This window comes from Entelurus aequoreus, linkage group LG20 (assembly GCF_033978785.1).
Source record: "Entelurus aequoreus isolate RoL-2023_Sb linkage group LG20, RoL_Eaeq_v1.1, whole genome shotgun sequence".
Taxonomy (NCBI): Eukaryota; Metazoa; Chordata; class Actinopteri; order Syngnathiformes; family Syngnathidae; genus Entelurus; species Entelurus aequoreus.
In genome coordinates this window covers 5,083,392-5,220,891 of record NC_084750.1, presented here as the reverse complement: position 1 = coordinate 5,220,891, position 137,500 = coordinate 5,083,392, and the positions used below count along the sequence as shown (strand labels likewise).

Sequence of the window (137,500 nt, the reverse complement as noted above, 5' to 3'; positions counted from 1 at the left end):
TAGTGTGTACTATTAGTGTGCGCAATTTATTAAATAGTGTGTACTATTAGTGTGCGCAATCTATTAAATAGTGTGTACTATTAGTGTGCGCAATCTATTAAATAGTGTGTACTATTAGTGTGCGCAATCTATTAAATAGTGTGTACTATTAGTGTGCGCAATTTATTAAATAGTGTATACTATTAGTGTGCGCAATCTATTAAATAGTGTGTACTATTAGTGTGCACATTTTATTAAATAGTGTGTACTATTAGTGTGCGCAATTTATTAAATAGTGTATACTATTAGTGTGCACAATTTTTTTTATAGTGTGTACTATCAGTGTGTGCAATCTATAAAATAGTCTAATAACTAATATTTGTTTTACCATTATTACACACAATGAGTACACTAATAACTTTATACTAATAATATTGTTCATTTGTTTTACTATAATTACACGCTGATTAAACTAATAAATTTATACTAATAATATTGTTCATTATTTGTTTTACTAACACACTATGAATACACTAATAACTTTATACTAATAATATTGTTCATTATTTGTTTTACTATTATTACACACTATTAATACTCTAATAACGTTATACTATTAATATTGTTCATTATTTGTTTTACTATTATTACACTCATAACTTTATACTAATAATATTGTTCATCTGTTGTTGTCGCATGACAACCAGATTCCTTTGTGGTGATAGTAGTACACTACGCATACTCATCTAATAACACTGCTGTATCCTGTGTGTGTGTGTGTGTGTGTGTGTGTGTGTGTGTGTGTGTGTGTGTGTGTGTGTGTGTGTGTGTGTGTGTGTGTGTGTGTGTGTGTGTGTGTGTGTGTGTGTGTGTGTGCGGGGTCCATTTATCTTGCACTCCTCCCACCGTTGCCATGGAAACGACAAGCATATTAACGGCGTGTCAGATTGGACCGCTCTCAGCAATTCTATTTTGATCAAAGTTTAGGTCAGGTTTCTGGTCAGTGGCTCCACGAGCATCCAACATGTAGAATGGATCACATCCATCTTGTACAAGGCAGCATCCAACATGTAGAATGGATCGCATCCATCTTGTGCATGGCAGCATCCAACATGTAGAATGGATCACATCCATCTTGTACATGGCAGCATCCAACATGGAGAATGGATCGCATCCATCTTGTGCATGGCAGCATCCAACATGTAGAATGGATCACATCCATCTTGCACATGGCAGCATCCAACATGTAGAATGGATCGCATCCATCTTGTACATGGCAGCATCCAACATGGAGAATGGATCGCATCCATCTTGTGCATGGCAGCATCCAACATAGAGTATGGATCACATCCATCTTGTACATGGCAGCATCCACCATTTTGAATGGATCGCATCCATCTTGTACATGGCAGCATCCAACATGGAGAATGGATCGCATCCATCTTGTACATGGCAGCATCCAACATGGAGAATGGATCGCATCCATCTTGTGCATGGCAGCATCCAACATAGAGTATGGATCACATCCATCTTGTACATGGCAGCATCCACCATTTTGAATGGATCGCATCCATCTTGTACATGGCAGCATCCAACATGGAGAATGGATCGCATCCATCTTGTACATGGCAGCATCCAACATAGAGTATGGATCACATCCATCTTGTACATGGCAGCATCCACCATTTTGAATGGATCGCATCCATCTTGTACATGGCAGCATCCAACATGGAGAATGGATCGCATCCATCTTGTACATGGCAGCATCCAACATAGAGTATGGATCACATCCATCTTGTACATGGCAGCATCCACCATTTTGAATGGATCGCATCCATCTTGTACATGGCAGCATCCAACATGTAGAATGGATCGCATCCATCTTGTGCATGGCAGCATCCAACATGGAGAATGGATCGCATCCATTTTGTACATGGCAGCATCCAACATGTAGAATGGATCGCATCCATCTTGTACATGGCAGCATCCAACATGGAGAATGGATCGCATCCATCTTGTGCATGGCAGCATCCAACATAGAGTATGGATCACATCCATCTTGTACATGGCAGCATCCAACATTTTGAATGGATCGCATCCATCTTGTACATGGCAGCATCCAACATGTAGAATGGATCGCATCCATCTTGTGCATGGCAGCATCCAACATGTAGAATGGATCGCATCCATCTTGTACATGGCAGCATCCAACATGGAGAATGGATCGCATCCATCTTGTGCATGGCAGCATCCAACATAGAGTATGGATCACATCCATCTTGTACATGGCAGCATCCAACATTTTGAATGGATCGCATCCATCTTGTACATGGCAGCATCCAACATGTAGAATGGATCGCATCCATCTTGTACATGACAGCATCCAACATGGAGAATGGATCGCATCCACACAAAATTGCTACATTAATTAATACACAACAATACCATAATAATGCAATACAATTTCAAAACCAAACCCGACCCAGCAACATTCAGAATAGCAATAAACAGAGCAATTGAGAGCAATTGAGGACACACAAACATGACACGGAACAATCTCAAAGTAGTGAGACAAAAATGAATATTATCAACAACAGTATCAATATTAGTAACAATTTCAACATAGCAGTGATTAAAAATCCCTCATTGATATTATCATTACAAACATTAAGAAAAAAATAATAATAATAAATGAACAATAGTGTCACAGTGGCTTACACTTGCATCGCATCTCATAAGCTTAACAATTTTCACAAAGATAAAATAAGTCATATTTTTAGTTCATTTAATAGTTAAAACAAATTTACATTATTGCAATCAGTTGATAAAACATTACAATTATAAAAGCTTTTTACAAAAATCTACTACTCTGCTTGCATGGGGTAGATCCTGCTGAAATCCTATGTATTGAATGAATAGAGACTCCTTTTGAATCGGGAAAAAAATCGTTTTTGAATCGAGAATCGTGTTGAATTGAAAAAAAAACAAACGATTTTGAATCGAATTGTGGGACACCCAAAGATTCACAGCCCTAATATATAAATATATATATAAATATATATATAAATATATATATATATATATATATATATATATATATATATATATATATATATATATATATATATATATATATATATATATATATATATATATATATATAAAAGAAATACTTGAATTTCAGTGAATCGTAGCTATAAATATCCCGAATTCGGAGGTCTCAAGGTTGGCAAGTATGCTCAATGCCCTCCACGGACCTAAGTCATTAGCATAACTAGCTTGTCACGTTAAAGGACAGTGAGAGGTGATAGAAATTAGATTTTAAAAAGCCAGCATGTTTATGTTAGCATGCTAAAATGCTAACTGTACAAAAATATATGACTTTATGAGGTGTGTACCAGAAAAATGTGTTTAAAATGCTAACACGCTAACATTAGCATGCATCAAGTACTGAAATATGGCGGAGGTGTATACCTTCAAAATTAGCTCGGTATTATTTGTCAAGTAACAAAAAAAAAAAGACAAAGTGGGTAGTGCGTTGGCAGGTAAGTAAATATCATTTTAGGTCATTTCTGTCGATATTTGTATCAATACACCCAACCCTGTTTACATTCAACAACTCTAGCTTAGCGGTTAGCATATCCCCCTCTGGTGTGTATTGTAGCATGTTTAGCTAGTCCATCTCTAGTGATAATGGTGCTTGTGTTGGGCAGGAGTTTGGTGGAATTGGTAGGTGGGTAATGGTTAGTTGGTTGTGTCAGTAGTTGGAAAGCAAGTAGATTGGGTGGTAGGTGGTTGTTGGCTTAGGTAGGTAGGTAGGTAGTGGTTAGTTGGTTGGGTCAGTAGGTGGACGGCGGGTAGATTGGATGGTAGGTGGTTGTTGGGATAGGTAGGTAAGTAGATAGTGTTTAGTTGGTTGGGTCAGTAGTTGGACAGTGGGTAGATTGGGTGGTAGGTGGTTATTGGGATAGGTAGGTAGGTAGGTAGGTAGGTAGGTAGTGGTTAGTTGATTGGGTCAGTAGGTGGACGGCGGGTAGATTGGATGGTAGGTGGTTGTTGGGATAGGTAGGTAAGTAGATAGTGTTTAGTTGGTTGGGTCAGTAGTTGGACAGTGGGTATATTGGGTGGTAGGTGGTTATTGGGATAGGTAGGTAGGTAGGTAGTGGTTAGTTGGTTGGGTCAGTAGGTGGAAGGTGGGTGGTAGTTGGTTGTTGGGATAGGTAGGAAGTGTTTAGTTGGTTGGGTCAGTAGTTGGACAGTGGGTAGTTGGTTGGGTCAGTAGGTGGAAGGTGGGTGGTAGTTGGTTGTTGGGATAGGTAGGTAGGAAGTGTTTAGTTGGTTGGGTCAGTAGTTGGACCGTGGGTAGATTGGGTGGTAGGTGGTTGTTGGGATAGGTAGGTAGGTAGGTAGTGGTTAGTTGGTTGGGTCAGTAGGTGGAAGGTGGGTGGTAGTTGGTTGTTGGGATAGGTAGGTAGGAAGTGTTTAGTTGTTTGGGTCAGTAGTTGGACAGTGGGTAGATTGGGTGGTAGGTGGTTGTTGGGATAGGTAGGTAGGTAGGTAGGTAGTGGTTAGTTGGTTGGGCCAGTAGGTGGAAGGTGGGTGGTAGTTGGTTGTTGGGATAGGTAGGTAGGAAGTGTTTAGTTGGTTGGGTCAGTAGTTAGACAGTAGGTAGATTGGGTGGTAGGTGGTTGTTGGGATAGGTAGGTAGGTAGTGTTTAGTTGGTTGGGTCAGTAGTTGGACAGTAGGTAGATTGGGTGGTAGGTGGTTGTTGGGATAGGTAGGTAGGTAGGTAGTGTTTAGTTGGTTGGGTCAGTAGTTGGACAGTAGGTAGATTGGGTGGTAGGTGGTTGTTGGGATAGGTAGGTAGGTAGGTAGGTAGATATGTAGGTAGGTAGTGTTTAGTTGGTTGGGTCAGTAGTTGGACAGTGGGTAGATTGGGTGGTAGGTGTTTGTTGGGATAGGTAGGTAGGTAGATAGATAGGTAGGTAGTGGTTAGTAGGTTGGGTCAGTAGTTGGACAGTGGGTAGTTTGAGTGGTAGGGGGTTATTGGGATAGGTAGGTAGGTAGTGTTTAGTTGGTTGGGTCAGTAGTTGGACAGTAGGTAGATTGGATGGTAGGTGGTTGTTGGGATAGGTAGGTAGGTAGGTAGGTAGTGTTTAGTTGGTTGGGTCAGTAGATGGACAGTGGGTAGATTGGGGGGTATGTTTTCGTTGGGATAGGAAGGTAGGTAGGTAGGTAGTGGTTAGTAGGGTGGGTCAGTAGTTGGACAGTAGGTAGTTTGGGTGGTAGGGGGATGTTGGGATAGGTAGGTAGGTAGTGGTTAGTAGGGTGGGTCAGTAGTTGGACAGTGGGTAGTTTGGGTAGTAGGGGGTTGTTGGGATAGGTAGGTAGGTAGTGTTTAGTTGGTTGGGTCAGTAGTTGGACGGTGGGTAGATTGGGTGGTAGGTGGTAGTTGGGATAGGTAGGTAGGAAGCGGTTAGTTGGTTGGGTCAGTAGGTTGACGGCGGGTTGATTGGATGGTAGGTGGTTGTTGTGTTAGGTAGGTAGGTAGGTAGGTAGTGGTTAGTTGGCTGGGTCAATAGTTGGACGGTGGGTAGATTGGATAGTAGGTGGTTGTTTGGTTAGGTAGGTAGGTAGCGGTTAGTTGGTTGGGTCAGTAAGTTGAAAGCAGGTAGATTGGGTCATAGGTGGTTGTTGGGTTAGGCAGGTGGTTAGTTGTTTGGGTCAGTAGGTGGACGGTGGATGGATTGGAAGGTAGGTGGTTGTTGGGTTAGGTAGGTAGTGGTTAGTTGGTTGGTGGTAGGTGGTTGTTTGGTACGGCAGGTGGTGATTGGGTGAAGGAGCGATTGAGGTAGAAGTCATGTTTTGTGTCACTCCTCAGGTGTTCCACCTGGGCAGGGAAGTTTCAGACCTGGGCCAGATGATGAAGAGGATGTCCCAGCTCATGGAGACCCTGATGTCACCCGGAGCCCAGGCGGGACTGGTGTGCTCCCCGGGTCACCACATGTTCCAGCCGCACACTTCATGTCTTCCTTCCCCGCCCTTGTCTCAGACTGCCTCCGTCTGGACGGACACGCCCACGTCCCTGCCGCCCCCCTGGCGGCCCGGACCCCGGGACCTTCCCTTTCCTTCCCCCGTCATGGCGGCAGAAGCCGGCCTGACGTCCTCGCCCCTCAGCTCGCCCGAGACATGTCGACAAGGCCAGGACGGGCTTTCTACCTCCATCAGGTCAAGGGCATGCGGTCCACCTCCGCGGGACGGGGGGTATGCAAGACTTCATGGAGGCTCCGGGTGCTCGCTTCAGTCTGGACCTTTGGAGAACTTCCAGAAACAAGCCAAGACTTTGTAGCATTTGCTTTTTCTTCCCCACGCTCCTTTTTTGGGGAATGACCTCACAGTTGGAGGATATGTGCGGGGTTGCCAGATCCCCCAATGCATGCACACAAGGTAGTGCTCGCTTAGCGCATTTTACTGTTAGCCTAGACTCCCCCTCCTTATTTTATTAAGCAATACAGAGCATATTCATGAGTGGACACCAAGCTTTGCAAAGATTCAAATAACACTGACAGTTTTGTCCAACTATTATTAACCCTTTATTCTTCCTAACCTGCCAAAATCTCCCCAAACGTGTCCCCAGGTTTTATCTTACATTGCCAATGAAAAGTTGAATAACTTCAAAACTATACAAGTTAGACATAAAAATGGCATCACAGACGTTTGGGAGACTTTGATAAGGTGAACAATAAGACGTTAAAATTAGAGATGTCCGATATCGGACTGCCGATATTATCGGCCGATAAATGCTTTAAAATGTAATATCGGAAATTATCGGTATCGGTTTCAAAAAGTAAAATGTATGACTTCTTAAAACGCCGCTGTGTACACGGACGTAGGGAGAAGTACAGAGCGCCAATAAACCTTGAAGGCACTGCCTTTGCGTGCCGGCCCAATCACATAATATCTACAGCTTTTGACACACACAAGTGAATGCAAGGCATACTTGGTCAACAGCCATACAGGTCACACTGAGGGTGGCCGTATAAACAACTTTAACACTGTTACAAATATGCGCCACACTGTGAACCCACACCAAACAAGAATGACAAACACATTTCGGGAGAACATCCGCACCGTAACACAACATAAACACAACAGCACAAATACCCAGAACCCCTTGCAGCACTAACTCTTCCGGGACGCTACAATATACACCCCCCGCTACCCTCTACCCCCCCCCCCCACCTCAACCCCGCCCCCCTCAACCTCCTCATGCTCTCTCAGGGAGAGCATGTCCCAAATTCCAAGCTGCTGTTTTGAGGCATGTTAAAAAAAACAATGCACTTTGTGACTTCAATAATAAATATGGCAGTGCCATGTTGGCATTTTTTTTCCATAACTTGAGTTGATTTATTTTGGAAAACCTTGTTACATTGTTTAATGCAGGGGTGTCAAACTCATTTTAGATCGGGGGCCACATGGAGAAAAATCTACTCCCAAGTGGGCCGGACTGATAAAATTACTTCACGATAACTTAAAAATAAAGACAACTTCATATTGTTTTCTTTGTTAAAAAATACAACAAGCGCATTCTGAAAATGTACAAATCATAATGTTGTTGGGGTTTTTTTTTACACTTACATGTTACGGTTAATTTGTCGTTATTTATATTTTCCGAATATATTATGTGATAATGTTCATCAGTCAACTCATTGGTGTTCCTTTTCAATCTATCAAGGTAAAAAAAAATAATATCAAAATCAAATTACAGGAGTATTTTATTTATTTATTTATATATATATTTTATTATAATTTATATTATTATATTATTTATTTATTTATTTATATATTTATTTATTTATGTAGTTTGATAATTTTCCTCGACTGAGGTACTAACATGTGTAGCATCATCTACAAAGATACAAAGAATTGCTATTGCGACATCCAGTGGACACATTTAGAACAGCTGTTACTTTCATTCAAAAATTTCAGGTTATTTTTTATACTTAGCAAACTCATCCCGCGGGCCGGATAAAACCTGTTTGCGGGCCTGATCCGGCCCTCGGGCCATACGTTTGACACCTCTGGTTTAATGCATCCAGCGGGGCATCACAACAAAATTAGGCATAATAATGTCTTAATTCCACGACTGTATATATCGGTATCGGTTGATATCGGAATCTGTAATTAAGAGTTGGATAATATCGGATATCGGCAAAAAAAAAGCCATTATCGGACATCTCTAGTTAAAACTCTAGTAGACCAAAAAGTGTTATTTTGATATTTGCAATGATACAGGTGGGGGGGGGGGGGGGGGGCTTGTTGAAGGGTGTAAATGTCCAAGAAGTGCTGGGTGGGAAGAAGTGTGATGGTGGGCAACTCCTCGTCCTACTGGCGCCCTCTGGTGCTCCTTTCTGATTGGACATTTTCTGCTCTTCGCCACCCGTCCTCAGGGAAGGAGGCCAGCTGGCTATGGTGGGGGTCGGGGGTGTTCCGGTGGGCCTCCAGCAGCACACGTCCTGCTGTCCTCCGTCTGGATCTTCCCGATACGTCCACGCCTCACTCCTCCGTCTTCTTCCCCGCATGCTTTCCTCCGAGTAGCGCCTGAAGACGCACACCCGGGCTGCATGTTTCCTATTGCGCAAGTCTCTTTTTCTATCACTCTACTTTTAAACGCCCTTTCAATAACTAACTTGACATTTTCTGATGCATATTTATTGGCCTCATTTGGGAAACAAGCCGGTTAATTTCAGTGGTGGCCCGCAGCAAAGCGAGGAATAAATTGCTTCGTGGTCGGCGCGGCGTACGCCATTTCAAGGCAATATCGGAGACACTTTTATATTTATATGAATGTATCAATATGAAATATGTATTTTTGTACTAAGAACAATGCAAGATTTGAGGTTGTGCCACTTTTGCTTGCCGGCACAAGCAGGATATGAAAATGTTTTAGGCGGGATTAAGATGCTCTGATAACAGAATGTACTGGAATAAACCTGTTTTTTTGTTTTTTTTCAATACAAACATTGTTATGCTAATAAATGACTGATATGACTGTTAGGTGTTTGTTTTGGTGCATGATGTGTTATTATGTGAGCCAAAGGAAACCCTGAAGGATCCCAATGGTGGCGATACGGACAGTCGACACCAGACTGATACTTTATGTCACGACAGCAAAACAAAAATATAAATGCTACATAAAGAATTATTAGAACAAAGTTTGTGAGAATAAAATAAAATACACACTTCCCCCATTTTAGGCATGCAGACCACATTAGTCCAAGTCCAGATTGAAAACCACTCTACTGGAAATTGCCAATCTAGACTAGATCATCCCACGGATACTGAAGGTTGATAGAAACTGTTTTTGATGTGTGAAGTGAAGTGAATTACATTTATATAGCGCTTTTTCTCAAGTGACTCAAAGCGCTTTACATTGTGAAACCCAATATCTAAATTACATTTAAACCAGTGTGGGTGGCACTGGGAGCAGGTGAGTAAAGTGTCTTGCCCAAGGACACAACGGAAGTGACTAGGATGGCGGAAGCGGGGATCGAACCTGCAACCCTCAAGTTGCTGGCACGGCTGCTCTACCAACAGAGCTATACCACCTTTATCCTATAAGTGCAAATAATCTCTTAGCTGTTTGTTTACATGCTTTTTTTTATTTATCTTTGCTATTTGGGCTTATTGGACCCTAATTAGAATAAAAACTAAAAATCATCTTTAGATATGATGTACTTAGTCCATAAGTACCCAAACGTGTACTTCATGTGTAGTGACATGCTCATTTTTATTTTTACACTTTTTTTTCTTCCAAATTCCATTTCATGTTATACTCTTCTGACGCCACCAGATGGCAGTATAAGTGTCCATATGTCGGCATAAGACCCCAATTCAGTAGTGTACACAATTTTGGAAATAAGAGCTAAAAGGTGCTGTCCACGCATGTGGCCACTTAGGCCTTTAGAGACCACTTCAGTCCAGGTCCAGATAAAAATGTGGGACAATCTAGTGTGGAAGCTGGACTAATGTGTTCCACAAGCCCAAAAAGGCTTAAATGTATCTTTGTTTACACTTTTATAACAGATGAAAAGGAGTTTTTAAATGGACTTGGACGAATGTGGTCGACATGCCTAAAAGAGGTTAAATGTGTCTTTAAAGTTCACAAATACAATAAAGGAAATCACAAACTGCTTCTAAGAACCTTCAGGATCTGTGGAATAATGTAGTCCGGATCTAAGAACTTTAGATAGTGTTTTTAGATCCAGAAACAAAAAATCAAGTATGGAATAATATCAGCTTGCACAGCAAAACTCTGATGCAACTGTGATGTTTGTTAATTATCTAAATGTTCCCCAATTAACACACAAGGTTTGTCTGTTTGCTGCAGGCTACTGGGAGCTAACAGCTACACAACAGCTAAGCACACGATAGCATAGACATATGTAGTAAGTGTCCTTAGTTCAAAATATTGCAGTAATGTTGATATAAACACGTATCAAATAATGATAGTTGCGTATTACTTACACATACACAGTCTCAAATGGCACGGGGTAATCTTTGGGCACCGAACGATTCAATATATATATATATATATATATATATATATATATATATATATATATATATATATATATATATATATATATATATATATATATATATATATATATATATATATATATATATATATATATATATATATACACTTTTGCATTCAAAGAGCACCACTCCTTTCTTTCTTTAATACATCATCAAACATACTGACACTACTTGTTACCCAGGCGTCACGCATCTGTACGCCACACACCTGCACGCCACACACCTGTCCTTCACTGTGTCTCTCAGACTGTTGTGTACTGCAGTACTGGATCATACACTGCAGGTGTGTAACTTGTAGAAATATTACTAAGCATCATATTGTGAATCTGTGACCTCTGCCTTCAGAGTACTGGAATGCTGCGTACAGTACCAAGTGACTCCTCTGAATTGCAGCTATTACCTCAGTGCCTAAAGGCAAGGCACACACAGAGAGTTGGGGTCTGTGAAATATGAGCGTTGTACTCCTGACACGTGTTTGATGCTAGGCTGCATCCTCAAAGCAAACATGATCAACTTCTTGCAACATTCCAACAAACTCTTCATATTCACACTGAAGTCATGCACAACATGGTCCACAGGAAGTTGCTCATCATGACATATTTACAGGTGAACACCTTCAAACATGTGGAATATTGCACAACATGGTCCACAGGAAGTTGCTCATCATGACATATTTACAGGTGAACACCTTCAAACATGTGGAATATTGCACAACATGGTCCACAGGAAGTTGCTCATGTTGATATATTTACAGGTGAACACCTTCAAACATGTGGAATATTGCACAACATGGTCCACAGGAAGTTGCTCATGTTGATATATTTACAGGTGAACACCTTCACACATGTGGAATATTCCACAACATGGTCCACAGCAGGGGTCACCAACCTTTTTGGAAGAAAGAGCTACTTCTTAGGTACTGATTAATGCGAAGGGCTACCAGTTTGATACACACTTAAATAAATTGCCAGAAATAGCCAATTTGCTCAGTTTACCTTTAACTCTATGTTATTATTAATAATTAATGATATTTACACCTAATTGAACGGTTTAAAAGAGGAGAAAACACGAAAAAAATGACAATTAAATTTTGAAACATAGTTTATCTTCAATTTCGACTCTTAAAAATTCAAAATTCAACTGAAAAAAAAGGAGAGAAAAACTAGCTAATTTGAATCTTTTTGAAAAAATTAAAAAAAGAATTTATGGAACATCATTAGTAATTTTTCCTGATTAAGATTTCTTTTACAATTATGATGATATGTTTTAAATAGGTTAAAATCCAATCTACACTTTGTTAGAATATATAACAAATTGGACCAAGCTATATTTCTAACAAAGACAAATCATTATTTCTTCTAGATTTTCCAGAACAAACATTTTAAAAGAAATTCAAAAGACTTTGAAATAAGATTTAAATTTGATTCTACAGATTTTCTAGATTTGCCAGAATATTTTTTTTGAATTTTAATCATAAAAAGTTTGAAGAAATATTTCACAAATATTCTTCGTCAAAAAAACAGAAGCTAAAATGAAGAATTAAATTAAAATGTATTTATTATTCTTTACAATAAAAATAAAAAAATTATTTGAACATTGATTTAAATTGTCAGGAAAGAAGAGGAAGGAATTTAAAAGGTAAAAAGGTATATGTGTTTAAAAATCCTAAAATAATTTTTAACGTTGTATTTTTTCTCTAAAAATTGTCTTTCTGAAAGTTATAAGAAGCAAAGTAAAAAAAATTAATGAATTTATTTAAACAAGTGAAGACCAAGTCTCTAAAATATTTTCTTGGATTTTCAAATTCTATTTGAGTTTTGTCTCTCTTAGGCAAAGCGAGACCAGCTTGCTAGTAAATAAATAAAATTAAAAAAATAGAGGCAGGTCACTAGTAAGTGCTGCTATTTGAGCTATTTTTAGAACAGGCCAGCGGGCTACTCATCTGGTCCTTACGGGCTACCTGGTGCCCGCGGGCACCACGTTGGTGACCCCTGGTCCACAGGATGTTGATATATTTACAGGTGAACACCTTCAAACATGTGGAATATTGCACAACATGGTCCACAGGATGTTGATATATTTACAGGTGAACACCTTCAAATATGTGGAATATTGCACAACATGGTCCACAGGATGTTGATATATTTACAGTTGAACACCTTCAAATATGTGGAATATTGCACAACATGGTCCACAGTAAGTGGCTCATGTTGATATATTTACAGTTGAACACCTTCAAATATGTGGAATATTGCACAACATGGTCCACAGTAAGTGGCTCATGTTGATATATTTACAGTTGAGAGGCACATATTGTAACCTGCAAACATGTCCGATAATAAAGAGAGTTTGGAAGTTCTTCAAGGAGTTACAGTGGTGCAGGTCACGTGTTCAGCATCAGCAAAGTGTGCAAGAAGGTGCAAAATGAAGCAAACTGCTCCCTCTGCTGCTGATGGAAGAAAGTGCAGCTTAACGTTTCAAAATAAAATCCTAACTGTGTGATCTTAAATGATACAAATTGATCACCATTTCATATTTCAATAAAGTAGCAGTCAAAAGTTGGAAACACTTTCTTATGTTTGTCCAAACTTTTTGACTACACAAGACATATATTAGGCTAAAGTCCCAATCATGGATTGTTTTCATCTTCAACACCCAGAAGTGACTGGGACATTTGTAAGAACACAAAACGTATTCTTAAAGTGGAGAATTGGGTTGGTTTTGCTGACAAAGACCAAAATCATCAAGCTTGGATCTGGGCCGTCAAAGTCTTTCTACCTCAGGGGCTGCATGGAGGAACATCTAGATACATAGATAGTACTTTATTTATTCCTTCAGGAAAATTAAAATTCCAGCAGCAGTGTTCTATTCCCACGTACTGGTAAAATCCTGGTGCAGGAGCAGCTGATTGTTTGCAATCCAGAGGGGCTTGAAGTCAGCTGACACCTCATCTTAAACAGTGTGATGTGTGTGGACTTACTTAGAACTGCAGTTTCTTTCGTTAGAAACATTGCAGCCGATTTGTATACTTTGCAAACTCATTTTGCGAGCCGGATTAAACCTGTTCGTACGTTTGACACCCTTGATCTAAAGCAGGGGTGCACCCCTTACGTCGATCGCGAGCTACCGGTCGATCACGGAGGGTGTGGCAGTCGATCGCCAGCCAGGCAGTAAAAAAGTGGACCTAAAAATTAGCGATCATCAATCTTTCTGCTCCGCCGCTCCCAGTCTGTGTAACGCTCTCCCTGACCACCTGAGGGCACCACAGACTGTGGATGCTTTTAAAAAAGGCTTAAAAACCCTTCTTTTTAAAAAAGGCTTTTTTTTAGATATATGTGTGCTAGTTCTAGCTATTAGGCTGTTCTAGTTTTTATTTTTATTTTTGTTTAATGCACTTTGAGGTTGTTTGCTCAATGTAAAGTGTTTTTACAAATAAAATCTATTATTATCATTATTATTGTTCACCAAGACGTCACTTTCGTCACTAGACTGACATTCACGGCAGCCGGGGGTCTACTGAGATGAACCTGATTATTAAGAAAAAATGACCGACAGGAAGGCGAGAAACTGTCAGAATAATTGTATCTAAGTTATCACAAAACTTTGTGTTTCCATGAGTTCCCGGCGAGAAGACAAAAGCTGTCTTGGATCCTACCAAGTAAAAGGCTTGTAAAACTCCACTGTGTAGGATGGGAAGCAACATGAAGGTGTTCTGTTTCTTTGATGTATTGTAATCCACAGAAAGCTTTTGTCTTGACCCGCGAACTACAAAGCAGAGAGGAAGCAGGACCAGACTCCCCTCAAGGCGACCTTTTCTTTTGAACTGTTTTGTAATCAAAGGCGATTGATGTTTATGACCCCCGTCCCTTTAAAAACAGCTGTTGCCATGTAATCAGGGAAAGTCCAAATAAAAGAGGAGGCGTACAATCTTTCGGCAGAGCGTAATGACACTGTACAAGGGTACAGATGTACACCTTTCTCCTCACTGAGCCAAATTGAATTCTGTCTCTTGTTTGATTCTTTGCTTCTTGTCTTGTTTAATAGATGTCATCAGTGTTTGAACCTGACAGAATTTGTTTTTATTTCAACAGACTCTCGCGCCGTACCTGCCGTCAAAACTCTCTGCACAGTTCCTATCTTCACAATAAAAGCGCTGCTTCATCCTGCCTGCGCTAACAAAATAAGAGTTTCAGAAAGCTAGCGTGCACAAGCGAGTTTGCCGCCAATGTATTTCTTGTAAAGTGTATAAAAAGGAGTATGGATGCTGGATAAATAAGATGCCAAAAACCAACCACTTTCATGCGGTATTTCTCCTCCATTTGAAAATGCAAACATTATCAGCGCTACTGTCTGATTCCAATCAATGCAAGTCATCAGAATCAGATAATACACCAACTTATATTCTTGTCTTCATAAAAAAGGAATTAAACATGCTTGTATTATCATTAAACACCTTTAACTTGTTAACAAAAACGTCTCTTTCATAGAAAAATAAATGTAAATTATATATGTGAATGAGGTCGATCCCCTTGACTTGGTTAATTGAAAAGTAGCTCGCCTGCAGATAAAGTGTGGGCACCCCTGATTTAAAGTAAAAACATGTCCACATATATCAATATAAAAATATATAAACATAGGTGACTAATAATAATAATAATGATCTATGTTTTTAAAATGTATATTCATATTTTTATATTTATAAATTATCTTTAACATACAGTTTATATGTGTAATTGCATAAAAACAACACATGTATTCTTATGTAAGAAAATTATATAAATAAATATTTTAAAAAATATATGAAACTATGTATACACAACATTGTATGAAAAATATAAATAAATATACAAAAAATTTATACTTTTTATACATTTATTTTCATAAATATATATATTTTCTACTGCTCTTCCCTCTCGGGGTTGGACAAGACCCTAGTGACCTCATGGCAAACTTACATTTTCTAACATACATACCCATTTTTTTTAATTATATATATAACATTTATTTTTATGGTATTTTGTACATGTATATATGCCGTGTTCTATGAAAGAAACACACATGTCCTGCGTGACCACTGCTTCCATTTATGTATTATTAGTCTATTAAATTAAGAGTACAAAGAATAATCCCTAAAACAGGAACACATAACATCAGTAATATGTACGACAATATGGACAAAAATAATGGGACAGTCGGCCATGATGCTAGCAGTAAATCCAGGTGAGGAAGTTATGCAGTTGCAGCTAGAAAAGGCTTGTGGGAAAGAGGTCAGAGATGGCTAAAATGGGATGAGATGAATAGAAGGCGGGCCTCATCCTTTTTGTCCATACTTGAGTATGTAATAATATGTAAAGATATACAGCACCCGGGTGTTGCAGCTGGAGTCCATTGGCGTGTGGTCATGGAGACACCAGCTGCTCAAAGATCCACTGTTGGGCGGGATGAGGCGTGCAGGGCCGCAGGAAGAGGTCCCCCGCCCCGCGGGGTGGCACGCTGGGTGGCACGCTGGCCTTGACGGCCTCCACACACAGGTGCGAGTGCTGGTGCTGCAGCTGGCCGCTCAGCTGAAAAGAGAGCGGGTCAGGAGTTTCTTCCAGAAATGTGAGGGTGATCTTCATACCTTGAGGAAGGTCCACTGGAGCCTGCCGCTGATTGGTCGGTGGCTGGCGCACTGGGAGAGGGCCACCCGTCCTTCGATGGCGTCCAAACACCAAGCCCCCGTGGGGCCCCATCGCACTTCCCCTTGAGAGTTCAGCTCGCAGTGCTGCAAGGACGACAAAGTCCTTTGACATGGTTGCGCCCTAAAGTGCAGCAAGTCTTTACAAACTTGTCAGTAAAATTGAATCAACTTGCAATTTCATGACTTTGTCACAATTTGTTCCTCATAATTTTAACCTTAAAAAAGCAAAGGATTGCAACAAGTTGATGTTTTGCTCCTTTTATAGCAGGCAGACTTCAAAGTAGATGGCAGCAATAATGAATGATTAATTTGTAACATAGAAACACATATTGTCTGCTCTGTCCTTTCCAAGTTGCGGACATTCTCTGTGTATGCTTTTGTTTGTCCGTCTCTAAAGTTAGTTCATGTTCCTACTAGTGTTGTCCCGATACCAATATTTTGGTACCGATACCAAAATGTATTTTGATACTTTCGATTAGGGCTGCAACAACTAATCGATTAAATCGATTAAAATCGATTATAAAAATAGTTGGCGATTCATTTAGTCATCGATTCGTTGGATCTATGCTATGCGCATGAGCAGAGGCTCCTTTTTTTTATTTTATTTTTTATAAACCTTTATTTATAAACTGCAACATTTACAAACAGCTGAGAAACAATAATCAAAATAAGTATGGTGCCAGTATGCTGTTTTTTCCCCAATAAAATACTGGAAAGGATAGAAATGTAGTTTGTCTCGTTTGTTCGATTATTAATCGATTAATCGAAGTAATAATCGACAGATTAATCGATTATCAAATTAGTTGTTAGTTGCAGCCCTACTTTCGATAATTTTCCAGTGTTGGCGCTAGGAACTTTCAAAATGGGGCCCCAGGCCCAGGGTCCCCATCCAGTCATAAAAATGGGGTCCCACAGTACATTTTTGGGGTCCAACTTTTTTGTAACCGTTTTGAAAACAAATGATAAATGTATGCATTATCCTGTTGTATCTCACATTCTATATTGTGTTTTGGAAAAACGTTGTCATAAACGTTAACTCATTAAAAAAAACAATACAAAAGAAAACAAATTTTTATGCATATGTAAATTTATTCAGTTATAAACATTCATTCACTTTCTTTTTTCCTTCATGGATCTAAACTTTACCGCTGCCGGTAGTTTTTTCTATATTTTTATTTTGTAAGTTGTAGGTGTATTTGTTTCAGTATAAAAGTGTAAAAAGTTTTTTGCTTCGGTCATGAAATTATGATAATAGTGTGCCACGGCATACATACATTATTTATTTAACGCTTACATCTCTAGAGTCTACATCAACTTCAGATTGTCAACAAGGGGACTTTGGGGTGTTGTGTTTTCCCAGAATGAAAAGGAAAGTTGGCGCGGGCAAGGCGTGAAGGTCAGTACATGATTTATTTTTAACTCTACAAAAAAAAGGTGCAAACAAAAGGCGCGTACAAAGGCGGAGATAAACTTGGCTAAGAAACAAAAAACACTTAGACAGAAACTATGGACAAGAAAAAAACTACACTTACTGTGACGTGAAAAGCATGAAAACTATGGCATGGAATACAAGCATGAAATAAGTCAGCACAGAGCAAATCCAGAATCTCAGGGGTAAGATAGGATAATGTCACCAGGACAATCAACAGAAAAAGACAGGCTTAAATAACAGAGACATGATTAGTGACAGGTGTGTGAGTTCAAATGAATCAGGTGCGTGACATGAGGACAGGTGAAAACTAATGGGTCGCTATGGTGACAAAACAAACGAGAGTGCACAAAGAGTCCAAAAACCAAACCTGAACATAACCAAAACAAAACATGATCACACAGACATGACACAGATTTATTCTAAGTTTTTTGGGTTTTTTTATGTTGTGTATTTGTTTGTTTGTTTTCTTCCCTTTTTGTCAAAGAAAACTATGGGTTTTTTTATGGCAAACACATAAAATATGCAACATCTTCCACAAAAAATATTTTTCAAAGTGGAATATTTGATGTGAATAATCGGAGCCTTGGATAGGTCAATAATTCATAAAAACATTGATTTTGATTCAATATTATGTTTCGAGCAATGGCAGTTTTAAAGAAAAAAACAGCTTTGTTTTATTAGTTAACATTGCAACTTTTTGTATATTACATTTCACCTGAAAGCTTTTTTATTCCACTTTTGTTATGTTTTTGTTTATTTTAAAAGTATTTTTAGAATGTGCCGTGGGCCTTTAAAACATTAGCTGCGGGCCGCAAATGGCCTCTGGGCCACACTTTTGACACCCCTGCTGTAGATAATAAAACACTTAATCTGATAGGTCTATCATGAATTGATTAACGTGGACCCCGACTTAAAGAAGTTGAAAAACGTATTCGGGTGTTACCATTTCGTGGTCAATTGTACGGAATATGTACTGCACTGTGCAATCTACTAATAAAAGTCTTAATCAATCAATCAATCTAACAATAAAAAGCAGAGCCTGGCGACGCATGCGCGTTTATCATAACGCACAGTCAGCATCTCTGCTTCAGTAAACAATGACGGTGATGCGAGCGACACATCAATCAATCAATCAATCAATGTTTATTTATATAGCCCTAAATCACAAGTGTCTCAAAGGGCTGTTTGCTAACTTGTCAGCCACTTCTCCAAGAGACTCCTTTGGAACACTCCTCGCACATTAACACTTCAAAAGGCACATATTTGCCCCATTTGTTGACGTGCAAAGTATGTTTTTGGGGTGAAGGAGTCTGGTCGGGTGCTGGTTAGCTTGAAGCTAACAGCTAGCCTGTCTCCATCCTCGAACGATGTTGATCCAGCGGGAGATAAAAGTGACATTTCCATGGACTCACAAAGACTAAAACAACTCATTTACTGACTTTACACACGCCTTAGTGTTTACAGTCAAGTTTTTCTTTTGACAGCCCCTCGTGGTAAAGTTGTCCGAGTGCAAACTGAGGCAGTATTTGTGATTGATAAAACTTTCGGCGAATCAAAATGTAAGAATTTGTATCGAAAAGTTAATTACTTTGAAGACGACCAATAAAAACGCAATAAACGGGGACGTAAATTTGACCCGGCAAATATAAACTACCGTATTTTTCGGATTATAAGTCGCTCCAGAGTATAAGTCGCACCGTCCGAAAATGCATAATAAAGAAGGAAAAAAATCATATATAAGTCGCACTGGAGTATAAGTCGCAATTTTTGGGGAAATTTATTTGATAAAATCATCATCGGCAGTCACTCGTAGTCGAGTATGACTGTCCTCAGAATGGATGGGTTCCCATTCGGGAGGACGCCTGCGCGTGACGTCTTTTAGCGTGGGGAGACTGATGCGCCTGCAGCCACCACACGGTCCTTGGCAGAGAGGGGCCTTGATCCAGTGGCATGGATCCATGACGACTGGAGACCACCCTCTGTTGCAGCCTTCATCCGCCTTCAGTGTCGTTGTGACATGCAGTGTCATCCTCCGCCACTTCCACCGTTGAGGTCTTTGAAATGCTATTCAACCCATAGCTGGGACCCTGACAGGTACTACCACCCCGGGTCAGAGTGGACCTGGGAGCAATGATGACTGAGGGGTAACTCCACCTTCCCCAAAACTCCAGAACTCCCGAACTGAAGCCTCATTACCGGATGCAGTTTTGAGTCATACCCAGGACTCTTGATAAAATACAACACCAAGAATAGACATTTCAAAGGCGATTTAAAATAAATAAAGAATAGTGAACAACAGGCTGAATAAGTGTACGTTATATGACGCATAAAAAACCAACTGAGAACGTGCCTGGTATGTTAACGTAACATATTATGGTAAGAGTCATTCAAATAACTATAACATATAGAACATGCTATACGTTTACCAAACAATCTGTCACTCCTAATCGCTATATCCGATGAAATCTTCTTCCTCGGTGTCGCTTCTAAACAACTCCAAAGGTAGACAATGCGCCGCTTCCTCTTCTATCGGTACGTCGCTTACGTCAGAGTCATCGTCAGTTGCAGTTCCAATTATTCCAGCCTTTCTGAATCCGGACAGGATGGTTTGGGTTGTCACTGAATACCGTATTTTTCGGACTATAAATCGCAGTTTTTTTCATAATTTGGCCGGGGCTGCGACTTATACTCAGGAGTGACTTATGTGTGAAATTATTAACACATTAGCGTAAAATATCAAATAATATTATTTAGCTCATTCACGTAAGAGACTAGACGTATAAGATTTCATGGGATTTAGCGATTAGGAGTGACAGATTGTTTGGTAAACGTATAGCATGTTCTATATGTTATAGTTATTTGAATGACTCTTACCATAATATGTTACGTTAACATACCAGGCACGTTCTCAGTTGGTTATTTATGCCTCATATAACGTACACTTATTCAGCCTGTTGTTCACTATTCTTTATTTATTTTAAATGGCCTTTCAAATGTCTATTCTTGGTGTTGGGTTTTATCAAATAAATTTCCCCCAAAAATGCGACTTATACTCCAGTGCGACTTATATATGTTTTTTTCCTTCTTTATTATGCATTTTTGGCCGGTGCGACTTATACTCCGCAGCGACTTATACTCCGGAGCGACTTATACTCCGAAAAATATGGTATAATATTATTTTATATTTTACGGTAATGTGTTAATAATTTCACACATAAATCGCTCCAGAGTATAAATCGCACCCCCGGCCAAATTATGAAAAAAACTGCGACTTATAATCCGAAAAATACGGTAAACAAAACACCGGCGGAAAGCGATAATCGATAACTTTAAAAAAAAACAAGCAAACAGGAGTTTTGACCCGGAGAAGGCAGGGTCGGTAAAAAAAAAAAAGAAAATCCGCGCGTCGGGGACCCGCGGGCTTCCGGAAATGCGCGTCTTTTCTGATTTCAATGCGTAAAAAGACACAAAAAGTGCGTTAACGCCAACAGTGCTTTTCTAAATACAGGGGACCACAAAAGATGGCACTATAGGCTTTATTTTAACCAAAAATCTTACGGTACATTAAACATAATTGCAATTTTGTCCTTCAATAAAATAGTGAACATAAGAGACAACTTTTCTTTTGTCATTAAGTAAGCAAACAAAGGCTCCTTATTTAGCTGCTGACGTATGCAGTAACATATTGTGTCATTTCTCATTCTATTATTTTGTCCCAAAAAAAAGGTACTACGGTGTAGTACCAAATATGATTACCGTATTTCCTTGAATTGGCGCCGGGAATATAGTATTCGCCTGCCTAGAATTACAGCCGGGTCAAACTCGCTTCGCAAAATAATTAGCGCATGCTTGGCACTTCCGCCGGGTCAAATATGAGTCATTAAATGACTCCCGCCTCCTGGTGGTAGAGGGCGCTAGTGATCCTTCTTGCGACTACCAGTACTGCAGGAGACAGGTACTGCAGAAGAAGACAACAAGCAGCAAGCATGAGCAGCAATTGTTTGCTTGCACTTTTAACATGGAGGATTACATATCTAAAATAAAACAGTTTTCTAAACTGGACTTTCAATCGAAGCAGGAGGTAATAATTAAAGGAATATCTCCAGAGACTTTTAAAATTGAAGAAAGATAAGAAAGACTGCCTTTGATCAGAAGCAGCTGCACATGGACCCATTTACAAGTAAAGGTAAGATCATAATAACGTTTTTTTTTATTAAATGTGCTTTTCATGATAATGTATGCGCCGGAGTGAGAAGAGGTTTTAAAATAATTAGCGCATGCTTGCCCATTCCGCATGGTTTTGGTAACCGCAGGAGTGAGAAGAGGTTTTAAATTAATTAGCGCCCCTGCGGCTATTCAAGGAAATACGGTAATTCGTATTGCGGTACTATACTAGTACCGGTATACTGTACAACCCTAGTTCCTACACATTCACTGCCGCACATGAAGAACATTTGTACAGCGCTCATTTGTTTTGAGAGATTACCATCACACTTCAACATCTCTAACGGATTGCAAATGAAAATGTGTTGACAGTGATAAATACAAGTTCAACGACATATACATACACAGAAACTAGGAAGTAAATGTAGATAGACTACATTACCCAGAAGGCTTAGCGCTGAAGACAGGAAGCAAACATTGCAAATTCCTGATATGAACTGTTGTCATGGTTACCTGGCTGCCTGTACCGCTGCATGGGGCTACGATCATGGATCCACCATGGGCTGGGCGGTGGTCCACACAGCCGCCGGACGCCATGTTGTACAGCTTCCATTGGGACGAGAACACATTCTTCTTATTCAACCATCGCGTGTGTGTGTGTGTGTGTGTGTGTGTTTGTGTGTGTGTGTGTGTGTGAGATATACCTCGCCTGACAGTCCCAGTCTATCCTGGGGGATGTAAAGTTGGGGATAAACTGTACTCAGGTACCAGTGGAAGTCCTGACAGCCCAGAGTCCTCTTGAGCAGCAGGCGCTCAGTAATATTAGGGCTCTCAGACTGCACATAATAAAACATGTGTGTGGTTTCTGGCTGGTGACCAGGTCACATGACACACACACACCCACCCACACCCACTCACACACACACCCACACACACACCTGACTGATGAAATGAGCCAGAGTGTCCCTCCTGTAGAAGATCTTGCGGTACGCCTCCATCCATACGTCAGCTATGCGGATTTTGTTCCTCTCCAGCTGCTCCTGGTCTGGGAAACGCTTAGGGGGGTGGTGCTGGTGGTGTACGTGGGCCACGCGGGAGCAGGGGACCACCTCCATGGAGCCCCCGCATGACCACACCTAGGCCAGTGTCAGAAAGAAGCAAAAATAAAAACATAAATACTGGAGATGTCCGATAATACCGGACTGCCGATATTATCGGCCGATAAATGCTTTAAAATGTAATATCGGAAATTATCGGCATCGGTTTCAAAATTATCGGTATCGGTTTCAAAAAGTGAAATGTATGACTTTTTAAAACGCCGCTGTGTACACGGACGTAGGGATAAGTACAGAGCGCCATTAAACCTTAAAGACGCTGTCTTTGCGTGCCGGCCCAGTCACATAATATCTACGGCTTTACACACACACACACATAAGCGAATGCAAGGCATACTTGGTCAACAGCCACACAGGTCACACTGAGGGTGCCCGTATAAACAACTTTAACACTGTTACAAATATGCGCCACACTGTGAACCCACACCAAACAAGAATGACAAAACACATTTTGGGAGAACATCCGCACCGTAACACAACATAAACACAACAGAACAAATACCCAGAACCCCTTGCAGCACTAACTCTTCCGGGACGCTACAATATACACCCCCGCCACCCCCTATCCCCCCACCTCAACCCCGCCCACCTCAACCTCCTCATGCTCTCTCAGGGAGAGCATGTCCCAAATTCCAAGCTGCTGTTTTGAGGCACGTTAAAAAAAATAATGCACTTTGTGACTTCAATAATAAATATGGCAGTGCCATGTTGGCATTTTTTTCCATAACTTGAGTTGATTTATTTTGGAAAACCTTGTTACATTGTTTAATGCATCCAGCGGGGCAACATAACAAAATTAGGCACAATAATGTGTTAATTCCACGACTGTATATATCGGTATCGGTTGATATCGGTATCGGTAATTAAGAGTTGGACAATATCGGAATATCGGATATCGGCAAAAAAGCCATTATCGGACATCTCTAATAAATACAGTCGTCCCTCACTGTATCGAGCGTCAACGCATCAGAGATAAAAAATAAAAAAAACATTCTACAGTCTTAATTTCCCTTCGTATTTCTGATTCTGATTCTGATTTCTGGTCCTTAAAAAGCATTTTTAACATAAACTCAAAATATCAGTACTGCAGCTGTATTTACCATACCAATGCAATCGCATTGTTCAGTATCGTGGCCACTGATTGGCTCAGCCTCAAGCAACATGACAATAATTACCATAAACACTATAATTACTACAATGCAGTGTTTTTTCACCAAGTAGCACCTCAGAAAACACTTGGCTCTCCCAGCACCGCCATAATGAACAACATTCAAACTCAGTAGCGCCGTAGGCCTAAATAATCATGAAAAACAAGGCAGATGTTTTATTTAGCAAGTATACGGAAACATTACACAGTTTGAACAGTAGCACTGTGTTTGAGTAAAGGAAATTACAACTGGTACATACAATATACAATTAAGTGATTCCTTTGGCTACTAGAGGCCACGAGATAGAGCCCGCGTACCACTAGTGGTACCAGTACCACAGTTTGAGAATCCCTGCTATACTGGATGAATTGAATTTAAAGGTGACTAAAGGTTGTTATTTTGTGTATGGAGGGCTCTTATAATGTTGAAAAACATACAGTTTTTCATACTCCAGCTATGAAAATATTGAATTTATAATGATTGATTCCTGCTTGTATTTATTGCAGTCATGTCCGGAACCAATTAATGACAATAAACAAGGGACGGCTGTACTTGTGCCGCCAGGCGATTACATTTGAATCAGATTAGTCACAGGATTGCTGTGGAATAATGATGATTCATGGATTAATTAAATATCTATTTTCCCACCTACATTATTGGTAGGGGTGCAATTATTTATTTAGACACATATATATGTACACACGCACGCGAGCGCACACCCACTCTCACGCGCACACATACACACACATATTCTTGTATTTGTTACGTAATGAAAAATGCCTACCTCTCTAGGACCACCCTTTCCAGATATATACAAATTTGTATTTTCAACATTAATAATATATACAAACTATACAAATAGAAAAAAGGTAAGCTTTTAGTAAATTGTTTTTATTTTATTTTTTGTTTGTAATTGGTTAATCTTCATTATTTACTTTAAGTTATTACAGTATGTCTCTATATATATATTTTTTTAATTAATTTTGGCCAAAGGGGACGTCTTTCAATTTCTTACACACACACTTGTTATTGCACATGTTGGCCAGAGGGGGGAGCACTTCGAATTTTTACACACACTTGTTATTGCACATGTTGACCAGAGGGGGAGCACTTTTAAAACCGACACACAGTCAATCTGGAAAATCCCTCCTTTTTGGGACCACCCTAATTTTGATAGATTTCACCACCAGGGGTGCAAATGAGACATTTTCTATTAGATGCAATGGTTTTCCGTATTGGGAAAATGATTTATGAGATAGGCTCCAGCACCACTCCGCGACCCCGAAAGGGACAAGCGGTAGAAAATGGATGGAAGGGATGGATTTATGTCCTAACTTGTTCACCGGTCGTCATATGGAAGGTATATTTCCTTGTCGATGTCTCAAGAAGGGTAGCAAAACAAGAACACACACACACACACACTGGTTATCATTTGGAATGGGGACCAAGTTTTTGATCATCACTTGTGGGGACCACCCTTTCTACAGCTTGTGGAGGCATAAAAAAAATTAGGTCAAATGGCCACTGCCCAGTTAGCTCATACACGTCTTTAAATCTCTGGATTGATGAAGTAATGTGCTGATCATTCTTATTGGGGACCCTGGGGAGAAAGAGTTAATATGGTATTTTGTATTTAGTGTATTAGATTCTGCAACTAGTGTTTGGATCCCACTGTACGCAATATCTGAAGAGCATGGAAAAAAGCATTTCACTGTGGTGTACTCTGCATGTGACGAATAAAACCTTGAACCTTGAACCTTGGTTCATGGGGACCAAATTTAAATAATTTTGCATAATTCACACAAATACGTGACTACTGAGGACCATTTAAAAAAAATAAAAGTTCTAATTAAATATGACATGATCCTCAGAATACAGCACTACAGCTGTCCTCTTATAGGAAGTTTCACCACTTAAATGTTAAAGCAAATCTTGCATCTTCTGTGACATTACTGAAAACTGCTATTTAGCAGTAATGAAGTTGTCTGCAACTCCAACTAGCATATATAGAAGGATGGAACATTCTGAATGTGAATCATACTTTAAGATAATAATGTTTTATCATGCTGTATGAAAATGTCATCCTAAGGAACACTAAACCAGATTTTGTTTTTGGAAAAATATATTAGTTTGAACTAAGGATGGATGCCATACAGAATCACAGTACTATTAATGCCAGGATAACAAATGTTTCACTTTTCACTTAGGCCTCTTCAGAATGGATCTGACTATCATTTAAAAAGGTTTCCCTTTAGGGGACCTGTTTTTTTGTCCCCATACCGTCAGAGGTCCCCTAAAGGTGACTGTGTAAACCAGGGGTGTCAAACTCATTTTAGATCGGGGGCCACATGGAGGAAAATCTACTCCCAAGTGGGCCGGACTGGTAAAATCACGGCACGATAACTTAAAAATAAAGACAACTTCAGATTGTTTTCTTTTTTTTTTTAAATAGAACAAGCACATTCTGAAAATGTACAAATCATAATGTTGTTGGGGTTTTTTTTACACTTACATGTTGTGGTTAACAGTATTCTATCTTTATTTGTCATTATTTATACTTTCTGAATAAATTATGTGATAATATTCATCAGTCAAATCATTGGTGTTGATTTTCAATCTATCAAGACAAAAAAAATAATATCAAAATCATGTTATTCATGTAGTTTGATCATTTTCCTGGACTGGTGCACTCACATCATGTGGTTACTTCTTTTTTTTTTTTACATATGTAGCATCATCCCCAATGATACAAAGAATTGCTATTGCGACATCTAGTGGACACATTTAGAACGGCGGTTTCTTTCATTCCAAAATTTCGGCTCATTTTTATATTTAGCAAACTTATCCCGCGGGCCGGATAAAACCTGTTCGGGGGCCTGATCCGGCCCACGGGCCGTACGTTTGACACCCCTGGTGTAAACAGAGCGATGTCCCCATTAAGTAAGCATTGCCAGAACACACACACACACACACACACACACACACACACACGCACACACACACACGCAAAGTATATATGCAAGCAGAAGTAAGCAAGCAGTTTTCAAACATTTTCATGACAATTATCATACCAGATAGTTGATTGGGAGAATCTGTTTGAGTGGACATTCAATTCTGAATCAAGTGGTCACCTCAGGAATGGGATGGAATGGTGAGGTGGCCAAAGATTCACACCCCAAACTATTGGTGTTTGATTTTGAACAAAGAGTTGGGAAAGATGGAATGTATTTTGAACGTTGTGAATCAAATGGAAAATACTTCCTTTACCCTGATTGACAGCTCAAGGTGTTCCCCTCCCCACAGCACAATCCCGGGATCGTAGGCTCCCACATGGTGGAAGAAGAGTCTGTCCATGGCCAGGACTCCGCCCCCTAACGCTGGACTCCTGTTGCAGAGTGAAGACAGGATGAAGTCAAACATTCCCACACGTCACCATGTCAGGAAAACCAAAGAAAAAGACGGAGGTTTCATCCACGACTCACAGCACAGGCTCAAGCGCCGAGTCCGAGTCCCAGTCTGGCTGCTCGGCTTTGGATTCCCAGTAGAAGTCCAGATTCCAGTTGAACACTCCCCGCACCGGCCACTGGGTGGCGTTGTACTGGAAGGTCTGCCAATGGATCGCATCCATGATGGGGGAAACAACTCTGGTCCTGCACACACAAAACACCACCTCCATGAAGAGAGAGAGAGAGTGTGTGTGTGCGTGTGTGTGTGTGTGTGTGTGTGTGTGTGTGTGTGTGTGTGTGTGTGTGTCCTTTATTAGTCAGCCCTGGACAGCATGTGTTAGAAATATTTGCACCATGTGCTAAAATCTTCAGAGAAGAGAGTAAACATTGACAAGAAGACAAGAGTTCTGGGAGCAAAAGAGAAAGAAGGACAATCATGTGAGAAGATTGGCTGACTAATTGGAGCCCCACTGCACAAGTCTGAGGGTCATGAGACCTTCCGCCTTTGCAATCACACAACCACACCTGGCCGGTGAAGAAGACCGCTACCTGTCCTGGGCCACCCTCTCCAGGAGTGGCTCCAGCCAGCCGCTGGGACATTCCAGGTGGGAGTCCATGAAGACCAGCACCTCCCCCGAAGCTCTGGATGCACCCAGGCTGCGACAGCCGCCCACACCCAGACGCTTGCTGCTGCGAATCAAACGCACCCTGTTCACTCCTGACAAGTATTCACTCAGCGCAGTCCTCAGCTCGTCTGCAATGACACCATGCATGGATGAATGGATGAATGATGGATGGACACATGGACGCATGAGTACGGGGGAAAGATGCATGCATGTGCAGCGTTCAAAGATATAGATGTGTAGAAGTGATGATGGACGAGTGAATGAATGTGTAGAGGAGATGGATGCATGAATGTGCAAAGATATAGATGATGTGTAGAAGTGATGATGGACGAATGAATGAATGTGTAGAGGAGATGAATGCAAGAACCTGTAAAGATATAGATGAATGTGTAGAAGTGATGATGGATGAATGAATTAATGTGTACAGGAGATGGATGCATGAATGTACAAAGATATAAATGGATGTGTAGAAGTGATGATGGACGAATAAGTGAATGTGTAGAGGAGATGGATGCATGAATGTGCAAAGATATAGATGGATGTGTAGAAGTGATGATGGACGAATATATGAATGTGTAGAGGAGATGGATGCATGAATGTGCAAAGATATAGATGGATGTGTAGAAGTGATGATGGAAGAATGAATGAATGAATGTGTAGAGGAGATGGATGCATGAATGTGCAAAGATATAGATGATGTGTAGAAGTGATGATGGACGAATGAATGAATGTGTAGAGGAGATGAATGCAAGAACCTGTAAAGATATAAATTAATGTGTAGAAGTGATGATGGATGAATGAATTAATGTGTACAGGAGATGGATGCATGAATGTACAAAGATATAAATGGATGTGTAGAAGTGATGATGGACGAGTGAATGAATGTGTAGAGGAGATGGATGCATGAATGTGCAAAGATATAGATGATGTGTAGAAGTGATGATGGACGAATGAATGAATGTGTAGAGGAGATGAATGCAAGAACCTGTAAAGATATAGATTAATGTGTAGAAGTGATGATGGAAGAATGAATGAATGAATGTGGAGAGGAGATGGATGCATGAATGTACAAAGATATAAATGGATGTGTAGAAGTGATGATGGACGAATAAGTGAATGTGTAGAGGAGATGGATGCATGAATGTGCAAAGATATAGATGGATGTGTAGAAGTGATGATGGACGAATATATGAATGTGTAGAGGAGATGGATGCATGAATGTGCAAAGATATAGATGGATGTGTAGAAGTGATGATGGACGAATGAATGAATGAATGTGGAGAGGAGATGGATGCGTGAATGTGCAAAGATATAGATGGATGTGTAGAAGTGATGATGGATGAATGAATTAATGTGTACAGGAGATGGATGCATGAATGTGCAAAGATATAGATGGATGTGTAGAAGTGATGATGGACGAATGAATTAATGTGTACAGGAGATGGATGCATGAATGTGCAAAGATATAGATGGATGTGTAGAAGTGATGATGGACGAATATATGAATGTGTAGAGGAGATGGATGCATGAATGTGCAAAGATATAGATGGATGTGTAGAAGTGATGATGGACGAATGAATGAATGAATGTGGAGAGGAGATGGATGCGTGAATGTACAAAGATATAAATGGATGTGTAGAAGTGATGATGGACGAATAAGTGAATGTGTAGAGGAGATGGATGCATGAATGTGCAAAGATATGGATGGATGTGTAGAAGTGATGATGGAAGAATGAATGAATGAATGTGTAGAGGAGATGGATGCATGAATGTGCAAAGATATAGATGGATGTGTAGAAGTGATGATGGAAGAATGAATGAATGAATGTGGAGAGGAGATGGATGCATGAATGTACAAAGATATAAATGGATGTGTAGAAGTGACGATGGACGAATAAGTGAATGTGTAGAGGAGATGGATGCATGAATGTGCAAAGATATAGATGGATGTGTAGAAGTGACGATGGACGAATATATATATGATTTAAACGTACATATTGTCAGTCTTGTTAATGGACAGTGCAAGAGAACAAATGCAATGTTAGCCTTCCTTCTAAAGCATAGATGTGAAGAATCTACTGTAAGTGACTCTTCACCACCCTTATCAGTGAGTCAGCATTTTACAAAAGTTCTGTTTATGTTCAAGATGGCGGCGCCCTGAGATTAGCAGCCTCTCGGCTGCTCTATTTGTTAGTAAAACTACCCTTTTAACCACTCTTTAAACTGAAAAAACAGGATGGAGAAGAACATTAGAGAAATAAACAAAACGCTGGAGAGTTTGGCGAGAGAAGTCCGCGAAATATCGACCAAACAAAACCAACTCGTGGACCTCTTAACCGAGGTGCAGGGGCTCAGGAAAAAGATTGAAGAGAGCTCCCTAACGATAAAAACACTACAAACAAAGGTGGACAGACTGGAGAAGTTCGAAAAGATAGTCCATGAACAGGAGAAAAGAGTCCAGGACCTGGAGCTTTTTACAAGGAAGGAAGATGTGATAATCAGCGGAATTGATGTGAAACCGAGGTCTTATGCTGCAGCTGCCGCGGCGGGGAACAATGGGGAACCCAGCGAGGAAGAACAGCTATCGCTGGAATCCCAGGTTGCTAACTTCCTGAACAGCATGAACATTAATTTCGACAAGAACAACATCTCAGCTTGTCACCTTCTTCCGAGAAAGGACCGAACGCTCAAACCCGCCATCATCATGAGGTTCGTGAATCGCAAACATAAAACGAACCTGCTAAGGCAGGGAAAGTTGCTCAAAGGAACCAACGTGTACATCAATGAACATCTCACATCAAAGAACGCCGAAATAGCCAAAGAGGCACGCATACTGCGAAAGGACGACAAGATCAAAGCTACGTGGACCAGAGATTGTAAGGTGCTCATTAAGTTGAATGGTGAAGCAGAGAAGGTGATCATGATACGCGAGTTAAAAGACCTCGACCCTTATAAATGACTATGTCTCCGTCTGTCTGGTTTGCCTGGGCTCAGTGGTGTGACTGTGAGCAGAAGAGGGGATTAGCACTGCTACTTTCAATCTCTCCCTTTTTACCATCTCCCAATATGTTGGTGTTTCTAGCATGGATCCTCTCTGAACAAGACGGTAGGCTAACTTTATTTTTTACAAAGCCCCATGGACACGAGCTGCACGAATGCTTTCACACTGGTTCCTCTGTGTCAATAACTTTTTTGAACGTTTTTTTAGTAGGCCTATGCGTTTTTTGCCAAGCTGAGTCACAGATTTTTGTGAACTGTTTTTGGGACACATTTCTCTCCACACCTCACTGGTGCGTGATCTGTCGGCCGTTTAACATACTGAGTCATGCAGGTCCGATGCTCTTTTCTGGACTGGAACATATTTTGTACTGGACGCTGGAACTGTTTTGGACTTGTTATTTTTACTCATTTATGCTGCTATTTTTGCGTTTGTGTGTCTGGAGTGAGTGTGTATATACCGGTATGAATGTGGCTGTGCTGTGTGAGTATGCGTGTGTAATGTGCACCGTGGAGTTATGCTCCTCGTATGGAAATATGAACACTAACGTCAATCTACACAGGAGATGTCATTCGGTGGTCGTGAGGGTGTGGAAGAATCCGATAGGGTATACCGTGGACGGTGCGGGATTGGGGACTTATGGGCATGGACATGGACACTGGATCCAAGTAATCAGGCTAAGGGGGGACCGCAGCCTGGGAAGGTATGAGTGGCACAACTACAGTACATCCATGTTAACCACCATGATGCCATCCTACAACCACAAATACTATGCCTATACTATATCAATCATTATATTTATATACTATACTATGACGTCATGCTATTTCTATATGACAACTATGATCATGTTTAGCTTTGGGAATATAACATCAGCATATTTATTATGTCATGAGTTTAGCATTGGGAATATAACATCAGCATATTTATTATGTCATGAGTATATTTATTATATTATGAGCATATCAATTATTCTATTACTGTGCACTGGCAATATAACATCAACCCATAATGGCTGAGACAACTGAAAATCATCCGTCAGGATCTGAATATATAGATTACAAATTGCATGACTTTGAATGTCAAGTTGACCCAGATAAACATCTGTTCAACTCAATTAATTCCTTGTGTGATTACTATACAGAGGAACAGCTTAATGATAGTGTTAGTCTAGACAATAACTTTTCTCTAATACACTTCAACTGTAGAAGCGCATATGCAAATTTTAATAAAATCAAAGAGTATCTGAGTAACTTGAAAAGTAAATTCAAAATAATAGCTCTGACAGAAACATGGATAGATGAGGAGAGAGGTATCGACTTCTCCATCGATAATTATGAGCTGCATCACAGTAATAGAATAAATAAAAGGGGAGGGGGCGTGGCCCTGCTTGTCCACCGTGACTTGAAATGCAAAGCAGTAGAACGTATGACGATGGTTATTGATGATTTGCTTGAATGTATAACTGTGGAGATTGAGATGGAAAGGAAGAGAAATGTCATCGTTACGTGTGTATATAGGGCACCGAGGTCCAGAGTAGATGAATTTAATGATAAACTTGAAGAAATACTGTGCCATCTAAATGAAAAGAAAACATATGTCATGTGTGGGGATCTAAATATTGATTTGCTGAGCGCTCCTAGAAATACATCAACAAGCGAATATCTAGAGATACTGTATAGTAAAGGATTATATCCGTTGATCACCAAACCAAGTCGAATAACAACAACGTGCGCCACACTGATTGATCATATCTTTATAAATGTTGTAGAAAAAAACAAAATCAAGAGTGGATTGGTAGTTAATGATATCAGCGACCATCTACCTGTATTTTTTACTTATGAGTGCCAAATCAATGAGGGGGACTGTCAAGTCAACAGGGAGAGAGAAGAAACAGCCCACAAATATGTAAGGAAAAGATTAAGAACCGAAGCGACAATTGACATGTTTAGAAGCGACCTTCTTGTAAGGGATTGGATGGAGGTATATGTAGGAGAGGTAAATGATGCATATGAAGCTTTTTTAAATATATATTTATCACTGTATGAAAAACATTGCCCAAATATGCTATATAAACAAAAGGACAATTACAGTGAAACTCCTTGGATCACAAGGGGACTACAGAATGCATGTAAAAAGAAAAATAGACTTTACAAGGTATTTTTAAAATCTAGGACAAATGCAGCAGAAATTAAATATAAGGTTTATAAAAACAGGTTGACAACAATAATGAGACAAGCCAAAAAAGACTATTATAGTAACTTGTTAGAAAAAAATAAAGCCAATATCAAAGGAACATGGAACATATTGAAAAAGGTGATGGGAAGCACACCGGGACCTATCAGCCCGCCAAACCACTTTGTAAAAGAAGAAAAGATAATAAAAAATATGGACGAAGTGGCAAATGAGTTTAACTCATTTTTTGTAAACGTAGGTCCAAAACTAGCAGAAAATATAGAAAAACATGATGATGGGTCATTTCAGAATGGGTTGGGAGGTGGAGGCAGAGTACTTAAGTCAATGTTTTTGGGAGAAGTCAGTGAAAATGAAATTATAACAATTGTAAATAAATTAAAGAACAAAACATCAACAGACGATGATGGGTTAGATATGATAATTGTAAAAAAGACAATTGACTGCATCATTGAGCCTCTCTGCTATATCTTCAATCTCTCTTTCAATACAGGGACCTTCCCAGATAGAATGAAGGTAGCAAAGGTTATTCCACTCTTTAAAGATGGGGATAAGCACATGTTTACTAATTACAGACCGGTATCACTTCTGTCCCAATTCTCTAAGGTGCTTGAAAAAATATTTGTACAAAAATTAGACCATTTTATTGAAAAAAACAAGTTGTTGAGCGAGAGCCAGTATGGATTTCGTTCAAACAGATCTACTGCCTCTGCTGTGATGAACATAATTGAGGACATAACAACAGCCACCGATAGTAAGAAATACACAGTAGGGGTGTTTATAGACCTTAAGAAAGCGTTTGACACAATCGATCACTCTATCCTTTTATCCAAATTACATTCATACGGTGTGAGAGGAATAGTTTTAGATTGGTTAAATAGCTACTTGAATAACAGACAACAATATGTACAATATGCTGCTAATACATCTGAAAATATGAGTATTAAGTGTGGAATTCCACAAGGGTCTGTTCTGGGACCGAAACTATTTATTTTATACATAAATGATATCTGTGATGTGTCAAAATTACTCAATTTTGTATTATTTGCTGACGATACCAACTTTTACAGCTCTGGACATGACTTAAATGAATTACTAAAGAGTATGGAACAGGAAATGGTCAAACTCAAAAAATGGTTTGACGTTAACAAATTATCATTGAATTTGAAAAAAACTAAGTTCATGATTTTTAGTAAGAGAAAAAAGCCTGAAAATATTGTACTGTCAATAGCTGGAACAAGCATTGAAAAAGTCTCTGAGATTAGATTTTTGGGAGTGATTTTAGATGATAATATTAGTTGGAAATCGCATATCTCACATGTTAGAAAAAAGATGGCTAAAAGCATATTTATATTAAATAAGGTAAAAGATGTATTAGATTATAAAGCAATGCGTACACTGTATTGTGCACTTGTACTGCCTTATATCAATTATTGTGTGGAAATATGGGGTAGTACATATAAGAGTAACACAAAGCCACTGTACCTCCTTCAGAAGAGAGCGATCAGAATCATACACAAAACAGGTTATAGAGAGCACACAAATGGATTATTTATTAGCTCAGGACTTTACAAATTTTATGAACTAGTTGAGCAGCAGACATTATTGGTTATGTTCAGGGCTAGTAGTCAAGAGCTACCAACAAATCTACAAAAAAATTTCACTTTAATAGAAAAAGAAGGAAGAAGGAAAGGGCACTTTAAGCATCAGCTTGCACGAACAACATCAAAACAAATGTGTACATCAGTGGTGGGAGTAAAACTCTGGAACTCTCTCCATAATGAAATAAAGCAATGTAAAAACACATTTCAATTAAAAAAAGTCTTTAAAAACAGAACTATGATGTTATATGAGCACTGACAAAAGGGACGCAAAGGGAAAAATAAGGGGAAAAAAATAAAAATAAAAAATAATAATAAACACACAAAAAAAAAAACAACGCTTACATTATCCTACATGACTGTAGGTATTGTATAGTCTAGCTTTCCTTTCATTTTTTTTTTTTTATTTTTTTTTTCTTTATCGACATGCACTATGGATCCTTGGTTGAATGATCACATTGTTCTTAGCTTTGTTTGGTTTGAATGATACCTTGTTATGATAGCCTTGTTCTATTCAGTTTTGTTTGGTTTGAATGATTACCTTATTCTTTTTCAGTTTGTTTGGTTTGGATGACTGCCTTGTTCTTTTTCAGTTTGTTTGGTTTGAGTGATTGCCTTATTTTTTCAGTTTTTGTTTTGTTTATTTATTTTTTGTTCAACTTATCTTGCTTGTTTATTCTTTTCATTGATTGTTTGTTCTATTAATTTCTATGAGTGTGTGCACTGGGTAGGGGTACAAACTTGTAGTTTTTAGGCAACAATAACTTTTCTTGTCAACTGGGTCATACATGTCCTGTAGCCTTTTTTACTACTCTAGAGTCTACGCCCCTGGTGGGTGGGTGCGTGTGGGTGTGGGTGCCTGTGTGTGCATATGTGATATATTGTTTTGTATTGATTTGTTGCATTGGATGTTCTAATGCACTACCGGCAAAGAGATACCAAGAAAATGTTTCTTTTGTGCGAAGGGGCAGGAAATATAAGATTTTCTTCATCCTGTTCCTTTTCGACATGGCTGTGTATTGAATGCAGTAAGGTATGTGAGATTGTTGAAATGTTGTTGAAATGTACACATCCAAGTACGAAATAAATAAATAATTGAATTGAATTGAATTGAAAAAAAAAAAATATGAATGTGTAGAGGAGATGAATGCATGAATGTGCAAAGATATAGATGGATGTGTAGAAGTGATGATGGAAGAATGAATGAATGAATGTGGAGAGGAGATGGATGCATGAATGTGCAAAGATAGACATGTAGAAGTGATGGTGGACAAATTAATGAACGTGTAGAGGAGATGAATGCATGAATGTGCAAAGATATGGATGGATGTGTAGAAGTGATGATGGAAGAATGAATGAATGAATGTGGAGAGGAGATGGATGCATGAATGTACAAAGATATAGATGGATGTGTAGAAGTGATGATGGAAGAATGAATGATGAATGTGGGAGAAGATCGATGCATGAATGTGCAAAGATAGACATGTAGAAGTGATGGTGGACAAATTAATGAACATGTAGAGGAGATGAATGCATGAACGTACAAAGATGTAGATTTATGTGTAGAAGTGATGATGGACGAATGAATGAAGGTGTAGAGGAGATGGATGCATGAATGTACAAAGATATAGATGGATGTGTAGAAGTGATGATGGACGACTGAATGACTGAATGAATGTGGAGAGGAGATGGATGCATGAATGTGCAAAGATAGACGTGTAGAAGTGATGGTGGACGAATTAATGAACGTGTAGAAAAGATGAATGCATGAACGTACAAAGATATAGATGATGTGTAGAAGTGATGATGGACGAATTAATGAATGTGTAGAAGAGATAAATGCATGAATGTGCAAAGATATAGATGGATGTGTAGAAGTGATGATGGACAAATGAATGAATGTGAAGAAGACAGGAATGCATGAACGTGAAAATATATAGATGATGTGTAGAAGTGATGATGGACGAATGAATGCATGTGGAGAGGAGATGGATGCATGAATGTCCAAAGGTATAGATAGATGTGTAGAAGTGATGATGGACAAATAAATGAATGTGTAGAGGAGATGGATGCATGAATGTGCAAAGATATAGATGGATGTGTAGAAGTGATGATGGACGAATGAATGAATGAATGTGGAGAGGAGATGGATACATGAATGTGCAAAGATAGACGTGTAGAAGTGATGGTGGACGAATGAATGAATGTGTAGAGGAGATGAATGCATGAATGTGCAAAGATATAGATGGATGTGTAGAAGTGATGATGGACGAATGAATGAATGTGAAGAAGACAGGAATGCATGAACGTGAAAATATATAGATGATGTGTAGAAGTGATGATGGACGAATGAATGAATGTGGAGAGGAGATGGATGCATGAATGTGCAAAGATATAGATGATGTGTAGAAGTGATGATGGACAAATGAATGAATGTGTAGAGGAGATGAATGCATGAACGTGTAAAGATATAGATTAATGTGTAGAAGTGGTGATGGACGAATGAATGAATGTGTAGAGGAGCTGGATGCATAAATGTGCAAAGATATAGATGGATGTGTAGAAGTGATGATGGAATGAATGAATGAATGAATGTGGAGAGGAGATGGATGCATGAATGTGCAAAGATAGACATGCAGAAGTGATGGTGGACAAATTAATGAACGTGTAGAGGAGATGAATGCATGAATGTGCAATGATATAGATGGATGTGTAGAAGTGATGATGGACGAATGAATGAATGTGGAGAAAAGATGGCTGCATGAATGTGCAAAGATAGACGTGTAGAAGTGATGGTGGACAAATTAATGAACGTGTAGAGGAGATGAATGCATGGTGGTACAAATGCATGAATGTGCAATGATATAGATGGATGTGTAGAAGTGATGATGGACGAATGAATGAATGTGAAGAAGACATGAATGCATGAACGTGAAAATATATAAATGATGTGTAGAAGTGATGATGGACGAATGAATGAATGTGGAGAGGAGATGGATGCATGAATGTGCAAAGATAGACATGCAGAAGTGATGGTGGACAAATTAATGAACGTGTAGAGGAGATGAATGCATGAATGTGCAATGATATAGATGGATGTGTAGAAGTGATGATGGACGAATGAATGAATGTGAAGAAGACATGAATGCATGAACGTGAAAATATATAGATGATGTGTAGAAGTGATGATGGACGAATGAATGAATGTGGAGAGGAGATGGATGCATGAATGTGCAAAGATAGACGTGTAGAAGTGATGGTGGACAAATTAATGAACGTGTAGAGGAGATGAATGCATGAACGTACAAAGATATAGATTTATGTGTAGAATTGATGATGGACGATTAAATGAATGTGTAGAGGAGATGAATGCATGAATGTGCAAAGATATAGATGGATGTGTAGAACAGATGATGGACGAATGAATGAATGAATGTCGAGAGGAGATGGATGCATGAATGTGCAAAGATACACGTGTAGAAGTGATGGTGGACCAATTAATGAACGTGTAGAGGAGATGAATGCATGAACGTACAAAGATATAGATTTATGTGTAGAAGTGATGATGGACGAATGAATGAAGGTGTAGAGGAGATGGATGCATGAATGTGCAGAGATATTGATGGATGTGTAGAAGTGATGATGGACGAATGAATGAATGTGGAGAGGAGATGGATGCATGAATGTGCAAAGATATTGATGGATGTGTAGAAGTGATGATGGACGAATGAATTAATGTGTAGAAGAGATGAATGCATGAACTTGAAAATATATAGATGATGTGTAGAAGTGATGATGGACGAATTAATGAATGTGTAGAGGAGATGGATGCATGAATGTGCAAAGGTATAGATGGATGTGTAGAAGTGATGATCGACGAATAAATGAATGTGTAGAGGAGATGGATGCATGAATGTGCAAAGATATAGATGGATGTGTAGAAGTGATGATGGACGAATGAATGAATGAATGTGTACATGAGATGGATGCATGAATGTGCAAAGATAGACGTGTAGAAGTGATGGTGGTCAAATTAATGAACGTGTAGAGGAGATGAATGCATGAACGTGTAAAGATATAGATGGATGTGTAGAAGTGATGATGGATGAATGAATGAATGTGTAGAAGAGATGAATGCATGAACATGCAAAGATATAGATGGATGTGTAGAAGTGATGATGGACGAATGAATGAATGTGGAGAGGAGATGGCTGCATGAATGTGCAAAGATATTGATGGATGTGTAGAAGTGATGATGGACGAATTAATGAATGTGAAGAACACATGAATGCATGAATGTGAAAATATAAAGATGATGTGTAGAAGTGATGATGGATGAATGAATGAATGTGGAGAGGAGATGGATGCATGAATGTGCAAAGGTATAGATGGACGTGTAGAAGTGATGATGGACGAATAAATGAATGTGTAAAGGAGATGGAAGCATGAATGTGCACAGATATAGATGGATGTGTAGAAGTGATGATGGAAAAATGAATGAATGAATGTGGAGAGGAGATGGATGCATGATTGTGCAAAGTTAGACGTGTAGAAGTGATGGTGGACAAATTAATGAACGTGTAGAGGAGATGAATGCATGAACATACAAAGATATAGATTTATGTGTAGAAGTGATGATGGACGAATGAATGAATGTGTAGAAGAGATGAATGCATGAACGTGCAAAGATATAGATGGATGTGTAGAAGTGATGATGGACGAATGAATGAATGTGTAGAAGAGATGAATGCATGAACGTGAAAATATATAGATGATGTGTAGAAGTGATGATGGACGTATGAATGAATGTGTAGAGGAGATGCATGCATGAATGTGCAAAGATATAGATGGATGCGTAGAAGTGATGATGGATGAATGAATAAATATTTAGAGATGACGGAAGCATTAAGGTGTAAAGATCTAGATTAATGTGTAGAGATGGATGGTTGGATGAATGAATGTGTAGAGGAGCTGGATACATGTGCAGCGTTCACAGATATGGATGTGTAGACGGGATGATGGTCAAATGAATGAATGAATGTGTAGAGGAGATGGATGCATGAACGGGCAAAGATATAGACGGATGTGTAGAAGTGATGATGGATAATTGAATGGATGTGTAAGTGACAGATGCATGAATGGATGTACACAGATATGGATGGGTGATGATGGATGGATGAATCAATGAATTATTTAGAGGTCATGGATGCATGGATGTGCAAAGATATGGATGGATGTGTAAAAGTGATGATAAGTGGATGAATGAATGTGTAGAGGTGATGATGGATGAATGCACTGCGTACAGATGTAGACGGATGGGATGATGGATAAATGAAAGAATATTTGGAGGTGATGAATGTGTAAAGATATAGATTATGTGCATAAGTGATGATGGGTGGATGAATGGATGCGTAGAGATGATGATGGATGAATGCACAGAGGCATACAGATATGGATGGATGTGATGATGGATGAATTAACTAATATTTAGAGGTAAAGGATGCATTGATGTGCAAAGATATAGGTGGATGTGTAGAAGTGATGATGAATGGATGAATTAATGTGTAGAGGTGATGATGGATGAATGCACTGCATACAGATGTAGACGGATAGGATGATGGATAAATGAATGAATATTTGGAGGTGATGAATGTGTAAAGATATAGATTACCGTATTTCCTTGAATTGGCGCCGGGAATATGGTATTCGCATGCCTAGAATTACAGCCGGGTCAAACTCGTTTCGCAAAATAATTAGCGCATGCTTGGCACTTCCGCCGGGTCAAACATGAGTCATTAAATGACTCCCGCCTCCTGGTGGTAGAGGGCGCTAGTGATCCTTCTTGCGACTGCTGGTACTGCAGAAGACCTGTGCTGCAGAAGAAGACAACAGCAGCAATAGTGCGCAGCCATTTATTTTACCATGGAGGATTACATATCTAAAATAAAACGGTTTTCTAAACTGGACTTTCAATCGAAGCAGGAGGTAATACTTAAAAGGAAGATCTCCATCGAGACAGAGAGACTTTTAAAACTGAAGGAAGAAGACTTCTATATCGATGCTTTTCTTCAAAAGGAGCTGGCATGGACTCATTTATACCTAAAGGTAAGACCATAATAACGTTTTTTTTATTAAAAGTGCTTTTCATGATAAGGTAAGCGCCAGAGTGAGAAGAGGTTTTAAAATAATTACCGCATGCATGGCAATCTCGCCTGCTTTTGGTAAACGCAGGGGTGAGAAGAGGTTTTAAATTAATTAGCGCCCCTGCGGCTATTCAAGGAAATACAGTATGTGCATAAGTGATGATGGGTGGATGAATGGATGCATAGAGATGATGATGGATGAATGCACAGAGGCATACAGATATGGATGGATGTGATGATGGATGAATGAACTAATATTTAGAGGTAAAGGATGCATGGATGTGCAAAGATGTAGGTGGATGTGTAGAAGTGATGAGTCGATAAATGGATGTGTAGGTGATGGATGGATGTAAAGGTGATGGTGGATGCGTAGGATGGATGGATGTCTAGATGTGATGATGGATTGATGAATTAATGTGTACAGGAGATAAATGGATGTAACAGTGATGGTGGATGGATGTGTAGAGGAGATGGATGGATGTAACAGTGATGGTGGATGATGCGGATGGATGTGTACAGGAGATGGATGGATGTTGCGGAAATGGATGGATGGATGTTGCGGTGATGGTGGATGATGCAGATGGATGTAACAGTGATGGTGGGTGATGTGGAGATGGATGGATGGATGTAACAGTAACGGTGGATGATGCAGATGGATGTAGAGGAGATGAATGTAACAGTGATGGTGTATAATGCGAACGGATGTGTACAGGAGATGGATGGATGTTGTGGTGATAGTGGATGATGCAAAGATTAATGGATGTAGAGGAGATGGATGTAACAGTGATGGTGGATGGTGCGGATGGATGTGTACATGAGATGGATGGATGTTGCAGTGATGGTGGATGATGCGGAGATGGGTGGATGGATGTAACAGTGATAGTGGATTATGTAGAGGGGATAGATGTATGTAACAGTAATGGTGGATGATGTAAAGGTGATGGATGGATGTAACAGTGATGGTGGATGATGTGGATGGATGTAGAGGAGATGGATTTAACAGTAATGGTGGATGATGTAGAGGAGATGGATGGATGTAACTGTGATGATGGATAATGCAAAGGAGATGGATGGATGTAACAGTGATGTGGATGATGTAGAGGAGATGGATGGATGTACCATTGATGGTGGATGATGCAGATGAGATGTTGGATGGATGTAGAGGAGATGGTGGATGTAACAGTGATGGTGGATGATGCAGAGGAGATGGATGGATGTAACGGTGATGGTGGATGATGTAGAGGTGATGGATGGATGTAACAGTGATGGTGGATGATGTGGATGGATGTAGAGGAGATGGATTTAACAGTGATGGTGGATGATGCAGAGGAGATGGATGGATGTAACAGTGATGGTGGATGATGCAGAGGAGATGGATGGATGTAACAGTGATAGTGGATTATGTAGAGGAAATGGATGTATGTAACGGTGATGGTGGATGATGTGGATGGATGTAGAGGAGATGGATGTAACAGTGATGGTGGATGATGCAGAGGTGATGGATGGATGTAACAGTGATGGTGGATGATGTGGATGGATGTAGAGGAGATGGATGTAACAGTGATGGTGGATGATGCAGAGGAGATGGATGGATGCAACAGTGATGGTGGATGATGCAGAGGAGATGGCTGGATGTAACAGTGATAGTGGATTATGTAGAGAAGATGGATGGATGTAACAGTGATGGTGGATGATGCAGATGAGATGTTGGATGTATGTAGAGGAGATGGTGAATGTAACAGTGATGGTGGATGATGCAGAGGAGATGGATGAATGTAACGGTGATGGTGGATGATATAGAGGCGATGGATGGATGTAACAGTGATGAAGTAAAGAAGATGGATGGATGTAACAGTGATGGTGGATGATGCAGAGGATATGGATGGATGTAATGGTGACGGTGGATGATATAGAGGCGATGGATGGATGGTGCAGAGGAGATGGATGGATGTAACAGTGATGGTGGATGATGCAGAGATGGATGGATGTAACAGTGATGGTGGATGATGCAGAGGAAATGGATGGATTTAACAGTGATGTTGGATGATGTAGAGAAGATGGATGGATGTAACAGTGTGGTGGATGATGCAGAGGAGATGGATGGATGTAACAGTGATGGTGGATGATGCAGAGATGGATGGATGTAACAGTGATGGTGGATGATGCAGAGGAGATGGATGGATGTAACAGTGTGGTGGATGATGCAGAGGAGATGGATGGATGTAACAGTGATGGTGGATGATGCAGAGATGGATGAATGTAACAGGGATGGTGGATGATGCAGAGGAGATGGATGAATGTAACAGTGATGGTGGGTGATGCAGAGGAGATGGATGAATGTAACAGTGATGGTGGATGACGTAGAGGAGATGGATGGATGTAACAGTGATGGTGGGTGATGCAGAGGAGATGGATGAATGTAACAGTCATGGTGGATGATGCAGAGGAGATGGATGAATGTAACAGTGATGGTGGATGATGCAGAGATGGATGGATGTAACAGTGATGGTGGATGATGCAGAGGAGATGGATGGATGTAACAGTGTGGTGGATGATGCAGAGGAGATGGATGGATGTAACAGTGATGGTGGATGATGCAGAGATGGATGGATGTAACAGTGATGGTGGATGATGCAGAGGAGATGGATGGATGTAACAGTGTGGTGGATGATGCAGAGGAGATGGATGGATGTAACAGTGATGGTGGATGATGCAGAGATGGATGAATGTAACAGTGATGGTGGATGATGCAGAGGAGATGGATGAATGTAACAGTCATGGTGGATGATGCAGAGGAGATGGATGAATGTAACAGTGATGGTGGATGATGCAGAGATGGATGGATGTAACAGTGATGGTGGATGATGCAGAGGAGATGGATGGATGTAACAGTGTGGTGGATGATGCAGAGGAGATGGATGGATGTAACAGTGATGGTGGATGATGCAGAGATGGATGGATGTAACAGTGATGGTGGATGATGCAGAGGAGATGGATGGATGTAACAGTGTGGTGGATGATGCAGAGGAGATGGATGGATGTAACAGTGATGGTGGATGATGCAGAGATGGATGAATGTAACAGTGATGGTGGATGATGCAGAGGAGATGGATGAATGTAACAGTGATGGTGGATGACGTAGAGGAGATGGATGGATGTAACAGTGATGGTGGGTGATGCAGAGGAGATGGATGAATGTAACAGTCATGGTGGATGATGCAGAGGAGATGGATGGATGTAACAGTGATGGTGGATGACGTAGAGGAGATGGATGGATATAACAGTGATGGTGGGTGATGCAGAGGAGATGGATGGATGATGCGGATGGATGTAAGAAAGAGAGCCATGCATGCATGCGTGTTTGCAGCGAAGCAGACATACCGTGAGTACTGAAGTCGTCCACTAGGAGGAGCTCCAACAAGAAGTCTTTGGGTGCTGTGTTGAGGACACTTTGCAAAGTGCGTAAAAGAGTTGGCCAAGCCTCGTCGTGGAAACAGATGACGACACTGGCAGAAGGCAGCGACTCACTGTACATATCCTCCAAACACCTGTCATGTACACATGGTCAAATATTATGTATCACATACCAACTACTCGACACGGCGTCAAAGTTGCGCACTCACTCGGGTGGTCGCACCTCCGGCAGAGACACGTCCTGGTCACGCAACATGACGCCCTGCTTCTTCGCTGCCTTGAGCACTTTGTAGCCCCACTTCTTCTCGCTGCCCTGCGTGGAGCCCACGAACAACAGCTGGTCCTCCTGAAGCGAGTTGATGGGGGCCGAGTCCGCCAGCAGCTCCAACGCTGCGTGGCGGAATTGAACCGTCAGGTGCGAGCCGCCCGGTGGCCCGGGGATGCGCCGCGGAGTCCCGCCGGCTTCCCGCCGAGTGCTGCCGTTAAAGAGGTCCGACAGCGCCCACACAAGCAGTCCCAGGAGCACCGAGCAGCAACACAACGTCCTCCTGCGGATGCTTCTCATGATGGCGGAGCAAGTTAGCGCAACTCTTCCAAAGCAGCACTTTGGATCCACTGGACGCCACAGGCAGGTTATCAACCCGACACACATATCGATCATGTCGATACCAAGTACCAGTATCGGCTTGATACTGGCGCGAGAACATCGATATTTCGGTTTTTTATTTTCCCAAATATTTGACTTGTTGATATTGCTACATTGTTGTATTCACTGTTTATTATTTGTAACAATTGTTTAGTTATGTTGCACTACTGACCTTGTTTAGCTCAAACAGTTTAATGGAATCAAACATAATTAGGGAATCATTTCCTTTGTTGATATTGTGACGTTGCCTTTTATGGGATTTCTGATTCTCAAGGAAATCAAATGTATACATGCACAAATAAATTAGCATTGTTTGTATAAAAAACGAGTGTCTTGCACATTGATCTGATTGCATATCTAATAATTACAACTTAAAATATTTAAGTACTGTAAATTTACAACAGCTATCTACTGTGTAAATAAAGACATTTACATTTGTGCAAAAATGCAGGGGTTAAATATACATACACACACACACACACAAATATATTATATATATATATATATATATATATATATATATATATATATATATATATATATATATATATATATATATATATATATATATATATATATATATATATATATATATATATATATATATATATATATATATATATATATATATATATATATGTGTGTGTGTGTGTGTATATCCATCCATCCATTTTCTACCGTGTGTCCCTAATGGGGTCGCACTGGAGCCTATCTCAGCTGCATTCGGTATATATATAAATATATATATATATATATATATATATATATATATATATATATATATATATATATATATATATATATATATATATATACACATATACATATACAGTATATACATATACACTACCGTTCAAAAGTTTGGGGTCACATTGAAATGTCCTTATTTTTTAAGGAAAAGCACTGTACTTTTCAATGAAGATAACTTTAAACTAGTCTTAACTTTAAAGAAATACACTCTATACATTGCTAATGTGGTAAATGACTATTCTAGCTGCAAATGTCTGGTTTTTGGTGCAATATCTACATAGGTGTATAGAGGCCCATTTCTAGCAACTATCACTCCAGTGTTCTAATGGTACAATGTGTTTGCTCATTGGCTCAGAAGGCTAATTGATGATTAGAAAACCCTTGTGCAATCATGTTCACACATCTGAAAACAGTTTAGCTCGTTCCTTTGAGCAGATTGAGTTTCTGGAGCATCACATTTTTGGGGTCAATTAAACGCTCAAAATGGCCAAAAAAAGAGAACTTTCGTCTTAAACTCGACAGTTTATTCTTGTTCTTAGAAATGAAGGCTATTCCACAAAATTGTTTGGGTGACCCCAAACTTTTGAACGGTAGTGTATATTCATAGACATGTTTGCACACACACATATATATATATATATATATATATATATATATATATATATATATATATATATATATATATATATATATATATATATATATATATATATATATATATATATATATACATAAATATAATATAATGTATATAATATATATAAATACACATATACATACATACACATATATAAATATAAAATATACATATATAAATACAATATATATACACACACACACATATACAGTATATATACTGTATATATATATATATATATATATATATATATATATATATATATATATATATATATATATATATATATATATATATATATATATATATATATATATATATATATATATATATACACTGTATATATAGACAGACAAATTTCAAGCAAAATCTATCCAATCTGCAATACCGCTCAAATTTTTACTTGGACTTGACCACCTTTCCTCAGTTCAACGCCAGGTCCTAAAGCCTGTGTGACTCCTTTAAAAACAGCTTCAAAATGTGCACGACCACCTGCTGCTTATTGTTGACTGCCTTGCTTGAATAAACAGGACATGACTGCATGGATTTTCAACCAATGTTCGACTATTCCCGTGTGAAATACATTGGATTTTGTATTTACTGTGCATTTCCTTAATAACTTTCAATACCATGGGAATGCCAGTGCACAGTTCCTTATTATTTGCGTACGAGCGTCTGATGAAGGTGCTTGCAGCCTGCAGAACATCTATGAGGATCAGAAAACAAGGTACAGTTTGGAGCAATCCTGACAGAGGTCATGTTTATGGAGAAAGAATGAACAGTCAGAGGTTTAAAGCACAGCCTCGTGGCACACCATTCATTCATTGAAAAGCACTACGCACTACAGTACCTTCAGTCAAAGTAATAACATGTAAAAAGAAATATATCCTAGAATCACACAATATCTTAATCATCTATCACTGCATTGTATTATAATTTATGATGAATGTCCACGATCATTGTTGTATTTTTTGCCAGTGAGAAATCAGCCAGCTAGCACATGCAAAGTCTATTACTAGATAGATGTCTGTGCTTTATAAAAAAGTACATACAGTTGTTTAAAAAAGTATGTGAACCCTTTGGGGTGGCTTGGATGTCTGCATAACTTGGTCATAGAACGTGTTCTAATATAAATCTAAGTCTCAACCATAGACAAACAGTTTGCTTTAACTAATACTGCACACAAGAAATTGATGCTTTGGTTTTCTATTGAACACAACATGTAAATATTCACAGTGCAGGGTGGAAAAGGTATGTGAACCCCTAATGACTTCTGCAAGAGTCAAATGGAGCCAGTCGTCAGCCAACCTGGAGTCCAACCAATGTGATGAGATTACAGGTGTTGCTTAAAGCTGCCCTGCCCGATAAAAACACACACCAGTTTTAAATGTGCTGTTCTCAACAGGTATTGCCTGATGTGAACCGTTGCCTTGCACAAAAGCACTCTATGAAAACCTACCATCAAGAATTGTTGAAGCTGGAAGGGCTGCAAAAGTATCTCTGAAAGCCTTGATGTCCATGTGTCTACAAATGGAGAAAGTTCAGCACTGTTGCTACTCTCCCTAGACCTGTAAAGATGACTGTAAGAGCACAGCGTAGAAAAATAGTCCAAGAGTGTCAGCTAAAGACCTATAAAAATATTTGGTACATGCTAACATTTTTGGTGACTAATCAACAATAAGGAAAAGATTAAACAAGAATGGAGTTCATGGGAGGACACCACGGCTGTCAAAGAACAACATTGCAGCACATAGGGAGTTTGCAAAGGAGCATCTGGATGTTCCACAGCACTACTAGCAAAATATTATTTGGACAGATGAAACCAAAATGGAGTTGTTTGAAAGGAACACACATTGCCATGTGTGCAGGAAAAAAGGCACAGCACACCGACATCAAAACCTCATCCCAACTGTGAAATATGGTGGAGGTGGCATCATGGTTTGGGGTTGCTTTGCAGCCTCGGGGCCTTGACGGATTGTTGTCATTGACAGAAAAATCAATTCCCAATTGAGTCAAGACAATTTGCAGGAAAACTTAAAAACATCTCTGTGCCAACTGAAGCTCAACAGAGGATGGGTGATGCAACAGGACAAGCATAGAAGTCAATCAACAACAGAATGGCTTCAACAGAAGAAAATACACCTTGAGTGGCCCAGTCAGAGTCCTGACCTCAACCCGATTGAGATGCTGTGGTATGACCTCAAGAGAGCGATTCACACCAGACATCCTAAGAATATTGCTGCACTGAAACAGTTTTCAGAATTCCTCCAGATCGTTGTGCAGGTCTGGGGCCGTACTTATCAAGCTTCTTAGAGTGCCATTTTACACTTAAGTCCTGAGAATTTGCGAAATTTAGTCCTACTCTCAAACTTAAGAATAAAAGCTTTTTATCAACGTTCTTAAGTCTAAGAATCACTCCTACTCTCCACGATATTTAAGAGACCTTCAGAGGTGTCTTAAGTGGTTAGGAGTTGCCAGCAGGGGATGGCACTGAGGCGAGGGAGACGTGCGCGAACGTTCAGGGAACGGAACAATGTTGTTGTTTTTTTGATGACGAGCAGCTGATCAAACGGTATCGTTTAGACAGAACGGATATTATTTTTTGTCACAGATTTAATACTTTTCGATTCCTTGTTGATTTCTGCATGTGTCTGCAGTGGGCTAGTATATATAGAGCCACCCACACCAGTTTCAAATTAGTTGCCTAATTAATGAATTGGAAAGAAAATGTTATGACAGTAGCGTATGTGTGTGGCCGTGAGGTGAGTGACGTCAGTGAGTGTGTGGGCGATAGAAGAGAGGGAGCGGTAGCGTGAGTGCCGGCGGGGACTAGTTTGTTTTGTATTATTTTGTAGTTTATTGTCAAAATATACACTTCCATTGTCCACTTAAATATTTCCAAGATATTTCTTTATTCTTAGACAACGGATTCCCTTCCGTGATTGGTCATTTCTATGGACACAGAAATTACGTCACCTAAAATTCCGTTTACGGCACATAGTAATGTCGTAATTCAGCTCTGAGTGTGACACTTAAGATTCAGTCCTACACTTCGCTGAAAGTGTGAGTAAGACGCTTGATAACTAACTTTTAAGTGCAGCTTTCAGCGAAGAATTTATTTACTCTTAAGTCAACTCTTAGCAGACTTCTTAGGAGTAATTCTAAGAAGCTTGATAAGTACGGCCCCTGATCTGCAACTACAGGAAATGTTTGGTTGAGGTTATTGCTGCCAATGGAGGGTCTACCACTTATTAGATCCAAGGGTTCCCATACTTTTTACACCCTGCACTGTGAATGTTTACATGTTGTGTTCAGTAAAAAATAAACATCTTTTTTTTGTGCGGTATTAGTTTAGGCAAACTTTGTTTGTCTGTGTTGTGACTTTGAAGAAGAGCCGAACACATTTTATGTCCAATTTATGCAGAAATCCAAGTAATCCCAAATGGTTCACATACTTTTTCTTTTCAAGTGTTTGTCTTTGGTCAATTGCAGAAAACGTCCATGTGGAGGGTAATTAGAGTGCTGAGTGTGCGGGAGGAGCTGCTTACCTTCCTTTCATTAGGTACAAACACACTCCACAATGCTTTACCATGACAAGGCGCAGGCACTAATGCACCCCCCAGGAACTAATTATTTGGACTGTTTGTTCCCATCCCTGCATGCTCTAAAAGAAGGCGGAGCACAAAGAAGAGAGGCCTGCAAAGGAGATAAAAGAAGGGGTCAGCAATGGTCTGCAGGTCCACATGTTCTTGGTGGGTGTTCACATGGCTGAAAGGGGAGAAAAAGTTCATGTATTTCCAGAAAAGCAAAATGAACACTCCCATGTGTCCTCTGAGAAAGCCAAAACACACTGAAGTGAAGTATGCACGGCCAACACTTACCAGCACAGGAACGCGCACGCACACACACACACGGGAAGAATTTGTCTGCATTCCACCTCTAGAAACATAAGCTGCGTATGAAAAAAGCACATCTGCACTATTCAACCTGACATATGATGCCTTTGTCAGCTGCTGTTCATTCATATTTCCATGTGAGGAGAACACGCCCCCAAACTTAGAAATGTGTGTGCTGCTTGAAAATAATAAAAGGCCAAAAAACAACAACAACAACATAACATTCAATGACTTTGGTAATAACACAGCCAAGGAAAAAATAGAAGGTATGTAGTGGTGTCGCCCCCTGCTGGGGAAAAAGGCAGAGTGCTTCTTAAAAGTCTACATTTACAAGGAATGTGTGATTGTCTGTTTTTCATGAGAAGTATAAAATGCCCATAACAATATTCATAAGATGGAATATGTATGGTGTTTGATCATAATCTTTGTGGACTCTATTGCCTTTACAAAGATAATAAGAAAAACAATTTGTACTTTGTCAGAAAGTTATTCCTTTTACAATATGTTGATTAAGAATGGCACATTGTATCAAGATGGAAGTCGGGCTGGAACAATTACATTTCGATTTTGATTATGGCTTCTCACGATCATGAAAATATAATTAAAAAAAACGATTAACGGCCGTGCAATGTGCATGCAAATTCCTGAGCTTGTGACGGTAAAACAAATGAGGAGAGAATAAGTGAAAACAGAGTACGTCTACTAGAAGTTTGGGACCATGGTTACTACTTTTTGACACAGCGCTAGTATGCCTCACCAATAATCACTCAACTCAACAAACAAGTGAGGCCTTAGGATTTCCGCGTTTACCTAACTGTGGACAGTCACATATACGGCCAATAAAACGTATATTTGCTGCTAAATGTAGAATATCAGGGAAATTGACATACAATTAAGTGAAAAGTTGTCATTGTGAGGAGAAGGAACATTTGTTTGGGAAAATAATGTGACAGCTAGCACTCATTCATCCTCATCCCGAACTAACGATGGCAACTTGAAACAGCGACTAAACTAGGAAGCTAAAACTAGCAAGAACAATCCATACACCCAAAACACTTCTCATCTGTTGTGTTGTTGTGAACAACATCATGGATGTAACATCAATGTACAAACAATCATACACACACACACAACACATCTCATCTGTTGTGTTGTTGTGAACGACATTATGGATGTAACATCAATGTACAAACAATCATACACACACAACACAACTCCTCTGTTGTGTTGTTGTGAACGACATCATCGATGTAACATCAATGTACAAACAGTGGTGGGAACTTGAGAGGCTTTTTCTATTTTTTTAACAGCCTCTCAAATCGTCTCCACACGTCAAGCTCAGAACAGCATCACACTTCCGCACCTTCACAATAACAGCGCAGAGGGCCACATCCGGTCTTAGCTAAAACTTTTATTGATACAATTACACAATGATTATGCTTTGACCTAAAAAACGGGTTTAAAATTGTCCAAAGATGTTTTGCACCAACAAGTGTGAGGATTTTTGCATTGAATTAACAAACATTGACATTACATTCGATGTAGAAAGCACTCACTATGGTGGTAAAATAGGTGTAAAAGGTAAAAAAACAGAATTTAAAAAAACAAAGTCATAAATGTTATTTTATTGTTTTTTATATTGCTATTGGTATTGCTATTACAGATGTCCGATAATATCGGACTGCCCATATTATCGGCAGATAAATGCTTTAAAATGTGATATCGGAAATGATCGGTATCGGTTTCAAAAAGTAAAATTTATGACTTTTTAAAACGCCGCTGTACGGAGTGGTACACGGACGTAGGGAGAAGTACAGAGCGCCAATAAACCTTAAAGGCACTGCCTTTGCGTGCCGGCCCAATCACATAATATCTACGGCTTTTCACACAAACAAGTGAATGCAATGCATACTTGGTCAACAGCCATACAGGTCACACTGAGAGTGACCGTATAAACAACTTTAACACTGTTACAAATATGCGCCACACTGTGAACCCACACCAAACAAGAATGACAAACACATTTCGGGAGAACACAACATAAACACAACAGAACAAATACCCAGAACCCCTTGCAGCACTAACTCTTCTGGGATGCTACAATATACACCCCCCCCACCCCCCACCCCGCCCACCTCAACCTCCTCATGCTCTCTCATGTCCCAAATTCCAAGCTGCTGTTTTGAGGCATGTTAAAAAAAATAATGCACTTTGTGACTTCAATAATAAATATGGCAGTGCCATGTTGGCATTTTTTTTCCATAACTTAGGCTGATTTATTTTGGAAAACCTTGTTACATTGTTCAATGCATCCAGCGGGGCATCACAACAAAATTAGGCATAATAATGTGTTAATTCCACGACTGTATATATTGGTATCGGTTGATATCGGAATCGGTAATTAAGAGTTGGACAATATCGGAATATCGGCAAAAAAGCCATTATCGGACATCTATAATTGCTATTATTATTATCCTATTTGTTGTGGTTTATCAGTTAATAATTTAAATCCAGGTTTTTATAACTGTATTTAAAGTTGAGTTTTGGCGGTATAATAAATACTCATGTTGTCAAATTAGTGAATAATCATGTAATTAATCGTGATTACACTGTCAATCAAAATAATGGTGGTTATTATTTTTGCCATAATGGTCCAGCCCTAAGACCTCGTGAAAAGTCTGCATGCTGATAATCACAAGTTGCATGACGCTGCAATACAACTACTTTTCCACGCTGCTACATTGCACACTTTCCTTCTGCTTTTGGGCCACTGTGGTGCAACCTACACACAAACACACACACATACACGAGTGGGTCACTGTGGGCAAAGTCACGGTCATGTGGTCACCGTCACACACGGACATTTAAGGTCACACTCTGACTAATGGAATAAATGAAATAACATTTGTATTAATTGGGTCACATGATGTTCTGGGAAGTGATTGGTATCACCAAATTTAATTGACCATGTTTCTGAGAAGAAAAGACACATCGAGAGTAAACAAATAACGGCTTTTCATCTCAATGATACAGCTGTACCCCCACTGTCGATTACATTTATTTCAATATATGGGACTGTTGCGTTTCTTCAACTGTTGCTGAAGTTTTAAACATTCAACTGTCCATTTCAATACTGTAATCATTCACCAGCATATTGATTAAGCATCTTTACATGTACGGTGCAAGTGAAGAGGAGACAAGAGGAAGAGGATGCACCTCAGTCCTCATGACTTCCTTGTGCGCACTAATGAGGGATGAGATGCGTCTGGTTAAGCAACATCACATGTCAGTGTGCTCACCAGCAGCAGATTCAATTAGCGCTCACAAACACACAATCAGAGCAGAGCGGAGGAGAACATCTTCCTGAGCTGACATCCACTGAAGGAGCACATCGCTTTTATTATTTCCAACCTTCCGAGATGGGACTTTTCCAAGGTGTTTTCCTGCTCGCTTGCATCGGTTTGGCTCATCAAGCGGAGGCACGCAAAAGTAAGTGGGATTGTTTCTACCGCACTTAAACACAATGTATATAACAATATCACATGCATTATGTTATTAGTCGTTGAAATGTTTGATGGTTTGCTCACTGTGACGTCTCATGAGCCGATTCCCCGCTGAAGACCTCTCACTCGATGACCTTTCACCTCCTAAAACATGAAACATATTGCGTGTCATGTCGAGCAACACGAAAATAGCATAAATATCACAAGAAGATATTCAGGTAAGTGGTGACCATAGTGGCCAAAAAGATGTCGCTGATAATATCAGCATTTTTTAATTTTGCCTGCAATAAAAGTAACAGATGGAATTTGCCGTTTGTGTCATCCTTCCAGTTTCATTATTTTATTACATTTTAATGCAGAAAATTCATATTATAACCAACATCTGGAGGGGATTTCCTGGTATGATAATTTAATAATACATGAATATAAGATTTATTACTGTGAGAAAAAAAACATTACAATTATAGAAAAAAAGAGACTTATTTAAAAAAATGTTTTCCCAATTTGGAAGTAATATTGGATGATGTCACAGGGGTGTCAAACTCATTATGATTGCGGAACACATTGCAATTACAAGTCATCGCTTTTAACTGTGAATTGAAATGCATAATTGCCTCATGATATAATCATACAATTGCAGATGCATTTGATTTTTTTAACAGATTGATTGATAACTTGCCTTGAAATCATGAGCTGAGATGACAAGCAGATATTTAAGCATTTCATTTTGATAACAAAAAATACATTTTGGAATATATTGTTGCATATTGTTGAAGTTTAGAAGATATCATTTTTTTTCTCTGCCATAATTGGTGAATAAAGATGAGGTGCTTTATCTATGCACATTATTTCCAGGCCACCTAGAATGACATGGCCTGGCCTCCAGTTTGACACATTTTGTGTGTTTGTCGTTGCTCTACAGTACTACACAAACAAACTTTCAACAATCCCCGATAACTTGTGGCATTATTGTGAGTTTTATTGTTTTGTCAGTCACTGCATATAACTTCTGTTTCTTTCTCCAGCGTATGCAGACATGTTCCCCCACAAGCACTTAATACCAGGAAAGATTCCTTACCCCATCCCGCCCATCCCTGGCTGGGGTCCTGACACCCACCCGTGGGACGCCTACATCTACCCGCCAATGAAACCAAAGAACAACGAGCTCATGAACAGACGAGGTCAGTGTTCCACCTGGTTTTAGCCCAAAGGTGTCCAAAGTGCGGCCCGCAGATAATGTTTTAACGGCACGCTGCACATTCTAAAAATACTATTTCAAAAAAGTGGAATAAAAGAACATCACAAAGTTTGAAATTCATCGAGAAAAAGTTGCAATGTTGACTCTAATAACACAAAGCTGCCACGCAGGCTGTTTTTTTTCTTTAAAACTGTCATTGCTCAAAAAAGAATAATGAATCAAAATCAAAGTTCGATCCATCCATCCATTTTCTTCCGCTTATCCGAGGTCAGGTCGCGTTGCGTCGCGGTCAATGTTGTTATGAATTATTAATCTATTGATGACTATAATATAATAGCGTGACTTCCAAATATTACACTTTGGAATATTTTTTGGGGTGAAATTTGCATATTTTGTGTGTTTGCCATAAAAAAAAAGTTTTCTATGAAAAAAAGGGAATTAAACCAACAAAAAAACATCCAAAAATAATAATCTTCAGAGAGATCTGGGGCCGTACTTATCAAGCTTCTTAGAATTACTCCTAAGAAGTCTGCTAAGAGTTGACTTAAGAGTAAATAAATTCTTCGCTGAAAGCTGCACTTAAAAGTTAGTTATCAAGCGTCTTACTCACACTTTCAGCGAAGTGTAGGACTGAATCTTAAGTGTCACACTCAGAGCTGAATTACGACATTACTATGTGCTGTAAACGGAATATTAGGTGACGTCATTTCTGTGTCCATAGAAATGACCAATCACGGAAGGGAATCCGTTGTCTAAGAATAAAGAAATATCTTGGAAATATTTAAGTGGACAATGGGAGTGTATATTTTGACAATAAACTACAAAATAATACAAAACAAACTAGTCCCCGCCGGCACTCACGCTACCGCTCCCTCTCTTCTCTCGCCCACACACTCACTGACGTCCCTCACCTCACGGCCACACACATACGCTACTCTCATAATCAAAACATGGTCCCTTCCTAACAGGTATTTACTTACCAACAAAGTCAAAGAGATATCTTTTAAAATCATTCATCGTTATTACCCTGTAAAGACTGTGATGGTTAGATACAAGAAGGACATTGATGTTACCTGCACCTTATGTAACATGCATCCAGAGACTGTTTACCACCTGTTTTGGACTTGTGAAAGCACTCGATCACTATGGCAGGGCATCTGTCGCTTCATCCTGGACAATATTCTTGACAAATTTGTGCTTTGTTTTAAAGATGTGATATTTGGTTTTACACTATATGAACAAAAATTTGAAAAGGAATTTTACCTTTGCAACCTCATTATACTATTGGCTAAGTTTTATATTATTAAATGTAAGTTTCTCAATACCCGACCTGTCTTTTGTGCCTTTAAAAAAGAGTTAGAACTGTACATTAAGACACTCTCTACCTCTAGCAACCAGAAAGCTGTGAAGACGATTATGCTGTGTTCCAAATTTGAGTTGTTTACTGAAATTGAGTGAGCCTATGGCTTTGCACTTTATTTATATTATATACCGTAATTTCCGGACTATAAGCCGCTACTTTTTCCCCTCGTTCTGGTCCCTGCGGCTTATACAAGGGTGCGGCTTATTTACGGCCTGTTCTTCTCCGACACCGACGAAGAGGATTTCGGTGGTTTTAGTACGCAGGAGGAAGACGATGACACAATGATTAAAGACTGACTTTTCATAGGCTGGTTATTTTGATAACGTACAGGCGAGCACTTTGTATTACTTTGCACCGTTGTATTATTTGTACTCTGCACGAATGCTGTTCGCCATGTCAAAGATGGGAAAGTTTGATTGAATGATTGAAAGATTTATTGTTAATAAATGGGACGCTTTGCGTTCCCAAACAGTCATCTCTGTCCCGACAATCCCCTCCTTGGTAGCAGGAACCCCTATATACTACGGTAATTACACATCAAAACCCTGCGGCTTATAGTCGGGTGCGGCTTATATATGGAGCAATCTGTATTTTCCCCTAAATTTAGCTGGTGCGGCTTATAGTCAGGTGCGGCTTATAGTCCGGAAATTACGGTATATGTTTTTTTGCATTCTATTTTAGTTACTTTGAATTTATAACCCCCTGGCGCTGCTTTGTATTCTTTTTGTACTGTTTTGTACTACTTTTGTACTTATTTGATTGTTTAAATGTTGAAATGTATAGATAAAACTTAAAAAAAAAAAAAAAACGCTACTCTCATAACATTTTCTTTCCAATTCATTAATTAGGCAACTAATTTGAAACTGGTGTGGGTGGCTCTATATATACTAGCCCACTGCAGCCACATGCAGAAATCAACAAGGAATCGAAAAGTATTAAATCTGTGACAAAAATAATACCCGCTCTGTCTAAACGATACCGTTTGATCAGCTGCTCGTCATCAAACAAATCCAGGACATCGTTCCGCTCCCTGAACGTTCGCGCACGTCTCTCTCGCCTCAGTGCCATACCCTGCTGGCAACTCCTAACCACTTAAGACACCTCTGAAGGTCTCTTAAATATCGTGGAGAGTAGGAGTGATTCTTAGACTTAAGAACGTTGATAAAAAGCTTTTATTCTTAAGTTTGAGAGTAGGACTAAATTTCACAAATTCTCAGGACTTAAGTGTAAAATGGCACTCTGAGAAGCTTGATAAGTACGGCCCCTGAAGTTGATCTACATTCAAGCATTGATTGATCAAGCATTGAAAGTAAAAAAGAATATATGACTAAGAGGGTTTCCCCGAGACTGCCAAGATACCTGCGGCGGTGGGGGTGTGGTTATGGGCGTGGTCACAATGACGTAATCGAATAATTTGCCTGTAATGATATGATTTTCTTCAAAAATGTTTTTTACAATTCACTCTCCTTAGTTTTACCCTGCTTCTAAATAAATGTGTGTTTTAACTCTTGTGCAGCACTTTGTGAAACTTTTATTGTTTTCTAAAATGTGCTATAAATAAAGTCCATTAGATTGGATAAAAAGGTCAAAAAATTTACACATACATTTAAAAACAGATCTCTTATTATTAATTAGTATTAAGATCGTTTTGCCATATTTTCAATTACTTATTCTACAATGTACTTTGAGGATTTTTCAAGTCTCAGTCTAGAGATTTTTTCAATTAAAAACTACTAGCAACAAATCTAATCTTCTTTTGGTGTTATTATAGAGTGTAGTCGTGTTTAGAGACTCTACTTCTGTCCCTCCATGTCCCTGACTAAAGAGGCTGTAGCGAGCATAACGTCACACTTGCTTGGCGCTGCTGCTCCAGTTGGACTTCCTCTTGTCACTGTCCTCTTAATATTTGCATATTTTGTAGATGGCTGTCGTTGGGTATATCTGGTTACATCCACATCACAGACATGCTGACAACGCTCCAGACAACGGCATGTGTTTTGTTTACATCCGGTTTCCGTAGCGCGGTTTTCTGTGATCAAAGTCTTTTTTCCGTGGTCAAGTTTTCAATACATCACTTGTCAATAGTGCACAAAAAATAGGGTATTTATATCAATTCGTACTGTAACGACCTGCTGGTGTTAAGGTTTTATGTTTGTGGTTTGATGTCAGTCAACAAACATCACAAACATAAAACATTAACACCATGTTTACAAACACACCGTCCGTGCCTGAAAGGTGATTGGTGGAGAATGAGGAAGTGTTGTTGTGTGTGCGGCAGGGAAGCGCGGACAGTGACTTACGGAGACAAAAGTGTGTACACGAGAGGTATAACCTTTTGGAATTGTGCCATTTGTTATAATAAGATTGGTAATAAAAGTAAAAAAATAGCGTTGGACGTTGTGTGATTTCTTCTGGGGGCTACAATAAATTGTATTAATGTAATTTGATTTCAAGTAAAAAAACTTTTTTTTTTTTTTTAAAGTGTGGTAATAAAAAAAAATGCTGTGGCGGTCCGCCACATTCAATTACATAAAGGGGAAACTCTCACTTATTTTTGACACACTCCACCCTGTTGGATCCCTTAAAATTGTTGTGGGATTTCCTTCCTAAACTGTCATTTCTCAAAAATGAATAATGAATTAAAATCAATGTCATGAATTGTTGACCTATTTGAGGCTTCAATTATTGTACATAAAATATTCTGTTACGGTGGGGTTGCGCTTACTGCGAGGTAGGGATGATGTTTGATAAGAAATTATCGAGTTCGAGCCTATTATCGAATCCTCTTATCGAACCGATTCCTTATCGATTCTCTTATGGAGTCCAGATAGGTTGTTGTATATGGAAAAAAACACACAATATTTGGTTTATAAAAAAGCTCACTTTTATTATATAAGAACATTTTTTTATCTAATAAATAAATAAATATTGACTGTTACCCCCCTAAAAAAATAAAATAAAATAAATAAATATTGACTGTTGTTACCCAAAGTATATTAAGAGGGATTTTTCAGAAAAACAAATATATACAGTAACACAAAAACAACCTGTCTCTGTGATCACTATAGGTGTATAAATAATAATATAGTGTTAAATAAAATCAGTCCCTTGGGCACAAAACTGAAAATAATACAGCTCTCCAAAAAGTGCAATTCTGCTGCTATTTGACATAACTGTTTGTTATGATGCTTTGACATTTTTGCACTTTATTTCTTTTTTGAAAGAAAATTCTATGAAGAGAAAAGTTGTTTGCAAATGTGGTTACAATGCTAAAAAATGAAAGGTTAAAGCTAAAAAAAGAAATACACTTTATTGAGTCAAAAATGATTCCCGGGCGCGGCACCGCTGCTGCCCACTGCTCCCCTCACTTCCCAGGGGGTGATCAAGGGGATGGGTCAAATGCAGAGGACAAATTTCACCACACCTAGTGTGTGTGTGACAATCATTGGTACTTTAACTTAACTTTAACATTATTTCTTTACAGGGGGAAAGATGTTACGAGCTAAGAATATAACAACTACACTACCCAGCATGCAACGGGAGTGACGAGCATGCGCGGTAGCCCCGAAAAGTGTTGTTGCATGTCGTCACCCGGCAGCTAAGAATGAGATTATGAGCACGCTGTGAAAGTAAACGTCAAGAACTAAGCCAACACGCCTCGTCTGCATTATTTATAATTAAACAGACAACACATATACAGTGTGATTTTGTTATGTTTACAAGGGAAGAAAAACAAAAGTTAAAAAAGGGAGATCATGTCATATATATTGTATTTATACGTATGTGCTGCGGTTGCTTTAAGAACGTTGCGACAGCTGCCGTAAAGGAGGTGCGTTGCTAGCCTGGTTGCTATGTTTCCGGGTTGGTAGTAAAAGTGTTCGTCATGTGTTTGTACCCTGCTCAAATCTCTCAGTAAAGTTATTCATTGGATTTTGTTTTGAACTTTATTACACCTTGGAGCGCTTTTTCCGTTCCATTTTTTTCCTGCTTTCGCTATCTGCGCCTAATAACTGAGCTACGTGACGTCATTTCTTGTGATGTCACACGGAGCATTTCTGGTCGGGACGATATTCGTTCCCAGGGATTCGAATAAAGAACCAACTCTTTTTCTTTACTATAGTGGTCTCGATAACGGGTACCGGTTCTCAAAAAGGGATTCGAGTCCGAGGACTCGGTTCTTTTCTTATCGAACAACCGGGAAAATCGGTTTCGAGTATCATCCCTACTGCGAGGTTTGTTCTCCCAGGATGCAAACGGACGACTCTGGACAGGACTTGCAGGTAGGAACCTGATTTAACCTTAAATTAACACTCAAAGAAAACAAAAAAACAAACCGACGGAACAAGGTGCCGATCGCACCTGAAGCTAAGGCTACTACTTAGCACAGACTAGAGATCACTAGCAGGGGCTAGGAGACAAGCAAAACTTACGTAACAGTAATGTGACGCAAACAAAGAAGCCAGACCGACTGACTGGCAAAGGCAGGTTTAAATAATGTCTCTGATTACAAAACATGTGCGCGTCCCGAACACAAGAGGCAGGTGAAACTAATACGTAGCCATGGTAACAAACTCAGAGGTGCATAAACAGGAACTGAAGGAGTCCAAAACTAACAGAAAACACAAGTGACTCGAAAAACTTAAACAGACTATGATCCGGGCAGCGGATCATAACATATTCCACTTTTTGGGAGGTAAAATGTTGTATGTTTTGTGTTTTTGCAAAAAAAACTGGATTTTCTTTAACGAAAAGAGCATAAAACTTGAAAAAGAAAATGTATTTTATATCGACAGATAAAAGTTGTAAGTTGATCTGAAGATCAAAAAATGCTTTAATGGTTGAGTGTATGGCCCTCAGTGGCAGCAGTTTGATTGAGCCCCAAGTGAGGTGTTGAAGTGCTGCGTGTCCCTGCAGGCAAGCCTACAGTCAAACTCACCAGCGACAGTCCCGCTTTGAGCGGCTCCATCATCTCCTTCACGGCCAAGCTCAAGTACGCCCCGTGCCAGAAGGAGGACGCCTCGGGGAACCTAGTATGGGATGACCGCTGCGACGACGCCATGGAGCTGGAGGCCTCAGGTACTGCCACAAAAAAGATCTTGTGATCAAACCACCGCCAGCAAGCGCACGCTTCACTTCCTTCTCTTGGCAGCAAACGGACAAGTGCGCCCTGGCTTCATGTACAACTGGACGACTTGGATGGATCACTTTGGATTTGGGAAATGCACGAACCCGGCCAAATGCAACACGTTCCCCGATGGCAAGCCTTTACCAAAAGGCGACTGGAGGGACAAGAACTACGTCTACGTGTGGCACACCATGGGTGAGACTCCCAGACACACACACACTAAAAAGTCGAGGGCGGACTCTTTCTTTGGCTGACGGTTTGATTCACAATCCATTCTACACCACTCTTGTATTATATTATTTGCTATATACGTGATAATAAAAGCTTTACAAAACAGATCCCAAGTGACAAAAGCTCCTCTCGGCTGCTGAGGTGTGACTGATATGCACAGTGTTGGCCGGAAAAACCTCCTTTTAAAAGTACATTATAAAAATGTTCATTACAAAATTGTCATCAATCTAAAAAAAGACAATAGAGCAACCCAACCCCCGCTTTACAATACTGAGGATAGACATTTACAAAGCAATTGAGAAGACATTTAAATACAATACTAAAAAAATATCTAAATAGTTGTTTTTAATTAATTGTATTTTTAATAAAACAAATTCTTTACAAAAAGTAGCAAAGGAAGACTTTTTTTTCTATACATATAAAACTATACATAGACTTAAAATAGGAATAAATAAAAAAAATTTGAGCACCCCTGCAAAAACGATTGTTTTCAACGAACCACCACGGTCTGGAATTAGAGCAGCAGCTGTGGCTGTAGGCAACCTCTTAATGTAGTTGTCATCACCTCCACAAGATGGCGCTACTTGGCTGTTGGTGTGAAACTGTTAGACTTGTGATATTGTTTACAATCAACTCATCACCTGTAATAATGCTGGCTCAGCAGTTTGCTCCTATTATTACAACATTGCTGCACAATATACAATTGTAGCTTGGTTTTGGGTGACACACCGGTTTTATATTTAATACTAGTATATTTTAGAAAGCGATATTTATTTGGGACAGTACCGCTATACTTGCAATTAGAGATGTCCGATAATATTGGACTGCCGATATTACCGGCCGATAAATGCTTTAAAATGTAATATCGGAAATTATCGGTATCGGTTTCAAAAAGTAAAATTTATGACTTTTTAAAACGCCGCTGTACGGAGTGGTACACGGACGTAGCGAGAAGTACAGAGCAGTTGCGTCTCCTAGTCATACTTGCCAACCCTCCCGATTTTCCCGGGAAACTCCCGAATTTCACTGCCCCTCCCGAAAATCTCCCGGGGCAACCATTCTCCCGATTTCCACCCAGGCAACAATATTGGGGGCGTGCCTTAAAGGCACTGCTTTTGCGTGTCGGCCCAATCACATAATATCTACGGCTTTTCACACACACAAGTGAATGCAAGGCATTCTTGGTCAACAGCCATACAGGTCACATTGAGGGTGGCTGTATAAGCAAGTTTAACACTGTTACAAATATGCGCCAAACAAGAATGACAAACACATTTCAGGAGAACATCCGCACCGTAACACAACATAAACACAACAGAACAAATACCCAGAACACCTTGCAGCACTAACTCTTCCGGAACGCTACAATATACACCCCCGCTACCCCCTACCCTCCCACCTCAACCCCGCCCACCTCAACCTCCTCATGCTCTCTCAGGGAGAGTATGTCCCGAATTCTATGCTAAAAAAAATAATGCACTTTGTGACTTCAATAATAAATATGGCAGTGCCATGTTGGCATGTTTTTCCATAACTTCAGTTGATTTATTTTGGAAAACCTTGTTACATTGCTTAATGCATCCAGCGGGGCATCACAACAAAATTAGGCATAATAATGTATTAAATCCCACGACTGTATATATCGGTATCGGTTGATATCGGAATCGGTAATTAAGAGTTGGACAATATCGGAATATCGGATATCGGCAAAAAAGCCATTATCGGACATCTCTACTTGCAATAGAATGAAATTAGCAAATAGAGTTGACTTTTTTAACAAAGAAAGGACAACGAAAGGTGCAACTCTGGTCAGTGATCCAAATTGTAAACAAAAAAAGAAGAACATTTACATTATTTGACGCTATAAGGTAAACATGAGCCCACGCTTCCATTTTCTTCGTTGCCTTAAGATGGATGATGAAACCAATGTTTGAGGCCTTCATATAATGTGCGCAGTCCTCGAAAAACACAGTCTGGTGCGTGGCACTTAAATGTCTTAAAGCGACACACACACAATACGGTTCGTAAGGCATCCATGCTTCAGTATCCTTTGATATCATCACTCCTGCTACTTTTGCTTCTTGTCCTGCTCCAGGTCAATACTTTCAGACAAACGACAACTCGTTCTCCACCCTGACCCTCAACACCTCCGTCATCCCAGTGGGAGCAGAGGTGATGGAGGTCCTGGTCTACCGTAAACAGGAAGACAGGAAGTACAGCCCCCTGAGTAACGACAACGTGGTTTTCTACGTGACAGGTGGAGACCAGCCTCCTTGGGCCGTAGCGTCTTGAAGAAGCTAACGCGTAGATGGTGTTTGATTCTACCAGATACGATCCCGCTGGCGGTGGACATCTCCCAGAAGGCCGCGGTCCATCAGCCGGACAACGTGTTCTTCCGCGACAAGGACGTGCTCTTCCAGGTGCATCTCCACGACCCCAGCGGATACCTCCGAAAGGCGGCGGCCATTGACTACGTCTGGGACTTCAGAGACGGCAACCAGCTGGTGACCCACCGCCCCATGACCACACACGCCTACGCCGCCGTGGGCAACGTGACCGTCAAGCTGGTGGTGGAGGCGGCGTTTCCTGTGGAGTGTCCACCAGCTACGGCCAACTACGCCTCCACGCCACCGCCCTCTACTGGTAAACTACTACAAGCACAACTTTGAAATTAATAATTCCTCATCATTTAACTTTGTCTTGATTGAGAATACTTTGTGTCTTTGTTTGGAAATGCATATTACAGCAAAAGAGTAGTATTTTTTAATTGTAAAATAATTAGTAAAAATTACAAATATCACTTGTTTACTTATTGGTAGTGTCAATTTTAGTTTAATTACAGAGGAAGAACATGTATATCTAAAAAGGAACAATGTAAAATAGTTATATTCATATTTTACTAATGATTTTATTATATCAATTGTAGTTATTTATACCGTATATCAACATGATCTAATGACAATTTAGCAGTCAAATAAAAGAAATAAGTTAACACAATAGTTTAAATTACCATAAAGTAGGAATCATTCATTATCAATCAAATATTTTTATAGCTAGAGCATAAAAAAGTGGCTTCTAAATTTGTTTTCCAACATTATGAGAGCCCCCTAGACCAGTAGTCCCCAACCACCGGGCCGTGGCCCGGTACCGGTCCGTGGATTGATTGGTACTGGCACAAGAAATAAAAATAAATAAATAAAAAAAATGTTTTTATTAAATCAACATAAAAAACACAAGATACACTTACAATTAGTGCACCAGCCCAAAAAACTCATTTGCACAAAAGGGTTGTTTATTTCTATTATTAATATTTCTGGTTCCTACATTAGATATAAATATAGATCAATACAGTCAGCAGGGATACAGTCCGTAAGCACACATGATTTTATTTTTTTATGACAAAAACAATTATTTAAAAAAATACCAATACCATCATTGGTGTGGTCTCTAGTGGAGATTAATACTGTAGTATTGATATACTGTTTAGTTTATTTAGTCGATGTTATGCTTGAAAATGCTTCACAGAGGACCAAAAAATAGAAAATGCTTTTCAATATTTCAAAAAATTGGTGATGTGGTAAAGTTGCAATATTTGCATGTCTTTACGTCTAATTGGGAATTTAATTTGAAGATTTAGGTCCTCCAACTCTATTACTTAAGTGGATTGTCATCCTTGATGGACAATTGCAGTGGCAATGCTTGTGTTTCTGCTGTGTGTGTGTGCGTGTGTGTGTGTGTGTGTGTGTGTGTGTGTGTGTGTGTGTGTGTGTGTGTGTGTGTCTTTCAGAGGCTTCAACACTTCCACCTAATCCTGTTACTACGACGACAAAGACACAAGGTGAGTTTCTGCGTCTGAAGCCTTGATTCTATCCAGTTTGTCTCATCGTGACTAGGGATGTCCGATAATGGCTTTTTGCCGATATCCGATATTCCGATATTGTCCAACTCTTTAATTACCGATATCAACCGATACCGATATCAACCGATATATGCAGTCGTGGAATTAACACATTATTATGCCTAATTTGGACAACCATGTATGGTGAAGATAAGGTACTTTTTAAAAATAATAATAAAATAAGATAACTAAATTAAAAACATTTTCTTGAATAAAAAAGATAGTAAAACAATATAAAAACCGTTACATAGAAACTAGTAATTAATGAAAATGAGTAAAATTAACTGTTAAAGTTTAGTACTATTAGTGGACCAGCAGCACGCACAATCATGTGTGCTTACAGACTGTATCCCTTGCAGACTGTATTGATATATATTGATGTATAATGTAGGAACCAGAATATTGATAACAGAAAGAACTGGGGGGAGGGGTTTCTTGGGTTGGTGCACTAATTGTAAGTGTATCTTGTGTTTTTTATGTTGATTTAATAAAAAAAAAATTAAAAAAAAAAAAAAAAAACCGATACAGATAATAAAAAAAACGATACCGATCATTTCCGATATTACATTGGCCGATAATATCGGCAGGCCGATATTATCGGACATCCCTAATTGTGACGCTTTCTGTTGCCGTCTCAGCGACGCCCAGCTCAGCTTCTGACGCCATGACAACAGGGATCCCCACCACCGAGTTCCTCCCGTCCAATGCGACCCCGGAGACCGACCCCTCCACCCCAGATTGGGTCCGCGGCAGGCGCGTGCCCCACGGCAAAGAGTGTTACGGCTACGTGTACGGGACGTTTGTGGGTAACATCAGCATCATCGGTAGGTGGAAGGAGCCTTTTTTAGTGTGTTTATGTGATCTGATGCTTTTGTTTTGGAGGGAAAAGGCAATCATTTGGAGGTTCAACAGTTGTATGGTACTGCCACCTACTGACCGTTGGGGCTTTTTTTTTTTTTTTTTTTAAAAAGGCACACATTATAGAAAAAAAAAGTAAAAGTAACAAGCTAGCTTTTTACTGATAATGTTAAACCCTTGTTTTTATTTATTTTGTTTTCTATCTTAATTATTAAAAGTATTATTATCCTCTCGATTACGTTAATAACTTACTGTGTTTTTATATTTTACTTTTACTTATATTTTATCATGCGTTTCATACTATTTTTCAGATGGCGTTTGTCCTTAAAATAGTGCTGTGTTTTCTTCCCTTTTCAGTTTTTTTCTGCAGCACTTTGTGTTTTCCACTTGCCTGTGTATAAAAAGTGTACATATATAAAAGTTTGATTTAAAAGTGGTCAAAAAAACAAAAACAATTATACATTCACTTTCTACTGAGCTCCAATACCAGATACAAGCTTTTACTAGGACCCAATTAATTTTTAAAGAGTGGAATTAATTTATTATTGTACCTGAAGATTGCAAAGTTGAGACCACGTTTTTGTTTATTAAAAATATACTTTGTCTAAATTTAAATTGTATTTTTCAAATCGGTATTATCTTCACTGGTGAATACACTGCTTTATGTTCCTGTTCTTCTTCTATTGTTTTTTCCTTCTACTTCCTCCTCCAGCTCTTATTTGCAGCCAGTACTGAACTGTCAAACAAAATGAACATTTGTGGAATTATTTTAGACAATTAGGCTATCCTGGTAGATTTTTTTTTCCAAGTTTTGATACTTGAGGATTTATCCCTGAATCATAGTCTTTTTTTTTTAATTGAATGCCATTTATCAATAGCAGCTTTTCACACCATTAGTATTAGCTTAGTTAGCATGTTTAGGTACGATAGCCAACTGTCTGTTGAAGATAAACCTTTCTTACTGTACTTTGCAAAAACTAGAACTTCACTGCAGAGATTTCCTTTATTTTAAAATTACACATTTCACCTATTCTAGGTTTGATTCTTCAAATCTGAATTATAATATTCACTTGTTAATACACTGCATTATGTTGCTGTTCTTCTACTTCCTCCTCCAGCTCTTCTTCTTTTACTTTAAACACGTTCACTTAATGGCAGCCAATACTCAACTGTAGTACACAATAAACATATGTAAAATTACATTTTCGGTAATTAAACTGTCCTGGTATTTTTTTTTTTTCAAATGTTGATACTTGATAGCGTATTCATCCCTAAATGGTATATTTTTTTTAGTTTAGTGTAGGAGTGTCAAACTCATTTTAAATAGTGGGCCACATGGAGAAAAATCTACTCCTAAGTGGGCCGCACTGGTAAAAACAGGACAGCTTCCAATTGTTTTCTTTGTTTCAAAATAGAACAAGTACATTCTGAAAATGTACAAAACATGTTTTGTTTTTTTACACTTACATGTTGCGTTCAATAGTATTCTATATTTATTTGTCGTTATTTATACTTTCTGAATAAATTATGTGATAATGTTCATCAGTCAACTCATTGATGTTAACTTTCAATCTATCAAGATAAAAAAATATCAAAATCAAATTACAGGATGTTATTTATGTAGTTTGCTCATTTTCCTCGTCTGGTGCACTAACGTGGTTTATTTATCATCACCTACAAAGATACAAAGAATTGATATTGCGACATCTAGTGGACACATTTAGAACAGCAGTTTCTTTCATTCAAATATTTCGGCTCATTTTTATACTTACCAAACTCATCCCGTGGGCCGGATAAAACCTGTTCGCGTGCGGCCTGATCCCAACCTCGGGCCGTACATTTCACACCCCTGCTTTAAACCCTTTCACTTAATGGCAGCCACTACTCAACTGTAGTACAAAATAAACATATGTAAAATTACATTTTCGGCAATTACCGTATTTTTCGGAGTATAAATCGCTCCGGAGTATAAATGGCACTGGCCGAAAATGCATAATAAAGAAGAAAAAAAACATAAGTCGCACTGGAGTATAAGTCGCATTTTTGGGGGAAATTTATTTGATAAAAGCCAACACCAAGAATAGACATTTGAAAGGCAATTTAAAATAAATAAAGAATAGTGAACAACAGGCTGAATAAGTGTACGTTATATGACGCATAAATAACCAACTGAGAACATGCCTGGTATGTTAACGTAACATATTAAGGTAAGAGTCATTCAAATAACTATAACATATAGAACACGCTATACGTTTACCAAACAATCTGTCACTCTTAATCGCTAAATCCCATGAAATCTTATACGTCTAGTCCAGTGGTTCTTAACCTTGTTGGAAGTACCGAACCCCACCAGTTTCATATGCTCATTCACCGAACCCTTCTTTAGTGAAAAATAAAATGTTTTTTTTTTAAATTCAAGAAAAAGTTATGTTTTTTTACTGGTGCACACAATGAACCAGTAAGAACAAAACCAACAGTGCATGAACTCACAACAAATTACACACCTTACACACATTCACATGAATTGATTAACGTGGACCCCGACTTAAACAAGTTGAAAAACGTATTCGGGTGTTACCATTTAGTGGTCAATTGTACGGAATATGTACTGTATTGTGCAGTGGCGTGCGGTGAGGTTAATGTCTGGTGAGGCACTGCATCATCACAGTCAGGTTTACAAACATATGAACCCTAAATAGTATCTTATTCACCATGTGATTGGCAGCAGTTAACGGGTTATGTTTAAAAGCTCAAACCAGCATTCTTTACACAACTGTAGTAAACAAAAAAGCACATTTAATAAAAAAAACATTATTATGGTCTTACGTACTTTCTTGTTGGACAGCCTTTGCGTGTGTACCACGCCGTTTGAAAAGAACGGGTCTTCTGTCCCTAAGTCAAAAGCAAACCTTTTAGCTCCGGCGTTGGTATACCTTAAATTATTACCTCCTGCTTCGATTGAAAGTCCAGTTTAGAAAACTGTTTTATTTTACATATGTAATCCTCCATGTTTTTAATAAAAGTCCAGGCTAGAGGAAATAAACAATCGCTTGCAAATTTTTTTTATTTTTTTTTCTTCTGCGGCCGGGGAATGATCTCTGGGATCACTACCGCCCTCTACCACCAGGAGGCCGGATTACTGCGAGCCTCAACCAGTACGTCTTTTGCAGCAGTTTTATGAATGCTCAGCACAAGAAATACGTTACACACATACAGTTTTTGACCAAATACACTGTACATTATATACCTCAGCTAACTAAACTATGCCATAGTTTAGTTAGCTGATATAATTCATATAGCAATACAGTCTCACTGCACAGCAGCTCAGCAGTTAGCCGAGTCATTGTGCACAATCCATGTTGAGGCACAAATCAGTGACGTGCCTCATCTGGCTGCTGATCACCGCACCGTCTCTTCTCAGTATTTGAACGGCAAATGTGAAAATAAAAATAAAAATAATCTAAAACTGGTGAAGTTAAATGGAAAATAACTTTAGTATAATCACTGGATACATATATAACAATTTAATTATTTTTTTCTTTTTACATTTTTTTTCTTTCCGTGACGGCAGGTGAGGCCCCGCCTCCCCTGCCTCTAGTGACGGCACGCCACTGGTATTGTGTAAACCAGGGGTCACCAACCTTTTTGAAACCAAGAGCTACTTCTTGGGTACTGATTAATGCAAAGGGCTACCAGTTTGATACACACTTAAATAAATTGCCAGAAATAGCCAATTTGCTCAATTTACCTTTAACTCTATGTTATTATTAATAATTAATGATATTTACACTTAATTGAACGGTTTAAAAAAGGAGAAAACACGAAAAAAATGACAATTAAATTTTGAAACATAGTTTATCTTCAATTTCGACTCTTTAAAATTCAAAATTCAACCGAAAAAAAGAAGAGAAAAACTAGCTAATTCGAATCTTTTTGAAAAAAAAATAAAATAAATTTATGGAACATCATTAGTCATTTTTCCTGATTAAGATTAATTTTAGAATTTTGATTACATGTTTTAAATAGGTTAAAATCCAATCTGCACTTTGTTAGAATATATAACAAATTGGACAAAGCTATATTTCTAACAAAGACAAATCATTATTTCTTCTAGATTTTCCAGAACAAAAATTTTAAAAGAAATTCAAAAGACTTTAAAATAAGATTTACATTTGATTCTACAGATTTTCTAGATTTGCCAGAATATTTTTTTTAAATTTTAATCATAATAAGTTTGAAGAAATATTTCACAAATATTCTTCGTCGAAAAAACAGAAGCTAAAATGAAGAATTAAATTAAAATGTATTTATTATTCTTTACAATAAAAAAAATTAATTTACTTGAACATTTATTTAAATTGTCAGGAAAGAAGAGGAAGGAATTTAAAAGGTAAAAAGGTATATGTGTTTAAAAATCCTAAAATCATTTTTAAGGTTGTATTTTTTCTCTAAAATTGTCTTTCTGAAAGTTATAAGAAGCAAAGTAAAAAAAAAAAAAAAAATTATTTAAACAAGTGAAGACCAAGTCTTTAAAATATTTTCTTGGATTTTCAAATTCTATTTGAGTTTTGTCTCTCTTAGAATTACAAATGTCGGGCAAAGCGAGACCAACTTGCTAGTAAATAAATAAAATTTAAAAAATCGAGGCAGCTCACTGGTAAGTGCTGCTATTTGAGCTATTTTTAGAACAGGTCAGCGGGCTACTCATCTGGTCCTTACGGGCTACCTGGTGCCCGCGGGCACTGCGTTGGTGACCCCTGGTGTAAACTGTACTGTTTCATATAATGTATTCTCTTCCTTTGCAATCTGCTAGTAAAAGTTTCAATCAATCAATCAAAAAACCTGCAAATCAGATGGAAAATTAGAGGGAACATTGTTTGGGGGTATCCATAATACGCCGATAGGGAGAAGTATTTATTTACACGATAAGTCGGATGTGTCTTTACCTCCGTGGCGGAGGCTCCACCGAACCCCCGAGGCCGACTCACCGAACCTCTAGGGCTCGATCGAACCCAGGTTAAGAACCACTGGTCTAGTCTCTTACGTGAATGAGCTAACTAATATTATTTGATATTTTACGGTAATGTGTTAATAATTTCACACATAAGTCGCTCCTGAGATAAGTCGCACCCCCGGCCAAACTATAAAATAAACTGCGATTTATAGTCCGAAAAATACAACTCTCCTGGTATATTTTTTTTTCAAATTGTGATACTTGATAGCGTACTTATCCCTGAATGGTATTCTTTTTTTTTAGTTTACTTCAGGGGTGTCAAACTCATTTTAGCTCAGGGGCCGCATGGAGAACCATCTATTCCTACGTGGGCCGGACTGGTAAAATCATGGCATAATAACTTTAAAATACAACTACGGCAACTTCAGATTGTTTTCTTGGTTTTACTTTGGCCTAAAATAGAACAAGCACATTCTGAAAAAAGGACATAACACATATGATCCTCTTGACAAAACAACTCAAGTTAGTTGAAAAATCTGCGGAAAAAAATGGTACAGTTTGAAAAACTCCATGAAGAACACAATTAATGTAGACTTAATCTCAGTGTATCTACAAAGCAATTCAACTTTAAGTCACAGCCCATGTAGGATTGAACAAAAAACATAAGAAAGCATAAATAAAAACTCCTCTATGTATCAACTACCTCATTTGTCTTTCCACTGTTCACTTTCTTTGAATTTTCACAGAAGAAACTAATTTTCACAGAACCATATCAATGTGTCTCATGCAGCATTTTAAGTGGGGTTACCAATTGTTTATTTTACTCCTGTGTGTTTTACGTTGGGTCAGGGGGGAGGAGTCCCAGCCCCGCTACTGTGTACCTCTTGCTTGGTATACTTGCTCGCCCCGATATAAACAATTTGCTTGCCTAACAGAATTGCTATTGCGACATCCAGTGGACACATTTAGAAAAACAGTTTATTTAATTTAAAAATGCAGCTCAATTTTACACTGATTCATCTCGCGGGCCGGATTGAACCTGTTCGAGGGCCTGATCCGGCCCACGGGCCGCATGTTTGACATCGCTGGTTTACTTCTATTTAATAATACGTTCTCACTAATAGCATTAGCTTTAGCCTAGTTAGCATGTTTACGTAAACTAGCAAACAGACGAAGATAAACTTCTACGATTATGAATTAAAAATAAATGTAATTGTTAAGAATAGGCACTTTTCTGTCATTTTCACAAGTAAAACCTGACAATTATGTTCCACAGAGCCCAAGCAACAACTACAGAGCGAGGCCAACGGCCGTATTCTTGACGTCATAGCCGCCAGAGTAACCAAGACTGACGTCACTTTCCTGGTGAAATGCCTGGGCAGGTGAGTGGGACACACTAATTGTAGACCTCCACAACACTTGGAATAAAACATCTCACCTGGGCGGTCAGCATCCCCACGTCGGCGTGTACCATCGTGTCGGACGCCACGTGCACGTGGGTGCACAGCATCGTGTGCGACAAGGTGCCGCCGTCCGCCAAGTGCGAGGTGAACCTGAGGAGAAGCTTCCCCCTGCCGGGCACCTACTGCGTCAACATCACCCTGGAGGACTCCCGCAGCCTGACTCAGACCACCACGACCGTCACCGTCAATAAGTCCCAACTGGGCCCAGGTGAGGTGCACAAAATAGGGGCAAGAAAGTGTTGCAGGAGGTTCATTAAGCTTCCTCCATAGAGTCCCAGACGCCCGACACTTCGATGGTGATCCTCACTACCAGCGCTGTCCTGCTCGCACTTTTTGCACTTATTGCATGTGTGGTGTACAGGTAAGGAACATCATTTCAAACCAAATCTATATACATATATATTTTACTTAATTGTCTCTCTTCTAGACGCTACAGGGTGTACCGCCCTGTGGCGAGCCCCCTGGCGGAGGACGCCCGCAGCCGTGGTGCGTTCGGCGGCGGAGTGATACGCCTGAGGGAGGCGCTCTTCCCCTCCACGGAGGAGCGGCATCACCTGCTGACTGAGCGGCGCCCCCTGTAGGTGGCCCTCTGTCATGGCACCCAATAACCGTCGTTGCCTATACATTTCATAGCAAAACAAGATTTATGTTCATATAAACTCTATATTTGTAACTTGTTGGCCGGACCAGGTTGTATCAATATTTTACAATCTCCTGGCTCATGAGTGGAATCATTTGGTTTGCATTAATCAGTAATGGACACTAAAGTTTTTGTCAAAAGCACAATTTTCTCAAGCAAGCTTTTTTGAGGTGCCAAGTATACTTAATTTCAGTTTTACAGTATGAAACTGGAGCAGAATTTAATAACAAACATGTAACATAACAGCTTTTTTAAAAGACAGATTAACCTGATTAAAGGAGCATTTTTACCTCAAAGTATTAAGTTTCAGCTTCGAAGGCGCATTAAAACAATATCACATGACCGTAAATATTACTTGTTATATAGCTACTGTGGTACATTTTGTCTACTTTATACCTTTTGTTTTTCGCCCTCTTTGTGCCTTTGTGTGCACGATGCTTTCCATCCTTTGTAACAGCTACTGTGTGGAACAATTTCCCTTGTGGATCAATAAAGTTTGTCTAAGTCTAAGTTGATGCACATGTGAACACTTGCACTGTCAAATCTTTTATTTTATTTTTTTTACGATTAATGAAGTTGCTACAAAAGGTTTGCTAACAATAACTCAGGGGTCCAAAGTGCTAATTTTTAACAGCCCATGACACATTTTAACAATACTACAAAAAAACATTAAAAAGTGAAATACAAGAGCCAAGAAAGAAAATGTTGCATTGACATTAACAAAACTGCAGTGTGGTCAATTTGTACTTTAAAAACGGTCATTGCTCAAAATTAACTGATCGATCTGAAGTTGATCACGAGACTTAAGCCTTGAAAGTAAAAATAAAATGTTAATATGACTCATATTTAACACTTTAATGAGTTGAGGCCTTTTGGATCCCCAAGGACTTGACAGATTTATTTATTTTTTTTTAAATGCTAAAAAAAAAGTTAACAAAAAGCAATATTTTGCTATTTAAGGCTTCAATTATCTCACATAAAATTACACTTTTTTGGAGGGGAATTCTGCATATTTTCTATTTTTGCTAATGAAGATTTTGACCAAAAGGACAAAGCCAAAAAAACTAAATTCAATGTCATTGGATAGATCTGAAGTTTATCTTTTGATATCTTAGCATTGAAAGTATTTAAATGACTTTATTTTAAACACTTGAATTGGTCCTTTAACATTCACCAACATTGAGGGAAGCCCTAATGGTTGTATTGTTTTTCAAAAGTAAAATATCAAGATGGAAAAGGATTGGACACCCTTGGCTTAACTTATTCCAGGTTATGCGGATGGATTCATCTGTTTTTATACACTGTGTGTTAAATTTGACGTACAAACAGGATATTTCATCAAAATGATTTTTCTGTCCTTTATTCAGAGGCATTTGACAAGTGGAACTGTGTGAGACAGGGGGTGAAAGGGCACAAGCTTGTTTGCAGACGGGCAAGTAGGGATTTTAATGCCGTACTAGTTAGATCACTTTTCCAAAAAAAACAAAAAAAGAAAGCCAACCCAATCCCTGAAATGTGTCCCGTCAGAGAATGTTCAGCGTTACGCAGCTAACAGAAGAAGATAGCTACCAAGAGAAACCATAAAAATACAGCAATTGAGTAGCATTTGTGAAAGACAAAAAGGAGGAAAACAAGACAGGACTTGTATCTATTTTGTAGTCTTACAAATCAGAAAGAAAAAAAGGCAGGCCCTTTTGAAAAAAGACAAAAAAAAATTGTATTCTTGACTATTGAATGCTAAATCAAAACAGGGGATTTGACTTTTTCCCCCCACAAACAAACCCAAGCAAGAAGTTCAAATACATGGAAGCCACACCACCAAAAAGAGAAAGCAGAAATAAATGGCGATGGTCTGAGTTCAATTAAGCCAAAAAGAGTACATAAATATTGAAAAATGATTTTTTTTTTCACTTTTGATTCAATTCTAAAGAGTACATGATTTTTTTCTTTTCTATCATTTCATTCATTTCTGGAAAAAGGTGAGGAGGGGTTTAATTCTAACAAATAGAATGCCTCTACTTCAAATACTTGTCTAAAGAGGTAGATCCAAACAAACTGCAGAGGAGGGGGGTTGGGGGTGATGTTAGGATGGCGCCCGTGTTGGAAAAAAGTGTTCTGATGGGGGGGAGGGGCTGAGGTATAGGTGCGCACTGGCGCTCAGTGGGAAGCGAGGAGAAGGGGGGGCCTGCTTAGTGGCACAACAGTACCCCCCCAAGCCCAGCCCCCTTTAGCTGAGGTAGACGGCGTTCTACTGTGGTACACGACTTCTACCACCATCAACATATTTACATTCGGCACGAACACACAAGTGACTTTTCCCGGGGAGGAAGGGGCGGGGCGGTGGGACTCCCCCCTCCCCCCTCGAAAGTCACTTTGTGTCACAGAGAATGTCGTAACTAAAAAGAAAAATGGCATCCATCAGTGCGACTCCCCCTCCCCTCAGCGACCCTCGGCATGCAGTGATCGGCGTCAGGCGACCGACACAAATGAAAGGTTTCACAAAGCAACAAGGTCAATCCCCAACCCAAATGGCATCGCTGGAACCGTGTTACGGCCGGGTGGCGTCTTTTCCACTTTTTCTTGCGAAAACAACAAAAAAACGATGTTTGGCCCCGGGGGAGGGGGGGGAAAGTGAGGCGATTGGCTGTGAATGCTGAGACGCCACCTCCACGCTATGTACAGGTCATGTGGAGGCGCTCGCACCGACAACGCCGCACCAGAGTTCAAGGCAAGGTCCGTTGGCAGCCGACCAAGGAAGAATTTTCCACTTTTCTTAAAAAATAAAAAATGTTCAAAGACTATCAGCTTTATAAAGTATACAAAATACCACAAAAGCAAAAAAAAAAAAGAAAAGCAAAAAGAAAGGAAATTTTTTTCTTCTTATATATTTATATATCATCATTTTCTTCTGAGGTACTAGATCCTGAGGTAGTTAAGTAAAATGCATATTCAATTCTTTTTGACGGGCAGCAGCAGTTCAGCACCTTTTCCCAAAGTGCTGCCCTCACCTCTAAATATATATATATATATATATATATATAGATATATATATATAAGCTCATATGTATAGGTCTATTTATAAAATGCATCCGAATTGATATAAAATGCCACTTGGATTGGCCGCACCCTCTCCGGGGTCCTGCAGGCCTCAAACAACATGGCCGAGCCAACTCTCCACCCAAGTTAACCTCTGGCGTGAAAGCAATGCCTTTTTTCCTCTTTCTTTTGTTGCCTCTCATGAGAAAGCTTCGTCGGCCAATCCGAGAGTGAAAAACCAAATGTGGAGTCAAGCGAGGAGGGTCCTTAGTTCTTCTTTAGTGTTGCAGAGTAAAAAGAAGACAAATAAAAAAGAGGGATGGAAGGGAAAGGGAGGATAGATACACACCCGTGAGGGGGGGGTGGAGGGGTGCGTACCTGTGAGGGCAGGTGACGTGATGGCGGTCCTGCCAACGTTCCCACAGTGATGCAGACAGGTGAGGTGGGTGGAGCTCGAGAGGCGTGGTTTAGCGAGGGGGGAGAGGGAGGGAGGGGGAGGGGCGGTCTCTTAGCCACACGTGAAAGTTCGAGCGAGACGAGGAGGGGCCGGATGTTCTCGTCGATTTCCAACGACCTTCGACCCCCCTTCGAGATGAGCGTCTCCCCCCTCCGTCTTGGGGCAGCCAGGCAGCTTCAGTCACCGCTTCCTCCAGGAGCACCGGTGGGGCGTCACTTCCTGCGGGGCAGCGGAGGCTGGGCTCCTCCGGGTGCCGGCTTGGGCTGCTGCTGTCTCCTCACCTGAGCCAGGATCTCCTGGATCTTCCTCTGGGCCAGCTGGGGAGGTCAAAGGTCACGTTAAAAGACAAGGTCAGGGGTCAAAGTCCTCTTCATGGCTGTTCGAGGGCTGCCTCTTACAGTGCAAACTGTATTTTTCAGACTATTTTTCAAGCTTTGAACCCTGTCGCTTAAAAAAAATCGATGCAGATCATTGATGGATTTTTCTTCGCTGACAGCCATGTTTCATTTTCAACACCAACAGAAAATGTGTGGTATTGTTTGAGACGCCATCTTTTGGACCAGTTCGCTCACCGAGTTGATAATGTATTTCCTGTGTTGTGCCTTGAACCGAAAGTATATGCGTTTCGTCTAGCCGTCCATAGTGTTCCTACTTGTCTGGATTCTTCATTCATCACTCCAACAAACGTTTGTAAGTTTTACAATATAACTACAACAATTCTTACTTACTAAAGCATCCCATGTGTGATGTCTATAGGAGTGTTTTCATGCATATTTGTACGAGCTACGTAATCAAGCTAGCATCATTAGCATTAGCTAATATGCCAACACGTCTAGATGTACTGTGTTAGTACTATATACTTACAACGGCATTCTTTCTGCATTGTTTCAGTTTCACAAATTCCTCAGTAAGTTCACCAAAACGTCACCGTGGAGTTATTGAGTCTGCTTAGCTGATTGGAGAGCTAGTGGGTCCATGACGATGACTTCTGTTTGTTTGATCAGCCGTTTTACTGCCGTGACATAATACCTGGGATTTAATAATACCTGGGATTTATATAGCGCTTTTCTAAGTACCCAAAGTCGCTTTACATGTTAAAAACCCATCATTCATTCACACCTGGTGGTGGTAAGCTACTTTCGTAGCCACAGCTGTCCTGGGGTAGACTGACGGAAGCGTGGCTGCCAATTTGCGCCTACGGCCCCTCCGACCACCACTTATCATTCATTCAACATTTATTCACCGGTGTGAGCGGCACCGGGGGCAAGGGTGAAGTGTCCTGCCCAAGGACACAACGGCATGGTAAGAGGCGGGGAGCGAACCTGCGACCCTCAGGTTTCTGACACGGGCGCTCTACCCACTACGCCATGCCGCCCCACAAATATATATATATATACATAGACACCGTTTGGAAACAATGTATGTAAATAAACATTTACAGAATATTTTGTACCGGTACATATCTGCGTCTTATAGTGTGGCTAATATACCGTATCTTCAGCACTATGAGGCGCACCTAAAAACCTCCAATTTTCTCAAAAGCTGACAGTGCACCTTATAATCCGGTGCGCTTTATATGTGGACCAATATTGAGCCAAAACAAACTTAAACTTCATTTTCATAAAGTTTAGGTCTCGCAACTACGGTAAACAGCCGCCAACTTCTTTTTCCCCCGTAGAAGAAGAAGTTCTTCTAACCCAAAAATGGCTTCTATTAAGAGACACGCTTACACGCAGAGTTTAAACTTAAGACAATCAGTCACGCAGTACAACACGGGAATAGAGCATCAGCGAGAGAGTTTAACAAACGAATTAATGGTGTTTAATTTGGACACTGAAGAAGAAGAATTCAAGGGATTCGTGGATGAGGAATAACTTCATAAAGTGAGCTTTATATGTTTATTTTGTATGTTGTGTGACATTAACGTTTGAGCAACATTGAGTGATTGATATTGTTAAAGCTCTGCACTATTTCGAGTGTTACTATATTGTGATTGCACTAACGTTTGATTTACCGTAACAGTATCACTGTTTTTTACGTGTTTGTTGAGTCAGGGAAAATTTCCCCTCCACTATGTGATATAAATGTTGCACTACATGTTATACCTTGCTGTTAAAAGATAAACAAAACACCACGTCACTGACTTTACCTCGGGGAAAATAATAAAACAGCTGTTTATTCATTTTGGGAGTGAACAGAGTTGTCAGAATGCTGGTTTGTAATCTATTAATAAAGCTTGACTGACCTGACTGTTTTGTTGACATTCCCTTTAGCGCAGCTCCATCTAATGGATGCATAGGTGCGCCTTATAATCCGGTGCGCCTTATATATGAACAAAGTTTTGAAATATGCCATTCATTGAAGGTGCGCCTTATAATCCGGTGCGCCTTATAGTGCGGAAAATACAGTACATAAAAATATTTTTTTATTCTAAATTTTGTTTGGTGCGCTCAAGAGCACAGAAAGTATGGTATATTGTATGGGAATGTAAATGTGTAACTGCCTCATATTTATTCTACTTTGCTTTGAAATCATAAGTCCAGGTGATAATATTGGGTATCGGTCTAACAACAACAAAAAAATGTCAGATGAAATGGTCTTGTGTGTAAAATGTCCGATATAAGCTGTGATGCAAACATTTAATAATGATAATAATGGATTAGATTTATATAGCGCTTTTCTAGACACTCAAAGCGCTTCACTTGAGCAATGCAGGACATGAGCCCAACTTGAATATTGTGGCCACTAGATGTCACCAAACATTACCATTCCACTTCAATTCGAAGACAGCGTAAGTCTGTCATAGGTAGGGATGGGTCGCGAAAATTGGTTCCCAGCATATCAATTCCTTGGAATCGCTTGCCATTTTCCCCCAAAACGATTCCTTTAAGGGTTCCTGCGGGCGGGAGTAAGGTCATTCCTTACACAACGTACAGACAACATTGTGCCCAGGTCGCAGAAAGGCTCCACAGTTTGGCTCCATGTTACAAGAAATGATTGCAGTAACTGCAAGGTTGCTATATGATCTAGAGGATGACATAGGAGCAATGTGCTGAAACATTTGAACTCACAGCGTGCTGCAACTTAAATGAATGTTGTGTTTTTAACCGCTCCTATCACATCCCAGCAGCAGTCCTCTGGCCTAAATACAACAGGTGCTATCATGTTAGCGACATTAGCTGTTCAATTGGCATGAATGGTTTCATTTAGATAAGCATGACCAGAGAGACAGATTGGCTCCGAGGCGGCGAGTAAGTACTCACTCCAGGTCACGTCTGCCGCTCTAAGGACATCACCAAACAGTGAGTTTGTGGTCAAAAGCTTGCATCCTTTGCCACACTACACATTCCTGTTTCCAGTATATGAATGTTCAATTGTAGTCAGAGAAAAGTTGCATGTTTTCATTAACCACATTTTCACTCATTTCAATTTTACAGGAGAAACTCTTGAAAATTCATGAACTTCAAAATGTGAAACTAACATGTGATATTCACTCATTACATGCATATGTTAAGCCTTCATCATCATTGTAATGATCATAGCTTAGTTTTAAAAACCCCACATTGACATTTTAAATTCAAGGTTATTCATAAACTGCTAATCACGGCTTGACATATCTCACCTTTGCATGGGATATATTATATCACGTTTCATTCTTATTTTGTTAAATTCTAAAGAATAAGATTTATTATTTTTATTTTTCAAATAGTTGTTTTCTATGCTGCGTATGTGCTTCTTAAGACATCCCTGTGGGCTTTGTAAGGTCACGTTAGCTCTAAACTCAACTCAATTGATGCTAACCCACTTTTTCTCTTTTTCCAAATAAGAATCCATAAGAGAAACCGAACCGTTAAGCAGAATCGGAACCATAAAAATCTGATGAAAAGTTGAATCATAAAAAAGGTTAGTGTTTTTCAAACCTAATATCATTCTGACAAATTTTACTTGATCAAACACTTCCTAACATTTTCTGCTACAAAATATACCAATATTTGTGCCGATATTGCTATCGGCCAATACTCAAGGCTCCGATAAGGGTTGGCATTTATTTTTGACACCCAAAAACATGTTGGAATATTTTGTTGCATGGTCAGATAATTATAAAGTTTGGAAGAAATAGCGTGCAAATCTTTTGTGTTGAAAGAACACATTTAATAATATAGATCAAGTGCTTTATTGACGCACATTATTTCCTAAGATGTGGCAGACCAGATTTAACCCCCAGGCTTTGACACCTGTGATGTAGCCCGTGATGTCACACCTTCAAAATATCAGTACTGTCACAGGCCACATAAATGATATGGCCCCTGGGCCTTGAGTGTGGCACCTGTGCACCACATCTCAGTTTCCCATACAAATGGGCCAGAAATACTGCAAATAGACCATTATAGAAATATTGAGCGCTCTGTTTGCCCTTGCTCATAAACACATGATGATGGGACTGTCAGGGAATACAGCTTGTTAGTACAACGCTGTACAGTAGGTGGCATTATAACCTGGTCTGCTAGACAATGAGAAATTAGCGAGTTATGATTTATTTTCGATAAACAGTGTTCTCTCAATTACACCTTCCAGACCCATGTATAAAATCATTTTTATGAATATGCCTTTCCAGTTTTATAAGCATTTCACCCGTAACGGTACTAATTGTCGAAATCGCTATTGTTCGGTACTCGTGTGTGAATAAATAATTGTTTGTGATGATGAAATCATATTTATTGCAACATTTAAACAATCCAATTATTATAACTGCTGTCTAGTTATATCTAGACGTTGGATGACAGTCGTTTGTATGTATGGTGTTTCTTTCCTTTGTTGCATCCTAAAAAAGTGTTAATACTGTAGGGGTGTAACGGTACACAAAAATGTCGGTTCGGTACGTACCTTTGTTTAGAGGTCACGGTTCGGTTCATTTTCGGTACAGTAAGAAAACAACAAAATATAAATTTTTGGGTTAGTTATTTACCAAATTTGCAAAATCTTCCACCAAATATTTTTCTCAGTGGAATATTTGATTTGAAGTAATCGGAACCTTGGATAGGTCAATAATTCATAACATTGATTTTGATTCAATATGTTTTGAGCAATGAGTTTGAAAGAAAAAAAAACAGCTTTGTTTTATTAGTCAACATTGCAACTTTTTCTAAATTACATTTAACCTTTAAGCTTTTTTATTTCACTTTTGTTATGTTTTTGTTTATTTTAATAGTATTTTTAGAATGTGCCGTGGGCCTTTAAAACATTAGCTGTGGGCCGCAAATGGCCTCCGGGGCACACTTTTGACACCCCTGCTATAGATAACAAAAAATTAAATCTGATAAATCTATGGATAAAAAGCAGAGCCTGGTGACGCATGCACGTTTATCATAACTCTCTCGCTCTCTCTGTCTCTGCCCCTCCCTCACGAATGCTACTGCATGCACAATTTGTTTTGTTTATAACCCCTTCTTAACCCTGAACGTACATTGAAAATACACGCAATCCTAACTCAAAATGCCGGACATTTGAGGTATTTAAGAAACCCCGCCCTGACAGCTCCGCTAAAGAGGACGTATGGTCAGTCTATCGTAGCCCGTTAGCTGCTAGCATGCCGTGTGTTGTGCCTCGGTGTGCATTGTTTACACAAGGTGCGTTACGCTACTTAATATGTCCGTGTGGAAACTCGTTCGGTACACCTCCGAACCGGAACCCCGGTACCGAAACGGTTCAATACAAATACACGTACCGTTACACCCCTATAATACTGTAAGTATTGTACTTATTAAGCAGCAGCCGTTTGATTGTAACAAGCATCTCACCAGACGGCGGATTCACATTAAACCAGTTTTAAAATCTCTGCATTGGCTCCCCGTGTCTTTCAGGATCAATTTTAAAAGGTGGTTCTTATGGTTTATAAATGTTGTTATGGTATTGGGCCTTCTTATCTTTCAGATTTGCTTTTACCCAATAAACCTCCGGCACTCATCTCCTAATTATTCCAAAAGTTCATGTGTTTAAGAGCAGGCTAAAGACTAGAGATGTCCGATAATATCGGCCGGCCTATATTATCGGCCGATAAATGCTTTAAAATGTAATATCGGAAATTATCGGTACCGGTTTCAAAAACTAAAATTAATTACTTTTTAAAACGCTGCTGTACGAAGCGGTACATATCCTGTAAAACACGGACGTAGGGAGCAGTACAGAGCAGTTGCTTCTTCCAGTCAGTGTGAGAGAGGGGAGAAGGGAGAGCCTCCTCTCCCACACACAACACAGGAGTTGATGACTGCAGCATGAGAGGTTTACTGGCGACACTTGACCTTATCAAACCACCGCGAGCGGAGTATAACAACAGCAAGAGTGTGTTGTTGCTGGTGCTGTAGCCGTGGCCAACAAGCGAGCTTGCTCGGTGACTGACTAACGACACCGTGTCTATGGTTTGGGATTATTTTAAAGTGTGTCTGACGGATAAAAAACTGTCAATTTGCAATGACTGCAAAAAGTTGGTTATGCGAGGCGGAACCAAGACGTCTTCCTTTAATACGAGCAATTTGATCTCCCACCTCTTCAAGAACCATGAGATACACGATGAATACAAGTGGAAGATGGATGAAAAGCAAACACCGAAAGCAGCTTGCAGTGAGTGGAGGTGCCCTGTCTCAACGCAGCATTTCAGAAGCTCTGGCTGACTGCTAGGCCACTTCAAGCACTCACCACTCGCTTGCAGCACATTTGTGTTACTCATACAAGCCCAGTTTATAATTTCCTGTTATACAGTATGCCAGGCAGTCTACTAAAGGAGGACTATGTTATTGTTTACTTTATTACTCTTGTATACTCTGGACTGAAGCTGTGTGCCTTCATTGTTTTTGTAGCTGTTTTGAGGCATGTTAAAAAAATAAAAATAATAATGCACTTTGTGAAAGTCAAAGTATAGTATTTCCCATAGTTGTAGTGGGTATTAGGATTATCTCAGGGAGAGCATGTCCCAAATTCCAAGCTGCTGTTTTGAGGTATGTTAAAAAAAAAAAAAGCACTTTGTGACTTCAATAATAAATATGGCAGTGCCATGTTGGCACTTTTTTCCATAACTTGAGTTGAAGTTGTTCTCTTATTTTGGAAAACCTTGTTACTTTGTTTAATGCATCCAGCGGGGCATCACAACTAAATTAGGCATAATAATGTTTTAATTCCATCGGTTGATATCGGAATCGGTAATTAAAAATTGGACAATATCGGAATATCGGATATCGGCAAAAAAGCCATTATCGGACATCTCTACTTAAGACCCACCCTTTTGATGTGGCTTTTACCCAATACTTAATTAATTTGATTGAAGCCATTGGTACTTTACTTTTTATCTTTAGTTATGCAATATTTTATTTGGTTCTATTTATTTATTATATATTTACTGTACACATTCTATTCGTGTTTATTTCTTACGTTCATATGTCTTACTTGTATTTTATCCTTTATCTCTACTCATGGTTCTTACCATTTACAGATTTTATTATTTTTACCCTCCAACGTTCCTCAGAGGGAGCCATCTGCATCAGGGGTTATCGGCCATGTTTGAGGGGGCTCTTTGTGTCAGCGTCCTGGTGACCATGGTCTGATGACCTCCTGGTGCAGATGGCTCCTGGGATAGTGTTTACTCACCTGGCTCCTCTGTAGTCAGCCATGCATTATTTGTTTATGTATTTGGGTATGTTGTGTGCGTGTGTATGTGATAATGGGGGATCTGGGTCATCGGGGTATTGTTTAAGTTTGTAAAGCACTGTGTCGCATTTATTTTATGTACAACAAGCGCTTTATAAATAGTTTGATGGATTTATCTTCGTTGTAGTTTTAATTTACACATTTGGAGATGTTGAAATTGCTATATAAAATCGCTAATGCTAATAAGTAGCATGTCAATAGCAAAGCCAATGTATATTGACATCAAGCTAACGCATTTGTGAAACGGTGGAGCTTGACTTTACTTACAATGGAGCGTTTTGAGTCAATTTGTTGGCATTGAAAAATGCAACATTACCTAGAAGTAGTTTGAGTTTGCTCTCAGTGCTGCTGGAGTGACTGTCAAGTGCCAAAGTGCAAAGAGTTGGCAACCCGGCATGACATCAAGCGCAACCCAGCTGCCGTAACGTGGCACACTTGGATTTTACGTGAATAGGTGCCCAGTAAGACTAGCGGGACTCGGTCGGTGCCAAAAAAGCACTGTGTTGGGTAGCCATGCTGAGCTTTGACACATCATATGCTCCTAAAACACTTGTTACACTTTAAAAGCTATGTCATGAAAACTTCAATGGAACTCAATATAACTTTAAAAATGTACTGAGATGGCAGTAAGGAGATTCACAAGCCTAGCAAAACATGGCTAATGCTAATGCTAACGAGAACAAGGCATTTATTCCAAAGAAAAGACCATTTTTGCCAGTGGTTTAGATTTGCGGCAACAAGTTTCTTTTAAAAAGGCAGCAGCACAACAAACTTATTCCAGCATCTGAAACAGTATCGAGCCGAGTGGGGGAAATGCAACTCTTCACAAGGCCAACAAGATGGCAACAACTAACACCAGCTAAGAAGCGTCTTACTGTGGTGGACTCATTTATATGAGGATGCACGTACGACGACTCCTACACATGTTGGAGAACAATGCACAGGGCGATCACTAAAACAGTGGCTCTGCACATCCAAACTGGACAGCTCGAATGCTGCTGCAAAACTCTTGTGGAATTATGAGGCATTTAATCATTAATATATGATGTGTACATTGTCTTCAACATCAGTACACACTAACAAGGAGCCCAGGATACTTCAGAGAAAAGTCTGCCTTTACAGAGGTGGGTAGTAACGCCCTACATTTACTCTGTTACATCTACTTGAGTAACTTTTGGGATAAATTGTACTTCTAAGAGTAGTTCTAATGCAACATACTTTTACTTGAGTATATTTATAGAGAAGAAACTCTACTTTTACTCTGCACCATTTATCTACATTCAACTCGCTACTGATTTTTTATCGATCTGTTAATGCACGCTTTGTTTGTTTTGCTTTGCTTTGTTTCACCAATCAGATGCAGTCACTGGTGACGTTTCACCAATCAAACAGAGTCAGGCGGTCACATGACCGTCACACGTGGACCCCGACTTAAACAAGTTGGAAAAACGTATTCGGGTGTTACCATTTAGTGGTCAATTGTAAGGAATACGTACTGTACTGTGCAATCTACTAATAAAAGTTTCAATCAATCAATCAAAAGTGTGAAGGAAAAAATACACTTTTTTTTATTTCAACCGTACCTCTCTCAAAAGCTTTAAGACTGACCGCACAGTTCCTGTCTTCACAATAAAAGTGCAGCTCCATCGCGCCTGCGCTAATAAAATAAGAGTCTCCGAAAGCCAGCGCAAACAAGCTAGCAAGCTACGGAGTTTTCCGCCAATGTATTTCTTGTAAAGTGTATAAAAAAGAATATGGAAGCTGGACAAAAAAGATGCCAAAAACCAACCACTTTCGTGTGGTATTAGACCGAAAGGAGGAACTTTTTTACTCCTCCATTTGAAAACGTGGACGTTATCAGCACTACTGTCTGATTACAATCAATGCAAGTCATCAGACTCAGGTAATACACCAACTTATATTCTTGTCTTCATGAAAGAAAGGAATCTATATATTAACCATGCATGTATATTCATTAAAAACACCTTTAACATGTGAACAAAAACGGCAAAATAAATAAATATAAATTATATACTGTATATATATATATATATATATATATATATATATATAATATGTGTGTATGTATATGTATATATGAGGTAGATCACCTTGACTTGGTCATTTATTAAGTAATTGATTGACGTTGAAAAACTTATTGGGGTGTTAACATTTAGTAGTCAATTGTACGGAATATGTACTGTGCAATCTACTAATACAAGTTTCAATCAATCAATTAATCAATCAATCAATGCCTACTGAGCCTGAGCCTACTGCTGTTAAGTTATTGTGGCTCAATTTGCCTTAATTTTTTTATTTTAATGTATTATTTAATATATATTATTGTTTTAGTTGCTTAAGAGATATTCCTGGCTCTGAATTTGCTCATTGCTATTTTTAAGTTTTTGTGCATTAATTCTTGCCGTCATCATTAAACGAACAGGTTACTCATCCGTTACTTAGTACTTGAGTAGTTTTTTCACAACATACATTTTAGTTTTACTCAAGTAAATATTTGGGTGACTACTCCTTACTTTTACTTGAGTAATACATCTCTAAAGTAACAGCACTCTTGAGTACAATTTCTGGCTACTCTACCCACCTCTGTGCCTTTATATACTTACCAAAACTACATAGTCCTTTAAATGTTTTACTTGATTATTTATTTGAATACCATGTACAATACTACATTTTTATTCAAGACAGAAGTTCTAAGTTTGCACCTTATTGATCTGATTATTTATTTACTATTTATTGGAGTTTATTGATTTGCATGCAATGTGCAATGCTACATTTTTATTTACAGAAGTATATTTTCACAGGGCGGACATTTTAAGTTTGCAGTGCTAACCTTAATGTTGGAGAGGATTATTCATTTGCGTGCGATTTACAAAGCTACATTTTTGTTTACGGAAGTATTTTATTCAAGCAGAAGTATTTCCTCCCAGAGGAAGCTCTTCATTCAATTATTTGAAAAATTATTGTATAAAAAGTACAATATATATCTGGTCGAAAAAGAACAATAGTATACAAGTTAGAATTTTGCTGAGTGTAAGATACAGATACAACTAGTTTTTGATCAAATAAAAGCAAATCTCGCTTTTGTCATTTGTATTCATTGGTTCATTTGAAAAGTAGGGAAAAAAATTATTGTAAATCACATTTTTTGTAAAAAACAAAAACAAAAAACTAACTTTATTTTTTTGGAACATTGCCCAGGCCTAGTAAAAATGTAGAAAAAAGACAATAGGAATGCAATGAGAAATCTGAAAAACTAATATTGTACTTAGTCACCCATAACAGAGCTGACAAAGTTTTGTCTTTAAATATATATTACATGTTTTTACCTTTTTTTTTTTTTTTTTTTACAAAACAAAAAAATATTAAAAAGTAGCCCATGTATACTTTCACTTTTCCCTTTGCTGTCCTTGGTGGAAAAAGTTTGGACACCCTAGTTCTCGAGACTAAAAAACCCATTCAATACATCTCAATAATTTAATTCTATTTTTACAATTTTACTATTAGAAAAGAGCAAATTATTATTTATTTTCAATGTACTGTTCCCCCCATTATCGCTGGGATTAGTAGTAGTAATTTACAATGTATTGCGTTGCCTTAACGGGGCTGTTTGCAACCTTTACGCTGAAGCCTAGAGGGCGCCTAAAGTGTCGTAAGCATTATATTCCACCCTCTTATAACAACTACGCACATATGTAACACGTGCATGCCGGTTATCTAATTTTTAATATCTAGGGCATAGTATTAAACATGACTGCCTTGGTGCAAGTGCACCCGCTCCCTGTGTGTGAGTGTAGATGAGACAGTGGCGAGTGACAAGTAGGGTAGCGCGATATACAGTATACGATAAATGATACAAATTTGGCCGATGACAGCTTGTAATACTATCGTCTTATCGTGATAATGCATGTTAACACATTCTAGCTGGGTCCCGTAAATTTAACAGGGACAAGCGAAATGTAAATTAGCAATATTCATTAGCAAATGTATATCACGATAGAGATGTTAGGTCAGGTTACCTATCGCAAGCCATCCAACAAATGTTATTCAATAGGTTATAATTTTTGCAGCCCAATTAGGTCTTCAAAGATTTATGCATTTATTTTCTCCTATAGCCACACCTGTGTGTGTTTTTCCGTAACGGAGGGTGTGGCCGTCCTCATCAATACTGGGGTCAAACCTCACACTAAACTAAGACCGTTGTTAGTCCGCCTTAAGGACAAATTAGACCAAGAACACAAATGCAACGTAATATATCAGATCCCTTGTTTGTCGTGCAACAAATCATAACTGGTAGGAACCAGAAGAGCCTTTAGCATCAGGAAGACAGAGCACAGAACATGTGAAACGGAAGCATGCACATAGGCCACCAGACAAACAGAAGAAGAGCAAACCCCTGCAAGAGGGAGAACCACCTCACGAATTGAGACAATGCACAGGTCGTCAGCACCCACATCAGCAAACGCGCCCCCCAGACTGAATTGGGACGAAGGGGCGCACCAACCTACCCACACCTGGGACACAGTCCTGAAGAGGTGAGACTGCCGTCAGCCTGCAACTACAAGCAGGAAGACGGCACCAAAAACGGTTTGAATCAGCTGAGCAGACACGTCACAGCAACATTCAGTGACAACCTCTGGGGAAGACCACAGTTGTAGCCGATACTGTCAGGAAACCGGTCTGGCTACAGAAAAAAAAAAAACAGCGTAATATTTTTTGGTTTGAAAAAAAATTGCCAACAGCCCCTTTATATGGGAAGGTGACTTCTGCCAAGTGACTGGCTGCTATCCAGATATTTGGGATATAAATGGTAACAGAGCCTGCAATGAGGTGGCAACTTGACCAGGGTGTACCCCGCCCGCTTTCCGCCCGAATGCAGCTGAGCTAGGCTCCAGCCCCCCCCAACCCCCCGACCCCGAAAGGGACAAGCGGTAGAAAATGGATGGATGGATGGTAACTGAGCCTTTTCAAGAGGAGGTTACAAAACTCCACTGGGCTGCTGATGCATGACGTACAGGTGCAGTTAGCCTAAAGAAGGGTCTTTTGAAAACAAAGCGATTCTGGAAAATGATGTGAATTGAATCTTTGATGACTGTAGAAAGTGAGACCCACCTGGCATGCAAAGAAGTGTCCACTGATCTTGACGATGACCTGCTCGTTCTCGTCAGGAGTCTGGTCCCTGGGCACAACCACTTCAGCGCAGGTCAGGTTCTGTAACTCGTTCACCTGCAAACATCACGACGACGACTATTGTAAACGGATGATTTGATTCAAACCGCGTGTCTTTGTGAATTACCGTTTTGCCACCCTTGCCAATGACCCTCCCGGCAGCAAAGGAGGGAACCTTGATGTGGGCCTCCAGCTTCACCTCCTCCTTGGGTCCAAAGAAATTCTCCTCCTTCAGCTTGCCAAAGATGCGACACTGAGCCTGCAGCCAAACCATAGAATGAACGGTGTCTTTTTCTGTGGAGTAAAAGAAGATCCTACTGGCTATCAAGCGCCATGTGGGGCTACAACACCTTGAACTGAGCCTCTGGGGGGCCGACAATGATGACCATCCTCTGTTTGGGATCCATTCCTTCCGCGGGGGCAATCTGAAGGACAGACGGCGGTGTGAAACCTTCTGGCTTCCACCAATCGCTCGATTGAGTCTAGTGTGTCCTCGGCAGACTCACCTTGATGGAGGCTCCGGCAAAGTGCGACAGCTGCTTGATATGTTGACCCTGCTTTCCGATGATTGCTCCCACGGCAAGCGCGGGGATGAACAGGTGGACCGTCTCAGACTCCGGGTGTCCCTGGTGAGTAGGAACACATCGCTGCTAATTGGGACTGTGTGCACTCATTCATGCAACACACACTGCAATACAAGTAAATAAGCATTATGCACGTGAGAAATGTATTAGGGCAGGGCGATTCAACAAGATCGCAACAGACACCTAATATTAAATAAAAAAACAGGTTCAAGATGTTTCTTCTGTGTCGGAAGAAAGCAGAAGTATTGAAGCAACGCACCTGCTCTCTGAAAATCGAGCAACACAAGTGATCATTAATCAGTGGGAGTAACACACTAACAGCCAATCAGGTAACAGTGTCACCTATTACATTTGAAAGTAAAAATAGGTGCTGCAGAAAGCAAAAACATTGTGGCTAAAACCTTGACATTATGGCACTTTTTTGGGCTTTTTAAAAGGGACCGTAGTCAGACCAATGTGGTCCACCTTCGCCGTGTTTACCCTTAAGAGCACAGCTGTAACGTCTTGGCACTAAAAAAGCAGAAAATAGTTATTCTCAGGTTTCTTTAGGTTTACATTTTCACACTTTGCACTATTTTCTTACAATTTATTCAGCATTTTTTACATTTTCCTTTTTTTTTGCACTTTAATTTCAAGGTTATTTTCAAGTTTTCAATGGGATTTTACTATTTTGTTTATATTGACTGTTTGCCATGCCTTGATAACTGAGGGAGGTTACGTCAAAAAAATGTACTCCCTATTTTTGATTGGTCATAAAAATATCAATCATTAATACCAAACAAGTATATGGCAATAGTTTTCAGCCATATCGCCCAGCCCTGCAACGTATTACATTAGAGAATTGCGTTAGTTCACATGAACAAAAGGACTCAAGCCGACAAGCGCATGCCAAAGCAACAGGTGGCGCTATGACTCCATTCCAATGGCCAATGAGTAGTAATAAATAAAAAAAAAGGTTCACACTGCATAATTGGATGAGGAAAGCAGTTTTCCCATCTGTACAATAAAGTTATCCTAAAAGCTAGTTTGCATATGTACAAAATATTGTGTGGAAAAAATAGCCTTACTATGAAGTCTCAGGTGTGTTGAATTATTAATTTCATTCCACAAACAAATTAGTTTTATGCTTTTGGCTTACAGGCACAAAAGAGCTCAAATACAATAAGAAGCTGTCATGCAAAATGCCACAGCACATGACTTGCTCCTCTTCAAAGACACAGCCGCTGTTTCCCAGCGCTCAAGTCAGCCACACTCCAAACATCATTGATTTTGGATGGAGACCAATACTCCAATCCATACGCCAGCTATGGTCCAACGACTCCATCGTGCTTGTCTTTGTGTGAGGGAAGCCTTTTCTCTCATCATGAAGCTGCTGGTGCCCACGCTGTAGGTTAAAGGGCCCAGAAGGGCCTACAGGTGGAAGTGGAAGCTTAAGACAGTGACGTGCCGACTACCCTGCCATGTCATCCCGCAGCAAGCAGCCACAAGCCGTGCAAAAGCTCTTTGGGGACGGGTGACTTACAGCCAGGGGCTGGCTACTGGCCGACATCATTGAAGCCCAAAATGGCCCCTCGGCCCCATAAGGACTGCACTACGGGAAGAAAAAGATAAGGCGTCGCCAGGAAGTGGGGACTAACATGGCAGACGGCAATGCTCTGACCCCGAGCACGTCTGCGGCGCACGCTAATAAAAGGGATTGGAACGGAAAGGCCGTCACTTACGCCATACGCTGAGCCGCCGGGACCAGGAGGGGGGACATGGGACATGGATGGACCCATGCCAGGCGCGCCGCTGGGAAACAGACCCAGAGCATTCAAGTTCAAGCCTGGGATCAGGTTAGACTGGAGCTGTGGAGAAACAAGTTCAGGTCAGGTCCACACAAATACTCTGTCAGCTTTGGCGTGTGGATGAAACTGAGCTGGTTATTTTGTGTTGTAAGAAAGGTGCAACCGTATTTAACAAGAGAAAATGAAGGTAATGTACAAGTGCTCGTTTCATTTGATGCAGACCAAAAAGTCACAGACAAAAACAAAAAAACTATTATGAAGTTCCCTGGGTGCCGATTTTAAAAGATAAAGTACACAATATTGAATACATGTGTATATTGATGTTGTGACTTGTGAAAATGCTACCAAGGCAGCTTGGGGCTGCTGCTTTTTCAGGCTTCTATTGGGCAAAATGCACGTAACAGCTGTGGGGGTTTTTTACCTCCACTCATGTGGACAGACTTTCTTCTTTCTGAAGTGTTTAAAAACAGTGGCACTATAACTCAGCTCAACAAATAAAAATCTAAGCATTACAGCTGCTTAACATATTTGCATAACAGCCATAACTTTAATGACAGTTGCGCTATAAACTCCTGCTCAGCTTTGACTGGCAACACAACTGAGATACCCGGTTGCAAGTATTTAGTGTGTTTTTTAGGCTATGTTCACGTTCGGATTTTTTTGTCCAATTCCATCTTTTTTTGTCATCGTTTACATGACATTAAATTGGGAAGGCAATCTAACCTGCATGCAGACATGAATTAACGATGCCACACGTGCTGCAGTAAAGTACACATGGCTTTCATTCCAGTATGTCTTATTGCTGGCACATTTGAGGCAATTTCAAGGATTTTGTGCAATCAATGTCAACATTTTCTCAAGAGAATTGTTGCGTGTAGAACAGGGGTGGGCAAACTTTGTGGCTCAAGAGCCACATTGGCTTTTTGAATTTGACAGACTGACCGGGCAAACACATGATGCATTTCATATCCATTGAAACTAAGAGTAGACTTCTCAAACATGGGCATTTTAATGAGAATACATCTCTTTTCAACATTATCATAACAGAAATGGTATTAAAGGGTTAACACTTACATTCTGTGTTGTTGATCACCCTTTTTGCCAGTGTGTCCAAGTCTAGTATCAGTTTTGTTGTGGCAATTCTCAAAACAGGTCTTTGCTCAATTCTGTTCTAATATTTGGCGGGCCGGATTTAAGGAAGCAACAGGCCGAAGTGTGCCCATCCCTGGTGTAGAAGATTAAGAAGGAAGAGGGCAAGCACTTTGGCTCTGGCATTTGCAGGACATTTGTTTCCACGTCCACTCCAAAGAGCGTGTGGGCGAGCAGTCGGAGACAGGAGTGGCGGAACTTTGACTTGACTTCCTATAACATTACTTTTCCGCTCATTTGTCAACAGTCTATTTTGGCGAAGAATAACGCTTTGCGCTATTTGATGACGTATTGGTCAGGTGAACGCGACTGGAGCGTTCAGGTGGCAGTCGAAGGATTGCCTGGACTTGAACTGGAAATTGCACTGTTCACATTGACATTAAAAATCGGATATAGGAAAATAAAACAGACGAAATTGACCGGCATTGTCTTTTTTTGCGACAATGAACACTTACGTTCATAGCAGCCATGTCGCTCTCATACGACTCTCTGATCTTCTTCATCACTTCCTCCTCTGCCCTCGCACACGCCTCAATGGTGCCCTTCACCGTGATGGTCCGCTCTGGGTTGTACAGGGTCAAGTCCTGCAGACTGGAAAGGGGCGAGCAGCAAGAGAGTAAACATCCGACGGTCTCCATGGCAAAGAAAAACAAATCCATCTTACGGTGAGATTGTGATCTTGGTCCCAGTGTCCACCTCGATTTTCTTCAGGTTGCGTCCTTCCTTCCCGATTAATCTTCCGACAAAGGTGTTGTGTACGAGAACTTTCAGCGGGATCTCCTCAGTGCTGCACGAAACACAAGCGTGTGGAGTTCAATTGCCCTTCACATTGAACATGAGCTGCCATAAGACCTCTGGTCTATTTTTAGGCTCCATGCAGCCTCCTTTCTATTCCACCACTGATAATAAAACCGTCTCAATGGCCATGTGCAGCAATAATAGTGTGCAAACTCACAACTTTGTGTCAAGTGCTTCCTTCTGCATGATCTCCATGATGGTTTTGCAGGCATTGGAACAGCCTTCAGCCGTGGAGTGAATGGTTATAGGCTTCTCGGCGGCACCTGCGTTCTCTTTCCGATGGATGTCAATCCTGCAATGAAGGATTTTAAGTGATGGCATTCCATAATTAAAGTGGGAAATGACAGTTTCTCTTCTTACTAACTTTGAGTGGGTCTGTTTGGTGACGTTGCGTATCGTCGCGCCCTCCTTGCCGATGATGGCCCCGACGAACTGCGTGGGAACCAGCATGCGAAGAGGGATGTCCGACTGCACTTTGGGGCGGGCGCCCAGGCTCGGCGAGCCGGACCGTGGCGGCCCGCGGGTGTTGAACCCTCTCCGACCTCCTGGCGCAGGACCCTCTGGTGCGGCGGTCTCGTCTGGGATGTAAGATACTTTCAACGCGCTGTTTTCCATCATGGAGCCGTTGAGCTTCTCCATCGCTCTAGGAAACAAAACATGGCTGATTTAGTAAGAACTGAAATTTGGGCTATTATTTAGGTTTGATACCTTTTTCTTAAAAGTTATCCTATAATGCTGACACTAGCACTTATTTCATACTTCTGGACCTAAAAATGATGTCCACAGGTACATTTCCACCCAAAGCATGCTTTTTTTCCAACATTTCGGGCTCCAAAATGTGGGCGGTGCTTTCATCAGCCAGCTGAGAAGACTGGAGGCAATGTCGTATTGTGTAGTTTGTGTTTTGCTGGCATCTGCATCACAAATCTAATTTTACAGCCGAATGTGAAGGAATGATCCAAAATGTATTGTTGCAGCAACACAACTAAAGAAGGGGGCAGGACTGCATACATTTCCAAATGACCAGGAAAGTGTGGAGTTCTCCAATCAAACTGGGACAGTCATTTGCAACGATCATTTGCATGAGTCAGACTTCAAAGAAAAGGGATGGACGTTGGAGGGAAAAAATTTAAAAGACTAGCCAAATGCGATCCCATGTTTTACGTCCTCTTCTACTGATGTTTTCCTGGAAGAAATGCAAGAGCATGAGGAAACATGCTAGGGTTTTTAATGGAAGATCAGCAGTTCTTTTATATTTCTTTTTGCTGATAATGTAAATAATGATGTAATGATGAAAGTAATGATGGACCAGGGCGACATGTGCAATGAGGTGATGAAAAGAATAGTTTCATTTGTCTTCATCCACATTGTCTATGCAGGGAAGCGAGCTCCAGTTCTGTAGATGACACCAGGAGGCATCTCGAGTCTGCCGATGGAAAGGGGGTGTTCCAAGTACACTTAGTTAACATCTAAATGCAATTATGGGATATGACTGCCAGATACATTTTCAGGAGCATCAAGAGAACTTGTCTCGCCAATATTCCACCATCTGGATTAAAATAAGTTAAAGTACCAATGATTGTCACACACACACGAGGTCTGGCGAAATTATTCTCTACATTTGACCCATCACCCTTGATCACCCCCTGGGAGGTGAGGGGAGCAGTGAGTAGCAGCGGTGGCTGCGCCCGGGAATCATTTTTGGTGATTTAACCCCTAATTCCAACCCTTGATGCTGAGTGTCAAGCAGGGAGGTAATGAATGCTATGGTGCTTTAACCTTTTGGATGAATAGTACTTTTCAGAGTCGTTTTAATGCAACATACTTTTACTCAAGTATTTTGTGAAGAAGAAATGGTCATTTTACTGTTACATGGAGTTCTATTCCGATAAATACATTTATTTAGCTGCATGCAAAAAAACGTTTTGTTTTGAGTGGCCAGAGACACTGCTTCCAGCGGGCACTGTCATATGACTCCGCTCCACCAATCCAAGCACAAATGACGCCCCGCAGGGTTAAAAAAGTGACAGGGCAGCACAGCTCTTCGAGGTTTACTTTACAAACTATGAAAAACAACATTTATATCATCTGTGTCGGTAGAAATATTTCAGCCCACAGGACTTCCAACGAGAGAAAACATGTTGCGGTAAGTTTTAGATGCTTTAACTTTAGACCAGGGGTCGGCAACCCGCGGCTCCGGAGCCGCATGCGGCTCCTTGACCACTCTGATGCGGCTCAGCTACATACATTCCGACCCCCCCGATTTTCCCAGGAGATTTATGGATCTCAGTGTCTCTCATAGATTACTCCCAGGGAAAAAATAATCCTATTTACACTCTAATTACTAAACAAAGGGCGTGCCCTAATTGCACTGCAGTAATTGTCCTCTATAGCATTTACATACAGCGTGCAAGTCCAGCCACATGTTGCATGTTTTTATTACTTGCACACACAGGAGACAGCAAAGCATACTTACTCATCAGCCACACAGCTTACACTGACGGTAGCCGTATCAAACAACTTTAACATTGTTACGTTACAAATATGCGCCACACTGTGAACCCACACCAAAAAAGAATGAAAAACACATTTCTGGAGAACATCCCACCGTAACACAACATAAACACAACACAACCATTACCCAGAATCCCATGCAGCCCTAACTCTTCCGGTCTACATTATACACCCCCGCTACCACCAAATCCCCCCACACATCAACCACCCCCCCCCTCTCCGTGCATTGGTTGAGCGGAAGAGTTAGGGCTGCATGGGATTCTGGGTATTGGTACCGTCAGTGTAAGATGTGTGGCTGCTGAGGTAGTACGCCTTGCTGTCACTTGCGTGAGCAAGCTGAAATTGCATTCTACGTGTGGTCGAGCAGGTACACTGTTAGGGCAGACTGTAGAGGGCGCCAAATGCAGTGTCATCACGCTCTGATATTCGGGAGTCTCCCGGGAAAAATGAGAGGGTTGGCAAGTATGACGCTATCAAGCGCCATTCATTCAAAACTCGCGGGCTGCACTAACATCAAATTTCCACATTAAAGTGCGTGCCGGTGCGTGTGTCTGAGACCCCTGGTTAACATAGCACAAAACATTTAAGCTTTGTATGCGGTGTTTTTCATTTTAAATTGAAAATTACTTTCTTTAATTTGTGAAACTTGCCAAAATGGCTCTTTGAGTGGTAAAGGTTGCCGACCCCTGCTTTAGACCAATTCTAACGTGACAAGTGACAGTAAAAGTTGCACACATGCAGTATTAGTGTCAGTCTCTCACATCTACACACACCTACTGTTGTGCAACTACTTTGAAATATAGCCAATAAATAACATCGGAAGTTACTCAGTTTGTTACTCTGTCCTTGAGTACCGTGTTTTTCCAGACTCAGGCACTCTTGACATTTAATTTTCTCCAAAATGGACAGTGCGCCTTATAACCCGGTGCGCCTAATGTACGTATTAATTCTGCTTGTGCTTACCGACCTCCAAGCAATTTTAGTTGGTACATGGTGTAATGATAAGTTTGACCAGTAGATGGCAGTCACACATAAGATACGTGTGGACTGCAGGTTGATGCCGGTTCAATAAATGACGCTAGCAAGTACTCGTAAGCAATTAACACCAAAACTGATGTTTAATTGAAAATGTAGAACATTACACACTGCGCTCAAAAATCTGTCGGAATGTTCTAGTACGACTTTGGTAAGCTATGAAGCCGCACCGCTTGATGAATTGTCGGAGCATTACGGCTACCGTAGTCAGACGTACCGTGCTTCAACATACGGTATTATGGCGTCTGTATAAGGACCCCCAAATGGCCCCTATTAGACATTCTCTGGTGTTTTGTTGGGCAATATTATGCAAAACCAACTTTTCTTACCTTCTGGTACCTGCTGGTGTGTATTTGGGATCTGCATAAGTCCTGAACATTTGTGCGCGACCGCCATTGGAGTCCGCGCCGTAATCAAAAGCTCCCTTTTCTCTATCCTCTTGTTGAGGGGCATTCATCCTCCGCTGTTGCCATTTCTAATATAAGGTAGTGTACACTTCTAACTTATATCCGTCAGTAGACTCGCTATGGAAGCGCTAAAAACTAGCGGTAAAACAAAGATGGGGAAAAGACGCTGTCGAAGTGGAGGCACATAAATAAGAGCGCTCACAAAACAACGTATACTGAAGAGACGGTCAGAAAGTGTCTTGAAGATTGTTTGTAAAACATCTATGCAATATTTTGCCCAGCATGGCATGTTATGTAGACCACAAGGAATTGTTTACATGTAGAAACAAAATTAAAGTATGAGGTTTTTTATGTAGACCTGTATAGACACGCTCATCGGCAGTGCTACTTACAATCAGTGCACCCTGTGGTCTGTAAAATACGGTAGTTTTTTCAATGAACGCTTACTTAATTACTTGGATGAATACTTTTACTTGAGTAAAGAAATAAAAGTAAGGTATTTTGCTACTCTGGACCATCTTTTGCTGTTGACATGCATATGATACAACCAGGGCCTTCCTATCATTTTTTGGAACATTAAAATTTTGCCTATTCAGTTAGCAGCAAACTGAGGTTTTCTGTATTCTTCCCAGCCATTGGAAACCCATGTTATTGTGCACAGAAAAGCACGTCTTGGTCTTTCCAGACATGATTTATGTCCAGAAAACGGTTCAAATATTAGGGACACTAACGTGCATGGCATGCAGATCATTGGATTTTTGTTCCGCAGCAAAGCTTGAAGTGCACTTCACAGGCAAGCGAGTGATTGGTGAACACTAGGGGGCACTAAATGTCACATTTAACCCTGCTTGCTTCCAACTCATTGGCATTCCAGTCAAGTTGGCTTTTGAGCATGTGTGAGACACATCTCTAGGCCAGAATAAGAGTTGATGCATGGATTGTGTACTCACAGCCTGGCCTGGTCCTTGGCTGTGTAGCGAACATTGACCACTGCAGTCTCCGTCTCAGTGTTGACTGTGAAGGAGCACACGGCAGAGCCACTCACTCGTTAGACCCAAGTTACACGCATTCTACGAGGCAAAAACTGAATGTACCTTGTTCACAGCTCTCTACGGCACCATACTGGGCCAACATGCCATCCAGGACCTGCAGGAAAAGAAAAAAAATCCATGAGGAAAAATTATTTGTCGGCTTTGACTGGGACTTTTTGTTTTCCAGGAAAAGCCGGAATAGCCGAGCCACAGCACGTCGTAGAATATATACATCTATACATATCTTGTGGCTCCTACTCAAACCTTTGAGGAACTCAATAGAGGCCCTCTAATCAGATTCCAGAGCTGTGACAAAAACTAGTGATATGACATTAGATGAAGTGCACTGCAAACTACAACCATGAAAAGAAGGTCTAACACTTAGAAAGTCAGCAGATTTATTCCAGCACTCGAGTTGCCTGTCATTGGATTGTGTATTTCATGTTCTGCTGGGCGGGGCTTCAGTTTAAAATACAAACAAGACCAATTAAGACAATTATTCACGTAGGGGGACGGAAAAAAAAAAAGTGGAGACGCATCAAGTTGGCTTGGGGCGCAGGATTTGAATTCATGGACGTGGTCAACTGCGGGCCAGAGGGGGAGCATGGGTTCCAAGACCTTTGACCATGCTCTGTTGAACCCGACACCACACCCCCAAAGTGCTCAAGCCCACTTCCCAGCCAACAAGACCCCCCCCTCCCTTTACACACATACACACACACACACACACACACACACACACACACACACACACACACACACACACACACACACACACACACACACACACACACACACACACACACACACACACACACACACACACACACACACACACACACACACACACACACACACACACACACACACACACACACACACACACACACACACACACACACACACACACACACACACACACACACACACACACACACACACACACACACACACACACACACACACACACACCTCTTGGCTGATCCGCCAACCAAGCATCCTCCCGCCTCTCTGCCATGTCGACTACGGCTCATTGGCTCGCTCCTGCCACTCAACACCACGCCGGCTGCTGGCTGGTTGAGCCGCACGTCGCTCCGCGGGGGCCGGCCAATGGGAATGCAGGCCATTCAGGAAAAGGGTGGGGTGCATTCCAGCAGGAAGACAGGGCTGGAGGGGGGAGGGGAGCAAGCTCATGCTACACATTCTGTGAATCGGAGCACATGGTCGGGAAGGAAAGGGCTCCAGGCCCACCCACCTTACTACAGCTTGGGAAGACGGCCGCACGCTCACGTTGAGGGCCTGCACGCACCATGACCCACTCCTATCTAGCTGATAAAATACACACGAGGCCTTGGCGTCAAAAGATTAGCCTCTTCTTTTCTAAAGCCCTCCTCTCGAGGGAGAGGGAGACCTCCGTGTCACCTTTGGAGAAGGCAAACTACTGTCGGCCACATGCTAGCAACATGCGTAGACGTGGAGCTGCATGCGTAGGCAACCGCCAGCCCACCATATCGCACACAAACACACGCAAGCCCGTCTGTGAATATTTGATCACAAGGAGCGAATCAGGGTGAAATTGGACAAATCCACGAGTCAGTTACCATGTGAACCACTTTCTTGAGGTCTAACAATACTCCAAGCGTACACTGCACACACCAAATGATAGTGACGAGTAGGGCGGGGAGGCTCAAATGCCCATTTGTGACCCAAGATTGGGCCACACACACTTTAACTTTTAAATATATCCCCAAAAATGCAAGTGTGCAATCAATATTAAGGCACTATAAAATATATTGGAGTTCAAATGTAACACTTATTACACACACACAGACGCACACACACACACACACACACACACACACACCCACACACACACCCACACACACACACACACACACAGTCAGTGCTTTTTTGTTTTTGATTTAAATCAAGCAGTGTAGTAGTTCAATATATTTTACTGTCTTGTCTAAAAATGGTTAACCATTTAAGAAATAAAAAGATGGCATTTTAATTCCAACCCTGCTGAGGACACTTTTGCTTCAGTTTGTTGGGGATTTTGCCTCAAAACAATATTGACATGATGCTAGTGTATTGTAATAATGCTACTAGGGCTGCAGCTATACAGTAATATATCCATTGGTTGTTCCATTAATTGGGTCAAACACTATAGCCTCATGCAAATTTTAGGGAAATTGGTTGGAATAAAATATTTTTCTGCTTGTCATAACACTTTAATGAATGCACATCAACCGTTTCACCCTGTATGTAGGAATGTGTCATAGCTATAAATATATAGCAAAAAATACTTACACACTCAAGTTTTATTTTTATAATTAAAATAGACACTATTAGTGAAGTGGAAGAAACAAAACATGCAAAATAGTGGCTTTTCCAAGAGTGTTTTAGTATTTTATCTGTTTTATTGGCCAACCTTCGATTGTTTTAAATACTGCTTTGTATTTTAAGATTTCTTTAAATGAAATGTGCGTAACAATCTATTTATTATCATTTCTGACGGGCGTTGTGGCATCCTACTCTGTTCAGCGGTCCTTGAACGCACCCTAAAAACACCACTGTCTCATATTTCCCTGAGTTAGAAGGATCACTCTGTTCTAAGAGAACACAGCTTGTCGGTTCAATGTACACAATTAAATATCTCAGTTGCTCAGACAGTAATGCGTTATACAAGTTTAGATCGCGGTATGTCGATTCCTAATGGTGAAAGACGTTAATGTCTCTTGTTTGCATGTTAGCATTTAAGCTAGCCCCAGTCAGTTAGTTTATCAAAGTGCAGTCATCAATCAATGTTTTCCAATCATTTTTGATCTACAAACATCAGGCGATTTACTGCGGTTATCTTTACAGTTTATAGTTGCATCAAAAAACATGTTAAATATATATTTTTAAAACTATGTGCTGCCCATTCACCACACCGCTCTCATGTTTGCTTTATTGCAGCAGCCTAGCAGAAACTATATCAGTGTATTTTAGGTTCCAGGCACCCCGTGAGGTCCAGATTTGATCTATGTTTAACTACTTGCACTCATTAAACAATTAATCAAAGCAACAGTATCTAAATCGAAGCTTTTTTCTAATTGAATTAAATCGATTAATTGTTGTAGCCTTAATTGCTACACAGCTATTTTTTTTCAAATTTCAAGCATAAAATTACTCAGTTTAATTGTCCTGTGTTGATTCTTCAGATTCAAACGGTGTGTTACTGAAAATGGTATTTATCATGGCACACACATTTTATAATTAATTCCAATACATTTGACTATTTGAGGCAAGCTTATTGTTTTCTCTAATAAAAAGGATTTTAGACTGTGGGAATTTTCCGGAGAACCAGCATCATCTGCAGTGGACATTTGTTTTTAGTTGGGCTGTCCAATGAATGTTATAAATTTTTTCCTAATCAGATTAATCACATTTTTAAAAATCTGATGGATCATGATTAATCACAGATTACTCGCTTTTATAATTAAAATTTGCTCAAGAAAAGACACCGATATTTGAACACAAATACAATTTTATTGTCAGAATGTCATCCAGCAATGTTTTTAAACATTTTGCTTGAATGGATGTCATTAATCTGCACAAAACGTGCCAACAGTTTTATCTCAAGTTGTTTCAGGATGTATTTTGGAGTGAAAGCACACCAGTCGGAGTCCCGTCACTCATTTTCGTACTGACATAATATTGATGTGATCACTGATTCTATAGTGGTTAAGGTAAAAGTTTGCACGCTCAAAACAAATTGCATGATTAAAGTAGGTGTGCTCATGATTAATGCAATCATTTTTTGATTAACCACACGAGTTAACTCGTCAATTTTGAAAGCCCTATTTTTTATTAATTTTTTCGTCACACATTTCAGGAAAAAAAAAAAAAAGGCTTTATTACGCAAAACACTTGTTCACCAGAAGACATTTTATACTCCTTCCTAACCCGCATCACCTGCCCAACATGAAGTTATTTGATAAATGACGTCATTAGGACGGAGGTAAGGCAACAGTCACTAACTTTGATTGCTATTAAAAAAAAAAATCTATACTGTCCTAAGAACCAGGAAGGTAAATCCAAGAAACAATGCAATTGATTAACACACACACACACACACCGACACGATGTGTATTGAAAGACACTCCAACTGAACAAACAAAGTTATTTAACACAGAAAGTGAGCCAGTCTGCTTTGACAACTAACAACAGGATCCACTCAAAACACCTCCCCAAAAAATGAGCGTCACAATGTCAAATCATTTGTTCCAACCACAGTTGGCCCTGCTTGGTGCGCTCGCCTGGCCTGAGCCGAGCCATCTGCACACCAACGGAGCATGTGCTATATAGGCTGAGAAGAGGAACAAAATGACAGAGCGAGAGAGGCCAGTTGGGGTGCACCATGGTGGCCTAAACCCTGCTAGCATTTAGCAGCCTGCTAGCATTTAGCAGCCTGCTAGCATTTAGCAGCCTGTTTGCACTCACCTCCCACTGCATGTCAGGCGGGATGTTCCTGATCTGGAGCTTGCAGCTCCTGTGGACAAGCAAAAAAGAAGACGAAGGACTGATGAATGGGTAAACATCTGATAAGTTCTTAATGGCGTTTTATTTGACAAAAGAGACAGTATTTAGTGCAGAAACTAACATCAAATCCCTTCTGCAGTCATACGAGAAATGTGTGCATTCGGCCAGCAGGTGCGTACAGACACTTAATATAAAACACTCGTTTGAAAAGGTTAAAAGCCCACCTATTTGGATGACAATAAAAAAAGATGGTGGACAGCGCTGTAAACAAATGACTTAAGTCAATAATGACGCCTTGAGCGAGCACATTAACAGGAGCCACCAGCTGTGTCGGGGGGGGGGGGCCAACCTTCTGACATGAAGTCAGGACATGCGGAGGTCACATGACTCCGGAGGAGCAAAGGAGGCATTTGGAGGAGTTTCACAAGTGTTTGTATAGAAAAGAAAAAAAAAGGAGGCCACTCCAAAGTCCACGGCCTGTTGACAAACGTGAATGTACATATGGCGGCCTCATGTGCACACACTAAAACGCAACATGCAACAACCCAAAAGCAGCTCCAGCAGGCTGTTCATAAAAAATAAAAATACAAACTTCTAGGAATGTTTTTTGTACAATAAATCAAACCAAGCTACAGGTTTTGTGCTATTGGAAAACTACCTCCCTATCTTACAATTATTTGATGAAATGTTTAATGTTTATATAGACTTAGACCAACTTTATCGATCCACAAGGGAAATTGTTCCACACAGTAGCTCAGTTAAAGGATGGAAAGGGTAAGGATGGAAAGGATAATGCCGGTATAAAGTAGACTAAAAATGTACCATAGTAGCAATATTAAATAGATAGATAGTACGTCATTGATTCCTTCAGGAGAGTTCCCTCAGGAAAATTAAAATTCCAGCAGAAGTGTACAGAATTGAGATCGAATTTAAAAAAGTAAAAAGTAAATAATGGGGGTATAAATGGAAATAAAATAGAAAATATTACAAGAATAAAAATAAAAAAGCAACAACAATAAAAATAAGACTATAACAAGAGAAACTAGGCAGTAGTGACCATGTTATGAAAATGTATTGCACTGTTATTGCAAATAACATGTAATATTTATACATATGCATACAGTAATATATTATATATATATATATATATATATATATACATATATATATATATACATATATATATATATACACACACACACACACACACATAGATTTAAAAAATAAATAAAAAATCAGATTAGTAACATTTTGGAATTAAAATTAATCATTATGGCTTGCATAATTAAAATTTGCTTAGGAAAAGACCCACATTTGTGCACAAATGACATTTTTTGTCAGAATGTTTTATTTGAATCTAATTTGTACAAAAGGTGCCAACAATTTTATCTCAAGTTATTTCAGGATGTATTTTGGAGTGAAAGCACACCAGTCGGAGTCTCCTGAGCGTATAGTGGCTCAGGTATAAGAGCTTGTACGCTCAAAATAAATGACATGATGGATCAAAGTGTGTTCTTGTGTCATTTTTGGTGATTAATCACAGAAGTTCACTTCTTCATTTTCACAGCCCTACTCCTAGGTCTTGACCTTTTATCCTCCTGAGAACCAGTGTCCTCTGCAGTGGACAATTGTGTTTTGCACAACATGGCTTTTTTTTGTTTTTCCTCCCTCTCCAGAAATGTGTGGCTCTGACAAAACTGTCCACTGTGGAGGACACAGGTTCTCAGCAGGATATTAGAGTATATTTGGAGGAAGCCAGGCCCTACATGCAACAAAAAGTTTCCTGGTGAAGCAAAAACTACTTTTTCAATAAAAGCCTGCCTTTTAGTAGAGTATATATGAAATGTATATTTATTGATGAGTTCAATGAAAAGAAGATCAACAATGGGCCCCATTTGCCACGTCACCCACTCAACTCTAAATTGCGTCGAAAATTCACAGATAACCTCCAAGAGGAATTCCAGCCCTTTCCGGCCAACTGTGCACCATTCCTGGCTGATCCGCCTCCCCCTACCACCACTACCATCCTCCGCCTCCCCACGCATTCTGTGTGCTCTGCATTGCGGTGGGAACGCCATGTGAACTGCGCAAATGCACCGGGGGCCGACCTATAGCGCCACAGACAGAAGAAGTCAGCCGGGGTTAGCGTGGTGGGGGTAGGTGGGGGTCCTCCATACATTCCCTGTGCAGACTCGGGCGAGCGGGGTGTGGTGGTGGCGCAGGCTGAAGGGGGCTGGTCAGGTTTCAGGGAAGGGTAACAAGGGCCCACTCTACCCTGTGGGGGTGGGGCCCTGTTTCCATGGACACGGGCAAGTCTACTGACAGGAACATAGAGAGCTGGGCTAAAAGTGGGAAGGGGGGGGGGCAGGAGTGACTGCTTTGTCATGTGACCACCAAGCGGGGCTCCTTATCTACGTTGGAATAGGCTATAGCTTGCCTATAGCTCGCCGCTGGGGTACAGAGTGAGAGAAACAAAAATGGCGGGGGTTGCATGAAGGTAGCAGCGGCACACAACAGGGGCCCACCCCCAAAAAGATACATTGAGGGCCCAGCGTTTGGGATGGATTCCCTACGAACATTCCAAAGAGTTGACTCTCAGCAGCACGAGGTGACTCAACTGAAAGGACTGTTGCACATTTGGGTCTTTGCCTTCGCCGCCCCCTTAAACCGCCATTGACCGAATAGTCAAATGTGGAAAAGGTAGACCACGGCGACAAGGGGCCACATTCACAATCCTCACACGCTTCACCCCCCCCCCCCTTTTTTTTTTTTTTTTTTACACGCAGGTGGGCCCCACAGTGACCTTTTGACCCAAAATTCCCAAATCCACCGAGCATCTTTAGACTGTTGGCTTCTGTTCCATATTTCAAAACACATTATTAAAAACACAAGTGTTCATTCAGAATATATACCAATAAATAACACACTTCCTCTCTTATAGCCACGCCATCTTTTCCCCCTTGCACATGTGACTCAGCTGGCATTTTGGGATGTGCCCGCTGCATTTTATCCACCACCTCGTGCACATAATAGTCACAAATCTGTCAAAATGTACATGGATTTTTTCCCTCCATTTTTTATGAATACAAATATTTTTTTTAAATGTGACTGACAATATCAACCAGCATTTAACTTAAAAATTGCTTTTTTCTCCTGCGTGATTGATATGCATTTTGACTAGAACGAGAAATTGATTTTTTTTTTTTAAATAAATCACAAATGGACAAGTTATTTGTATTTTTCTAGAATCCAGTCTAAGGAGAGCAGACAACTTGGTCCCATGCACCACAATCCTTACTACTTCTTCTACCACATCGTTTTGCAACCCAAACTGGACCCACGCTTGCGTTTGTTCCTCCCTGCTTAAAGCACTTCCTTTTCCGAAGGAGACCAAAGGTTAAAGGCACCGTGATTGGCCAAGCCCCCTGCTCCCATCCCCCCAGCTGATATTTGCAGAATGCAAAGAATGGCCCAGCATGTGTGTGTGTGTGTACGTAGAGTATATTATCAATTAGTGCAATAGTTTGACGTGACTACGCCGAATAGGGTATATAGGAGGGGTTGGAACTTGCTTGAAATAACACCATTTTGTGTAAAAGACTAGCACATATTAATTCGTTCAAGACAAAATTCCAACCTTTAAAAACAAACCACAAAAATGACTGGACTCCAATACATTTTTTTGGTCCTGACATGTCGTTTTTTTAAAACAGTAAAACGTACTCTTGAGTCCTAAAATGGGACTGTTGTATTTTCCAATGTGCTGATAATTTAATCAAGCCACCACGTTAAATCAGTTTAAATAAAAATACGTATGAATGAGGCTGCTGGTTCTGAAAAAAAAAATTAAATAAATAAAGAAGCTAGTGTTTGGAAATACCTTCCAATCGTTAAGTGTGCAGACCAGGTTTTGTGTGACTTTGGGCCCCGGGTTTCTAATTCTGCATGGTGTCTGGGAGTCCATCTCATGCATGAGCGAGAGAGAGACGCACATTGTGCAAAAGGAGAGGGCGGAAGGCAGCGTAGTGACGAGGAGATCCTTCAAATGGACGACTCCAGAAGGCCTGTGCTGCACGCCTGCCACCCCTCCTCCAAGAGTGTTTTATTTGTATTTTATTAAACACTTTCTCATTTTGTTACACTAGCTAAATGACGATAAAACTTGATTGAAAGGCATTATCTGTGCAGCCATTGCACTTTTTAAATTGGATCTGGGCATGGGGAAACATAAAAAATAAAAAAGGTATGACGGTTGAGCCGAAAGGCAATTTTTTTTGGAGCACCCCACAGTCATGGCGAGAGAGGGGGGGGGGAGTAGCTACAACCATACGCCCCCTTTTCATTGACCCCCCACAACATTTAGGGGACACCTTAAAAAAACAATATCAACAAACTTTTGCTCAATTAAAATGAAAACGCTCACCTCTGGCGTTTTGGCACAGAATGTTCGACTTCCAGAAGTTTTCCATGGAGTTCAACTTTACCTATAAAATAATGAGTGATTTGGATATTTTATAGAAGGAAAACATTTGTGTGCTTTAAAAAAAAAAAAAAAAAAAACATGTTCTTGAGAAAAAAAAAAGGGGGCCACTGTGTGCTTCGTAGTTGGCCTACATTTGTGCAACACAATTAAACCACCTGGTGTGTCAGCATGGGCAAAATGGCCACACAAAAAGCACACGAGATGGTTCACAGAGAAGCCGATGACCTTTAACCCCGTGCAGGCACAACGCATTAAAACAAATATCACAAGAGAAGGTCTCACCTGAAAGAGTATCGATTGCCTTCATCGCGGTCTTCTCATCGGGACAGTCCACGAAGGCATAGCCGGTCTTGACTAGAAAAGGACCGGAGTGGGGGATCTTCCATTTGTCAAAGATAGTTTCGAAGTCCTCCTCGCTGGCCTCTGCGCTCACGTTGCCGATGTATAGCTTATTCATATTCACGCACAGACCACCTCAACGCTTCCCACTGGGGGTCTGCAGTGTTTGGAGTAAAAAAAAAAAAAATTTAAAAAAAAGCAGCAACAATTTAAAAAGAAAAAAAAAAAAAAAAAGATAGATTTTTTAAATTGGCAGCCTGGTTGCGCTCCCTCGTCGTCCCTCTTTCGCCGCGCAATAAATAAACGCTTAATTATTAATCTTCCAAAACCACGACGAGTGGAGGGGGAAAAGGGAGGAGAAACTACTTTTGAGTCTTCCTCCGAAAAGCCTTTTTTGGGGCGAAGAGACGGAGAATGTGACACACACGCTAACGGCAGGCGCCCGCCTCTGCTGGGTCGACACAAGCAACAAGACGAAGAAGAGGAGGAGGAGGAAGAGGAGGAAGAGGAGGAAAGGGGAAATACGCCTTTTTTTTTTTTTTTTTTTCTTTGAATGAGCCACGTGTTCAAACTACAAATCAGCCCACACGTGAGGACTCCCAATTGCTCAATTAAGTGTTTTGGGATTGAGGGAAAATTGCTCGGGAATCTGGGGTGGGGACAGCGGCGGCGAAGGCGGCGGCGGCGGCGGCGGTGAAGGGGAGTGGATGCGTTGAGGGGAGCGGAAAAAAAAAAAAAAAATGGAGTATCTTTACGAGAATGGCGGCTCTGCCTCCTGATTGGTCGAGGCGGCCATAGTAAAACATGCACGCGCGCGGGCATGGACACGCTCATGTTGCTGCTAAGTGGACACAGAATGGAGGTGGGGCCATTCATAAATGAAATGACTCCACGCAGCCCCGCTGTTAATAGACATATATAACGAGCCGTGTTGAAAGTATATCATTTCAAAAAGGTACACTGACTTTGGGCCAACACGTATTGCTATTCAAAATGAGGGCGTCCATCTTGCCCTCCCCAAGTTACTCAAAGCTACACCCGAGTGCACCTTCACCTGAGTTATATGTACCGTGTTTTTCTGGGGGGGGTCACGCTTTTCCTCGTTGGGCCACTTTAGCGGTGAACACGTCGGCCTAATGTTCTCCGAACAAACCACCAACCGTCCAACCGCGAGGTCCCGGCTGCCATATTGGCGTTGCAGGAAGAAGTGGGAGGGGCTATGAAAACATGGCGTCCTAACGTATAGAAGGTGTTCTTTTTTAATGGACATCTCTTGTCTGGTGTGTTGTCAAAGGTCACGGGCCTGTTGGCTGTTGCCATGCACACAACGAGCATAAATAAAAACGACACACAATTGCTTTTATAATATCAGGGATTATTTCTGTGACGTAGATGACAGTGGTGTGGAATTGCAGCATGTAGATTTATTTACCAGGACGGACGCTGCAAATAAACATGAAATGAAAAATGCGTCAATCAAAACTGAGCATGTTTATTTTGGAGTGTGTAGTTGTGCCTAATATTTTGGCTGGTGGATAATTGCATTAATCAACCATTTATAGTGGCCAAACATTTTCCCCACTAGAGTAATGTTTAAGGTTTTATTAGTCACATGCAGAGTACACTACACTACACTACAGTGAAATGCTTTTTTTCCCCCATGCTCTTCAGATATTGCGTACAGTGGGATCTAAACACTAGTTGCAGATAATACACTAAATACAAAAAAATACAAAAATTGGAATAGCTCTGATGTACATTAATTACAAGACAATACGTTGCACAATAAGTCACAAGAAGTATCAGTACAAGTAGAAGTACAGTAGTCAAATACAGTACCAGTGCAATATCAAATAGTATAACAGTATAGGAAGCAACAAATATTAAGGTGTCTACAGTTCTTTGGCAGTTGAGTAGTGACAGTAGTATGAACAAAGGTAATGGAACAGTATGACTTCTTTATACTCTTGTTTTTACATTATTTACAGTCGTTGAATGAAGAGTATTGTAGTCCGGTAATTACAGTGGTAACTGAAATATCTAAACATACTTTGATCAGTTTATACATATTTTTTAATTTGGCAAAAAATATGGCTAAAAACCGTATGCCTTTATAGAAATATTGGCTTTTTGCTCTATTTCCTCCCTTTTTTTTAATGGTATTTTATTTTTTTGGACAACCCTGATCTGTGCAAAGTGCCATACATCTAAAACCTCCATTGTACAGTTTTGTAATTGATGATAAGGGGACCAAAATATTAGGAACACCTCTCAGGAAGCTGCAAAGCAGGGCGAAACCACTGTAAACTATACAACCATGTAATTGGAATAATGCCTTTCTAACAGTGTTGATGAAAACGAAGCATTGGCATTGTAATACAATGATGCTGGGATATGACATAGTGTCACTTGTGAGGTTTTAATTCAATTTCCGGTCAATAAACATTATTAGAACAATATACACCACCTTAACAACATCCATCCATCCATCCATTTTTTACAGCTTGTCCCTTTTGGTTGCTGGAGCCTATCTCAGCTGCATTCAGGCGGAAGGCGGGGTACACCCTGGACAAGTTGCCACCTCATCACACACCTTAACAACACACAATTCATTAATTCACAGTGTTATTATTGAAAAATAAAACTATGGAACAAACTGGACTTACAACACAAGCAATGTCAAACTATTAATCATTATTATACAAACATGGGGTCTGGTTCAAATATACAGATGAGGGTCTTTAAATTAACCTACTCCTGTACTCTGTCTCAAAGTGTTAACATGTACTCAATGTTTCCTTACCATTATTGCTATGTTGTCTATTACCATTGTTGGTATATTCATTATTCCTACATTGTTGATACAAATTATTGTTACAGTGTAATAATTATTGTTACTTGTGGTAATGTCACTATGATACAACATATGCATTATAATCCTTGAGCAAAGTAAGAGTGAAACTCATGTGAATAATCACTGAATGGAGAACTGGGGGTGGGATTACATAAATTATCTTCTTCCCACTCCCTTTCAGGCAAAACTGGACAATCATGCATTACATACTACATTACCGTTTGCACTATATTAATTTATATTATTATGTGTTGTCAACTTTGTACTTTTTTATGTCATTGCCTGAAATACATGAAAAAATGAAATGAATGAAAATATGTGGTATTTTATTGTCTGTTTTACAAGTATAACTATCCACGTGACAAGCTAAAGTGATCATTTTTCAAATGTTGAAACACAAAACAATGGGAAAATGCATTTAAGGTGGTGTATGAGTAGTGTAAATGGCATAATTTATACTCTTCTACAGTATGATTCCATTGAGTTAAAAAGTTAAAAAAAGTTAAAAAAAAAGAAAAAAGAAGCAGTTTTGGGGCCCTTGAGTGAGTGGATCAAAGCGGGGCCATGTTGCCTTTCAGTGGGCTCTCTCCCGCACACCACTTGCTGCCCTCGGATTGGCCGCCGCTCCCGGCCAATCGGAGGGCAGCACGGCCGCTCCCACAGCCGCCTGTGGCTCGGCCTCAGCGCGCTCGCTGATTGGCTGCCGCCGAGCGACTATTCTATATGAAGCAGCCCGCCAATGATGCGTTTAAGTCCACGTTGAGCCCGTTGGACTTTGGCTCAAACTTGCACAAATGGAACGAAATACGAGTCGGGGAGGAACTTTCTAGACTTGTTTGTCTTCTCCACATCTCTAGCCCGTGTTTACATATGGAGCTATATGTTCATTCAAACAAAGAACGCGCTTTTTATTGCTCGGGGCTTATACATTTAAATTGTGCACTTTCGGGTGTGGGTCCCCCCGAGAACGCGCTCTAAAAACTTTTTGGGGGGCCAGGTGTTGAAATCAATACATTTATCAATGAAATCTCGTTGACATTACAATGTTGGCGTTGTAAGTCGACGCGGTTGTGTTTGCAGAAATTGTGAGGACTTTTGAGGAGGGGACGGGGCGCATATAGGTTGACTATAGGCAGCCGCGGCCATGTTGTGCACGTCCACTTGAATGAACTCATGCATGGCTGCAGCCTTGTTGTGTGCAAGGGCTCCATGTGCAGGAAGAGTGAATGTATCGCTGAGGAATGTACAGAACGTCTCCCCGCCTCCTCAGTGGCAGAACCCCCCCCTTCCATGCACTCATTCCATAGGCTTGCGCTCGCCATTGACGTTGCAATAACTGCGAAAAAAAAGGGCACATACTTTGGGGGCTATAAGGGTAGATTGTTGGCCTTACTCGGTGTAAAGTCGTCGCTTTTTTGGCTATTGTTTTTTTTTCTCTCGCCCCGCCCACAAATCCGGTGAGATGACCTATCTTTTTGAAATGGTAATTGTTGTTGCTGAATGTATATGTTTTTTTGTTAGATGTCAACAGAAGTGGTGAGAGTGAACGGACGCCATGTTGAGTCTTGAGTTAGGCGCCTTCTCGTCCTCGCTAATGCCGTGTAAAGTCGATTTCATGTCAAGAAATAACACCCATGCAAGTTAATTCAAGAGCCAAATGCAACAAACTAATTGTATGTTGGTTTTAATCCTCCATTTTTTTGGGTGTGCTGCTCCACAGCGTCCTTGTTAGTAAAATGGCGGTGTGTGTGTGTGTGTGTGTTCGCCCTCCTCCTCCAAAACACAAGCTTTGTTAAAAAAGGAGCTCAATCTCAACTTTTTATATATTTCAATGTTTTTTAATAGCTTGCATACGTGAACAAAAATTACTTGTTTTTCTTTTTGCTTTATTTTGGCTGATACGTATTGTTCTGATTTTAATTTACTTTAGGGTCAAGTTGTTAAATTAGCACAAAAATGTCATGGTATACTTCTTTTTTTTTTTTTTTAATTGGGGCTGTTTGTTTAATCATGAAAGTCACTCACAAAGTGCAGAACATTTGTCATTCAGTGAAAATTCCACACGCTGAACTGTTGAATATTTGTAGAAAAAAAGGTATTGAAGTAATTTGACCTTCCCTGCTGCTTCTGTTTACACTTTTCAACAACTTTAGAAGATCCTTCACACTGTGATCTGTTATTAAAATGACTATTTTTTAAAGCAATAACTTTCTTTGTAACATTAGTGAGCCCCAAGGAGGAGAGAAAGGTGGGCTGCTGCATCTTTTCACACTTTTATGTTTAGTGCAGCAACAATGCACCGTTTAATGAATGTGAAATATCAAGTATTATCTTGCATCTTCATTGGAGAAAATTCTTGTTTGCTGATTCAATTTATAGGGTTTTGTAACTATATATTCTGGATTTAAATATATTTAATGCATGCTCCGTGATATGCACAGGCCCTGAAGTTGTATGTGTTGGCATAGGAAAATGTGTGATAATCTTAATTTCATTTGTACTGAACACTTGAAACAATGAAAGTAAGTTAAAATAAGGGATTTTGAACTAAGGAAAATAATATTCTTATAGTGTGAGTCATACATTAAAAAGGGGAATTTTGCACTGGAATATACCCAAGAGTTCTGACATATGAGTCAGTAAACACATGCCACCATGAAGTTGAACTGTATTGTTAAATAATTGTTGCTATGTTACAGCTGCAAGTGAAAGCACGTATTAGCTGTAACAAGGCTATTGTCCATTTACGACGTATGGAACATAATGTTCCCTCTGCTTGCACACCGCAGCCCTTTTTGCAACCTTCCTGTACGTTCAGTCTAGCCCCGATAGGAAGCTCAAATGTGGTTTTGTCACAAAAATGATAATTATCTACTAATGTAACCTTTTTGGTCAGGTACACAGCAAGTTGCAAATGTCATGCTTAAAACAGACATTGTTGTCATGCACTTCAGTCTCACACTTGTGACCCTTGAACTTTGGGACTTGTCAAAACGCATCAGCCGTGATTACTAACCTCATTTGAATATTTCAGGTAACAGCCATGGCTTGGAAGTCATTTGCTACCTTGTTAAATTTTTAGGTTTGTGTTGTTCAACTTTGCATTTAGCGTGACACAGACAGACATTGAATTTTGAGTATCTTGATAGAAAAGCACTTTATAGATCTAATCCATTGTTTATTATTGCGTAATGTTGTTCTCCATATCTAACATGTTCAAATAAAACCTTTGTGTACTTTTCTGATGTATGACAGTCAATAAAGTGAGACGCCCAATAAAAATGTATTCCAGGTCTTTCTTTTCCACCTTGTTTTATTGGTGAATGTTGAATGAAAGCGGTGGTAAATTTGAGAGACACTTATTAGCGTGACATTAACCTCAAGTTGTGTGAACACATCCTGGCATGGGCTTTGTTGTCTTGTTTTCCCACCTCACCCACACATCCTTAACTCCCACACCCACAGGACTAAAACTTGATTCTAATGCGTACAAGGGCCAGCTTTGAATGTCCATGCACAGACACTACAGAAAAAAAGAAGTGTGATCATAAAAGTATTTAAGAAGAGCGAAGCTTTACTTCTCCAAGCCAATGACCATCTCCAGACTAAAACTACAGAAAGAGGTTCTTTGTTCTAATGTATGTAAACAACAATTCAAAGGGAATAAAGACATGCTGGTTGAAAAACAGGAGGAGGATCTCAGTAGCGTCCTGCAAAAAGAAAACACACTTCATACCAATCCTAACAGCTTCGATATAAACAGTGTTTGGGTGACACTTACGTGGGCTGTAGGAGCGAGACCGTGAGCGAGACCTGTATCTACCGTACTCCGGAGACGGGGAGTGCCTGCGACTGCATGGAGACGTATGTGGTTTTAATGGCCAATAGCACAGCAACACATTGTCTCAAAAAGTATGAATTACCTGTACCGGTAGTCATATTCATCGTATCTGTCGTTTCGATCGTATCTGTCGTTGTATCTGTCGTTTCGATCGTATCTGTCGTTGTAACGGTCGTTATATCGATCGTTGTATCGGTCGGATCTTTCGTATCGGTCGAAATTGGAGTCTCTTCCCCTGCGGCCACCACCGTTGCTGTGCAAGTAAGAAGAAGAATAAGGATGTGAAGTCTTGACTGGTAGGTGAGAAGGTGTTCAAAGTGACTGACTGAGTGGGTCTGCCCATGTAGATGCCAGGTGTGGGCGTGTGAGGCCGCTTGGTCAGGGAAAAATCCACGCGGATGTTCCGCCCGTCCAACTCCATGCCATTGACTTGCTCCATCGCCTGAGACCAGAGGACAACCATCAACACCCAGAGTAGGGACACGAGTGTGACAAGACTGACACCTAGTGGTGCGTTTGAGTAGTCACATCATACAACTGCAGGCAGCAAAAAAGGTGAAAGTACTTGGATAAAATAAAATATATCTTCCAACGGAAACAGAAGAAAAAGTGCAAATCTGCATTATATGAGTTATGTTGGCACAAGAGTGTCCAAAGTGACCAAGAACATTTGAAAGATGTTGGGGCCACTGTTAAGACTTTTTGTACACTAAAACCAATACTATGCAAATCAACATATCAAATATTTGTGTTTTAGGCATACTTGCCAACACTCCTGAATTTTCCGTGAGACTCCCGAATTTCAGTGCCTCTCCCGAACATCTCCCGGGGCAACCATTCTCCCGAATTTCTCCCTATTTCCAGCCGGACAACTATATTGGGGGCGTGCCTTAAAAGGCACTGCCTTTAGCGTAGTCTCTCACCTGAAAAGGAGACTATTATATATGTCTCCTTTATCCATAGGTTTATCTATAACCCATAAAGTAGGCAGGCACGGAGCCATTTCTCAGCGTGTGTTTATACCAGCCGGCACTTTAATACACTGACACACAACATCCGGATTCCCATCATGCATTGCTTCAAAACTACAGCAAGTAGTAATGTCCGAAATTTCCAGCCGGACAAACAATATTGAAGTGAAGTGAATTATATTTAAAAAGCGCTTTTCTCTAGTGACTCAAAGCGCTTTACATAGTAAAACCCAATATCTAAGTTACATTTAAACCAGTGTGGGTGGCACTGGGAGCAGGTGGGTAAAGTGTCTTGCCCAAGGACACAACGGCAGTGACTAGGATGGCGGACGCGGGAATCAAACTTGCAACCCTCAAGTTGCTGGCACGGCCGCTCTACCAACCGAGCTATGCCGCAATATATATATTGGGGGCGTGCCTTAAGCGTCCTCGCACCTGAAAAGGAGACTATTATATGTCTCCGTTATCCATAGGTTTAACTATAACCCATAACACGGTGGACGAATGGATAGTCACTCATGAACGGTCAGAGAAGCACAAGGCGGCGGCAACGCAGTGTTATGGGCCACCTTGCTAAATGGAGACCCGAGGGTGTAACATATGCCGAGACAAAGATGGCTATGCTGATAGCTGCAAGCAACATCCCATTCTCATTTGTGGATGTTTTCAACAAATCCGTGAAGGATATAATTCCAGGATTCAGAGATCGCTCGCCAGTGCTCAAATGGCAGAACACAGGCTACTCAAATAGTGAAAGGTAAGTGTTTTTTTTTATTTTTTATAAAAGTAAGCAGCAAGTACAGTAGTTAGTAGAACAACTGTGTTTTCATTACTGTGTACTGTACTATATAAGAAATACTCTAATTTCAGTGAATTCTAGCTATAAATATACTCCTTCCCACTTAACCCCGCTCCCGCCCACACCCCCAATCTCCCGAATTCGGAAGTCTCAAGGTTGGCAAGTATGGTTTTAGGTCATTAGATACATTTATCATATTGTCATTTTTCATCTCTAAAGCGCTTTGAATTGTGCTGTAAAATAAACGCGACTTGTCTAAACATAATTTCTTCACTCATTTTATCACACCCCGAACTCAAATGTTTACACTCAAAAATTTGCGAGAAATGTGTCCACATATTCATGACAGGAAATCATCAAAACCCAGGCTGTCGGCCAAAGTAACAACCGTCTCTTTGCAAAATGGAGAAAGAGCAAACACACCTCTTTGGAATCCTCAATTTTCTCAAAGTTAACAAAGGCGAAGCCCCTGGAGCGACCTGAGCGCTGGTCGAACACCACGTTGACCCCGGCCAGAGGGCCGTATCGTGAAAACACATCCCTCAGGTCTCGCTCTGTGGTGTACAAGCTCAGGCCGAACACCCCCAAACATGTGCTGGGGTCAGGGTTCTCCTGGAAAGGTCAACAGTACAGTTTTTTTCTGATGATATATGGTCTCTTTTCATCCAGTGCATACAACAAGCAAAGTATCAACATCATCAAGTTGTGTCCTGACTCAGTACATAAAACGTAAGGTGATGCTTTGATGAGATGGCCCATCTTACAAAACCTTTTCTTCATCACAAGAAAAATTCACAGTGATAAGAAAATCATGGAATGTGCCATTCGTGTTTAGGTTAAATCAATTTAAGTTGCATATGATTTAGTATACTTATGACAAAAAGCTGATGAGATACTCAGGCACTTAGCAGTATTGAATATTGTGCATATAGACTAACACTGTACAGTGGTACCTCATTTTCTCCACAAAGTGGATTAAGTTAATCTGCGCAGATGTGAACACAAATACATTTTCAAAAACATTGTTGTAGTTTTACATACAGAAGACAAAGCCAAATTCATATACATGACAAATAGTCAGCCAGAGGGGAGCTTTAGGCTGTGAGGAAACAAACTAGCCAGGATCAAGTCATATTTTCACCAACATGCAACGCAGACATTGATGCTGCTAAACACAGCTTTTTTCAATGCAGAGTCTTAAAGGAGAGCTGCACCTATTGTTCACAATCATTTTGAGAGACAAGACAAATGTTTTTTTTGCATTCCGACATAAAAATCGTCTCGTTCTTGGCGGCTAGCAATGCAGCTAATCTGAGCAATCAGTTCTACCTCAAAATAACTTCATTTAGAAGAAGCCAACTACTGAAAGAGGTAAGTTAGCTTTTACGTCAGCACAATCACAACATTGCGATAGGACACCAAAACATGAACAATCATATTACAATATCTGTAAAGTATTATTTCGTGTTTTGCCAGACAGCGTATGTACTGTAGTTGTAATAACACGCAGTTGTCTGTTTGGTCCAGCTGACCTGGGACATTTATTCCGGTTTATTTGGCTAAGCACGCCATTTATGTCGAACATAGCTTGGCCTCAAATTCCTCATTTTGCAGCTTTGAGTCAATTTGCAGTTCACCTTTAATCGATTGGAGAGTGTGCAGGTGTACCTATTGTTGTGACCAGGTGAATCTATATAATCCTTATGAAGTTTATTTTCGGCCGCAAGATATACATTCAAAAAGTGTACATTTTCAGAAGTTAAATTATGATATGGCTTCATATCCATATCCAATAAATATAATCTAAACAAGGAAGTGTTCAAAGTGTAGATTGAAAGCCCCATATGTCCCCTTTGATTCAATAGTGTTTCTAGGGCTGCAACTAACAACTAATTTGATAATTGATTAATCTGTCGATTATTACTTCGATTAATAATCGGATAAAAGAGACAAACTACATTTCTATCCTTTCCAGTATTTTATTGGGAAAAAAAACCAGCATACTGGCACCATACTTATTTTGATTATTGTTTCTCAGCTGTTTGTAAATGTTGCAGTTTATAAATAAAGGTTTATTTTAAAAAAAGAAAAGAAAAAAAAAGTAGCCTCTGCACATGTGCATAGCATAGATCCAACGAATCGATGACTAAATTAATCGCCAACTATTTTTTATAATCGATTAGTTGTTGCAGCCCTAATTGTTTTACACCTTCTTTATCAAAGTGCCGGTGCTATCTTTGGCTACATGGTGGATTATCTTGCAGCCGTACTTTATAAAAAAGACTGAGTCAGGAACGCGTGGGATTCATTGCAAATTAACTAGTTTACTCAATCGATAATATACAAAGTGTAGAAAAACTGGGGAAAATTTTAATGGCAAACCTAATCCCGCGAAAAGAAATTGGAAGTACCACTGTGCAGGAAAGTGCTTCTGAATGGTGGATGCAGTGCAGATGCACTCTACAATCCTGTAATAGTCTTATGTGGACTGAATCGTACTAAAATATATTGCCATATCCTCCTGAGGACCAGTCTCCTCTGCACTGGACATGTTTGGCCGTATGATATCCCCAATGTCGTACAAAAACCAGGGCAAAATGCAACCATACGGACAACAACTGAGGTACCACTGTAAACAGGTGAAACTCAAAAAACATGAATATCGGTGGCGACAAAAGTTCGTTTGTTTCAGCAATCAGATTTACAAATGTGACACAGGCTCATAACATGCAACTCAAGAGCTTTCAAGCCTGTTTTGATATTTCGATGAACATGGCTTACAGCTGATGAAACCCTCGAATGGAAACTCAAAATGTGGCTTATCAAAAACTAAGCCATGACCATCAAAATGATAAGAAATACATCTCACTTTATGTGTAATGAGTTTATATCACATACTAGTTTTACATTTGAAGTTGCTGACATGAATACATTTTTACACAATATTCTCACTGGAAAACCTTTGAACATTTCAGTAGTTATGTTGAAAATTGTGAAACTCATCCAACAGATTAAAGTTAAATATTTCAAGAATGTACACTACCGTTCAAAAGTTTGGGGTCACATTGAAATGTCCTTATTTTTGAAGGAAAAGCACTGTACTTTTCAATGAAGATAACTTTAAACTAGTCTTAACTTTAAAGAAATACACTCTATACATTGCTAATGTGGTAAATGACTATTCTAGCTGCAAATGTCTGGTTTTTGGTGCAATATCTACATAGGTGTATAGAGGCCCATTTCCAGCAACTATTAAACTAGTCTTAACTTTAAAGAAATACACTCTATACATTGCTAATGTGGTAAATGACTATTCTAGCTGCAAATGTCTGGTTTTTGGTGCAATATCTACATAGGTGTATAGAGGCCCATTTCCAGCAACTATTAAACTAGTCTTAACTTTAAAGAAATACACTCTATACATTGCTAATGTGGTAAATGACTATTCTAGCTGCAAATGTCTGGTTTTTGGTGCAATATCTACGTAGGTGTATAGAGGCCCATTTCCAGCAACTATCACTCCAGTGTTCTAATGGTACAATGTGTTTGCTCATTGGCTCAGAAGGCTAATTGATGATTAGAAAACCCTTGTGCAATCATGTTCACACATCTGAAAACAGTTTACCTCGTTACAGAAGCTACAAAACTGACCTTTCTTTGAGCAGATTGAGTTTCTGGAGCATCACATTTGTGGGGTCAATTAAACACTCAAAATGGCCAGAAAAAGAGAACTTTCATCTGAAACTCGACAGTCTATTCTTGTTCTTAGAAATGAAGGCTATTCCACAAAATTGTTTGGGTGACCCCAAACTTTTGAACGGTAGTGTATTTCTTAATGCTTACAGTTAATATCTCAGTTTGAATATTAATCAGCTCTTAATTGGAATAACTTTTAGACATGAAAATGATTGAGATGCACCTGTGTTTATATGTGATGAAATGTGTACAGTGGTAGTAATGCCAGCAGAACAGACGGCCACTGGAAAAGAAAGGTTGGCTCTCGACTACAAAAATGTGAGCAAGTTCTTGGGGAGGAAAAATAATGTTAAGTACATCTTTGAATGAGCAGTGATGATGCGTGTCGGAGTAATAGATACTGTATGGAAATAAATATACATCCCCTCAGGGAATCACATGTTTCTCCAAATACACAGTCATTACATGAGGCGTGCCCAGAATATGCCAGAAGGTCCACATACCCTAACATCAGCACCTTCGCCATGACTGTTTGCTTCTTTTGTGTCATGGCTCTGTTGATATAATGAAAGGGGGAGGGGGTTAATGAAAAAATTGAATCGTCATGTCAGAGTGGTTAACCACAATATCACAAACCCTGGCCTGCGTCATTGCTCTCAACTGGTAAATAATGGCAGCTGAACCACAAGATGGCGCCAGAGAGATTTTAAAGGATGACATTTGAGTGCTACTATCAATATACAGATGGCAGCCTTGTTTTACAAGATGAGCACATACCACTAACAAACTTCTTGGGACTTGCCAGTAGGGATGCAACCTTCATAGACCAATATAGTAGGAGTAATAATCACAGTTTTACCATTATCATAAATTGATTAATTTCACAACAAAAATGTATCAAATTAGAGCAGGAGTGTTAAACTCATTTTCAATGAGGGCCACATTGCAATTATGCATGCCTTCAATGGGGCGCTTGTAACAGTCAATGTATGAATACAAACGTCTAATCGCCTCATTATATTACTACACGTTTGCCTTTGCTTTTGATTTTTGTACACAAATTGATGGATAACTTTGAAAGTTAGTGACGAGCAGATGTAAGGGTATATATTTTCACTAACAAATTGTATAACGTTATAAAATAATAAGGGTGCTTAAAATACCAAAACAAATCACATCCGAATAGTTATTTTTTAAATTTAAATTGCTTCGTAATTTTCAAAATTCAATCAAAAAAAATTAATGATATATTATTAATATGCACCCTTACATTTTCTACCGATTGTCCCAAGACATCAGCGACTACAAGGAAGTATTGTAACATGAAACCTGTTTTGAAAAGGTTTTATAATTATAGCAAAATATACATTACGAGAATCGGGTTGAATCAAGAATCAATTCTAAATCAAATCATGGGGTGCCTAAAGTTTCCCACCTCCCACATACATTTCTGTCAAAATGGAAACAATGAATACATTTTGTAAGAAATTATTGTTTCTAGGCGTTTGTGGGCCACATTAAAAATGTGGTGTGCCAAATGTGGTGCCCGGGCCATAAGTTTGACACCTTTGCCTTAGAGACCCAGATGTGTTATTACTGTCGGAAATAACAGTAATCCAATAATAGCAGTAGAAAATAATACACGTAAACAATAAGTGTTTTCAAGAATATATACATTAATCATTTTATTATTAATATAGGATAAAGATTACCTTTATTTTAAATGTTACTCATGTGGGAGATAAACTCAAGTGTTAGACTGTCTATTGATACTTATGTCCATTTTATGCCTTAACACCTGTAATTAGATACCCTGTTATTCTAGAATGTTGTTTTGTTATAACTTACAAAGCTTATAGTTTATTCAACACAGACAGGAAGAACGTTAAATGCAGTATCTGTTGCTGTTTGTTTACACTGAACGGACTCAACACTAATCAACTAATTGTAAGTTACATGATTTAATTCAGTTTTGTCGTACCTTTACTTTGGCGTGTAAAGCCACACCATATTGGGCGTATCAAACACTTTTGAAAATGGATTAAGGCTGAAACGACGCGTCGACGTAGTCGACGTCATCGGTTACGTAAATAAGTCGACGCCGTTTTTGTGCGTCGACGCGTCACATATTTACGTCACACTACCGTCATGGCGGAGCGCAAAGCAGACTGTGCGAGCGAGGGGGAAAAAGCACGCCAAAAGTCGTCAAAAGTGTGGGAGTATTTCAATGCACAGCCTAATAATGTTGTTGTATGCACACTGTGTCGAGCGTAAATGGCCTATCATAGCAGCACAACGGCTATGAACGAACATTTGAAAAGAAAACCATCAACTAGTCAATCGTCCGCGTTAGCATACGTTGTCATCATTACACAAAAACATGAATGTGTCATTTGTATCTGCTAGGTGTGTAACGGTACGTGTTTTGTATTGAACCGTTTCGGTACGGGGCTTTCGGTTCGGGGGTGTACCGAACGAGTTTCTATGCTAAAGCTAACTTTAGCTGCTAAAGTCTTAACAAGCTGCTTTGATCCTTCTGCCTCTGTCTCAGCACGCAGCATTGTCCCACCCACACAACCATCTGATTGGTACACACAAAGCATTATCAGCCAATCAGCAGTGCGTATTCAAAACGTTACCAGCCAATCAGCAGTGCGTATTCAGAGCGCATGTAGTCAGCGCTTCAGCGTCTAGCAGATAGGTGTTTAGCAGGTGAGCATCAGGCAGCGGACTCTCCCCAAATGATAATAAACACCTCCCAGTCAACTACTAGTAACATCACTATCAGCCCGTTGACCTTCTAGAAACGTAAACTGCAGCTCAGCTCGCTCGCAGTCCTGGTTTGAGGTGAAGGCTAATTACCTCTCAGTTCCAGCCACATCGACCCCTTCTGAGCGTAGACATGCTAACCTTTCTTCATTACAACTGTTAGTCACTCACTGGAATGAGTAGAATTGGTTTTGTGTACTGTGTTGGACTGGATGTTTATTTTGCACATTTTAAAAGCAATACTTAATGTTTACAGTGCTCCAGAATATTTAGATTGGCACTTTTTTGTATTGGAAGTTTATCTTTATTTTTGCACATTTTAGCAAATAAGCAATACTTTCACTTTTGTTGAAATGTTTACACTGTTGTTACAGAATATTTCGTTTTGCACTTTTTTGTATTGGATGTTTATCTTTATTTTTGCACATTTTAAAGCAAAATAAGCAATACTTTTACTTTTGAAATGCTTATACTATTGCAGAATATTAAGATTTGCACTGGATGTTTACTTCTATATTTGCACATTAAAAAGCAAATAAGCTACTTTTAATTTTGTTAAATGTTAAAAGTTTTAAATGTTTACATTGTTACAGAATATTCTGTCATGTTGTTGTCAATGTTGACTGAGTGGCCATACTTTTTTTTTTGTGTAAATAAAAGCCATGCCTTTTGAAAAAACTGGCCTACATTTATTTTTTCATCTTCATTTTAAATAAAATAAAAAATAATCGGTAAAATGAAAAAAAAAAAAATCTCTAGATCAATCGAAAAAAATATCTATAGATTAACCGATTAATCGAAAAAAGTAATCTCTATAGATTAATCGATAGAAAAATAATCGTTAGCTGCAGCCTTAAAATGGATAAGCTATCATCTTCATGGCGATAGCTTGCTCATTTAAGTAGCCCAAATGTTCCCCCTTTTTAAAGATGGGAACAGTTTGCTGCTTTGTCTTGCTGCCCTTTTTAATGTAATGTAGCATGCTAGCGTCTCTCTGGATTGTTGCGTATAAGCACGTGCAGCGCTGGCGTAACTCTTGTTTCGGTTCCGTTCAGGTTGTTACGAAAATACCGCAGCAGCGTAATGTGCGTTTATAGCGAGCGAGGACTGAAACGCGGAGTAGCCGAGTCTTTGTGACGTTTTAATCACAGTTGATGGTTGCATCCCTGCTTGCCAACAATCTGCAGTGCAATGTCATTTTCATTCATTTGTGCTCACCCTGCCGGCTGTGGGACGGCGACGGCTCGACGCCGGGGAGGAGCTCTGGCTCTTCCTGCGGCGGGAGTGGGGGCTGTAGGAGCGCGAACGGGACCTGCGTCTGCGGGAATGAGACCGGGAGCGCGAGCGGCGGCTTGAGTCCCGCCGGGAACCAGACCTAAAAAACCCAGAGATGAGCAAAGCCATTATAGATGCTGTTTGGCACCCTGATGATGGAGAACAACCGACCTGGATTTGGACCGAGAGCGAGATCTGGACACAGAGCGTCTGGGGCCTCGGGATGTGCTTGGAGATCTTGACCTACTCCTCGACTTGGCCCGTGCTGGACTTCCACGATCCAATTTAGGTGGGGAGAGAGACCCCTATTGCCACAGCAGAAAGTTCCAACACTTTATCACGTACGAATGTGTGTGTGGCGGCATGGAAGAAGACTGAGTAAAAAGTTCATTGTCAGGTACAACACACACTCACCAACCACCTCATTAAGTACACACGCACAGTTTAAGGACATCCAATGGAAAGGTCACTTCAAAAAGGTAGTTATTGCGAATCCAGTGTTTCTCATTCATTTATTTGTGGCGGCCGACTGCAGATAAATGCGGACCGCCACAATTAGATTTAAGGGAACAAAGCAGCAAGTGCAATTTTGCACAAACTGTTCGCCCTCTGTCATTATTATGCTTGTCGTTAAAACACTGTCTGTACGAGTGATGGAGTCATAACTGTGCTTTTCATACACATCTGGTTCCATGTTGCCAACTCAGCCAGTATTCAGAGCCCTCGAGACAGATTTAACCAAGTGATTTGCTATAAACTGTTCCTGCAACTTTGAGACTGCAACGTGAGAACGCATGTAGCTCTTCTCAACAAGCAGCTTTGTCTCGCTTGTGACATAAAAATAACTGCATCTGTAATTTCAAACAAATGTATTTAGCTTTGTTGTTTACTCTTTGTTCCTAAAGTTTATAACAATAACATGCACATTTGCCGTGGCCAACCATTCAAATTAGACTCGCTATCGTAGCTTGCAGTACTGTGAGAAACTTAGAAATTAAAAATGAAACGCCATTAAGAAAATGACAAAACTGTGCAAGTGTACATAATGTAATGGGTGATGTGTACTGTGGAGACAACTGTGAGAAAACTTATGTAAATAGGTAATCAACCATTCAAATCAGAATTCTATGTGACCAATGTATGTCTACCTGAGCCATCAGAGGGAAATTACAACATGCAACTGTTAATTAACAGAATGGGAGCACGAATAAGGAAAACAATAGTGACACAAAGCATTACTTAACCTAGGGACACACACATTCTTCCATGTTCTTTACACGCTACTCCTTTCTCTCCGCTTTTTCTATTCTTCTTTGTTCTTCTGTTTTTCAGTTTTCGCCGTGTTTTCTCTTCAGCCAAATTTAGTTAGTGTTCTATTTGCCTTCAATCTTCCATCACTTTTTCCTCCCTCTCCAACTTTTGCTCTGTACATGTTCTCAATAGCCTTCTTTTATCTTGGAATTTTCTCTCCCATCATTCTTGGATAAAATTCTTCAAATCCTTCACGAGCAATTACCTTAATGAAAGAAGAACATTCAATAAAATTAAGATAGGATTTGATAGAAGTCTGAATATAGCAAAAAAAAAAAAGCACGTGAATGCATGGCAGTTACATTGATAGTCACATACGTGAATATAACAAAGAGGCAAATATGATCTAGGTCACAGACACGTGGTTCACTGCGTGAAAGCAATTATGGAAAAAGTGGCCAAAGCCCAACTTTTTAAGAGGCATTTTAACACAGGTTGAGGAAAAAATATGAAAGCTACTTTAAGCTAACGCCAAGGAGGTAGCTCAAGCTAACTAATGCGCTAATGGTGCGTTCATAGTTTAGCTAGCTAGAAGGAACATAGCAAAAAACCGTCTATATTGCTTATGCTGGTTACTCATACACGTTTTACTTAAATCTAATTTCAGCATACCACTCACAAAATGTCGGCGTTATGCAGTTTATTTCAGTGGAGTTAGCTCGAAGTGCGAATAGTATTTGTTGTCGGCAGCCAAACGAGGACAGACGAAATAGTGATATTGTACATAATTAAATGTCAATACTTACCCGTCTATCATGGTTGCCGTCGTCGACGTCACTCATTGTCGGGCCGGCTAAGTTGATATTACCAAGGAGTGCGGGGTAAATAAGGCGAGTTTGATGTTTAAACACAAATGTTTTCGTTATTTTTGGAGCGACTCCTGGCGAGAAAATGGCGCGCGTCTGTGTGGTGCGTTCAGGTACGACACTAGCACACGTCATTTCCTAATGTCACGCCCCGTTTAAAAAAAACCCGAACACTTCATCAGAAAAACGTCGATGTTTAAGTATGGGTGTCCAAAGAGAAAAAAAACGAATTATGATTTTATTTCCTGTATTTTTTTAAATCTATCATAAAAATATATATCCGATATTTCAGTAAGCTCGGCAACACATCCTGTAAGCCCGTAAAGTAACGCCTTCAAAATAAAATCACTCTGTATAAAAAACAAAACACTAGGCAGTTGGGTCTTTCCACCTGCACCCAATTGACATATATGTATGTTATTTTGTACTCGTTTTGAGCCGCATTGTTTAATCATTCACTCTTTTGATTTGAAGGAATGTGCAATGGCACATTATGATTTATTGTGAAATTGCTTCCTGTGCAGCTGGCTCACTCTTAACGGACACTTTCCATTAGCTTGTAAACGAGACTGATGTGGCCCATTGTAAATATATAATTCAACAAAAAAAAAGAAGCAAAATGCAACGGAAAATCAGACATTTATATTAATAGCTAATGCAAAGGTTAAAACAATATATAAATATATAAAAGCGAAGTTGGATTTTAATGTATGGCAGTAGAAAAAGTAAATGCATTGTGGAAAATGTAACAGAAAACCTGCAAAAAACTATAAATACGAAGCCAAATGCAACCCACAAGCAGAAATTTATATTAATTAATCCATCCATCCATTTTCTACCGCTTGTCCCTTTTGGGGGTGCTGGAGCCAATCTCAGCGGCATTTGGGCGTGAAGGCGGAGTACACTCTGGACAAGTCGCCACCCCATCGCAGGGCCAACACAGATAGACAGACAACATTCACACTCACACACTAGGGCCAATTTAGTGTTGCCAATCAACCTAGTGCATGTTTTTGGCGGTATTAATTAATACAAAAATAAAATATACATATCAGAGAGATTTTTGATTTTAATGTATGGCAGTAGGCAGCACGGTGGAATAGGGCTTAGTGCATGTGCCTCACAATACGAAGGTCCTGAGTTCAATTCCGGGCTCGGATCTTTCTGTGTGGAGTTTACATGTTCTCCCCGTGACTGCGTGGGTTCTCTGCGGGTACTCCGGCTTCGGGTACTCCCACCTCCAAAAACATGTACCTGGGGATAGGTTGATTGGCAACACTAAAATTGGCCCTAGTGTGTGGGTGTGAATGTTGTCTGTCTATCTGTGTTGGCCCTGCGATGAGGTGGCGACTTGTCCAGGGTGTACCCCGCCTTCCGCCCGTGTGCAGCTGAGATAGGCTCCAGCACCCCGCGCGACCCCAAAAGGGACAAGCGGTAGAACATGGATGGATGGATGGCAGTGGAAAAAGCAAGTGCAAAATGTGACAAAAAACCTGCAAAAATGATAAATACGAGGCAAATTGCAATTAAAAAGCAGATGTTTATATTAACAGAAAAACTATATATCAAAGTGACCTTTGATTTTAATGTATGGCAGCGGAACAAGTAAATGCATCATGGAAATTATATATTTACTTTGTCACGCATTCAACTCCTCATTATTTTCTACTCCAATACATTCACTGCACTGCTAAAAATCAAAGACAATGGAACTCCAACGTTTATTGAGTCTGGCGGTCTAAGATTGTTACAGAGTGTGACGTCCGTTTGTAAGCAGAATGAATGAGACTTTGACAACTATTGGCCATGATAGAAAGACTATTCCAGCGTGTGACAATCACCTCCCACGTACATTGTCACCAAAAGTGGACCAGCCTGGTATTTTTAGAAAAGGTCTGCAGAAGTCCCAGTGCAGCATGAACCCTGAACGTGTCCTGCAAGCAGATGGTCGGTGCTAATTGCTGACTATGCACTACATTCGTACCATGGAGTGAAGAGGAGGAAACGGCAAACCATTGCTTTATATCCAGGAACATGACTTCAGTGTCAAATAGGGTTCATCCTCTGAAATGTACCTCTGTGGACACTTTTTACTCAATGGGGCGCAAACATTTAGCGGTCCCTGGAATCACAGAGTATGAGCGAAGACGGCTCTTGATGTTGTTCCGAGCGACGCTTTAAACACAGCTAGGAGAAAGCTCAGCAGGTTGACGCAATGTCGTTGTCGAAATAAGCAGTTGTAAACACGAGCAAAATGAAACTGAGCTCTTTGCTTGCGACTTTAACCTTTTTAAATGTTTAGTTTTGGAGCAATATGGTTGTTAAAGTTAAGGATTGTATGTCAGGGCACCACAGGGACTTCTGTGTGTGTGTAGAGAAGCGCATACTGCACAGTTTAGCTTGTCGTTGTTGTTGACAGCTGATCCACCACTTCCTTGTTATGTTTGATACACAGAAGTGTATAGCACTTTATATTATGTTCAAAGTGTACAAACCTTCCCTAAAATGTTGTCGAGGGTGGAACCCATTACTCATATTTTCATTGTTTATGGATAAATGCTTTACAAACTTTTAGATTGAAAAGGGAGCTGCACTTTTTTTGAAATCACAATCCTTAAGATGAGAAGACAGATGTTTTATTTTTATTTTTTTTATTGCATTGTAACTAGTAAATACAAATCTGCTTACAGTGGAGTCAACAATCCATCATCAATTCCACCAACAATACTCTATTCACATTTAGCGATACTGTTATTATAAGCGCTAAGACAGAGGAACTACTTTTAGAAGCGCTGTTAAACCCAGAGAGCTAAGTAGCTTGTGTGGCTATGTTGACATCATCGGCTCTGAGCGGCTTTTTTTTGCCTTGGTGCTCGTGAAAGTTGTTGGTAGATCATAAATCATGCCTCTCACCTGGATAGTAGAAGGATGAGGACATAATCCGACAAGTTGGTTAACTGTGGCGTCCAATTTAGACCCGGGAAGACACTTAGTTCCACACCCCTTTTTGCTTTTCTTCATGTAAATATATCAACATCCCAGTGAGATCAGACCATGTACAGTAAGTGATTTTTTATTATGTTTGTTGGTTCTCTTCAAGTCTGCAGTGAGTAATAATCACTGATGTTGTCAAAGGAAAAAGTGAACGTTGTGGTGCGTTTGTGAAATGTTTAAAATTGGTCAGTATTACAAAGTATTATGATTATACACTTATTACAGTCATGGCCAAAATATTGGCACTGCTGCATTTCTGTCAGATAACACACCACTTCTCCCAGAAAATTGTTGAAATTACAAATGCTTTGGTATTCACATGTTTAATTATTTTGTTTGCATTGGAACAACAACAACAAAAAAAGCCAAATCTGATTATTTTACACAGAACTCCAAAAATGGACTGGACAAAATTATTGGCACCCTCAACTTGATATTTGGTAGCACACCCTTTGGAAAAAATAACTGAAATCAAGCGCTTCCTGTAACCATCAATTAGTTTCTTACACCTTGCTACTGGAATTTTGGACCACTCTTCTTTTGCAAACTGCTTCAGGTCTCTCAGATTTGAAGTGTGCCTTCTCCCAACTGTGGTTCTTAGATCTGTCCACAGATGTTCTATAGGATTTAGACCTGGACTCATTTATGGCCACTTCAGAACTCTCCAGCGTTTTGTCTTAAGCCATTTTTGTGTGCTTTTTAAAGTATGCTTTGGGTTGTTGTCCTGCTGGAAGACCCATGACCTCTGACGGAGACCCAGCTTTCTGACACTGGACCCTACATTATGCCCCAAAATTCTTTGGTAGTCCTCAGATTTAATGATGCCATGCACAAAGTCAAGGCATCCGGTACCAGAAGCAGCAAAGCAACCCCAAAACATCAGTGAACCTCCACCATGTTTGACTGTAGGAATGGTGTTCTGTTCTTTGAAGGCCTCATTTCGTTTTCTGTGTGATGATGTGCTTTAACAAAAAGCTTCACTTTAATCTCATCTGTCCACAGGACGTTCTCCCAGAAAAAATTTGGCTTCCTCAGGTAAGTTTTTGCAAACTCCAGTCTTGGTTTTTTGTCTCTGTGTCAGCAACGGTGTCCTCCTGGGTCTCCTACCATAGCGTCCCTTTTCATTGAGATGGCGACGGATAGTGCGAGCTGACACTGTTGTACCCTGTGTCTGCAGGTCAGCTTAAATTTGTTTGGAAGTGGATCTAGGTTCTTTATCCACAATTCTAACAATCCTTCGTTGCAGTCTTTCATAAATTTTTCTCTTCTGTCCACGTCCATGGAGGTTAGCTACAGTGCCATGGGCTTTAAACTTCTTGATGACATTGCGCACAGTAGACACAGGAACATTTAGATCTCTGGAGATGGACTTGTAGCCCTGAGATTGTCCATGCTTTTCCACAATCTTGGTTCTCAAATCTTCTGAGAGTTCTTTGCTCGTCTTTATTTTCTCCATGCTCAGTGTGGTACACACAACACAAAGGTTGAGTCAACTTTTCTCAATTTTAACTCGCTGCAAGTGTGATGCCAATCATTTTGTCCAGTCCATTTTTGGAGTTCTGTGTAAAATAATATCAGATTTGGCTTTTTTTGTTGTTGTTGTTTCATTGCAAACAAAATAAATAAACATGTGAATACCAAAGCATTTGTAATTTCAACAATTTTCTGGGAGAAGTGGTGCATTACCTGAAGAAATGCAGGGGTGCCAATATTTTTGGCCATGACTGTATATCATAAACCTTGATGGAAGGTTTTTTTTAAGCACTTTATAGGCGGAGTAGAGCTTCTCCTATAGGCTCCATTTATTTACGAGTTAGAATGCGTAAAAAAGAAAAACATGTGTTCTTGTCTTACATAAGGATTGTGAATGATAGGCACATTAGAAAAAAGCGTAGTTCCCCTTTAAGATCCCTGTTCAGAACCAATTCAGTTTGTAAATGGAGGTTCCACTGAATGTCGACTCAAGCAGGAACTCGTGAATAAGTGAAGAACGGGGCATCCCAGACCAGAGTGTGTTTGAGTTTCTGCCTGAAAGATCCATCCAGTAATGCTCCATGATAGAACAATGGCAAACCAAGTGCTTGAAATAAAAAGAGGTTTCTTTTCAGAAGCTTCCCTTCCTTCCACGGTCAGGACGTCCTGGGATGATTCAGCAAAAGTGGGCGGAGCTAAGAGCCAATACGCATCAAAACAAAGCTCATAGATGGCTGCTGGGCGAACGGGGATGTTTAAAGCGTGACATTCCTGGATGGATTCCTGCTCGGTCCTGCTTAGAGGGTCTGTGCGGGGCGCTGGAAGCGGAAGACAGGACGCCCCCATGGGAGGTATTTGTGACGGAGGCGTTGGCCGCCAAATCAAGTTTCCCCTCCAGCTTGACCAGCCGCTCCAGAATGTCGTCCAACAACACCGCTATCGTCCTCTTCAGGTCAGCTGCGTGAGTGCAAAAGTACATCATTCATCTCCCACACGTGTATACAAGTACAAACCCCGTTTCCATATGAATTGGGAAATTGTGTTAGATGTAAATATAAACGGAATACAATGATTTGCAAATAATTTTCAACCCATATTCAGTTGAATATGCTACAAAGACAACATATTTGATGTTCAAACTAATAAACGTTTTTTTTTTTGGCAAATAATCATTAACTTTAAAATTTGATGCCAGCAACACGTGACAAAGAAGTTGGGAAAGGTGGCAATAAATACTGATAAAGTTGAGGAATGCTCATCAAACACTTATTTGGAACATCCCGCAGGTGAACAGGCAAATTGGGAACAGGTGGGTGCCATGATTGGGTATAAAAGTAGATTCCATGAAATGCTCAGTCATTCACAAACAAGGATGGGGCGAGGGTCACCACTTTGTCAACAAATGCGTGAGCAAATTGTTGAACAGTTTAAGAAAAACCTTTCTCAACCAGCTATTGCAAGGACTTTAGGGATTTCACCATCTACGGTCCGTAATATCATCAAAGGGTTCAGAGAATCTGGAGAAATCACTGCACGTAAGCAGCTAAGCCCGTGACCTTCGGTCCCTCAGGCTGTACTGCATCAACAAGCGACATCAGTGTGTAAAGGATATCACCACAAGGGCTCAGGAACACTTCAGAAACCCACTGTCAGTAACTACAGTTGGTCGCTACATCTGTAAGTGCAAGTTAAAACTCTCCTATGCAAGGCGAAAATCGTTTATCAACAACACCCAGAAAAGCCGTCGGCTTCGCTGGGCCTGAGCTCATCTAAGATGGACTGATACAAAGTGGAAAAGTGTTCTGTGGTCTGACGAGTCCACATTTCAAATTGTTTTTGGAAACTGTGGACGGCGTGTCCTCCGTACCAAAGAGGAAAAGAACATTGTTATAGGCGCAAAGTTGAAAAGCCAGCATCTGTGATGGTATGGGGGTGTATTAGTGCCCAAGACATGGGTAACTTACACATCTGTGAAGGCGCCATTAATGCTGAAAGGTACATACAGGTTTTGGAGCAACATGTGTTGCCATCCAAGCAACGTTACCATTGTCTTGCTTATTTCAGCAAGACAATGCCAAGCCACGTGTTACATCAATGTGGCTTCATAGTAAAAGAGTGCAGGTACTAGACTGGCCTGCCTGTAGTCCAGACCTGTCTCCCATTGAAAATGTGTGGCGCATTATGAAGCCTAAAATACCACAACGGAGACCCCCGAACTGTTGAACAACCTAAGGTGTACATCAAGCAAGAATGGGAAAGAATTCCACCTGAGAAGCTTAAAAAATGTGTCTCCTCAGTTCCCAAACGTTTACGGAGTGTTGTTAAAAGGAAAGGCCATGTAACACAGTGGTGAACATGCCCTTTCCCAACTACTTTGGCATGTGTTGCAGCCATAAAATTATAAGTTAATTATTATTTGCAAAAAAAAAAATTAAGTTTATGAGTTTGAACTTTAAATATCTTGTCTTTGTAGTGCATTCAATTGAATATGCGTTGAAAAGGATTAGCAAATCATTGTATTCCGTTTATATTTACATCTAACACAATTTCCCAACTCATATGGAAACGGGGTTTGTACATCATTCATCTCCCACATGTGTATATAAGTACATCATTCATCTCCCACATGTGTATACAAGTACATCATTCATCTCCCACATGTGTATACAAGTACATCATTCATCTCCCACATGTGTATACAAGTACATCATTCATCTCCCACATGCGTATACAAGTACATCATTCATCTCCCACATGCGTGTACAAGTACATCATTCATCTCCCACATGCATATACAAGTACATCCATCTCCCACACGCGTATACAAGTACATCATTCATCTCCCACACGCGTATACAAGTACATCATTCATCTCCCACATGCGTATACAAGTACATCATTCATCTCCCACACGTGTATACAAGTACATCATTCATCTCCCACACGTGTATGCAAGTACATCATTCATCTCCCACATGTGTATACAAGTACATCATTCATCTCCCACATGCGTATACAAGTACATAATCTCCCACATGCGTATACAAGTACATCATTCATCTCCCACATGCGTATACAAGTACATCATTCATCTCCCACATGCGTATACAAGTACGTCATTCATCTCCCACACGTGTATACAAGTACATCATCTCCCACATGCGTATACAAGTACGTCATTCATCTCCCACATGCGTATACAAGTACGTCATTCATCTCCCACATGCGTATACAAGTACATCATTCATCTCCCACATGCGTATACAAGTACATCATTCATCTCCCACATGCATATACAAGTACATCATTCATCTCCCACATGTGTATACAAGTACATCATTCATCTCCCACATGTGTATACAAGTACATCATTCATCTCCCACATGCATATACAAGTACATCATTCATCTCCCACACGTGTATACATGTACATCATTCATCTCCCACACGTGTATACAAGTACATCATTCATCTCCCACATGTGTATACAAGTACATCATTCATCTCCCACATGCGTATACAAGTACATCATTCATCTCCCACATGTGTATACAAGTACATCATTCATCTCCCACATGTGTATACAAGTACATCATTCATCTCCCACATGCGTATACAAGTACATCATTCATCTCCCACATGCATATACAAGTACATCATTCATCTCCCACACGCGTATACAAGTACATCATTCATCTCCCACATGTGTATACAAGTACATCATTCATCTCCCACATACATATACAAGTACATCATTCATCTCCCACATGCGTATACAAGTACATCATTCATCTCCCACATACATATACAAGTACATCATTCATCTCCCACATGCGTATACAAGTACATCATTCCTCTCCCACATGTGTATACAAGTACATCATCTCCCACATGCGTATACAAGTACATCATTCATCTCCCATACATGTATACAAGTACATCATTCATCTCCCACACGTGTATACAAGTACATCATTAATTTACAAGTACATCATTCATCCCCCACATGTGTATACAAGTACATCATTCATATACATCATTCATCTCCCACATGTGTATACAAGTACATCATTCATATACAAGTACATAATTCATCTCCCACATGTGCATACAAGTACATCATTCATCTCCCATACGTGCATACAAGTACATAATTCATCTCCCACACGTGCATACAAGTACATCATTCATCTCCCATATGTGCATACAAGTACATCATTAATCTCCCACATGTGCATACAAGTATATTAATAATCTGCCACATGTGCATACAAGTACATCATTAATCTCCCACATGTGCATACAAGTACATCATTAATCTACAATATGTGCGTACAAGCACATCATCTCCCACATGTGTATACAAGTACATCATTCATCGAGTGGCGACAGTTACCGTAACCCGCCATGGTGGTTCCCTGCGGTCCGCCGGGCGCTCTCTGGTTCTCCTCAGTCAGGACCTTGACGTAACGCCGGCTGAGCTCTAGGATCTGCTGGCGGAGCTGAGCGCTGGTCTGGTGGCGGGGCTGCTGCAGGGTGTAGCGCAGCAAGAGGAGTCCCCAGGCCAGGCCGAAGAGCAGAAGCAGCACGCTGAGCTTGTGGGACATGTTGCGTCTGAGGAGTGCGCCCAGCATGATCTTGGGGCAAACGTGCTGCTACGACATTCCTGTCTCCTTCAAAAGGGACAAGACAGTTCTCAGACGCTGCAGGTCTATGGTCCACCAGGGAGCTCAGACGTGGACATTTTCATGCTGCCTGCAGAAACAAAAGGAAGAAAACGAATGAACGGATTCATCTCAGCTTCAGCAAGACTGTGCAGTAGACAACCACAATGTATCCACTGGCTGCTGCCCCAGGAAGACATCAAACTTGACTAAATAGAGTAAGTCCCTTGGTCAACCAGCAGAATGATCGTTACCTTTGCGCAAGGAGCGCTACACCTACGGGACGAGGCGGTGCGCAGTGTCCAATTCCCAGCGGGATTCGCCTGGCAAGAGGGTGTGACAGCAACGCAACCAGACTACGTCTCCAATGCAGAAAATGGATGGATGGATGTATCTCACCATGACAAGGGACCCAAATGTATAGGCGCATCCATCAGGTTGGACAACCACCAGTGTTCCCCATGCTCCAGAGTTGGTTGCCAAAACAGAATACACCACATTGAGAAGGGTGCCCATGCCTCTCCTACAGTCTTACACCCACATTAGACATTTAGAATCCATTGTATGCTATTAGAAGGGTGATCTGCAAAATGTTCAGTGAGCAGGCAAGGTCAACGTTCACTGGAAAAAATGTCAAAGCACCAGCTATCTTAGCTTAGCATTCGTGTTGAACAGGGCATATCTGTGTTTCAACGGCGATGTTCGTCAGTTACTAATTATGTAAAATAACAATTGCTTGTCAGCCTGGACAATGAGTCTGGCGTCCGGGTTGTCGTCACTCACTGCTGTCTCGTCTCCTCACTTCAAGTTCAGCCGTCTAACTCACAGAAGACTACGTAAGTGAGCTCTGATCCCAATTCTGTACATTTCCACCACTATTTAGCGAGCAGAGGTACATGTTAAAAGTGAAAGAGAGGTGTATGTTGCGTCGGTGAGAGCGGAGAGCCGCCACCACAAGCCCAGTGAGTGTGCGTTACCACAGCGTGTTGACAACCTTCAGAAGCCTGTAAACTAAACTTGATCACTTTCCTAAGTGCTAAGAAAGAGACAGTCTTCTCTGGTGTGGCAACATTCTAACAACCGCTGCTTGACTTATTTCACCAGGAAGGCAAAGTGTGGCCTGTGACACATCTCTTTGTCACAGGCCAGGAAAATGTAAAAATACAGCATAAAGGATAAAGAAAAGGCTGAAATGTTGACACTGATAAGTAAAAACACAAAGATGTGTATTTAAATATGTGTTTTAGCCTTTTCATGAGCCTATTTCATTACAAATTACATGATGTCATTCTAGCACCATAATGAAGGAATATT

General features: G+C 40.1%; 6 protein-coding genes and 1 long non-coding RNA gene across 10 annotated transcripts in view; 2 read left to right on the top strand and 5 right to left on the bottom strand.

Moving 5' to 3' along the window:
• The window catches only part of kcnh8 (potassium voltage-gated channel, subfamily H (eag-related), member 8), a 138,132-nt gene extending 130,939 nt beyond the window's left edge, over positions 1-7,193 (top strand). Inside the window, exon 16 of the mRNA XM_062029273.1 lies at positions 5,862-7,193. Within this exon, the coding sequence (XP_061885257.1) occupies positions 5,862-6,329 (468 nt within the window). The 3' untranslated portion in view covers positions 6,330-7,193. The remainder of the gene's footprint in view (positions 1-5,861) is intronic.
• LOC133635872 (polypeptide N-acetylgalactosaminyltransferase 15-like) overlaps positions 1-45,155 on the bottom strand; it is a 53,798-nt gene extending 8,643 nt beyond the window's left edge. Inside the window, exons 1-10 of one of the 2 annotated variants that reach the window (XM_062029280.1) lie at positions 44,752-45,155; positions 44,510-44,676; positions 28,117-28,321; positions 27,604-27,771; positions 27,389-27,506; positions 22,797-22,994; positions 22,563-22,694; positions 22,372-22,464; positions 16,203-16,346; positions 15,948-16,146 (exon numbers count right to left, since the gene is read on the bottom strand). In XM_062029280.1, coding sequence (XP_061885264.1) covers positions 15,982-16,146; positions 16,203-16,346; positions 22,372-22,464; positions 22,563-22,694; positions 22,797-22,994; positions 27,389-27,506; positions 27,604-27,771; positions 28,117-28,321; positions 44,510-44,676; positions 44,752-45,107 — 1,746 coding nt within the window. In that variant the 5' untranslated portion in view covers positions 45,108-45,155 and the 3' untranslated portion in view covers positions 15,948-15,981. Of the gene's footprint in view, positions 1-15,704; positions 16,147-16,202; positions 16,347-22,371; positions 22,465-22,562; positions 22,695-22,796; positions 22,995-27,388; positions 27,507-27,603; positions 27,772-28,116; positions 28,322-44,509; positions 44,677-44,751 lie in introns of those variants that run through there. The other variant, XM_062029279.1, reaches the window with a different exon arrangement.
• An 8,191-nt stretch (positions 45,156-53,346) lies between these two features.
• Positions 53,347-73,613, bottom strand: LOC133635869 (uncharacterized). Its single transcript, XR_009822133.1, has 3 exons — positions 73,040-73,613; positions 61,472-61,614; positions 53,347-54,118 (listed from the first exon to the last, which is right to left on the bottom strand). It is a non-coding gene; the product is annotated as an uncharacterized LOC133635869 (long non-coding RNA).
• Positions 53,792-74,231, top strand: LOC133635868 (protein QNR-71-like). Its single transcript, XM_062029272.1, has 12 exons — positions 53,792-53,960; positions 55,000-55,155; positions 61,450-61,611; positions 61,685-61,855; positions 63,987-64,148; positions 64,220-64,534; positions 65,679-65,729; positions 66,428-66,613; positions 72,878-72,983; positions 73,052-73,272; positions 73,335-73,425; positions 73,492-74,231. The coding sequence occupies exons 1-12, from the start codon at positions 53,891-53,893 to the stop codon at positions 73,643-73,645; spliced, it is 1,845 nt and encodes a 614-aa protein (XP_061885256.1). The 5' UTR covers positions 53,792-53,890; the 3' UTR covers positions 73,646-74,231.
• A 660-nt stretch (positions 74,232-74,891) lies between these two features.
• LOC133635867 (insulin-like growth factor 2 mRNA-binding protein 3) lies at positions 74,892-109,937 on the bottom strand. 2 transcript variants are annotated; one of them, XM_062029270.1, is made up of 16 exons: positions 109,788-109,937; positions 108,677-108,890; positions 108,335-108,395; positions 103,873-103,921; positions 99,451-99,502; positions 99,307-99,370; positions 94,765-95,043; positions 94,558-94,692; positions 94,267-94,389; positions 94,058-94,193; positions 92,388-92,513; positions 90,589-90,708; positions 90,433-90,507; positions 90,210-90,341; positions 90,026-90,139; positions 74,892-77,514 (listed from the first exon to the last, which is right to left on the bottom strand). In XM_062029270.1, exons 2-16 carry the CDS (start codon positions 108,849-108,851, stop codon positions 77,410-77,412), a joined length of 1,746 nt encoding a protein of 581 aa, XP_061885254.1. In that variant the 5' UTR covers positions 108,852-108,890; positions 109,788-109,937; the 3' UTR covers positions 74,892-77,409. The 2 variants fall into 2 exon arrangements, with proteins under 2 accessions (XP_061885254.1, XP_061885255.1); XM_062029271.1 differs by having other exon boundaries at positions 109,803-109,937.
• A 4,944-nt stretch (positions 109,938-114,881) lies between these two features.
• On the bottom strand, positions 114,882-127,184 carry tra2a (transformer 2 alpha homolog). 2 transcript variants are annotated; one of them, XM_062029269.1, is made up of 9 exons: positions 126,996-127,184; positions 125,110-125,243; positions 124,882-125,038; positions 121,398-121,448; positions 117,622-117,810; positions 115,755-115,870; positions 115,517-115,681; positions 115,369-115,439; positions 114,882-115,297 (listed from the first exon to the last, which is right to left on the bottom strand). In XM_062029269.1, the coding sequence occupies exons 1-9, from the start codon at positions 127,029-127,031 to the stop codon at positions 115,287-115,289; spliced, it is 930 nt and encodes a 309-aa protein (XP_061885253.1). In that variant the 5' UTR covers positions 127,032-127,184; the 3' UTR covers positions 114,882-115,286. The 2 variants fall into 2 exon arrangements, with proteins under 2 accessions (XP_061885253.1, XP_061885252.1); XM_062029268.1 differs by having other exon boundaries at positions 115,511-115,681; positions 126,996-127,183.
• A 4,501-nt stretch (positions 127,185-131,685) lies between these two features.
• Positions 131,686-136,649, bottom strand: ccdc126 (coiled-coil domain containing 126). The gene is made up of 3 exons (XM_062028746.1): positions 136,586-136,649; positions 135,919-136,277; positions 131,686-132,479 (listed from the first exon to the last, which is right to left on the bottom strand). Exons 2-3 carry the CDS (start codon positions 136,154-136,156, stop codon positions 132,247-132,249), a joined length of 471 nt encoding a protein of 156 aa, XP_061884730.1. The 5' UTR covers positions 136,157-136,277; positions 136,586-136,649; the 3' UTR covers positions 131,686-132,246.
• Between the last annotated feature and the right edge of the window lie 851 nt (positions 136,650-137,500).

Excerpts from the sequence above, each read along its gene's own strand:
- LOC133635868 (XM_062029272.1), top strand. The coding sequence starts at position 53,891 with ATGGGACTTTTCCAAGGTGTTTTCCTGCTCGCTTGCATCGGTTTGGCT. Across the intron at positions 61,612-61,684 it reads CATGGAGCTGGAGGCCTCAG|CAAACGGACAAGTGCGCCCT; the intron begins GTACTGCCACAA and ends TTCTCTTGGCAG. Across the intron at positions 72,984-73,051 it reads CTGGTGAAATGCCTGGGCAG|CATCCCCACGTCGGCGTGTA; the intron begins GTGAGTGGGACA and ends CTGGGCGGTCAG.
- LOC133635867 (XM_062029270.1), bottom strand. The coding sequence starts at position 108,851 with ATGAATAAGCTATACATCGGCAACGTGAGCGCAGAGGCCAGCGAGGAG. Across the intron at positions 90,508-90,588 it reads TTGCCGGAGCCTCCATCAAG|ATTGCCCCCGCGGAAGGAAT; the intron begins GTGAGTCTGCCG and ends TCTGTCCTTCAG. Across the intron at positions 90,342-90,432 it reads CCCCAGAGGCTCAGTTCAAG|GCTCAGTGTCGCATCTTTGG; the intron begins GTGTTGTAGCCC and ends GTTTGGCTGCAG.
- tra2a (XM_062029268.1), bottom strand. The coding sequence starts at position 127,031 with ATGAGTGACGTCGACGACGGCAACCATGATAGACGG. Across the intron at positions 117,811-121,397 it reads GCGAAGGTGCTGATGTTAGG|GAGAACCCTGACCCCAGCAC; the intron begins GTATGTGGACCT and ends TGACCTTTCCAG. Across the intron at positions 115,871-117,621 it reads AAATTGAGGATTCCAAAGAG|GCGATGGAGCAAGTCAATGG; the intron begins GTGTGTTTGCTC and ends CTCTGGTCTCAG.
- ccdc126 (XM_062028746.1), bottom strand. The coding sequence starts at position 136,156 with ATGCTGGGCGCACTCCTCAGACGCAACATGTCCCACAAGCTCAGCGTG. Across the intron at positions 132,480-135,918 it reads AACCACCATGGCGGGTTACG|CTGACCTGAAGAGGACGATA; the intron begins GTAACTGTCGCC and ends GCACTCACGCAG.